Source organism: Oryza glaberrima, chromosome 8 (genome assembly GCF_000147395.1).
Source record: "Oryza glaberrima chromosome 8, OglaRS2, whole genome shotgun sequence".
NCBI lineage: Eukaryota > Viridiplantae > Streptophyta > Magnoliopsida > Poales > Poaceae > Oryza > Oryza glaberrima.
In genome coordinates, this window is record NC_068333.1 from 1,581,968 (window position 1) to 1,701,975 (window position 120,008).

Here is a 120,008-nt window from a genome sequence, read left to right on the forward strand (position 1 = left end):
GAGGCGCCCCATTTCGACTTGGAGCTCCTCCCAGGCGAGGATAACAGCGGGCGGACCACGACCTGCCGCTGGATCGCTGACTGGGCCACTAGGCGTTACCTCCCGGCTCCCAGCTGCGAGTATGACATCCGTCGAGGCCGCGGTAGGCGAGGCGCTGGAAGCCCCTCCTGACTTGCTCTGCGTGGCCTTTGCCCGCGCTTCCCTATGGGACGACCACGGATCAGACAACGCTTGAATAGAATCATGGGAACTTAAAAACCCAACTACTTACTTCACGTCGATCGTCACAAGACGTTGTCGTCGCGGAGGCGGGGGGATGCGTCCAAAGCCTGAAAGACAACCAACGCGAAGTAAGGCAAAATCCCTCTGGCTGCACGATCTGGCGATAGGATAACTTACTGAGGGGGTCGGCGCTTTGCGACGAAGTCCGCTTACAGAGGAGAACTTCCTCCCCTTTGTCGGAGCATTGCCACCACTAGTAGTGGCCGCAGCAGCATCAGACGCCTCCTTGACAACCTTCTCTTTTAGAGACCCGCCACCTGATGGTCGCGAGCGGCCCGATGATGTCAGTTAGAGGAAGAGCCTACGCTTAATCAAGTCATAAGATGATCTCAAGAGGGAAGGCGGGATGTCCATCGAGTATACTTACGTTAATAGCGGCATCACGCTCTGTCGCCCCCTTTTCACAAAGGGGCACGGGGACGTCACTCGCCGTTGTCGGTCCACTGATCATCAACTGCCCGACTCGACGCTCCACGGCCCTACTGCTCAAACCTGTGAATCGAGGACCAAGTTTCGATAAATCAAGAGGAATGCGAACGTGAGTATGTCAAGATAAATGCGAGAAAGATACCCCGAGGAGAAACCCGGGTCGCGTCCTCAGGCCCGGAATAGTTAAAGGCTGGATGGGCCCGAGCCTGGAGCGGCTGGATCCGCTTACCAACGAAGTCCGCAACGACTTCATACCCCGACAAGCCCCGTACTCGGAGATCATCGATGAAGTCGATAAACGACTGAAGAGAGGGGTCAAAGGAGGCTTGGCGGTCCAAGACGAAATCTTGCCCGGTTGTTCTGTGGGAACGATGAAGACAGGGTTCGAATCTTTGACCTCAAGATAAAACCTTCTATTCCTCCATTTGCTGCGAGAAGAAGGGCACTGGAACGGGATATAACGCGACTTCAGGCCATCTCGAAGTCGGAACCCAACGCAGCCAGATACCCTGTTGGACTCCATCCAACGCAGTTCGTAGTAGAAGCGAAAAAGATCAAGAAAAGGCTCTACCCCAATGTAAGCCTCGCAAAGATGAGCAAAGATGCTAAGAAAGGCGATAGAATTGGGGTTCAAATGAAGAAGAGAAAGACCATAGAAGTTCAAAACCAGGAGGAGAAATTCGGAAGGCGGAGGGAGAAAACCGCAGAGAACATAGTCTTCGATCGCAACCATGCGACCTAAGACGGGCTGGGGATTAGTACCTCCTGCTTCCCTCTCCATGGCTCCATGACCAGGAAGGGCGCCGTCTTCCTGAAGCTCCTTCAGTGATGCGCTAGTGGAAGATGACTTGCCGAGGTCCATCGCTGATCGAAGATCGCCGGTGAAAGGACCTAAGTTGCTGAACTAGGGTTTTTGCGGGAGCGGAGAAGACGAGAGGCGCTTGGGGGCTGGAGAATTTTTCCACAACAGGCGGACTTCAAATGAATCCCCAAAACTCCCTTAAATACACGCACTTCCGACGGTGCGAATTCCAAGGAAAGGAGAGAGATGGCCGCCGGAAATTTCTGGGTCCGTTACGCGCGGCGGTTTTTCAGACTTCAGTTTAAACTCACTCGTGACCGTTGGGCTTCACACGGTGTTCTCGATCATGTCCTATCTCTACGGTTCCCACACCGAGAACGACATCAGCCTCGACATCAGAAGTCGCTATTGGTCGCACGGGTTCATTTAAGCAGAAGTCGGGGGCTACTGTCAGGGTTACGGGTTAGGTATACCCTTAGCCTTTGATATGCGCCACATATCGACATGGCATACCCGCGCATATACGGACATTATCTGCATATACTAAGGAAATCTTCCACAGTGTTTAAGTCCTACTCGGACAAGACAGGGTCGTCAATATATCGTGTAGGGTCCGATGTCTCCGAGTTCGACTTGGAGACCACCTGATTTGCGATATAAAAGGGACCCCCTGGGAGGACCTAAAGGATGGAATCTGATAGCCAACACAACCCCCACAGCCTACGAAGTCGGAGCCTGCAGGAGCCAAATCGCCGGGGATCTAGTCGAATCAACTTGATTACGATATCGCCGGCTTCATCGAGTTCCATTGTTCCCTTTGTAACCTGTGGTTTTCCATCATATAATCCTATATCAACTGGATTAGGGCTATTACCTATCAAGGGGCCTGAACTAGTATAATTTTTGTCTTTTATTGCTTGATGTCGTACTACGTAGATCCTTGTACCAACGTACCCCAATACCCTCTATATCCGGTCTACGGGTATCACCCGTCAAATTTATCCTTCGTCATCAAAGGGGCATCGGTTCATGCTAGATGTAATGGAATACTTCACTAAGTAGGCCGAAGCCGTGCCGCTCGAGAATATTACTTACATGGAGGTAATTGACTTTATTTTTGAAGCATATTGTTCATAGATTCGGTATTCCTTAAACTTTGATCAAGGAGCTTCTTTTATGTCTAAGAAGGTGAGAAGTTTTGCCAAAATTTTATGATATTAAGTTGTTGAGTTCTTCTCTCTACTATGCTCGGGCTGATGGATAAGCCGAGTCGAGTAATAAAACATTGTTGAAATTGCCGTTTTGCCAGTTGAGGTAAATCTTGGCTTTCTTCGGTATTTTAAGCAAGACGACTTGTCGGTTGAAGATTACAAGACCTTGATGGGAAGCAATTTTGAAGAAGTCATCGACAAGCGTTTGAAGACTTTGAAGGAGATGAAGACACTTTAAGACGGTGTTTTCAGAGAGCAATTAATGGGAAATACTTGAAGAAATACTTCCCGAGCATTTGGTAAGATGCTTAGGAAGTCCTATGGTCGGTAATTGGATTATCGCCCTAAGACAACATGTTCTATGCTTTTAGATTCACGATGTTCATCAAAAAGGCAGGGGGGCATGTGTTTACACCCAAATTTGGCACCTATGGACGAAATAGAGGAAAATTGCCAAAGTTTGGAGAGTGCCGGGTTTCCTTCACAGGGCCGGTCAGACCGTAGGTATATGGGCGGTCTGACCAGCTAGTAGGGCCGGTCTGACCGCAGGTATGTGGGCGGTCAGACCGGCAGGGTTCGAGTCCGAGTCTGTTTTCATCGGGTCTCGGGTTTCCTTGCTCGGGAAGGCATGTTTCGTGTTTCCTTTGGTTTCTATCCCGAGTTGGACGTAGAGAAGGGCCTGTAGAGGGCAAGACCAACCCCTATTTAAGGGACAAGGCCGGTTCATTGTTAAACCCCCGAATACAATCTACTTGAATCGTTCTTTTACTATGTTTTCTATTTTACCCTAGTTTTAGTCCATCTTTGTCGGTTTGCGCCGTAAACCGTCCGCCGCCGCTGCGAGAGTGCGACACCTTTTCGTAGGTTTGTCCTGAAAACCTTCCGTTTTGCCCACGAGACGGGTAGTTATCCTCATATCGATCTAAATCGGCCTAGAGGCTGATTTTGATCTCTAAATCGGCTCCGCTAGCCGGTTTAGCTTTTCTTTTTGCAAAACCCATCTTGATTTGGCCCTTTGGTTAGATCGAGGTGGTTGGCGACTCCATATTACCGCAAGGCGTTTAGGTGTTGCGATTGTGCTTGTCGACTTGTCACAAAAAGTTGCCAACACCTGGGTCCAAGTTTAACTGATTAATTAGTCTCTGTAGATCTACGTGAGTACGTGCATACCCCCTTCATCCAAAAAAAAGACAAACCTTGGGTTTCCGTGTCCAAGTTTGACCGTCCGTCTTATTTGAAAAAAATATGAAAAAATTAAAAAGATAAGTCACACATAAAGTATTAATCATGTTTTATCATCTAACAATAATAAAAATACTAATTATAAAAAATGTTTATATAAGACGAACGGTCAAAAGTTATACATGAAAACTAGGGTTTGTTTTTTTTTTTTTTTTACGAAGGGAGTATCATGCATGGCAGAACAGATTACGTTATATGGGCTACGTACGTGTGGCGCATGCACTTACCATTACTCCATTCTGCTCGTGTCCCGATCGATCGAGCTGGCAAGTGGCAACCACACGCAAGCAATACGTACGTACGGTACGGACGTGTCGACGTGATCAGAGTGTCACGGCACCACATGCTTATTACTCTTTAAAACGTCTTTAAAACGTTTTGATTTTGGTCGAAGTTTCAATTTTAAAGTTTAACTAAGTTTATAGATAAATATAGTTATGTTAATAAAACTAAATTAGTTTCATCAATCAGTAATTGAATATATATCAAATCAGTAATTAAATATATTTTCATAATAAATTTATCTTGGGTTGAAAATGTTATTACTTTTTTCTATAAATTTGGTCAAATAAACTTAAAACAGTTTGACTTTGACCTAAGTCAAAACATCTTATAACCTGAAACGGAGGGAGTACTTCTACTCCACTAATATACTCCTTCCGTCCTAAAATATAAGCATTAAGATCTCGGCATGATCTTCAAGATGCTTCTTTGACCAACAATATCTACAAAAGTAAAAGTAAAATGTTTTAAATAAAGAGAGTTCATATATTATGATAGTTCGTTTAATGATAAATATGATAACATCAAATTTACATGATTAATCTTTTTAATTTTTTTTTATTAATAGTTAAAATTTTAAAAGTTTGATTTATACTATACTAAAAATGCTTATATTTTGAGACGGGGATGGGGGAGTGGGACGGGGATGGGGGAGTACGCACTTGAGCTGTACGTGCTTCGAGCGGCTATGAAGACGTAATATTATTTGCTCCGATCTTAAATAACAAATATTAAATAAGATATCATTAAACTCTTGAAACATTAACTACTACTTTTCATATAATGAAAGGTTAATATAGTGATACTACTTACGTTTTAAGGTAAAATATACGTATGTAATTATTTTTGTCAACTATGAATTTGAGAAGTTACTGCCGATCAACGTTTTAAATTTTGAACAAATTTTGTCCTAAACTTAAATATTTATAAACAAAGGGAGTATATTTAATTAAAAGATAAGTCCATTTGATCCTAATTACTACACTTGTCTAAAATACACCTTTCAACTTTAAAACCGATACCCCTTCTCGTCAAATTTCAAAACCATTTATTTTATTCCCACAATTAAATCCTGATGTTTCTTTTGAGAGGCACTCAAGTCGGGTTCCACTGAGCGATTTATTTTTTCTTAAAAAGAATGTGTGCCTCACATGGACAGAAACCGGCTAGCGCCTAGCCTCTCTTTCTCTCCGACCTGTATGTACCATTGAAAAAGTTCACTTTGACTCTCTTTAATTTGATCAAATCTGATTCATATCCATTAACCGCAAAACTGGATATGACGACTTCTCCAACTATTGAAACCGTCAAAAACGATGGGAGGCCACTTCGCTGTTGGCGCTGGTGCAGAAAGGGCTGGGACGGGAGAGAGAGAGAGGAGAACCACTTCGCCGCTCCCCGTCATCATCCTGACACCCTGTTGCGCTTACGCCGAGAAGAGGAAAGAGGGAGAGAGGGGGAGAGAGAGGAGGGAGAGAGGTTACTAGAGAGAAGGGATGACAGGTACAAGAAAACACCATATTTATATGGACTTAGTGCTTCTTTAATCATTTGTATTTAGAATTTTTTGTTAGTTAGTGTTTATTATTATGTTTATATATGGTAAAATGGTAAATTTGAAATTATAAAGGTGAAATAAACATGTTAAGGAGTCAGCTCGTGAGCCAAGCCTAGTTAGGCTTTTAGCTCATTAAGGTTAATGAGGTGAGGTTGTTACTGTTATAGATAAGATATACCTAATATTTTTGTGTTAGACTCAGCAGGACCTACTGTATATTAAGTCTTGTACAGAATCAAGCCTCACACATGGAAGATGTTTCGGATAAGGAAAGAGAAGTAGAGTCCTACTTAGGCATGACAAGGACTACTCGGATCGTACTTGGCTCCCTAGTTATGATTGGACAAGGGGACACCCGATGGTATAAATACAAAACGCCACAAGTGAAGAGGAGAGATGTGAAGACATGCCAATACAGATTTAGACAATTCAAGAAAAGCCTAGACAAACCTAATATGGAGTCATAGAGGTCAACAAGAGGGATCTAGGCGACCTCCAATCTCACCAAGTTCATATTCGAGGAAGCGTACTATGCTAGCTGTCGACCACATGTGAGAGCTCTATGCCGCTAAGCTGACCAAGACTAGATTAGATTATCCCAAATTTAGTACTCGTGTGATACTGATATATATAAAGGCAACACTGACTTCAACCAATAGGAATAGGGCTATTAGGGGGCCCGAACCTATATAAAAACTTGTCCATATCGGACACGACTTAAACTTTATAAAAATAAACACACCAGCCCATTACGAACTCTAACATAGATTTCTAAAACTCATAAAAGAAAGCTGACTCTTATCCTAATTAATAGATACGATTGTCTAAAACAAACTTTGTCCTTGTTTGGCAATATCTTTAAATCCTTGATTCGAGCTCGATTTATAGTCGGAAACTGCCTGTATCTACTATCTTTTCCATATCGGCTAACCGAGTCTAATTTTGTATCGATCGATACGGCTCTCAGCTGATGCGCTGCATTGGCCTTGGAAACCAAATTAACTCCTTCAAATCCGCTGTTAACAGGAGGCTGCGCGAGGAGATGGGTAGTGCGCAGAGAGGAGCGGCGGCGGTCGGTAGGGATATGTGCCGGCGACCACGCCCCACCTGCCAGGATCATCCACCGCGCTGGCGTCGCGCCGTCCATGCCGCCACCACTCCTCCACTCCATCGAGCAGCAGTGGAGGCACGAGAGGAATACAAGGGAGGACGGCCTCACCTGGCATGTCCAGCACGGCTTCGACGCGGCGGCGGTGGTGGCTAGGTCACCTCCTCCACACTGTCCAGGTCGAAGAACCTAGACTCAGCGTTGTCCACAGGGCCGGCGTTGTTGTCGTCATCCTCCGCCGCCTTATCCCTTGCCCGTGCCGCTGTTGACACGAAAAACACACACTGGTCTGGGAGATCTGCTTAGCTCCAGTGCATGTCCAAAGGACGATGAGATACGGGTCTGCCAGTCAGTTTGACCCTGCAACTGACAAAATATACAAATAGCATATCAATGAGCCGATCGGCTGACAAGCCGATGGAGTAATTCTAGCCCATGCCTATGTCAGCCGATAGCGATAGGGTTTTGAGCTATCGACTATATATCCAATGTAGAATCTGACACTTGATGTAAATAACAATATAAAGGCAATCGGTTGATGATAATATAATATAGAAATAATATAGTCCAGTAGAAACCATTCGGCTAATAATGATATGGTAAATAAGCATCGATCCGAAGGTTAAAGCATACATCGGCTGGAGGTCCGATGGCATTAAATCCACAAGATTAGATAATTAGTAAAATCTTTGTTGCCATCGGCTAAATCCAATATGTATGCAATCCTTGTAAGCTGATGCAACGTCTAGATAACTCATTGGCTGAAACCCCGATGAAATACTTATTGGCAGTCAAAAAGCAGGCTAGGGATTATGGTTTTAAACACGACTTAGTAGATCAAACTTAACTTATGCAGCACTAAGTATGAATAGAAACATAATATCTAGACAATCAAGCCTTTGACTAATTTTTGGGTGGTAGATGCCTTAGCTAATCTAATCTAGTAAAACAATTTAGCCGGTACCGACAGGAACCCTAAAGCGAGAAACAACCGATAGAGCTAAATTGAGATACTAAGACTAGATTAACTAAGACATATGATAAATAGGCAGACAAATATATCATCCAAACCGGAGCAATCCAAGAGGTTGAACGTACTGATGCAGCCTTAAACGACGCCGACGTAGACGAGATAATTGCCTGGGCCGGCGAAACATTGGACTTGCCCCTTCGCCGGAGATCGAAAACCGATGCAGCCCCACGTCAGGTGCCAAGTTCTGCCAGATGGTAAATAAAGTAGAAAAGTATAAATGTGTGGCGATGCGCCGAATTGTATTGATTGTGAGATATTTTACAATGACCCCGGGTGTACATATTTATACCCATGGGGAGATACTAGTCATTGTAGGACAAGAAAGAAACTTTCTTAAAGATAAAAGGAAAATATAAAGTCCTTATAGGACACTAAACACACTTTCCTAAAGATAAAAGGAAACTAACAAATTATTCCTAATTAATAGATAACTTGCCATGCCGCATCATTCTTGAACTCGGTCACTTTTAGATAAATAGATCAATTTCCTTAACCGAATATAGCAGGAATCCGACTATTGGCGATGCGATAATTCTCCTAGGGGCTTACCAAATTTCACCGTTAATAGCCGCAACCGCCGCATGCTGGAGCTATGCGTGGAGCGCCACCACGGTGGACTGGTCGGCAAGCGCCTTCGCCTGCCACGCCACCGCCTTCGCCCTTAGCTGCGCGACACACTCCTCCAACTCGGTGCCGTGCCGCGTGACATTCAAGGCCTCCGCCTCCTTCTCCCTCATTCGGCGTGCCTCCGCTCCTCTCCTGTGCGCCACCCATCTCCTTGCCGGCCTCTCCACCCGCCTCTTTCGAGAACCCTTCCACACCTTTGACTCCTACGACGAGGATGCGCGGTATGGAGTAGGAGGTGGAGGGGACGAGGAGCTCGCTCGCCGCTGCCCCTCTGCTCCGCCCATCGCCCACCCCGCTCGTCGCTTGCTCTGGCCTTCTCCTTGCAAGGAAAAGAGAGGATAGAGAGAAGCAGAGAGTAGCGAGGAGGACATGTGAGGCCACATGGGCCTCACCATTGTTTTTATTGTTTTGTGTGTGTAACTAACATGTGGGCCCATGATTTTTTTATTTTTCTGGATCAAATTGTCACGTAAGTGTCACGTCAATGCTATGTAGGATGAAAACCTTGTTAAAAGATCTATGTAGGTTTCTTATTAGCCAAGCCCGGGTCAATACTACTGAGGAATCTCATTTGTATGGCTTTGTAAGTTAAGGATGTGTTGTATCTGGTTTTCCGGATTGTTTGCATGATTTTGTAATTGTGTTGTATCCGGTTTTCCGGATGGAGGACGAAAATGCGATAAATGGAGGGACCTAGTGTGAACTTATTCGGCCTCCAAAACTAGAAAGCCGTAACGTGCCAAACGGGCCCAGGAAAGGAAGGAGGGTATGCCTTTAGAGAATCTGGCCTGTCCGAGAGAGACGGAATAGCCCATCTGACATCTTTGCCAAACCCTAACCGCCTCTGGCTCGGCGGCGGCGGCGGCGGCTCGTCCCCGAAGAGCAGCCGGAGTTGGAGAGGATCGGTGTTCCCGCTACGGTATGTACGCTCTCTCACGCCAATCAATCCTCTATATTCGGATGCAATTCCCAATGCAATTGTGAACGTTCAGAATTTTTAGTTTACCCTCAGTCTTATATCATCTCATCTGGCAGCGGCGGCAAAGATCGATGGCGGACACGGATGAGCGGTGGCGCGCTGCGGTGATTGGCGGTGGTGGAGATGCTGCTACTGCGACGGAGCCTAGTCTGCCCGCCGCGATAACGCGGCGTCTGCGGGAGCTCGCATGGGAGGACAAGGACAAGGAGAAGGCTCGCACGGTCGTTGATCTAGTCGACTCCGAAACCCCTATCGAATGCGATCACGAAGAGGGTCATCTTTGCCCTAGTCCCTGCTCCGACATTCCTTCTAGTAAGTATTTACCTCAGGAAATATCCCTCTCCGTTTGTTCATTGTTTTGCCGGATACATGATTTTTTTTTTTCAAAATTCCCTAGTGGTTGCAGCTAGCGGTGGTGGTGGTGGCAATGAAGAGATGGGCAAGGTGAATTGTAATGAGAAGCACACATATGGTGAGGAGAAGGAGAAGGAGAAGGAGAAGGTGGTGGAGACTAAGTCGGAGCTGAAGCCTAAACCGAGGAGGAAGAATTGGGAGGAGGAGGAGCTCACATGGGAGGAGAAGGTGTTGAAGGTTCTTCACATGGTTCGTATATGGGAGGTGACTGAATTCGACCCCAAGATGGAGTGGTTTGAGCCTACCCGCCTTTGCCTCTTCAACACCGCCTTCTTCGACCTCGACAAAGAGTGTGAGTACATGCATTCACCATGCATCAATTCCTTTACCTCAATTCCTTGTATATGATCTAATTCAACTTAACATTCGTATGCGGCCTCTCTATCCGTTCATCACATTTGTTGATGGATTTATTTTAGTGTGTAAAAACCATATATATTCTTTTGTCTGATTGAAGTCTCATGTCTCTGATTTTACAGCTAAGGCTGGGCTTGGGCCACCGATTCACTCGCTCACTTCCTCTGATTATCGCCATTTGGAGACCTCCATGAATATCATTTCAATCAAGGTTGTCGAATCTGACGTGGGTTACCCTATCAGCATCTTCGGCACCGTGTTAGCGAGAGATCAGTATGACTATAGGTGTGTGTATTTGTTCAGGCGTAGCAGGGATGATCCCCAGATCATCACCTCACCGGTTTGTATTCGATTCGTCCTCCCTCTTACTACACTGCCATTCACTACTCAATAGCATATTTCCTTATTTTTATGAGATTAGACTGTTTCTGTCAATATGTTCTGGTTTTAAGTTTTACCGGGATGGAATAATGGAAACCATCTACGTGGTCAAAACAACCGTATAAAAGTTCAGGGAGGTGATGTTATAGAACCATGTAAAATTTAGGATCAAACTCAATCCGTTTTGTGAGATATGAAATTGAGAAACCAGGAAAAAGTAAGTCCTTTTCTTGCTGTTTGCCTGTTTCATATCTCACAAACTAGATTGGGTTTTTTTCTTGAACTTTTACATAGTTGCATAATATCACCTCACCCACACATGAGATAATTTTCAGTATTATTGGAAATATCAAATGTTTATCAAGTGGTTTGCACGTCTGCACATATTTTCTCTTGCTTTAACCTGTTATAAACACTGTAAGAACAAATCGGCTTGGCTACATACCACCAAAAGATTCATCAATTCATCTCAGAAAATGCATTTCACTCTGTTATATTCTTTTTTTCTTGCACATTAAATCGTGTAAATGAACAGTTGGTCCTCAATGTACTAGTGAGCAAGTTTGATTCACACATACACTTAATGTTTTATCTCATTTTATGAAAATAGAAATGAGGCATATAATGTGATTAACAGGGCATGATGGAAGTTGACAGTGCTAAATTATCAAGTCTTGGATCTTCTAATGACATTAACTGAATTCTCATAAGTTGCTTATGATTAAATTGCATGATCTAGAGAAGTATATCTTTGTCATTTAATCGGTCCATACTGCCCATAAAATGCATGAGTAAGCTTTCATTTTTGTTTGATCTTTTAGTTAGACTATGTCTTATTTTAGTCTAACAAGCACACATACATGAGAGACCGACCAATTTATAGAAATTGGGTTGGTGTCAGACTCACCACCACCGAAGGTTTTGGTGAGCAACTGTTTTGGTTGTAAACACTTAAATATCAAATTGTTGGTATCTTCTCAAGTTTCTGTTGAACCTGGTCTTGACATCATCTGAATTATGCTTGATTACTGAGCTTGGTTCCTTTTATGTAATTTTGTTATGTTATTTCCCTAAATCCCTTTGCAGGAGGACATGCTAACTTTGACAGGCCCAAAGCGAGGTCTTGGTGCAAAAGATTATATGTTTTTCGAGTTCAATTTAAAGATGAAGGGCGATGATGGAGTTGACAAAGATTTTAGCAAAGGTTTGCTGCCATACAATGTCGTCTGTCGAACAGGGAGACTCGAGACTTTACATCTCAGGAGCTGGCTAAGTGTAGTGGAATTTGCATTCGTGACTGTTCAATATGCCGTTGAAGCTACCCTTGCGGTGAAAATGTTAGGGGGGGCATCTGTTTTCACTGGTAGAGTGACTGCTTGGACTACTGGAAATGATGAAGATGAAATAGTTCTCTATGACAGTGAAGTTGCAGACACTCGGACAGAGATTACAGCTGATGGATCTGTTCAGCTAAATCGTGGTTTAGTAGTTGTCCCATTGGATAAGGAGCTGGTGCTCAATATTTGTGTGTTTGAGGGTGAAGATGAAGCTCAAAGCTTTGAGTTCATTCTAGGGCACTATGATGAAGAATTTACCTGCAAGCAAGGCTGTTATGAGTTTCAAGTTAATATTATTTGGACGGCAGTAAAGACTCGGCGACGGCCCAATATGTGGAAGCGCATTGGTTGCATTGTACTGTTACTTTGAAGGCTGTAAAAAGGGTGCACTTATCAGAGTCATATATGATCGGTGCACTCAAAACATATCTATCTATCCATAAAATTTCCTAAGAATATTCTCTTAGATATGTATTGCTAGTCTCAGTCTGTAAATGATGATCACGCTTATCTTAATTAGACACATGCATGCGTGGTATTCCCTCCGTTTCAGGTTATAAGACGTTTTAACTTTGGTCGAAGTCAAACTGCTTTAAATTTGATCAAACTTGTAGAAAAAAAATAGTAACATTTTCAACTCAAGATAAATTTATTATAAAAATGTATACAATTATTGATTTGATGAAACTAATTTAGTATTATAAATATTATTATATTTATTTATAAACCTAGTTAAACTTAAAACAATTTGACTTTGACCAAAGTCAAAACGTCTTATGACCTAAAACGGAGAGATTAATATCTGAGATGCAGTGACAGTTGCCTAAACCCCTCCTGCCCTGAACCTAATCCAGCGGCCATACAATTGCTACGTCGTCTCTCGAGTCAAGAAGTTCACCATAGGAACTGGATGGCATTGCGCACGCTCTCTATCTAAGCCTGTTTTTTTTTTTTTAACTACTTCACTGCAGAGTATATATTTTTGTTATAAAAAGAAATCTTATATTAGATTGCTTAAACTAATTGTTTTCAGCATGGCAGACAGGTCAAAGCCTGCTGCCCTCTGAAGTTTTCGTTTGCCATCCCAACACAAAAAGCGAACTCATGCAATTTGAATCAGATTTGATAAGGAAGTTAAAGTGAACTTTTTTATTTTTAAATTTTACAAATAAACTCTCTCAAAAACTTATTTCCACCAACTTTTGGTCACGCCAGACAGACTATCTTAACCCAACGTGGCAATATTGTTTCACCACGCCATCTTAACTGGTGTGCCAAAACAAAATGCTGTTTTACCACGTTAGACGGGGTTTGGCGTAGCGAAAAAGATTTATTTTTTGGAAACAAATTTTACGAGAGTTTATTTTTAAAATTAAAAAATCAAAAAATCAAAAAATGATAACAAATTGTCTCACGAGTGATCCGATCCAACCAAGTAGTTTAGTCCGTTATGTTCTTCCGCCACATCACATCATATGTCAAAAGAATTGTCAAAACTAGCTTTATGCAAAAGAACCTCAGGCCCTTCCTTGAAATACCCTCTATCATATGTATTGTTGTTGTGGTGGCTTGCTGAGTACGGTTGGTACTCACCCTTGCAATGTAAAAAAACACTTAATCAGAGGTCGGAGATGAAGCTTCAGAGGATCCCTACGCTTACTACCAGGAGGGTGATGAAGACGATGGCGCTCAGTAGGTCTTAGTTACGGTCGTTGCCTGTTGCAATGGCGTGCCGCTGCCTTAACTCCGCTGCCTTATCTTCTTCTGCTTTTGGGATGTATTCCAGACCGCTCGGTCTGATGATTTAAGGCTATGCCTATGGGCTTATGATGTAATAATTCGCACTAAATTCTCGTGTATGTGCACATGGTATTTCAGCTATGAACTTGTGTGTACCAGACTACTTGATCCAGGGAAATGGTACTGTTTACACGATTGATTCCTGTTATAAAAACGGGGGTCCACAGCTGAACAGCCTGTTGCCTTGGTGGCGTCTGCTGAATCAGCTGTTGCTGTGCCGGATCGACAGCTAGTGGATTTGGTAAAAACATAGCCGCCACCTGGTCCTGAGTTAGCCGATTGACATTTTGACCAGCATGTTATGGCTGCTCTCTCACTAACAACCGAGGATTAATTAGTTGACCTGGTGCCGATGATGGTGCAGCAGGTGCAGGAACCGATACTGGTGCTATCGGCTGAGCTAATGGCGCGTTGGGAGCAATTGGCTGAGCAGTTGACTGATTATTAGTAATCAGGGGCCGATAGTTTGGGAAAACACCCCCTGGTAAGTAAACCGGTCCTGTAGCCTGATACTCAGCTATTGAGCCGTCAACCATCGACTTCACCATGTTTGACAAGGTATTGACTAATACTCCAGATTGATTAATCAAAGCATGTTGCACAGCATAGTCAATCCGATCTTGGAATTTATTAAACTGTAGCTGTGCCGTGTTGCCATCTAGGTTAGGATTCTCACTTTGAACTCCCTGAGAACCATCACCTTTATCACCTGAGCCATCTGCAACACCTTTATCACCTGAGCCATCTGCAACACCTTTATCACCTGATTGAGCTGTACCATATGAGTCCTGTTGCACTTCTCCATCCTTGGAAGAACTTTGTCCTAGGAACGTCAGCAACCAATTTCATCTTGTATCTCTGAAAAATTGTTCTTTGGCGGGTCTCCATGAATGAGTTCAAGAATTGGTTCTGTGTTTGCTGCATCATCACGTCAAACTCCTTCTTTTGTTCAGGTGTCAATTTGTCCACAGTGACAGGCACGATGTTGCCTTCATGAACTTCAGAGCCACCAAGCTTCAGGATCCTAGATTTGGGAGGACCCTCTTTGCCGGCCGAAGACGGCGATGCCGGTGGTTTCTCAGCCATGAGAGAATGCTATTGCGGTTCTGACTTCTAATCTGTCCCACTGGGCGTGCCAAAAGCGTGTTGACGTGAAAGCACGAGGCCTGGGAGATCTGCTTAACTCTAGTGCAGGTCCAAAACTTGCCTTTGGGTGTATGAGCGTGCCAGTTGATTTGATCCTGCAATCAACAAGAAACAAAGACAAAGAAACCGCGGTTAAATCCATAAACGATAGCCGATCAGCTAGGTGCCGATGACATATTATTTATATTTGAGCCGATGTCATATATGCATCGATCGGCAGTCATGAATAAGTAAGAAAGGACTAAATCTACTCGATTGGCTGTAGATATTAACAATATATAATCCTTATGTCGATATATACTTAAATCAAGTGATTGGGATAGATCGGTCGCCATGCCGAGATAGTATAAATCACTTAGATCGAAATATATATTAACAACAAGACTATATATGTTCATAGCATAGCCGATCAGATAGATCTAGCATGTATCGGCTAATACTCCGATACCACTCTATATTAAGATATTAAGACAAGTAAAATACATCAAACAGAAGCCTAACATATTTCATTGTAATGAGATCTTAACATAAAGGGCAGATCTAGCATATCAATTAAGCACATAAAATATAAAGCTAAATCAGGTAAGATCGGCTGAAACCCTGATGCTACCCTAATCGGCAACCAGAAGGCAGGCTAGATATTAAGATTCTAAGCACGACTTATAAGGTCAAACTCAATTGATGCAGCTATAAGTATGAAAAGAAAGACAATATCTAGACAATCAAGCCGCTGGATGTTTCATAGAGTGGTGGATATCCTATATAATCTAAGCCAACGTCGCTATTTAACCTAATCGGCTGCCTTCTAGTAACAGATGTTAGCCGATTGAAGGTTAAATAACAATATTGTCAAACATTATATAGGATATATGATTACTCGATGAATTACATAAACAAGATTAAAGTATCATAAAGATGGAAGCACTAATCCCGAGAACGCAAGCCGTCATAACAAGTTTTACCTCTAGTTGAAGATCGAAACCGATGCAGCTCAACCCGAAAGCAAGAACTCATCGAAACAAAACAAAAGTGAAAGGGTGGCGATGCGCCGAGATTGTATTGAACATGTGTTAATTGATTACATGGGGCTCGGGGTCTATTTATACCCAAAATTACAAAATATGTCCATATCGGACACGACCCTTATCTCTAACAAACTCTAAGATACCATAAGTCTTTGCGACAGACTTTTGTCCAAACATATCTCTAAGGAAATTACATGAAATATCCTAATTAATAGATACAATTGCCTTCTCAGGACTCTATCCATGCATGGCAATCCTCATGAAGCACATTAACTCAACCCGACAACGTATGCTGTAACATATTGTCAGATCTGGCCCAATCGGCTAACCTCGTCCGACTCGAATTCTACCGACTAAGGTCGCAGCCGATTCGGACTTAGCCGATTATTGCTCTGTTTTCGAAACGATCTTGGACTTGGATTCCGCTTTGATCTGATCTTCCTCCTCGATACTCAGATTACCAAATTTGGTCGTTAACACACGCACCAGCTAGCAGCCCCCACGCTAGACACCGTCTGCACCAGCGTGCCCCTCATGACTTGTTGGTGGAGAGGAGAGTGAGGGAGAGGTGGGGGAAGAAGAAAAGGAATGAATATGACATGTGGGGCCCTCCATATATGTTTTGCTATGTCTCACTAACATCTGGCCCCACCTGATGACTTAACAAGTCAACCACTGTCAATCTATCATGTCGGCAGAAACTACTTCCCAAACCATTGAATGAGTCGATTTGCACTGGTCTTAAAATATGGAAATACGTTATACCTAGTTTTATAATTGTAGGAAGGAGACGGTTCGATCAAGAGTAAGACACGATGGCAGTAATCCTATCTTACTATAAAGTTATCCCCCATTAACTACTTAAGCTTGACATGTAAAGATGCCACATCATTATCCACTAACAAGATGCCACATCATCATCCACTAACAACATCACATTTAAACATCATGCAAACATGCTATATCTTTATAGTTTTTATAATTTAAGAGCTTTTCAAATACAAACATGTTAAATTATCATCCAACATAATTCACATAATGTTTCAATGTATATCTTTATTATGTTTTATGATATCCTATATACTGCAAACATGCTATATCTTTATAGTTTTTATAATTTAAGAGCTTTTCAAATACAAACATGTTAAATTATCATCCAACATAATTCACATAATGTTTCAATGTATATCTTTATTATGTTTTATGATATCCTATATACTTATATAGTTCATCCTCAATTAGTTAGTGCTTAAATGATTAATCTATGGTCCAAATTATCTTTCTCCTTTTTTCCTCTAATTAAGTCATATCACATCAATTGTTTTTAGCAATAAAAAGTTACTCCCTCCGTTATAATTGTCACTATTTGACCAGCATTGTTGTAACTTTGACCACTAATATATTTTAAATCATTAGATTATGATGAAAGAAAGTTTAGTGTTTATGATTAGTATGTATGTAATGTACTCCGATAAGATAAAATTCATTTAAGTATTTAGAATACTTTTTTAAAAAATGAATAGTCAATATATAGTGCTTAATGACAGGTATAAAGGAATAGTGGAAGTATATTTATTTTTAGAGGTGTATTCACCGTAATAAACATGTGAACTTGTGAAGTAGCTTAAAAGAACACGCTTTTAGAGTTGCCTTAGATAGAGAGCATGCACAGACGATGGATAGTTGGTGAGCTCTCCACAATCATTTCACAATTGCATTCGTTGTTTCTTTCGGTATGCAAATCAAATTTGGCCTTGCAATTGTAGCCCCCTACTATTCTATATCCGCCTGCTAGAATAACTATTCTGTAATCCCCTTTCCATAACTATTCTGTAATCCCCTTTCCCAAGTGCGCCCCTCCCCTCAGCAGGGGCCTCTCCCTCCCTCCCTGGACCGTGCCCCTCCCTCTCCCTTGCTCTCTCTCACATGCTCCCCTGTCCCTAGTCTGAAGAATCCTAGGTGCATAGACGGGATTCCTAATATGACAATGCATTTTGAAGGTCCTAAGACTATAAGTGGGTCCCACATGGCAGGTGACGCTGGATTTAATGGGTAAAGCTAAAACCTGTAGTTTTGTGGAATGGAGGTACAGGGTGTGTTCGGCAATGCTAGTAGTTGGCTGCCAACAGCTACAGTCCTACTACAATAAGGATATAGGGGAAGCAGCAGTGCTGCAGCTGCACAGCCACAGTTCAACATTGCCGAACAGCCCCACTAAATCTATAGTTGTGTGAGACAATTTCTTCAATCTATATTTTTATGATAGGTTTTGCAAAGTACTCGTAGTTTTATAAAATTTACTCTTAATTTATACTTCATATAGCTACACGTTTAGCACACACTACTACATAACACACACAAAAAAAGATTGCAGTATAGATGTCGGATTGCTAAAACCGGCACTTATAGAATTTTTCCCACCTTTGCGGGGTGGAAAAATATAGAACCAACGCCTTTTAGCAACTATAGGTGCCATTTTTTCTACTAGAACCGACACCAATACTATAGGTGTCGATTTTCTACGAAAACCGACACCAAAATCGACACCTATAATATATTATAGGAGATGGTTAATTTAAAAACCGACAGCCCATAAAAGCCGAGCCAAGCTGGCTCGACCTTATCTGACCCTCTCCCCCATGCACCCCATCAACAAACGTCCACCTCCTCCCTCTCCTCCTCCCCGTCCACCTCTCCTGTTCTCCCCTTGCCTACCACCTCCTTCTCCTCCTCCTCTCCATCCGCCTTCCCTTCACTCCACTCCGGGAGGGTTGGTGTGTGGTTTTCTCCTTGTGTTGGTGGGAAGCATGATGTTGCGGAATCCAGTGGGCGGCGACGACGGGCGATGACGGTGGGAATCATGGTTGGCTACAATAACAGCATCAACGATGTCTCTCCTGCTCTCTTCCACCCCACCATCGCTGCCCCACATCCTCCCTCTCCACCGCTGCGGCGTCGTGGCGTGCACCCCCTTGATGATGGCGACTCCTGCAGATCCTGACTAGGAGGATCGATGGTGGTCTGGGTGTGATGGGGGGCGGCTCGATGAGCCAATGCATTAAGCTAGCTTTTTTTTCATTCGTGAACATCAAATGTGTCATTTCCTAAACTGACCACCTTTGATTCCTCCTCATAAATGCCATCTACGAGGTGCCAATTAGAAAATCCGGCACCCATATGGGGCTCCCAACCGGCACCATTTCTATAGGAGCTAGTGAATTAAATTTGCAACATATAATCATTAATTCATCCATAAATTAGAAACAATTACCATGAAATGGCTTCATGGAAGAAGAAAGACAGTTTTCATCTTTATAACTAGTGATATATAATCGGGATGATGTGAATTATTTAACTTTAACTACGCTTACAGAGGGGGTAATTATATATGTACTACGTACGAACGATTCATGCATACACACTGGTGGAAAAACCATCTTTCGTCGGTCCGGCAAAATCCACAATAGTCCCGGATCCAAAAAGAACCGGGGCTAAAGATTGTTTTTAGTCCCGGTTATAAAAATTTTGATCTTTAGTCCCGGTTCATCCCTTTTCAGATGTATGTCAGGGGGCCGAGGATCTTTAGTCCCAGTTGGTGTCAATAACCGGGACTAAAGATCACCACTTTAGTCACGGTTGGTACTACCAACCGGGACTAAAATTAAACACGTAGTATATAATCCCTATCCCTTATCCTCTCCTCCACACTTATCCCCTCTCCTCAGATCTAACTCTCTTCCTCATCCCCTCTCCTCCAACTCCTCCCCTTCCTCCTCTCCTCCCCTTCTCCCCTTCCTCCTACCCCCTCCTCCCCTTCCCATCCGGCCGGCCGGCGGGCAGCGGCTGGCGGTGCCACGCGTGGCGGCGAGCGGCGGCGGTCGTGGCGGGCGGCGGCGGGGCGGCGCCCGGCGGAGGCCGACAGGGCCACAGCCGGCGGCGGGCGGCGGGGCCACGGCGTCGCGCGCGGCGGCGGGCGGCGGCGGCCGGGGCGGGCGGCGAGGCGGCGCCCGGCAGCGGGCGGCGGGGCCACGGCGTCGCGCGCGGCGGTGGGCGGCGGTGGCCGGGGCGGGTGGAGGGGCCGCGGCCGGCGGGTCCGCGCCCGGCGGCCGGCGGCCGGCGGGGCCGCGCTCGGCGGTCGTGGCGAGCGGCGGCAGCAGCGGCCATGTTTTTTTTTAAAAAAATTTGTGATGATTCACTGAGATGTATTTGACTGAGAAGTTATAAATTTGTGATTCATTGTTTGGATCTGTGATGTATTTGAGTAATTTCTTAGGATATTGTGATGTATTTGATTTGTGTGTATAAGTAACTTTATGATTTGTGATGTGGATTTGGTGATGTGAATTTGGGATGTTATTTTGATTTGGGGATTTGCCTACTTGATTCGGGAGAAAATAAAAGGGAAAAAGAAAAAGAAAAGGGGAACATCTGGTACTGCCGCTATTGTCTCTTTAGTTCCGGTTGGTAACATCAACCGGGACTAAAGATCCTCTCTCTTTACTAACCGGGACTAAAGATGTATATTTAGTCCCGATTATTTCAACCGGGACTAAAGATGTACATCTTTAGTCCCGGATCCTTACTCCCGGTTGGAAAACCGGGATTAAAGGGGGTTCCCAACCGAGAGTAAAGATAATTTCTCCACCAGTGACATGCACATGCATGCAGTGGACGTAATACATGGATGGTCCTTAATTAACTTACATGCATGCAACTGGAATAATAATTAATACAGCCTCTCAAACATGTGTATTTTGGTAAATAGAAAAATAATTAGATTTGCTTAACTACGTTGGACTGAAAAGTCAATAACTTGCAATTAAATAGAAAAATTTCGTTGTATTCTCCTAACTAAGAATTTAGCTAATTCATAGTGGAGCATAGCATAGTAAACCGAGAAAACTATGCAAAAGATATGCTCTCTTGCAATAGAAATCCTTTACGGAAAAATCTTCCGTAGCTTCCATGCTCTTGAATTCACTCGCATTCTCTCGAAGATTGGAATGAAACAATCCGCTATTGGAATAGAAGCTCTTCAGGAAGAGTAGCGGGTGCCATCAAACCCTGCTTGTGATATAGACTTCCTTTTTTGGTCCATCAAGATTCAAGATCTCCGTCTCCGCGCGCTCAGGAAATGTTTCTCATACAGAAGTTCCTTGCCTTCACTATTGGGAACACAGCTTGCTTTCTTTATCTTTCTCAATAAGAATGACTACCACCTCTTGCTGGATTTTCACCTTCTAGAGTTCTTCCAGGAACAAGATATGTAACTAATGAAGCAAGTCCTGCTATATCAATCTAGAGCTACTGGTTTCACAACTGCTATTGCTGGTCAACTAGTGATGGTGCAATAACATCCTCAATTGCGTAGCCTATATCAAAAGTTAAGCTGGATCGACTTCTGGTGTGTGTGTGGCTTTACAGGTCTTGGTTTATACCTTTGCTTCTCTTCTCTAGGGATCTATACTTGGATATGCGAGGTGGACCGGCAATGCACAACAGAAGCAACATCGCAACATGCATGCATCGTCAGATCAATATATATAGCTCATCACACAGACATAACCTATATCTCCATCACAGATTAAAATCGATCGATTCACAGTACAAAAATGGACGACGGCCGATCGATCGGACAGAATGTTTAGCCTGCAGATATATCGCACAGATCAAAATCTGGTTGGTTCCAACACACACACATTAGCCGGCCCGGAGGCAGAAGAAGCTTACGCGCACACGAAAATCTGCTCTCTGGTTTAGTCGTCTGTCCCAACACAAGACAAATATATATAGAGTATATATAGCTGGCAGCATGTCCATTTTCAAGGTACGGTGTTTGATCGACCGCTACACATCCCTGCTCTTGGAATTAATTGTCCTTGCGCTTACCACGGTTGCGGGAGGAGCCTGCCTCATGGTCGTTCTTCTTCTTCGGAGGTGACCGAACCGCTTCCCTCTTGCCGCTCATGAGAATGCCGAGCATCTCAGCTATCTGCTCAAGAGTGTATGCCTTCAGTTTTTCCGTCAGTTTCCCGGAGAACAATGCAGTGGAGAGGTCACCCCAGTTAGTGAAATGCTTAGTGAACTCGTAAGGCACCATCACATCACTTGATGCTGTAGCTGTACAGTTCTCAACAATCCATTTCTGCAGCTGGGGGAACCTCAAGGGTTCTGAGATACCAACAACGGGGACAGCAAGCGCAGGTGACTCACCGGAGGTCAAAGGCTTCTTGTTTGATTGCCTGACCAAGTCATCAGCCTTCAGGAACGAGACGTGGCAGTGATCCCAGGCCCGAGGACCTAACACAACTGAGCTTCCACCGATGCTGCCGTAGCTGGTGGTGTTCATTAGAACATAGATCCCTTCATCTGGCTTCTCTGAATAAGGGAGTTGGGAGCGTGGTGGGAGTTTCTCCTCGTGGTCTTTGAGCCTGTACCACTTGCCTGCACAACAAGATCAGCACGAATATCATTACATTATATATGAACATTGTTATATAAGTTAAATTTAAATATGCATGTTAATTTGTGGATCGAGTTATATATCCCATATTTATTGATCTAATTTGTTATGTTTTCTTTTATGATCTTTTGGGCAACATGTACAATTAAAACAAGGAATTGAATGTCCCAACAAATCCACATTTCACACAATTACTTAGGGAAGGAACGCGCAATTAAGTCGAGCACATTTTATTGTTGTTTTGAAGTTGAGCTTAATTACACATACACAATCTCACTACAATCCCTAATATTTAATCAGGGAGGGGTGTATAGATCTAAAGAAGATCATCAGGAAAGAAAAGGACAAGCACCTCTTGAGTAGAATGCCTCGAAGTAGAGGTCTTTCCACCTGAACAGCAGATAAACAGGTTCGTCGAAGTTTGATTCTCTTCTCGGTACGAGCCGAACCAAGAAGGTGCCTCCACCCTTTGGTGGCGTGCAAAGCTTGCCCGCGATCTTCTCAAACTTGGTGTTCTCTTTCTCGGCTTGTTGGTTGAGGATAGTCTCCAGCTTTGCAGGAATCTCTTCCATCAGCTTGCGGTAGGTACTTGTGAGCTTGTTCAAGTTAAGCTCAAACTCTGGGGATGGAGGAGGCTGAAAGAGATCGCGAGCGAGAAGCAGAAAAAACCAACGATCAGATCGATTACAGAGATCGAAGAACACACATGCATGGCCGGCCGCGAGAAGTCAGTGGAGAAGGAGATCGTATTATATTCGCACGTACCTCCTGATCCTCCACCACCTTCTCCTTCCCCTTCCCCTTCTTCTTATCTGGACCAGCCATGGCAGAAGAGGTCGGTTCGAAGCTTGCCTGATCGATCAAGGGTTTTGGATGGGTTTAGTGTATAAGAATAAAAATAATCAAGCCGCAGCAGTGGACGATCGAGTGGGTGGGTGGGTGAGCGTAGCAGTCTCACCTCTTTTTTTTTTTTTTTCCTTCTTTTCTAGAGCATTTTTTTTCTCCTTCAAGGGCAGATGCGGATGTGTGTGGGGATGGAGAAGCCGGCCGGAGAGGAGGAAGAGGAGCACGCGACACGGCCGGGCAATGGCAATGGCAATGGCGGCCTCGGCGTTGGGCGTTGCTGCGTGGGATCTATTATTATTTTATTATTTTCCGGGGTTCTGTCCTATTAGCCAGTGAGGAGAGAGAGAAGGTGAGAGAGAGAGGAGGGGAGGTAAAAGGCTATAGCCACACACACCACCCATGTCCCTTCCCGCATACGCCACGCCACGCCACGCCTCGCACCCCCATCCACCAAACCCTCGCCGCCGCCGGCCGGCCGGCCGGCCGGAATCCAGGCCGCGCCGGCGCTCCACTACCCACCACACGCACCTGCAGCCTGCACGTACGCAGCCGCACGCGCTCGGGTATACGAGCTCGGTCTCCCGCCGGCTAGCCGAGGCGAGGCTCCTCCAGCTTCTCACGCGCGCGGGCCGGCCTCCCTGGCTCCTTGCTCCTCGTCGCTCGATGGCCGAGGGTGGCCCGACGGCGCCGCTCTTGGGGCGCAGCAGTGCCCGGGTGCCAGTGCCAAGTCGGCCGGGGCGCGCGAGCATCGCGATAGGGTTGTCGCGTCCGTACAAATGATCTTCACCAGCAGAATTGCAGAATTAAGGTAAAGGATGCTGCTACAAGAGGCTAATCATTTCGACATGGCTTACTGCAATCAGCTGCGCCATTACCTATAGCAGAATGCCAGAATGAACAAAATTCTCCGAAATTTAAACTGTTAGATGATCCATGGATGCACTGTTGCATATATATCTATATGAGTAACCTATTTCTGTGAAGTTGTATAGTTTTGTTGATCATTTTCAGGTGCCCAAGATTCTTCTAGTTATCATGTTTGGCCACTTTTAACAGTTTGCAATGCTTGAGAAGGTGTTGTAATGCTGTTCTACTCTCACTGTCTCAAATACAAGCCTATAGTGAATATACCTTGTCCTTTATATGAATGTACCCTGTCCTATTGTGATTTTGTGATGATTAAACATGCTGTATCTATATTTGTAATGCTATAAATTGTATCTTGCATCTCTAAATTTCCTGTTCTATTGAACCTATGTTGTGCGCTCATCATGTGCTTCAGCTTGCGTATTGGTTGATGAAGATGGAGATCACAGTTTCATCTCATACAGTAACCACCATAGGGTCATAATTGATGTATGGCTTTCTGTTTCTGTTGTGTTTAAATTTTGAAGCTTATCTTTGTTCGCTGTAGGCCTCAATCCATGCGGGATGATAATCAGAATTTGCTTTTGCAGATTTGATAATTCATTTGCTTTGAAGATGGTTAATTTGAATCTGTCAAGTTCTTAAGCACTAATGCGTCATTTATAATGCTGCTGAAGATCAGAGGTAATTAACCATAAAAGGGTCTATCCCTTTCTTTTGTTTTGGAAAGGAAGTATGACCTTTTCACTAGCAATAGATTTTGTGATTTATAAGCGTACTATATGTTCATATGTTTTGCGTGCATATAATCATACATTTTCCTTCTTTCCCTGCCTTTTAGTACTTGAGAAAATTTACAGCTACCCAGAACGGTCATGTACTAATGCATCAGATTCAAACCCTCATGTCTGATTCTTCTGCAGAGACCGCACTGTTAGAAAAGCAGATCTGGGATTGGGAAGGAGGATGTTAGAGGCATCTGGAGTTTGATTGTTGATAAACTAGGCTTGAGTGAAAAAAGTTGTGGCAGATTCAATAGCATTTCCATGGTATTTGCTAAAGGTTGCAGAGGATGAATTGTTAGTAGCAGATCACAAGTATGTGCCTCTTCTTGTCCCTTCCATTTGACCTTTTAACTGTCAATTTGATTAACTTGGGTCTTTTCCCACAATTTCTATAGGCATTTACATACAATTTGACTTACTTTTTAACTTTGTGCACCTCTTAGACTTGTTATTTGGTTTAGAGGTTGGCATGTTGTACATATGTACAATTCAGTCAATATCAATTTTAGTTCCATATTGATAATGAAGATCAATGATGTATTGATGTTCCTGTGGATGCTTGCTAGTTATTTCTTTGGTTGACTGGAACCTAAGATTCTTTTGAAGAGAACCATCTCATTTGCTGTTCATATAGTTTTTACAAAATATTTTGACCAAATGTAGCTTTGCTTTCCATTAATTAAAAAAAATTGGAAGCGCTTAAGGCAGCAATGTCACACTGCATTCTTGGTTTTTATGTGGTACCCACACACACAATGTACTATGAATCAACTATAGTAGGCTCCTGTTGGAACATGTTGTCTTGGCTGCTGATTTGCTAAGAAAGGCTTCTTAGTTCTTATACTACTGTTGTGCAACTTTGAAACATCATGGATATTGAAGCATGTCAACTAGGGAAGAAAAAGGAAACTGGAAGAGGTCAGTGTTAGGATTAAGTTTTCCTAGCTCATTGAGTTGTTAAATTATTTTGAAGGTAGGACTGAAAGAATAAAACCATATCAGCAAGCAATAAATGAGAGATGTGCTCTCCTGAAGCGCTAAAGAACATTATGATCTGTTAGGCAGATCCCCTGCAAGAAATTTGTCTTGTTAGTTGCGAGATTTCAGAAGTACGTTATCTTCTGGGATGCAGGTTGATATACAAGCTGTTATTGATGTTAAGACTTAATTTGCAGTCAAATTATGTACCTAATGAATTATTCCAATATATTTCCTTTCTGTGAAGATGGTTAAAGGGGTTTGAAGCATGACTTGGATGCCAAGGACACCTCAAATATTCAATTTTCGAATTTTGGATGCCATATCGGTTAGTTTTCCATCTCAAAAGAGTATCAACAGATTTTTGAAGAAGGTAATACCTATTCCAAAGTTTGCTAATGCATAAATCTGTTATAAAACAAAAGCAATATGCTGATGGTTATCGCATATCCTTGTGAGTTGTGATACAGGAGAAATGAGCTATCACTTTTTCTATGAGTTGGCCAGTTCTCCTTGGATACATTATATTTTCCCCTCTTCCTACCAATCAACAAGGAAGACATTTTGTACAACGTACAATGCTTTAAAGAACTGAAGGGTATACATTAGCTTACCATGCATTTTGAACTGTTGTATGCACAAAACAGTCAGAGCACGGGACATACATACTAACTAGGTCCAGTAGATGTATTTTGTTGTCATTTAAAGTTTTAAACTGCTGTAGCAATTCATCAGGTGATCAGGTTCTTCATAATATGCAACCTGATTCTTACATAATGTTATTACTTACCTAATAGGAGGTCAATGGACGGCTGTTTGTATGAAGTATAAGCGTATGACTGTATGGAATTGCAGTTTTCCAAAGATCAAGAGTCTGGTATAGTGATATGTAACCTCCAAAAACTTCTTAAATTCCATGTCGATCCATTCTATACCTTTTGCACTTTGAGCTATCTGAGATGTTCTCTCCTGAAGTGCTAAAGAACGTTCTGATCTGTTAGGGAAGATCCCCTGCAAGGAACTTGTCTAATCTGTCACAAGATTTCAGAAATACATTGTCTTCTGGATGCAGGTTGATATATAAGCTGTTATTGATGTTAAGACTTAATTTGCTGTCAAATCATATAACAAACTATTCCAATTTATTTCCTTTCTGTGAATCTGGTCAAAGGGTTTCGAAGCATGACTTGCATACGAAGGATACCTCAAATATTCAATTTTTAAATTTTTGGGATCCTTTTGGTTTGCCATCTTGAGAGTATCGACCTGGTAAGCTGCTTATTTATATGCATATGCTCATTGTGTTTGTGTGATGATATGGAAATTGATGTGCTGATTAAAGCCTTCTTGTGCATTCTTTGGGCATTCATTTCTTATTTGCTTGTGATGAATCTGTAGGAGACATTCAACTGGACAATTTGAAGAGCATATCCATCAAATAAAGGTGCTTCCTGGTAATTGATAAATTTAACAGTAGCACCATTGTTAGTTGTGCACTTATCAAAAAGCTCAAACTTATTTGCAAGTTGGTCTTAGGACGCTTATTACTTTTGACAAAGGGGTATCACATTTGCTATAAGGGCTCTCCCAATGCATAGTGTCTAGATTATTTTGTATTAGAACAGAGAACTAAAACTTCAACTTAAGAGGAATTTTACTTCTTGATTTCACTATTGGTGCCACATTAGTAGCAGAGAGAACTAAAAGTCCATTGTTTGAATAGTAATGTAAGTTATTTAGGTGCATAATTTTAAGAGGAGCTTGACTTGTTTTCTTTTGGTGCCACATTGTACTGTTGCATGGGGGTCGATTAAGATACTGATGCAACTCGAGGTGTTCATCACAACAGGAAGATGCAATATAAAAGCCTGCTTAGATATACCAGCTAATATTGAACTTGCGCACCTTTGGTTGGGATTTGTATTTGATGCCAAATAAGGGGATCAGGTGCTGAGATTTCTGGTTCTCATTGACCAGCCACAGAAACAGAAAAGGTAAAAAGAACTCCCCCTTTTGGTCATGTACATTTGAATTTCTTGCAGTGAGTTCAACCCTAGTGCCTAGTTGGAAGAAGCTGATCCTTCTTATTTTGGTTTACAGCACATTTCCTTTTCTTCTGTAAGAAATTATGTACTTAGTGTTTTGTGCTTTTGAAATGCTTCTTGAAGTTATATGCTAGCTGTTTGCCTATTGGCCGAGTGCCTGACTATATCAAACTTCCTTAGGTCGAGGGAACACAAGGGATTATGTCAGTTTATATCAGTGCACTTCATAATGTATTAATGTATCATTGGCTGGCCAACACTATTTTGTCCAGTAATTAGCACTACTACTGCAATAGCACACCAATCACTTGCCAGGAATCAGCAGAAGTACTTCGTTCTGTTAATAGTCACAGTATGTATAACGCTAAACCCATGTTTTCCTAAAATAATCATTTTTTCTTCCGTGATGTCAATGTTTTTCCTTTTGTTGTCTAGGGTGGTGCGGTGACTGATTTGCAAGAGACTATTGATGCAATCATAAAGGCATCTGATTTTCCTTCGCCCATTCTTGTTGCTGGAGTTGGTGAAGTGGACAGAAATGGAGATAATGGGACTGGAAAGTTTCTTGCAAGTATATGATTGATCTACTTATTTCTTATCAGAGCTAAAATTGAACTGTTTGGCTAGGTCTTGCCCACTGCCTTAGATGTTACAACAAATACCGATAACCTTATATTTCCCAGATTGGATAGATTGAGGAGGGAATGACTACCTACATACGAGTCATGAACCATATAAGATTTTCTTATTTGCACAGTAGTTTTTCATCAGTATATCATGTTCCATGACCCATCGAAGCATGAATAAAGCATTTGCAAGTCTGTCTCTCCTCATATGAACAAATCAGGAATATAGTTTATTTTTTTTTGAGGGAATGAGTAGGAGCTCTGCCATTTCATTGACATAAGAAAGCAGGAATATAGTTTATGCATTTATATGTATATGTTGAAGACGTATTATTATATCCTTGCTGACATTGTTGGATTTTTGTCAAAATAGATACATATATCTCATGTTAGAGAAGGAAAAAAATGGACAACAGTTAGACAGCTGTTCCTTGAAACCTCCTCTTAGGACAGGGAAAAAAAATGTTATCCTGTTTGTTGTTAATGAAAAAAAAACTTTATGCTTAAGATTTCAAGTAATTGAGCGGGTTTCACATTTTTTAAAAAGATTCTGACTGGGGCAGCAACTGAATATGCATATGGTAATGTCAAGAGGCATGCGATTATAGAACATAATAGAAGTCATTTGAAATGTGGTAGTCCCTGGATCTCGATTGGATGGATGTTTCTTAATTCTGAATAGTGTAATGAGTAGGCTTGCTTCTACTCTTCTTTCTTTTTTTAGCCGGGCCGGCCAAAGTAGGCTGGCTAATTACATTAAGATTGGGAGATAGTTTTACATAGTTGGTAGATAATGAAGGCTTTACATTGACAGAAGACTGTCGAACAGTGGAGTTAACACAACCGCCCGGTGATTTTATTTCTTTTTTGCCCTGGAGTTAACACAACTAATATCCACCAAACACAGCAATATTTGGCTTGTACTCTTTTGGAAAGGTTTGATTTTCAATATTTGGTTGTAGCTACCCAGCAGCACATGTTTAGGTGCTCTACAATATTTCTATCTAATTCAACCAGTACACCTGGACTTGCAGATATGTTAGTTCGGTCATTGCAATTGGAGCAATGTTTTCAATGACACACTGTCTAGGGAGCAGTCCGTACCTTTACATATCTGTTGCATTTGCACAGATGTTGAAGGAAATAAGTATGTGAGCTCTCTGGTTTTTTATCAAGTTATAGGTTTCTATTAATTTAAAATATGATGTTAATGTACTCTTTGTTTGAGCATTGTAGTAGCTGTGTTTCTCCTCGGAGCTGCCCTTGGCCTTGAAGAAATGAGCTGTAAAATGCTTGCTATCATGCCTGTCGAGCTGTAAAATGCTTGCTATCATGCCTGTCATCAGCATTGGGGTTATTGTGGCATCTGTTGGTGAAAATACAATCAGCTTGATCTGTGTGGTTTACCAGATGGGTGGAATCGTCACAGAAGCCCTTAGACTGATCTTCATGAGATTTTTCTGAAGAAAAAGGGAGAGGCTTAACTTGATTTCCATGATGTACTATGTGAGCCCTTGCATATATCTTGACCACTTGATCTCATAATTAATTAACTTGAAAATTGTTCTTAAACTGCATATGCACTTTCACCCTAAATCCCTCAGTCTTCCTTGTCATTTCCAGAACTAGTGCACTGACAGCTCGTGTTACTGGAATTGTGAGGGATTGGACTGTGGTGTTGCTGTCAGCTGCTATCTTTGCAGATACACAGCTTACCTTTATAAATATAATTGGTTATTTGATAGGTATATTATACTGTTTTTTCTCTTATTGGTTTAACTTTATTTTCTCTTACACCCTTGTTCAAGTTTGAGCCCATTAATTTCTCTTACACCATCTTTTCTGCAATCTGGAGCAATAGCAGGTGTTGTTGCATATAATTATCATAAGCTCAAAGTGAAACCCCAATGGAACGAGCAGCAGGAGGTCCTCAAGATGTTGAGACATCATCAATCTCGACTAAAGAAGCTTCATAGCACTGAATGCTGGGCTGTTTTGAACAGATTTCTGAAGAAGGTAATACCTATTCCAAAGCTTGCTAATGCATAAATCTGTAATAAGCACAATTGCACAAAACATGCTGATGGTTATTGCACATGCTTGTGAGACTGAGTTGTGATACAGGAGAAATGAGCTCTCACTTCTCCTATGAGTTGGCCAGCTCTCCTTGGATACATTCCTTTTTTTCTCTCTTCCTACCAATCAACACGGAAGAAATTTGTACAATGATTCTTAAAGAACTTAAGGGTATACATTAGCGTACCATTTTGTGCTATTGTAGTAGGCACGAAACAGTCAGAGCACAACATACATACAAACTAGGTCCAGTAGATGTATTTTGTTGTCATTTGAAAATTTAAAACTGCTGTAGGCTTGTAGCAATTCATCAGGTTCTTCAAAATATGCAACCTGATCCTTATATGATGTTATTATTTACCTAATAGGATGCCCTGCCAATGAAGGGCTGTTTGTATGAAATATAAGCGTTTGGATGCAGGTTGATATATACTCCACTTTGTTTCCACTTTATTGGTATGCATCCTCTCCGTCTCAAAAAGATTCAAATCCTGGCTATGTCTTGATTAGTTGATTTATTTTGGGAGGGAAGATGTATGTCATTTTGGAGAAAGCTGTTATTGATGTTAAGACTTAATTTGCTGTCAAGTCATATAGTAGTAATAAACAATTCCACTTTATTTCCTCAGACCTACCTGCAAGTTTATAATAAACTATTCCACTTTATTTCCTAGACTTTATATTTTCGTGGCTCAGCGTCTCCAGAATCTGAGTGTGTTTTTTCTGCGTGCTTGCTGTTGTCAGTTGGGTGGTGGGTTTTGTTGATGATGGCTTGAGTTGCTAGCTCCTGTTATTTGGCCCTGGTTTGCTTCACACATGTAGTGGAGGTTAGTAGCTCGTTTTAGTTTGTAGGGTCTTCAGGTGCTGGCAGTGTGAACTGTAGCTGTTCTTGGCTCTTGTTTTGGAGGTTTAAGAACCGTAGAACTTCTCATTTCTGGTAATGGAAATGGGGGCTTCATGGCTTCATATAAACTAGCCACATAAGCCACGCGTTGCGAGGCTCTTAAGACCCGTTTAAAAGATGTGTATATATAGGTCAGGCCAACAGTGCCCTGCCGTTGAGATCTCCTTGATGGGAAAAATTTCGAAAGTTTGCTCAAGAAAAAACAAACGTTATATATTTATGACAATAGAGTATTATTGTATGATAAAGGAATACTAACTTGTTTCTCCGTCTATTTTAAAATATATAAGGCATTTTTATTTTGAGAAAAATCAAAACATAAAATCTTGTCTAATGAATGGATTAAAAGTACAGGATTGGATATGTGATTAATGTTATGACTTTTTATTTGATTTTTATATCATTATATAATAAAGTAGTATTGTTAGATTTTTATTTGACTATTTTTATATGGCGTCGATTTTGTAGGTATTGATAATAAACGAAAGAAAATAGTAGTAGTTAAAGTATAATATTGAAAAGATTGTTTGAAAAGGTAATTATATTTATATATATCTCAATACATTTTAAAATAAAGGGAGTAATTTTTACATATGCATACCTGGTATGATTGGATATGTGATTAATGTTATGACTTTTTATTTGATTTTTATATCATTATATAATAAAGTAGTATTGTTAGATTTGTATTTGACTATTTTTATATGGCGTCGATTTTGTAGGTATTGATAATAAACGAAAGAAAACAGTAGTAGTTAAAGTATAATATTGAAAAGATTGTTTGAAAAGGTAATTATATTTATATATATCTCAATACATTTTAAAATAAAGGGAGTAATTTGTACATATGCATATCTGGTAAAAAAATTAGTACAAATGCATATTAGTAATACAGATGTTCCAAAATAAGTTCATTGTTCACTCATCCTACACATACCAATACAAACATCAAAAGACTAAAATACCCTACTTTATCTCATCCTAATATAACTATTTATCACTTTATCTACTTCCAATGCAATTATTCTTTACTATTATAAACTTTGATATAATTATTACTAAAAATTAATTTATTTTGAGATAAATGGGATGAGCTAAAAATAATCTTAATATACGACAGAGGAAGTACTTAATAAAAATGCTTAAAAGAAGACTTGCTACACTGTTACATATGCATATTAACATACATCATGTAAGGGTGTGTTTAGTTCACTCGAAAATTGGAAGTTTGGTTGAAATTGGAATGATGTGACGGAAAAGTTGGAAGTTTATGTGTGTAGAAAAGTTCTGATGTGATGAAAAAGTTGAAAGTTTGAAGAAAAAGTTTGGAACTAAACTCGGCCTAAGTAGCCTATTTGTCTGCTTAACCAACCGATCACTGATCACATATGGCAAGTACGGGAGTGACAGGAAGATGGGCGAAGCTTCCTGAAGCCTGTGCTTCTTTGCTTGACTGTGACACACTCCAGATCCAACGGTTCAAATGAATCTTTCTTCCATCGGATGGTCTGTATTTAATTGATGATGTGGCGCACTGAGATGGTGAAAAACTTTAGTTTTTTCACGCTACTTTAGATATAGAGGATCAGAGGATTCCTGTTCCTGAAAGTGAAAATGAGCTACTAGATGCTATTCTAGTGCTCCATGCAATGAGTAGTATGTTATGGCCGAGTTTAGTTCTAAACTTTTTCTTCAAACTTTCAACTTTTTTATCACATCAAAATTTTTCTACACACACAAACTTTCAACTTTTCCATCACATCGTTTCAATTTTAATCAAACTTCTAATTTTGACGTGAACTAAACACGCCCTATATCTCAGACGGTCAGACCTGCCTGAGCATGGCTTGCCATCGGCTGAAGACGCCATGTAATGATGGCCGTCGGATCGTGCGTGGACGTCCCAATTCACGTAGCTTTCATGTATAGTGGCGCCCGCGCCAATGTGGTGCAAAAATTTGAACTTCCCGCAAGAAGCCCAAGAAGGTCAGGTCCTGCGTGCTGAGCCCAAATTAATGGGCTTGAACGACGGAAGAGTAATGTGACTCACATGCGGCCCATATATATTGGGCCAGAACAGTGTTGTAGTTCATGTTCAGCCCATACATATTGGGCCAGTACTTTTTGAGCTGCCAGCTTGTCAGTTTCACACTTTAACCCTTTCTTGAACTGCATTGAGTTTGCTTTGTAATCCCAATAAAAATACGGAAAGAACAGGTACAAAATGGAGCACAATAATCTAAAAATTGTGATTGAAGCTCAACTACCATCTTAACAAGGGTTGTTGAATATTTGAATTCCAGACCATATTGACACCATGGCAACCAGCCTCTCTGAAGGCATAGAAATAGAAAGAAAAATGTAGGCATTAACATAAATACATTTACAATATCTCCAGAAGCAATTTAGAATGCAGAATTTGCAGATTGGTAACTAAGATACAAAGTAGCTAGTACAAACTGTTTTGACTATGTCACCATTGTAGCCACACCTTTTCAATGAAGGACAACATAAATCAAAAGTTAAAGATGAACATGTTACATTTACATCACTACATGATAAGAACTGTATTTGTGAGATGGCACTTGGACACAGTTTGACGCTCTGTCCTGCCCATTTTTATTGATTATGGCAGATGTTCCTAGCAAAAAGACAAATATTCCATCAGAAAAACAGTCTCAACTCTCAAGCATGTTTTGGTTGCTACAGAAGACAATATCAACAAAATGCAGAAATTTAGGCTATACCTGTATAGTTGGGCCAGTATACATGCCAGGGCGCATATTAATATTCACCGGTACGTTTAAGGCCTCAAGCCAAGCATAATTATCTGGCCCATGGACTACTTTTGCTTGTCCAGCTGCTGCAGTTGGAGTGATCCGTGAGAAAATCAGATATGACATAGAATAGTGAAAATGATCACTTTTGTGTTTTGACAACATATCAACAAATTAAGTTTTCTTCTCATATAAAATGAACATAATGTATAAGGTAATTGCTGTTCTTGACAGAAAAGATCTGAACAGCATTGTGACTAATAATATATGTTTTGAACAACTACCAGCCAATACCAGAGATGGCTGGTATTCTGCTTCCACCAAAAGATTTAGTTAAACACGAACCTGACAGAAATATGTAATATGACGACAGTGAGGGATTTCACTTACAGAAGCTAGAAAATGGATAATCATGAAAATAGGTGCAAACACGGCCAGATGATTCAGAGTATGGTGGGGCAATGACATCAAGAACAGCACAAGATTTTACTGAAGTGAAGCAGTGCATGTTCCCACCACTTTGGGGATACAAAACAGCCAGTGGCAGAGCCAGGATTACATTATAGTGGGGGCTGAACTAAAAGTGGCTGAGAAAAGTTGAGACATGTCTTATGTAAATTGACTATATGTCTAATACAAAGTGTAAATATATAGAATTAACAAGAAATAAGCATTATCCATTCCAAAACAATATTGAAATATCCAATAGATAATGACATGATGTGCGACACTATATGCAAAATTTAGTGTTTATGACATGATGTTGGGTTCTCAAAAGAGGTTGAATGTCCAGGGTGTTTATCTGTCCACGAGGTACTATATGTAGGTTTAGCTAGGCTATTTCCTCTTTAAGCTCAGGAGCCATCCCTTCCATTCTCAGATGATTGCAATGGCTCTTACGACTCAAAGCGTCGACCACAACGTTTGCTTTGCCTGGGTGATAGTGAACCTCTAGATCATAATCCTTGATTAATTCTAACCATCGCCTTTGCTTCAAGTTGAGATCTGACTGGGTGAAAATATACTTCAGACTCTTGTGGTCAGTGTAGATATCGCAATGGTTTCCAATCAAATAGTGTCTCCAAATCTTTAGCGCATGAACCACGGCTGCTAGTTCTAGGTCATGTGTAGGGTAATTTTCCTCGTGTGGTCGCAGTTGTCGCGATGCATAGGCCACAACCTTTCCTTCCTGCATCAGTACTCCTCCTAGTCCTTGCCTTGATGCATCACAATATATAACAAAGTCTTTCCTATTGTCGGGGAGAACTAGAATAGGCGCAGAGGTCAGCTTTTCTTTGAGCTGCTCAAAGCTTTCCTGGCACTGCTCTGACCACACAAACTTATTTTCCTTCTTGAGTAGTTGAGTCATTGGTCGAGCTATCTTAGAGAATTCCTCGATGAACCTTCGGTAGTATCCGGCCAAACCTAGAAAACTTCGAATCTCGGTCACAGATTTGGGTGCCTTCCATTTCGTAACGGCCTCCACTTTGGCAGGATCCACTGCTACTCCACCGGTTGAGATTACGTGGCCTAGAAAAGCGACTTCTTTTAACCAGAACTCACATTTACTAAACTTTGCATATAACTTATGCTTCCGAAGTTTCTCAAGTACCAATCGCAAGTGCTCCGCATGCTCTTCCTCGTCTTTGGAGTAGATTAAAATATCATCGATGAACACTACCACAAATTTGTCCAAGTAATCCATGAACACTTTGTTCATAAGATTCATAAAGTATGCTGGGGTGTTGGTTAAACCAAACGACATTACTGTGAACTCATACAATCCATAGCGCGTTGAGAACGCGGTCTTGGGTATATCCCCGGTCCTAATTTTCAATTGGTGGTATCCTAATCGAAGGTCAATCTTAGAGAACACCTTAGCTCCTTTAAGTTGATCGAAAAGATCATCAATCTGTGGTAGTGGATACCTGTTCTTGATAGTTACTTCGTTTAGTGAGCGGTAGTCCACACACATTCTCATGCTACCATCCTTCTTCTTAACGAATAACACTGGGGCTCCCCAAGGTGACGAACTGGGACGTACAAATCCCTTCTCTTGCAACTCTCTGATTTGCTTTTTAAGTTCCTCCAACTCATTGACCGACATCCGATATGGTCTCTTGGATATGGGGGCAGTTCCGGGTATCAGGTCAATAATGAACTCTATGTCACGATCTGGTGGCATTCCAGGTAAATCTTCTGGGAACGCATCGGGGAATCGCTACACTATGGGCATTCCTTTCAGGGGTAGCATGGTAAATATGCCTCCGGCACGTTCGGTTCGTCTAGGATCTTGATCCATGGTTGCTCTCATATCCGATCCCCAGGGTGTGGTCAGGGTAACTTCTCTACGTCTACAGTCGATTACTCCTCTGTTCTTTGTTAACCAATCCATACCCAATATGACATCAAGGATCTGAGGTATCAAAACCATAAGGTTGGAGGAAAACACCACATCCCTAAGGCGAATAGGTATGTTGATGCAAGCATGACTTACGGTTATCTCGTCCCCAAGTGAGTGTACTATCATAGGCTTTCTATGTCCTACCAGGGTTAAGTTGTGCTGTTGACTAGCCTCCAGGGATATGAATGAATGCGATGCACCATAATCGAAGAGAACTTTAACTGGGGTAGAATTGATAGAGAACATACCCATTAGTACGCCCTGATCTTCCTGGGCCTCTTCAGCTCGGACATGGTTCACTTGTCCGCGTCCAAATCCGGTAGCGGTCCTGTTAGTCTGCGGAGTCTTGAATAGACCTCGTCCGGCAGCAGGGGTAGCAGTTCCACGAACAGTCATTGCATTAGCGCCAGTACGGACAGGAGTCTTGCGTGGATGTGGGCAGTTGTTGGCGTAGTGCCCATACTCCCCGCAGTTGAAGCAGTCCACATTCTTCTTGGTTCCAGGGGCAGCCAGGGTTGGTGTAGGGGTGCGGTTCTGAATCGCAACTGGCCTATTGAAATTGCTAGGCGCAGCGGGACGGTTGGTGGTCACAATAGTGGGCTTCCATCCAGACGCAGTGGCTTCCTTGAGTCGCTGGGGCACTCCTTGAGGTGGGCGATTCATAGCCAGCCTCCTCTTGCGGTTGTGTTCTACAGTCCTTTGATCATTTTCCAACCTAACGACTTTGTTGATCAGGCTTTGGAAACTCTCATGATCCTGTCCAATCATAGGCCCACGCAACTCATCATTCAGCCCTTCGATGAACTTGTCGATCTTCTCCTCTTCATCTACAAGGTCTCCGATTGCGTAGCGGGCCAACTGAGTGAACCGGTCCAGATATTCCTGCACCGTTGTGTTTCCTTGTCGCAGCCTTCTGAACTCGTTCTTCTTCATGCACATCACCGCAGGAGGCACGAAGTTCTCACGAAAAGTTGCAGTGAATTCTTCCCAAGTGGGTTCTCCAGCATCTTCTTCCCGAGCTTCCTTGTAAGTATCCCACCAATCACCAGCTGGTCCCTCCAGTTGGTTTACTGCGAAGATCACTTTGTCAGCTTCGCGCACCCGGACAAGGGTCAGTTTCTTCTCTATGATGCGTAGCCAATCTTCTGCCTCCATAGGCTCGTCTGCCGTAGCGAAAGTGGGTGGCTTAGTCCTCATAAATTCTCCAAAGCTTGACCCTCCACGGTTGCCTTGATTATTTGCGATGGCTTGCAGAAGTTGGGTTTGAGTAGCCATGACTCCTGCCAGGGTGTTTAGGTCGGTTGCTTGAGTTTCTTCATTGCTGGTTGACGCCCGACGTCGGCTTGCCATCTGTGTAGGCCGATGAGGTAAGTATCCTAATTCCCTAACTAGCCCTTATGGTTTTATCCCGTTAAGGGAGTTGTTTTGATGTGAACTTTGTTTTGCGGGCATGGTGGAATAAACTCATTCATAACACAACAGTAGTAATATCATAAATAACATCACAGAGTTCCACAGATAGTACATAAATCATGATGCAATCGACTGCACATATACGCAGTCCAAATAAAGTTCATCCAAAAGATACATCGAACTAATCATCAAGCTACTCGTCAATCTAGGTAGGAGGGGTGTGTCTCGCATGCTACCCAAAAACCATCTGAAGCGAGATCGAAGCTGCAGTAATCCTCCAGTCTAGTCATCCAACCATCCGCAGGATCCTGGTGCAGGAAGAGGGTGATCGCTGGCTCGTGCAAACCTGAGTCCCCACGGCTCGGAAGTAGTGGCCTCTGAATCTGGCTTGGGCTTCTTGCCCGGAGGTCGTGTGCTCTTGCGGGCAGTGCTGAGGGTACGAGGGCCTCCGACAAAGGTGATGCAGTGGACAGGGGTCTCATCCTCTGAAGGATCAGTGATGTCCGGCTCTATCCCTGGCTCAGTGTCGGTCCCCTCTGTCTCGGAGTCGACCTGAATCGGAGTCTCCATACTGGAACCCAGCTGCGGTGAAGAAGTGGAGATTAGTGGGGTGTGCCCAATCTCTGGGGCAGGTGGCTGTGTCATTGTCTGGTCCACCAGGTAAGGTGCTGACTCGGTAGCTACCTCTCCCAAAAGGGCGTGGAACGCTGGTGGGTATGGCGTAGTAAGGAAGAAGTAGCGGTCACGCCCTACTGCTGTGGAAGTAGAAGCTCCTGCGGTGCTGACTGTAGCTGCTCGAAGCTGCTCCTCAAGCTGGCTGACGTGCTCCTGACTCTCTCTCAGCTGCTCCTCGAGTGTATCCATCATCCTGCGGCGATCATTGTACTGATCAGATAGCTGCTAGAACTGGTCGCTGTGGACCTGAAGCTGTGCCTTCAGCGAGTCTATCTCACTGCCCCAAGCCTGATGCTCCTCCTCTAGGTGAAGCTGCTGTACTGTGAGGTCAGTCACCTCGGTCTCCAACTCTCCCAAACGCCTCTGCTGGTCATCGATCTCCAACAGGGCCTCCTCATAGAGGTTGTCCACAGCCTCAGCCCATTGGGACAGTCGAGTCACCATCGGGTTGTAGCAGCAAGGTATGTCCTGAACTGTGCAGACAGAGTTGCTCTCCTCCCAAAACGAATGGTGAGCAAACTCGGTACTCGCCAACTCTGCCCGGTGAATAGAACTAAGTTGGAGGAAGGCCTCCCGGGCTGCGTCCTGCATCGCGGTCTCCGGTAAGTCGCGACGGTGGCGTGTCCGAAAGCTGTAGTCTGACTCTGAAGGAACTCGTGGATGAACCTCAATCCGGGCCTCCCAAAAGGGTCCACATCGTCTCACTCGGTAGATCGGAAATCTGGGGTACCGTAGGCGCCTCATCAGCCGATGTAGCTCTATGACGTATCCCTCTGAGCGGGGTACGCCCATCTCCCAGGTAGTGGGTAAATCCTGATCTGCCATCTAATTTTAAGAAAAACCCAAAGTCAGCTAAAGGTAAAACTCATTTTGTGAAGAAATTAGCTAAGAGTAAGATGAAAATCGTATAGAGTTTTGTAAACATAGTGTTTTTTTATTTTCAGAAGTACTGCTAAATGGGAATTTCTCCCTTGGCCAACTAGAAAGGGGTGGGGCGCCATTTGGTCTTTTCCTACAGTCGTATGGCTCTGATACCAGCTCTGTGGACCCCCGTTTTTATAACAGGAATCAATCGTGTAAACAGTACCATTTCCCTGGATCAAGTAGTCTGGTACACACGAGTTCATAGTTGAAATACCAAGTGCACATACACGAGAATCTAGTGCGAATTATTACATCATAAGCTCGCAGGCATAGCCTTAAATCATCAGACCGAGCGGTCCGGAATACATCCCAAAAGCAGAAGAAGATAAGGCAGCGGAGTTAAGGCAGCGGCACGCCATTGCCACAGGCAACGACCGTAACTAAGACCTACTGAGCGCCATCGTCTTCATCACCCTCCTCGTAGTAAGCGTAGGGATCCTCCGAAGCTTCATCTCCGACCTCTGATTAAGTGTTTTTTTATATTGCAAGGGTGAGTACCAACCGTACTCAGCAAGCCACCACAACAACAATGCATATGATAGAGGGTATTTCAAGGAAGGGCCTCAGGTTCTTTTGCATAAAGCTAGTTTTGCAATTCTTTTCACAAGCCTAAGACCTAGCATAGACTGATCAAATTTTAGTACGAGTGTTCACATTAAACAACGACGGTTCTGTCCACCATCCATTGTGATCCCAAGGATAGCTTCCCGCCATTGAGTCGTCATGGTTTTCTGAGGACGTCCACCTTCCCGCCTCTCAGGAAGTGGCTCCAACAGCATAAAATCATCATGCAATAACCCATCCCACACAAGTTAAGAATTTAGAGTCTAGCCAAGTGTAATACACGTCCCGGTGCTCAATAACCGCGAGCACGGCTATTCGAATAGATTTGGTTTACTCACACTGCAGTGGATGTACACTTTACCCGCACTCTGCGACTGCCCAACACATGAGCCTCGTCCCAACACATGAGACGCGTCACGGCAAAGCCTTTCGATAACCTCGCATTGGCAGTACTCGCTCCATGAACTTACATCCTCATGCACTCTAGGCGTCCATGTTTCTAGCAGTGAGAGGAGTTCTGGCGCTCCCGGGAAAGAAGTCTCACACACACATTAAGTTCTCTCTCACACTCTCATGGCAGTCCTACCAATGGCGACACCGATGTAGGAGCACGCCTCGCGGCCCTACCTCAACGGCTGTCCCACCGTAGCGCACCTGCCTCGCTCAGGGGTGAACCATCTATGCAGGGATACTGCCTCCGCTCGGCTATCTAATCCGCTAGGTCTATACCCATACGAGAAGTGCGGTTGTACGGGGGCCGTTTCATGCTTAACTTCATGGCTCGGTCCTTAACTGACCGGGGACAGTACTAGCCTTTTCCAGATACCACCCAAATCCTCCGTCGGCCCCAATCGAAAATAGTTGTTTAGTTTTATTTCTCTTTTCACAAATCATGTCATCAATATCATGGCAATGTGGCATTCATATCTCCACATGCCGCATCTCAATTACCTTCCCAAAGGTAATTGCCCAAGCATATAGCATTTGATAAATATGAGTATGCATGATTCTAGAATAGCATTTCTAAGCATTTGTCATAGTTGACTAGGGATTCATACGTAAACATGGTTACGAAGGAATAAGGGGTAAACAATAATCAAGGCATGGCATAATCACAAGTAGGATGTTCATCATTGCATGCAATTTTATTTGTAAGCAAAACAATTTCGCAATTGGGTTCAACATGTTCAAGGAATAGTGATGACTTGCCTTGCTCGTAGTCCTGCGGGTCTTGACTCTCGTTCGGATCCGCAACTCCCTCGGACTCTAAAATTACGTGCGAAGAAATGATTTGAATTCAAATAAAATCCAAATAACTCACATAAAAGTCGAACGCGAATCGATCTTTCTAAATTGACTACAAAGTTTGCGAAACCACTTTATTCGAATTGTTGGGTCATTTCACCTAAGTAATTTTGGGATTCGGGAAGTACATTCCTAGGAATTCAACATAATTATTTATTTCTTAAATAAATCTAAATTCCTACCGTGAATCGACCTCTCACAGAGATTACCGAAAATAATCTATAATCATATTAATATTTTACAATTTTAGGCTATAATTAACCTATAATTAAATTTTAATCATTCTAAATTTCCTAAACTTCTTAATCTCCCTCAAATTCCTATTTTATTTCCCCCCTTCCTTTTTCTTTTCCTTTCTCTCCTTTTTCTCTCTTTTTCCTTCTCTCTCTCTTTTCTTTCTTTTCTTTTCCTTTCTTTTTCCTTCTCTCTCTTTTCTTTCTTTTCTTTTCCTTTCTCCCCCCCGGCTTCTTTCTTCCTCCCTCTCTCTCTCGGCTCATGGCCTACCCGGGCGGCGACGGCGACCGGACGCGGGGGGGGGGGGGGGGGCGGTGGCTTACCGACGGCGGCGGCGGCGGCGTCGCACGGCGCGGCACTCGGCGCGGTGCGGCGGCTTCGAGGCGACGGCGCGGCGGAACGAAGGCGGCGGCACGACGGCACGAAGGCAGCGGCGCGGTGGAGAGGAAAGAGGGGAAGAAGAGGGGAATGGGGGGGAATGGTGTGGGGGTGGAAAGGGGGTGGCCAAGGGGTTTTATAGGGCTCGGGGAAGGGCAGCCGGCTCTAATGGCTATGGGACGGCGCGGAGCGCAGGGCGTGAGGCGACGGTGACGGCGGCGCGGCGCGGCACGGGGCTCGGCGCGACGGAACGGGCGGAACGGCGACAGGCGTCACGACGGCGACGCGGCGCGGCGCGGCATCGCGATGGGACGGCGGCGCGGCGCGGCAGCGGCGATGGGACGGCAACAGGCGCGCGGCGCGGCGACGGGACGGGCGCGCGGCGTCAGGCGGCGATAGCGACGGCGCGTGGCGGCTCGGGGCGCGAGGCGCGCGCTGCAGGGGAGGGGGCAGGGCTAGGGAACCTCGTCGAGCACCTACAGCGCAATGAACAGTGCTAGTTCTTATTTAACCCTAATTTAGCCTATTCTCTATATAAATTTTATTCTTTAATTCCTAATTTTTACACAAATGAAGTTTACACAATATTTGTGTTATTTCAACCAATGGATTCACTCTAGATTAATTTTAGCTATATATAATTTATTTGAATTGTAATTAGGGCTAATTCTTATTTCGCCGCATTTAAATTTAATTATTACCAATATGGTCGTGATAATATTTTTATTTATTTCTATCCTCCCTTAACCTTTATTTTAAATTGTATTCCGATTATTTATTTAGCCAAATAAATTTCAGGGTTTATTCCTAATTAGTTATTCTTTATTCGCGATCAACAAATTCCGAGATCAAAATCCAATAAAATAGGCGAATAAAATCGGCATGATGCAATTTATTTAAAAATTTTTTGAAGGCCCGAAATTTTAGGGTTTCGATTTTGTTGGTCAAATTTTCAGGGTGTTACATCAGCCGATTCAACAGCAAGGTTTGCTAAATGCATCGGCTGGGTTGAGGACACCTGATAATCAGCCGAGGCAGCATGTCACAACTCAGATTGTCCCTGAGCATTTGGTTCATCATGTGCAACCAGATGATACCCCAAGTCATTCCTGAGCATTTGGTGCGCAACATACAGCCAAACATTCAGAATTATCAAGGGGGCAATTTGAATTATCAGTATCAGCCTCCATCGCCACAAGTTCAGTATCAGCAAGGAGGATTAGCTCAGCCACAATTTGCTCCTCAGTTCAATCAATTCGAGCATATTCCACAACAAGCACAAGGGGTGCCTCAACAGAGACCATGGGCCGATATGATTGCAGATGTGATGAGAGAGCAGTTTGGGCTCAAGCCGAAAGACGCTGGAAACTTGTATCGGCATCCATACCCTGAGTGGTTCGAGAGGGTTCAGCTGCCTAACCGATACAAAGTCCCAGATTTTTCAAAATTCTCGGGGCAGGACAGTGTTTCGACTTATGAACACGTTAGCCGATTCTTAGCTCAATGTGGCGAGGCATCGGCTACTGACGCCCTGAGGGTCAGATTGTTTCCTTTGTCTTTATCTGGATCGGCTTTTACATGGTTTTCTTCTTTGCCATACAATTCGATCAACAGTTGGGCCGATTTGGAGAAGCAATTCCATAGTTACTTTTATAGTGGGGGTTCATGAGATGAAATTGTCCGATTTGACAGCAATCAAACAAAGGCATGATGAACCCGTATAAGATTATATTCAGAGGTTCAGAGAGATGAGGAATAAGTGCTACAGTTTGAGCTTGACTGATGCCCAGTTAGCCGATTTGGCTTTTCAGTGTATGATAACTCCGATCAGGGAAAAATTCTCGTCCCAGAACTTTGATAGTTTGTCACATCTTGCACAGAAGGTAACCTTGCATGAGCAGAGGTTTGCAGAAGCCAAGAAGAATTTTAAAAAGGTCAATCATGTTTGTCCCTACATATATGGATCCGATGATGATGATGATGATTCTGAGGTAGCAGCAGTCGAATGGGTTAGGAGCAAGAAAGTTATACCATGCCAATGGGTGAAGAGTTCTGGAAAAGAAGAGAGATATGACTTTGACATCACCAAGGCTGATAAGATCTTTGATTTGTTGCTACGGGAAAAACAAATTCAACTTCCTGCTGGTCATACAATCCCGTCGGTCGAGGAGCTGGGCAAGAGGAGATATTGCAAGTGGCATAATTCTAGGTCTCATTTTACTAATGATTGTAAAGTCTTTAGACAGCAGATCCAGGCGGCTATTGAAGGGGGTAAAATAAAATTTGACGACTCCAAGAGACCGATGAAGGTTGATGGCAACCCTTTTCCTGTTAATATGGTACATATAACTGGCCGAACAGCTAATGGAGGAAAAGCTCGAGGTTTCCAAGTAAATTCGACTAAAATTATTAACAAGTATCAGAAGAAGTATGATAAGCAACAACAGGATGGGTGTTATGATGAAGATAATGGTGGTTTCGATCCTCATTAGGGTTGTGAGTTTTTCAGATTTTGTTGGAATGAAAGAATGAGGCTACCATCTATCGAAGATTGTCCTGGATGTAGTAATGTTGCAGAAAGTTCAAGCCGATCTTATAACAGAAGCAATCGGCTAAGGTAGGCAAGAGTTCCTGTTCATCAAAGATTGGGCCCAGTGAATCAAGATCGTGACCAAGGGGGTGATGAAGACAGAAAAAATCAATGGTGCCCTTCTGGTATTTTTACAAAGAATCAGAAAAGGAGGGTTCAATGGTTGAGGAACAGAGAATGCTTCCAAGAAGTCAAGCAAGAGATTAACCATCGGCTGAAGAAAACAAAGCCGAGGCAGGAGTGGCGTGTTAAGAACCAAGCTACTACGGCCGATGAGGTCAAAGTTGATGAAGCAAGAAGATTGGCTAAAGGGAAAAGTGTTGTGACTGCATCGGTTAACATGATTTTCATGTTACCAGCTGAGTTTGGAGCTAATCAAGCCGATATTGATGAGATTGAAGAAGCATCGGCTAGGTTAGTTTTGTCACCAGAACAGGCAGTTTTTGAGAAGCCAGAAGGGACAAAGAATCGGCATCTTAAACCATTGTATATAAATGGCTATATTAATGGGAAGCCGATGTCCAAGATGATGGTCGATGGTGGGGCTGCTGTGAATTTGATGCCATATGCCACGTTCAGGAAGCTAGGCAGGAATACTGATGACCTAATCAAAACAAACATGGTGCTCAAAGACTTTGGTGGCAATCCATCGGAAACCAAAGGGGTTCTAAACGTGGAACTGACAGTCGGCAGTAAAACCATCCCTACAACGTTCTTTGTCATCGATGGGAGGGGTTCCTACAGCTTGTTGCTTGGAAGGGATTGGATTCACGCCAATTGTTGTATTCCTTCAACCATGCATCAATGCTTGATTCAATGGCAAGGCGATAAGATAGAAATTGTACCAGCTGACAGGTCAGTCAATGTGGCTAATGCTGATTTAGCTCTTTGGGAGATGGATGATGTCGATTGCTTATCTGGAAAAGTTTGGAATGGAGATTTTCTGAAAGTGTCCAATTGTGATATACAGCCAATTGAAGATGGAGAACCCAAACTATTATTTTGAGGGTGTCGTGGAGGGTTCAAACGTCTACACCAAGGACACAGTAGATGATCTCGATGACAAGCAAGGACAGGGTTTCATGTCGGCTGATGATTTGGAAGAAATTGATATAGGTCCAGGTGATCGACCAAGGCCGACATTTATCAGTAAGAACTTATCTCCAGAATTTAGAACCAAGTTGATAGAACTTTTAAAGGAATTCAGAGATTGCTTTGCTTGGGAGTATTATGAGATGCCAGGACTCAGCCGATCGATTGTTGAACATCGGCTACCTATCAAACCAAGGGTTAGACCACACCAACAGCCTCCGAGAAGATGCAAAGCCGATATGCTCGAACCTGTCAAGGCTGAGATTAAACGTTTATATGATGCTGGTTTTATTCGTCCTTGTCGATATGCCGAGTGGGTTTCCAGCATAGTTCCTGTTATCAAGAAAAATGGCAAAGTCAGGGTGTGCATTGATTTCAGAGATTTAAATAAAGCTACCCCGAAGGATGAGTATCCGATGCCAGTAGCCGATCAATTGGTTGATGTTGCTTCAGGACATAAGATTTTGAGTTTTATGGATGGTAATGCAGGGTATAATCAAATCTTTATGGCAGAAGAAGATATTCATAAGACAGCTTTCAGGTGTCCTGGTGCAATCGGCTTATTTGAATGGGTTGTGATGACTTTCGGCCTGAAAAGTGCTGGAGCTACGTATCAAAGGGTCATGAATTACATATACCATGATCTGATCGGCTGGTTGGTCGAGGTCTACATTGATGATGTGGTTGTTAAGTCCAAGGAAATAGAGGACCACATAGCCGATTTGCGGAAGGTTTTTGAGAGGACTAGGAAGTATGGCCTGAAGATGAATCCAACAAAGTGTGCTTTCGGCATATCGGCTGGCCAATTTTTGGGATTTCTTGTTCACGAGAGAGGGATTGAAATAACTCAAAGGAGTATTGATGCGATCAAGAAGATTCAGCCTCCAGAGAACAAGACAGAATTACAGAAGATGATCGGCAAGATAAATTTTGTTAGAAAGTTTATTTCTAATTTGTCTGGAAGGTTAGAACCTTTTACACCATTGTTGAGATTAAAGGCCGATCAAAAGTTTACATGGGGGGCAGAACAGCAGAAGGCTTTGGATAGTATTAAAGAATATCTTAACTCTCCTCTAGTTTTGATTCCTCCACAAAAGGGGATACCTTTTAGATTATATCTATCGGCCGGTGAGAAGTCAATCGGCTCAGTTCTGATTCAGGAGCTTGAAGGAAAAAAGAGAGTTGTGTTTTATTTAAGTCGTCGGCTCTTGGATGCAGAAACAAGATATTCTCCTGTGGAGAGGTTGTGTTTGTGCTTGTATTTTTTATGTACGAGGTTAAGGCATTATCTATTGTGCAACGAATGCACTGTGATATGCAAAGCCGATGTGGTCAAATACATGTTATCGGCTCCAATTTTGAAAGGAAGGGTTGGAAAGTGGATATTTTCTTTAACAGAATTCGATCTTCGGTATGAGTCACCGAAGGCAATCAAGGGGCAGGCTATAGCCAATTTTATTGTTGATCATCGTGATAACTCAATCGGCTCAGTTGAGGTTGTGCCCTGGACTTTGTTTTTTGATGGATCAGTGTGCACTCATGGTTGTGGCATCGGTTTGGTTATAATTTCTCCTCGGGGGGCAAGTTTTGAGTTTGCTTACACTATTAAACCTTATGCAACTAACAATTAGGCTGAATATGAAGCAGTACTCAAAGGGTTGCGGTTACTCAAGGAAGTTGAAGCCAATGCTATTGAAATTATGGGGGATTCTTTGCTGGTAATTAGTCAGTTGGCAGGAGAGTATGAGTGCAAAAATGATACATTGATGGTTTACAATGAGATGTGCCGAGAGTTGATGAAGGAATTTTGGCTGGTGACTTTGAAACATATATCTCGAGAACAAAATATCGAAGCTAATGATTTGGCCCAAGGGGCATCGGGATATAAGCCAATGGTCAAGGATGTTAAGGTAGAGATTGCCACATTAACAGCCGATGATTGGAGATATGATGTGCATCAGTATTTACAGAATCCATCTCAATCGGCTTCTCAGAAATTACGCTATAAGGCTTTGAAGTATACCCTACTGGATGATGATCTTTATTATCGAACGATTGATAGGGTGCTGCTTAAATGTCTAAGTGCCGATCAAGCTAAGGTTGCAATCGGCGAAGTGCATGAGGGGATTTGTGGCACTCATCAATCGGCTCATAAGATGAAGTGTTTGCTTCGACGTGCAGGATATTTTTGGCCGACAATGTTGGAGGATTGTTTCAAATATTACAAGGGATGTCAGGACTGCCAAAAGTTTGGAGCCATTCAAAGAGCGCCTGCATCGGCTATGAATCCTATCATCAAGCCATGGCCATTCAGAGGTTGGGGAATTGATATGATCGGCATGATTAATCCACCATCGAGTAAGGGACACAAGTTTATATTGGTGGCAACCGATTATTTTACCAAGTGGGTAGAGGCGATTCCCTTGAAGAAAGTTGATTCTGGGGATGCTATACAATTTGTCCAAGAGCATATAATCTATCGATTTGGTATTCCTCAAACCATTACAACCGATCAAGGATCAATCTTTGTGTCCGATGAGTTTGTTCAGTTTGCCGATAACATGGGTATTAAATTGTTGAATTCTTCCCCATATTATACACAAGCTAATGGACAGGCCGAGGCATCTAACAAGAGTTTGATTAAGTTGATTAAGAAAAAGATTTCTGATTATCCTCGGCAGTGGCATACTCGATTAGCCGAAGCATTGTGGTCTTATCGGATGGCTTGTCATGGTTCGATTCAAGTTCCTCCTTATAAACTTGTTTATAGACATGAGGCTGTTTTACCATGGGAAGTTAGAATCGGCTCAAGAACAACATAATTACAAAATGATTTGACAGCCGATGAGTATTATAATCTCATGGCCGATGAAAGGGAGGACTTGGTTCAATCAAGATTGAAATCCCTTGCAAAGGTTACCAAGGATAAGGAACGTGTTGCTCGACATTATAACAAGAAAGTGGTCCCTAAGACTTTTTCGGAAGGTGAACTTGTATGGAAATTGATTTTGCCGATAGGAACTCGAGATAACAAATTCGGCAAGTGCTCACCGAATTGGGAAGGGCCGTTTCAAATCTATAAGGTTGTATCCAAAGAAGCTTACATGTTACAAGGACTCGATGGAGAAGTCTATGGAAGAGCATTAAATGGCAAATACTTGAAGAAATATTACCCCAAGTGTTTGGGTTAATGCATGATCGGCTGGTGTTGCCGATGCATGATAGCCGATGTGTTTACATCGCCTTGAGATGGCCGATATTATTATATCGCCCTTAGTTGTTTTCATATTGTAATCGGTTGTGTTTTGCCGATATACAATGGCCGATATTATTATATCGCCCTTAGTTGTTTTCACATTGTAATCGGTTGTGTTTTGCCGATATACAATGGTCGATATTGTTATATCGCCCTTAGTTCAACTTCTAATTTTATCAATGCCTTCGTCATTGCAAAATTAGGGGGGCACATATATACAACAGTTGCAAATTTTTGAGTAAATTTTTGGAGCTATTAGCCGATTACAAAAGAATTTCCTAAGGCTTATTATAAGATGTCACTGAGACAAATAGCGTTGGATAGCCGATATAGCTCTCTGCCTAATTTGTTCTACTTCTTCAATGGCTTGGGCATCTTGAGCATCGGTTCCGGAGATGACTTTATAGACTTGGTCAAATCAGCGACATTCTTGATAGCTGATTTCAGCCTTGCCTTTTGTTCTTCGACGACTTGAGGGAGATCGGCTAGCTTCTTTTGTTCCAGGGCCAGCTCGGCGTTGCATTCTTCAAGTTGGGCTATGAGCTCAATCTTTCGGGCTTCAAGCCGATCAATGTTAGACTTGATTGGACCTTCAGATAATTGATCAAGCTTGGCCTTCTCTTCATGTACGAGCTGCCGATTGGCCTGGATTGTACTTTCAATATCCCTACGTTCCCGGCGTTCAGCTAGTCTTAGCTTGGCATTCTCCAGCTTGAATTGGTGTTGTTCGAGATAGACAGCTGGAGTAAGGATATCGGCTAGCTCATCCAGAATCAGAGCTTGAATTTTGTGTAACCGAGCCCTGATTGATCCGCAATCGACCACCAAGCTGTCCAGTGATGACTCCTCTAGCCGATGAGAAATGTCTTCAAGTGTTCTTTTCACATCATCGGACAGAGAGGCCAAGGCCTCGCTGGTGGTATCAGTTTCTGTCTCTTCATCAAGATAGTCTTTAATATCAAACGAGAACAGATCGGCTAAGACCTGCAAAAGAGAAAATTGAAGACAATTATAGATCAGAATGCACAATACAGCCGATTAAAGACTTTTGAAGGTAACACTTACTGGAATAGCAGGAGCAGCAGGTTGTTCTTCTTCCTCGACATGGTGACTCCCTACAGCCGATGGAGTTTGGTTACTTGATGATTGCTGTACAGGGGGAGAAAGAGGAGGAGGCTGAAAAGAGGCGAGTGTTAGATAAGATTGATTATAATCGATTAATGAAAGAATTGAGAACATCTTACTGGTGGAACTGGTTTGAGAGTTGTTGCTGCGATTTCTTCCTCACAGCAGTTTTCTTCTTCTGCAATTATAAAGCTTATGAACAATTGGCTATGAATAAAATAGTTATAAAAGCGGTCAAGGAGAGTTGTTTACCCTGGAGAAATGAACTGGAGTACAAGGAGTCGGAGGAGTTTTTTTGGGTGAAGCCGATGGTGTTCTTTCAGTATCACTTACTTCGGCTTCGGCTTGATCGACATCTTCCCCAATCTCCTCTGCATACTCGGCTGATGATGCGGCAGACGGGCTGGCAAAGGTCGACATCGCCGCGGTCGGAAAGTTGGCCGGAGAGGAAATCGCCTGGAGTTCGCCTTGCGCACCGAGGAAATCGTCGGAGAGGAAGAGGACAAAATTGGCTTAAGCGGTGAAAACGGAAGTAACGGGGTGAAGATTCTCGGGGACAACGGTTAGTATTTAAAGCACTGTGTAACGGTCGGAAAACGGCAAGTGCGGATTTATCTCGGAGTCGACGTGTAGCAAATCCGAAACATTATCCAATATTCTGGACTTGGGAGGCATGTGTTAACGACCAAATTTGGTAATCTGAGTATCGAGGAGGAAGATCAGATCGAAGCGGAATCCAAATCCAAGATCGTTTCGGAAACAGAGCAATAATCGGCTAAGTCTGAATCGGCTGCGACCTTAGTTGGTAGAGTTCGAGTCGGACGAGGTTAGCCGATTAGGCCGGATCCGACAATATGTTACAGCATACGTTGTCGGGTTGAGTTAATGTGCTTCATGAGGATTGCCATGCATGGATAGAGTCCTGAGAAGGCAATTGTATCTATTAATTAGGATATTTCATGTAATTTCCTTAGAGATATGTTTAGGCAAAAGTCTGCCGCAAAGACTTATAGTATCTTAGAGTTTGTTAGAGATAAGGGTCGTGTCCGATATGGACATATTTTGTAATCTCGGGTATAAATAGACCCCGAGCCCTATGTAATCAATTAACACACGTTCAATACAATCTCGGCGCATCGCCACCCTTTCACTTTTGTTTTGTTTCGACGAGTTCTTGTTTTCGAGTTGAGCTGCATCGATTTCGATCTTCAACTAGAGATAAAACTTGTTATGGCGGCTTGCGCTCTCGGGATTAGTGCTTCCATCTTTATGAAACTCTAATCTTGTTTATGTAATTCGTCGAGTTATTATATATCCTATATAATATCTGACAATATTGTTATTTAACCTTCAATCGGCTAACATCTGTTACTAGAAGGCAGCCGATTAGGTTAAATAGCGACGTTGGCTTAGATTATATAGGATATCCACCACTCTATGAAACATCCAGCGGCTTGATTGTCTAGATATTGTCCTTCTTTTCATACTTATAGCTGCATCAATTGAGTTTGACCTTATAAGTCGTGCTTAGAATCTTAATATCTAGCCTGCCTTCTGGTTGCCGATTAGGGTAGCATCGGGGTTTCGTCCGATCTTACCTGATTTAGCTTTATATTTTATGTGCTTAATTGATATGCTAGATCTGCCCTTTATGTTAAGATTTCATTACAATAAAATATGTTAGGCTTCTGTTTGATGTATTTTACTTGTCTTAATATCTTAATATAGAGTGGTATCGGAGTATTAGCCGATACATGCTAGATCTATCTGATCGGCTATGCTATGAACATATATAGTCTTGTTGTTAATATATATTTCGATATAAGTGATTTATACTGTCTCAGCATGTGTAACACCCAGAAAATTTGACCGACAAAATCAAAACTCTAAAAATACAGATTTTCAAAAACTTTTTAAATTAATTGCATCATGCCGATCTTATTCGCCTATTTTATCTGGATTTGATCTCAAAGATTATTAATCATGAGTAAAGAATAGTTAATTAGGAATAAACCTTAAAAACAAATTGGTAAAATAAATATAAATTAAAATAAAGATTAGGTGTGGATAGAAATAAATAAAATATTATCGCGACCATATTTGGATCAATTAAATTTAAATACGATGGAATAAGAATTAACCCTAATTAAAACTCAAATAAATTATATAAAAATAAAATATGAGTAATATTAATCTAGGGTGAATTCATTAGTTAAGATAACACAAATATTGAGTAAAATGCATATATGTAAAATTAGGAATTGTGGAATCAAATTTATATGGAAAATACACTAAAATCGGGATAAATAGGAAAAGTCACTGTTCATTGCCTCATAGGTGTTCGATTTCGGTCCCTAGCCCTAGACCCTTCTCTGCCACGCGCCCGGCCATGCCCCGAGCCCCGCGCCGCCGCTGCCGCGCCGTCGCCGTCACCGTCCCGTCGCGTCGTCGCCTGCCGCCGCGCCGACGTCGCCATCGCCGCCGGTCGCCGTCGCCATCGCTGCCGCGCCGCCCTAGCCGGCCTTGCGCCCCGCGCCGTGCGCTGCCCCGTCGCCCCGCGACGCGCCCCGTGCCGCGCTGCCTCGCGCCCCGAGCCGCCCGCCCGTCCCATTGCCGCTCGCCCGTCGTCTTGCCCCGTCGCCGTCGCGCCACGCTACCGTCGCGTCGCCGCCCGTCGCGTCCCGCCCCGAGCCGCATGCCGCCGCTGTCGCCGCCGCCGTCGATGTCCCGTCGCCGCGCGTCCCGTCGCCACCTCGCGCCCCGCGCCGCCGCGCCGCCGTTGCGTCGCCCCTTCCCTTCTCTTTCTTTCCCCTCCTCTCCCCTATAAAACTCCACCCCCTCCCGATTTTCCCCACTCCATCTCCCCCTTCCTCTCCCTCTTCCCCTTCTCCACGCGCCGCCGTGCCGCCACCTTCGAAGCCGCCGTGCCGTCGCCCCGGAGCAGCCGCGCCGTGCGTCGCCGCCTTGCGCCGCCGTCGCCGTCGCGCCGCCCTCGCGCCGCCGCACCGCCGCCTTCGTGCCGCCGCGCCGTGCGCCGTCGTCATGCCGCCGTCGCCGCTACCGCCGTCGGTAAGCCGCCGCCTCCTCCCCTTGCTCGGTCGCCGTCGCCGCCCTGGGTAGCAGGGAGCCGAGAGAGAGAGAGAAAGGGAGAAGCCGAGGAAGAGAGAAAGAAGCCGGGAGGGAGGAGAGAAAGAAAAGAAAAGGAAAAGAGGGAAGAGAGAAAAAGAGAAAAAGAAAAAAAAGAAAGGGAAGAAAAGAAAAAGAAAGGGAGAAAAAGGAAAAGGAAATAAATAGGAAATTAGAGGGAGATTAGGGAAGTTTAGAAAATTTAAAATAATTAGAATTTAATTATAGATTAATTATAGTCGTAGAATTGCAAAATTTAATATAAATTATGGATTATCCTTGGTAATTTCTATAAGAAATCAATTCGCGGTAGTAATTTAGATGTAATTAATAACTAAACGAATAGATGAATTCTTATAGATTATTATAGATTATTTTTGGGTAATCCCTATAAGTAATCGATTCACGGTAGAAATTCGGATTTAATTACTAAGGATTTTAGCCGTGTATTATATTTAATCATTTAGTCATAGACTAAATTAAATCATATAATATTTCTAGGATTTCGTCCGATATTTAGCTCGCGATAGAAATCTCTAACCTATTATATGGATATAATGCTCGGGTAGATTAAATTAAAAACTTAAGACAACAAAACATTTATACCCGCAAAATAGTTTGAATCGAAATTGGGTTTGCCTTAGTTCGCGAATAATAAAGTTAAAATAAAGGAACCGACTTTCGCATTCGACTTTCATTTGGATTTATTTGGATTTTGTTTGAATTCTAATCGAATTCAAATTGTTCTTTCGCACATAATTATAGAGACCGAGGGAGCCGCGGATCCGGGTGAAGGCCAAGACCCACAAGACCTTGAGCAAGGCAAGTCATCACTATTCCTTGAACATGTTGATCCCAATTGCGAAATTATTTTGTTTATAAATAAAATTGCATGCAATGATGAACATCCTACTTGTGATTATGCCATGCCTTGATTATTGTTTATCCCTTATTCCTTCGTAACCATGTTTACGTATGAGTCCCTAGTCAATTATGATAATTGCTTAGAAATGCTATTCTAGGATCATGCATACTCATATTTATCAAATGCTAAATGCTTGGGCAATTACCTTTGGGAAGGTAATTGAGATGCGGCATGTGGAGACATGAGCGCCACATTGCCATGAAATTGATGACATGATTTGTGAAAGGAAAATAAAGTGAAAACAACTGTTTTCGACTGGGGCGGATGGAGGATTTGGGTGGTATCTGGAAAAGGCTAGTACCATCCCCAGTCAATTAAGGACCGAGCCATGAAGCTAAGCATGAAACGACCCCTCGTACAACCGCACTTCTCGTATGGGTACAGACCTAGCGGACTAGATAGCCGAGCGGAGGCAGTATCCCTACATAGATGGTTCACCCCTGAGTGAGGCAGGTGCGCTACGGTAGGACAGCCGTTGAGGTAGGGCCGAGAGGCGAGCCCTACATCGTTGTCGCCATTGGTAGGACTGCCATGAGTGTGTGTGAGAGAGAGAACTTAACTTGAACCATAATTTAATATGTGTGTGAGACTTCTCTTTCCCGGGAACGCTAGAACTCCTCTCACTGCTAGAAACATGAACGCCTAGAGTGCATGAGGGTTTAAGTTCATGGAGCGGGTACTGCCAACGCAAGGTTATCGAAAAGCTTTGCCGTGACGCGTCTCATGCGTTGGGATGAGGCTCATGTGTTGGGCAGTCGCGGAGTGCGGGTAAAGTGTGCATCCACTGCAGTGTGAGTAAACCAAATCTATTCGAATAGCCGTGCTCGCCGTTATTGAGCACCGGGACATGTATTACACTTGGCTAGTCTCTAAATTCTTAACTTGTGTGGGATGGGTTGTTGCATGACGAATTTTTATGCTGTTGGAGCCACTTCCTGAGAAGGGGGAAGGTGGGCGTCCTCAGAAAACCATAACGACTCAATGGCGGGAAGCTATCCTTGGGATCACAATGGATGGTGGACAGAACCGTCGTTGTTTAAATACAAAAACTGGTACTAAAATTTGATCAGTCAATGCTAGGTCTTAGGTTTGTGAAAAGAATTACAAAACTGGCTTAGCGCAAAAAAGCCATAGCCATCCTTTGAAATACCCCTTTCATATGCATTGTTGCTGTGGTGGCTTGCTGAGTACGGTTGGTACTCACCCTTGCAAATATAAAATTAATCAGAAGCGGGAGATGAAGCTTCGGAGGATCCCTATGCCTACTACCAGGAGGGAGATGAAGACGATGGCGCTCAGTAGGTCTTAGCACGGTCGTTGCCTGTGGCAATGGCATGCCGCTGCCTGAATTCCGCTGCCTTATCTATTTCTGCTTTTGGATGTATTCCGGACCACTCGGTCCGATGATTTAAGACAATGCCTGCGGGCTTATGATGTAATAATTAGCACTAGACTCTCGTGTATGTGCTTTTGGTATTTCAGCTATGAACTCGTGTGTACCAGACTACTTGATCCAGGGAAATGGTACTGTTTACACGAATGATTCCTGTTATAAAAACAGGGGTCCACAGCATGGCAACCGATCTATCCCAATCACTTGATTTAAGTATATATCGACATAAGGATTATATATTGTTAATATCTACAGCCAATAGAGTAGATTTAGTCCTTTCTTACTTATTCATGACTGCCGATCGATGCATATATGACATCGGCTCAAATATAAATGATATGTCATCGGCACCTAGCCGATCGGCTATCGTTTATGGATTTAACCGCGGTTTCTTTGTCTTTGTTTCTTGTTGATTGCAGGATCAAATCAACTGGCACGCTCATACACCCAAAGGCAAGTTTTGGACCTGCACTGGAGTTAAGCAGATCTCCCAAACCTCGTGTTTTCATGTCAACAGCGTGCGCGCCAGCAGCGAGCATTTCTCTCCTATAACTATTAGTTAATACTTAACACTAATGACGGGTAGTTAGGGAAGATTCTCAAGATTTTTCTTTCTTTTTTCGGGAGATTTTTTTACTAACAGATTGAAAATTTTTAAGTCAGATTTGAAAACTTTCGATTTAAGATTTAAATTTTAAAGTCAAATTTTGAAAACTTTCAGCTCGAGATTTGAAAACTTTCAAGTCCAGATTTGAAAACTTTCAACTTGAGATTTGAAAACTTTCAACTCGAGATTTGAAAACTTTCCACCCCGCAAAGGGGGGAAAAATTCTATAAGTGCCGGTTTTAGCAATCCGACATCTATAGTGCAATCTTTTTTGTGTGTGGTATGTAGTAGTGTGTGCTAAACGTGTAGCTATATGAAATATAAATTAAGAGTAAATTTTATAAAACTATGAGTACTTTGCAAAACCTATCATAAAAATATAGATTTAAGAAATTATCTCACACAACTATAGATTTAGTGGGGCTGTTCGGCAGTGTTGAACTGTGGCTGTGCAGCCACAGCACTGCTGCTTCCCCTATATCCTTATTGTAGTAGGACTGTAGCTGTTGGCAGCCAACTACTAGCACTGCCGAACACACCTTGTACCTCCACTCCACAAAACTACAGGTTTTAGATTTACCCATTAAATCCATCGTCACCTGCCATGTGGGACCCACTTATAGTCTTAGGACCTTCAAAATGCATTGTCATATTAGGAATCCCGTCTATATACCTAGGATTCTTCAGGCTAGGGAGAGGGGAGCACGTGAGAGAGAGCAAGGGAGAGGGAGGGGCACGGTCCAGGGAGGGAGGGAGAGGCCCCTGCTGAGGGGAGGGGCGCACTTGGCAAAAGGAATTATAGAATAGTTATGAAAAGGGGATTATTACATAATAGTTATTCTAACAGGCGGATATAGAATAGTAGGGGGCTACAATTGCAAGGCCAAATTTGATTTGCATACCGAAAGAAACAACGAATGCAATTGTGAAATGATTGTGGAGAGCTCACCAACTATCCATCGTCTGTGCATGCTCTCTATCTAAGGCAACTCTAAAAGCGTGTTCTTTTAAGCTACTTCACAAGTTCACATGTTTATTACGGTGAATACACCTCTAAAAATAAATATACTTCCACTATTCCTTTATACCTGTCATTAAGCACTATTTATTGACTATTCATTTTTTAAAAAAGTATTCTAAATACTTAAATAAATTTTATCTTATCGGAGTACATTACATACATACTAATTATCATAAACACTAAACTTTCTTTCATCATAATCTAATGATTTAAAATATATTAGTGGTCAAAGTTACAACAATGCTGGTCAAATAGTGACAATTATAATGGAGGGAGTAACTTTTTATTAAAAAATATTCTATTATATTGCCTTAAACTAATTGTTTTAAGGCCTAATCGTTTGGCTTTTTCCCTAATAAGCCAAAACAGCTTATTAGGAAATAAAAATAAATTTGTAGGTAAAACTTTTATATACGTGTTCTTTGACTTAAAAGCTAATTCTGAAAAAGAAACCATAGTGAAAATATCTCAAAATCAATCTTAAAATTAGGTTTGAAAATTTAAAATTAGCTTTTCCTTTGGCTAATTAGATCCTCCGATGGGAGCCTTATTAAGCAGAGTGTCGTTTTAGTAATTGCCCCTTTAGTTTGCCATCCCAATACAGAAAACGAACAGGGCCCAATAATGTCAAGGAAAGAAAAACAATTTTCATGGGCTAGAAGGCTCACCATAATCTAGAATTCCAGGTGTCCGCTGAAAGGAATTAGTCTATACTAGGTGAAACCCCGCGTATTGCTGCGGGAATTTAGTATGATAACATAAAAAAAATAACGTATAAGATAGCTAGATAACATCAGATTAAGTAAATTAATGTGGTTTATGATAATTTAAATTTAAATAGTATGTAGAATGGTGATTCAAACGTAAAAAGTAAGCTAGTATGACTTTATGGAAGAAGAAAAGTAGGGAGATAGTTTGAACCGTAGATTAATCATCTAAAGGCTAAAAACAATTGATGTGATATGACTTAATTAGAGGAAAAAAGGAGAAAGATAATTTGGACCATAGATTAATTGATGAACCCTGAGTTCCACTCGAGACACTCAAGACTGTTGTTGGCCCGATCTTTCGGTGAGTTGATGATAACTACGATTTGGGAGAAACGTTGACGACCTGACTACAACCGTACGAGACGTTGTGTTGCACCTTAGCGATCGATACACCTCTCCGTGGGTTGTTGATCTTGCCGGTGCAGATCAACCTTATTCCTGCAAGCAATCGAGAACAAGCAAGAACAAGATATAAAGCAACTGAATTGCTAGATAGACAAGACGCACAAAGATGAATTGATACACGATAAAGTGGGGTTCCGAACAAGCAGACGGACGGTCTAGCCGACACGCGCGCTGCAAGCGAAGTAGCAATGGCTAAACTTACAATTAATCAAAACCCAAGAAACCCTGAAGGGGTACCTAACTATTTATAGAGGTGGGAGGACGACCAAGAGGGCCCAAGGGTCGTGCTCCACCAGATTGGGGCGCACCCCACATGGGCCCCACATGGGCCAGGGTCCCAAACAAAGTTACAAGCCCATTGGTCCAATACAGGTGACGCAGCACCTTGCTTCTGTGATTGTGGCCAAACGAGATAGAATTCCGAGATGAGGTTGGATCCGTTGGAAGGAGGACTTCGAGAGCTTTCCATCAAGTACTCACGGGCCCAAAACGGAGCACGTATGTAGATTTGGCGGCCGTTTGAAGTCAGCAATGTAACACGTGGCCGAATCAGATTGCAGCACATGGAGGACTTGATCTTGATGTCTTCTTGTTGATTCATGATGTGAGCAATGGTCGTATCCATAGTAGCCATGGTCACATCATCAATCATTTAAGCACTAACTAATTGAGGATGAACTATATAAGTATATAGGATATCATAAAACATAATAAAGATATACATTGAAACATTATGTGAATTATGTTGGATGATAATTTAACATGTTTGTATTTGAAAAGCTCTTAAATTATAAAAACTATAAAGATATAGCATGTTTGCATGATGTTTAAATGTGATGTTGTTAGTGGATGATGATGTGGCATCTTGTTAGTGGATAATGATGTGGCATCTTTACATGTCAAGCTTAAGTAGTTAATGGAGGATAACTTTATAGTAAGATAGGATTACTGCCATCGTGTCTTACTCTTGATCGAACCGTCTCCTTCCTACAATTATAAAACTAGGTATAACGTATTTCCATATTTTAAGACCAGTGCAAATCGACTCATTCAATGGTTTGGGAAGTAGTTTCTGCCGACATGATAGATTGACAGTGGTTGACTTGTTAAGTCATCAGGTGGGGCCAGATGTTAGTGAGACATAGCAAAACATATATGGAGGGCCCCACATGTCATATTCATTCCTTTTCTTCTTCCCCCACCTCTCCCTCACTCTCCTCTCCACCAACTAGTCATGAGGGGCACGATGGTGCAGACGGTGTCTAGCGTGGGGGCTGCTAGCTGGCGCTTGCGCGCCAGCAGCGAGCATTTCTCTCCTATAACTATTAGTTAATACTTAACACTAATGATGGGTAATTAGGGAAGATTCTCAAGATTTTTCTTTCTTTTTTCGGAAGATTTTTTTACTAACAGATTGAAAATTTTTAAGTCGGATTTGAAAACTTTCGATTTATGATTTAAATTTTAAAGTCAAATTTTGAAAACTTTCAGCTCGAGATTTGAAAACTTTCAAGTCCATATTTGAAAATTTTGAAAACTTTCAACTTGAGATTTGAAAATTTTCAACTCGAGATTTGAAAACTTTCAACTCGAGATTCGCAAACTTTCAAGTCTAGATTTGAAATATTTGAAAACTTTCAACTTGAGATTTGAAAACTTTCAACTCGAGATTTGAAAATTTTCAAATTCAAATTTGAAAATTTTAAAGTTAAGATTTAAAAATGACTAGTAAACTACTCATTAGTAAAAATAGGAAACTAATCTAAACTAATTACGATTTTTTCTCTTATCCATACGGCAGGAACAGCGAACAACGAAAAAAAAGGAAAAAGAAGAAGAAAAAGGCGCGCGCGTGCGTGGGCCTTGTGGGCCGGAAGTACGCGCCGGCAATGCACGCGCGCCAATTAGCATTCGCGGTCTAGTGTCGAGTTCAAGCAACAATGTCTGAGGAAGCCGCTCATCGCCCATGTGCCAGGATGTTCGCATGCGGCGCCACTGCCCAGTAGGTCAGAGCAATGGCCACCACATAGCCTCAATCGCGAGCGTCATGCCGCACCGTGCTCTACGCGCGACGCCTAGTGGAGCACCACATCCGAGACGATCGCCATAGCGGAGGAGCTCCCTTCGCGGAAGAGCCAACACATCGCCTCCACGAGTACCGGGCCAGCACATCCTCCACGCCCATCACCCGAGAAGAACGCTGTGTCTGAGACCTTTCCCGAGAGGAGGGAGAAGTCCTCTGAGGCAGAGAAGAACGCCGAAGTGACAAACTGCTCCATGATGGAGAAGGCATACATGTAGGAGGCAATGATGGTGCCCAGTGAGTGACGCGGTGAGGGATGTCGGACATCTATTCGTCTCCTTGTCGAGCTCGTCATCATCTCACCAAGGACCTTCGCGAAGAGCGTGCTCCCATCATACTGGAAGGGGAGAGAGGAGGGATAGAGAAGAGGAGATGACATATGGGCCCCACTATAATAAAATTTGTACTAGTTTTCTAGCTGAGAGACATGTTTACTACTTCCTCCGTTTCACAATGTAAGTCATTCTAGCATTTCTCATATTTATATTAATGTTAATGAATCTAGGTAGATATATATGTCTAAATTCATTAACATCAATATGAATATGGGAAATGCTAGAATGACTTACATTATGAAACAGAGGGAGTAGGTGAGTCAGCCACGGTCAATCCACCACGTCAACAGAAAACCGCTTCCGAAACTAGTAAAGCAATCGATTTGCACCCGGTTTTGAAGATGAGGGAGGCGTTATACCTGGTTTTGCGGTTTTGAGGAGTCATATAGACTTATTCGCCGCCGAAAAGAGGAGAGTTAGCCCAGCCCATCAACAACCCTTACCGCCTGTTATCACGACACCGCCTGTTCTTCCTCCTAGCCCTCGCAGCGAGCAAACCCTAGGTCCCCCCCCCCCCCCCCCCCCCCCCCTCTCTCTCTCTCTCTCTCTCTCTCTCTCTCTCTCTCTCTCTCTCTGCGGGCGGCGGCGGCGACATCTCCCTGGTACGCGCGCACATCGATCCCCTCTTCTTCCCAATTCGATGCAATCGCGCTCTTTTTTTTTTATGGCCATCATGCATGAACAACAGCGCGCCGCATCGTCTTCTTCCCAGATGGCGGACGGGGCCAACGAAGACGGCGGGGGTTCGGCTGCGGGGGAGCGGCCCATGGTTGCAATCAAGCGCAAGCGGGAGAAAGTGCCTGGGCTTGCCGAAGATGGAGATTCTTCCCCTTCTAGCGCTAATCGATCCGTCGACATGGAGGTGGAGGAGAAATTAGATTACTCTTGTGGTGAGTAGTAGTGTACATTATTATTCCATTATCATTCAGATAATTCAGATATTTAGTATATGTGTATAAGTGTATTGATTATGTGAGCAGCCCGATATGTATAGTTTACCCTGTTTGATTCCTGATTCCTTGCTTGGTTGCTGCTGGATGTAACGTATAAGATAATAAAAATTAAAAATATCTTAATATGGCATTTTTATTTTACAGCTGGTGCCGAAGAAGATGTTAGTAGTGGATGCAGCATTGAGATGGAGGATGTGGGTGAGCAGCGGCAAGTGGAGCCCACATGGGAGGATAAGGTGCTGAGGGTTCTTCACATTGTTCGTCGCAATCAGTTTGCTGAATATGACCCCAAGGAAGGTGGGATCGTATACACCCGCTTCTGCATCCACAACATAGCCTTATTCGATCTTGACAAAGAGTGTGAGTATACATTATTTTGTTAATTTCCAATCATAATTCCATCTTTTTCATTATCTTAAATCCATTCATGTTCATCCCTACACCTAGTATATATATGTTGTAGTAGTTGTATACATATACATCCTTGATCGTTATGTGTCCATATCATGCATCGAAACATTCACATTCTTGGAATATTGATTTTGATACAGCAACGATTGGGCCTGGGCCACCAATTAACTCGCTCGATCCCTCTGAATATTGGTGGCTGGATGACTCACTGAATATCATAGCAATCAAGGTTGCCGAGTCCGACGTGGGTTACCCTGTCAGAATATATGGCACCGTTCTTGCGAGGGATCAGCAAGACTACAGATGCGTCTATTTGTTCAGGCGAAGCAGGGACAATCCCCAACTCATCACCTCACCGGTATGTACTCATGTATCCCTCTTAAACATTGCTTCTACTAATCAAATACATTGTAAACATAACAAACCTGTACAATGGGAGATGCAACCTGATTAGCAGGTTAATTGATTGATGGGATGAGACAGTAGTTGGTGGGAGAAATGCCCAGAGGTCTTCCGACTAGCTCCACAAGGTGGTGGGCTAGACGACCTGGGTTCAAATCCTCACCCCTTCTAATTATTTGATATTAGGTTCTTCCCTATTCGCGTCTTTTGAGACAGTAGTTGGTGGTGTGAAATTTTTTTGAAAGTCTTGGATCTTCTAGTAGTGGCATCTAAGTGATCCTAAATCTTTTGGTGATAAGCACATAAAAGCTCATATCTTCGTGTCGTATCGAATCTACCCAAATTTCTCTTTGGCATGATATTGATGTCATTAGAAATTATATTTGAGGTATATTAATTGAGTTTATTTGTTCCTTATGTTGTTTTTTATCAACTTGCTTTTCCTTGAATATCCATGTGCAGGAGGATAGTCTAACCTTGACAGGCCCATATCGAGCACTTGCTTCAAAAGATATTATAATTTTCGAGTTCAATTTGAAGATTTTGGGCGATGGGGATGTTGACAGAGATTTCAGCAAAGGTGTGATAGAACACAGTTGTATCCGTCACACAAAGAAACTCATGACTTTAGATCTAACAAGTTGGTTGAGCAAAATAGATTTGGTTTATACGCCTGTTGATTATGCTGTAGAAGCTTCACTTGCAGTCAATATTTTGGATGGGCCATCTGATTTCACCGGTAAAGTGATTGCTTGGACTAGTGGAAATAAGGACAATGAGATCGTTCTACATGATACCCAAGTGACAGGCTCTCCAACAAAACTTGGAGATGATGGATCTATTGAGTTATCTCGTCATATAGTAGTAGTCCCATTGGATGAAGAGCTAGTGCTCAATGTTATTTTGTTTCATGGTGATGACCATGAAGACGAATGCTTTGAATTTGTTCTTACCAACTATGATGAAGAATCTAGTTTCAAAGAAGGCCGTTTTGAGCTGCAGGTGAAGGTCATCTGGACAGGCGTAGTGAGAACGGGAGAACACAAGATGTGGGAGAGCACAGGGAGAAATAGAATGTTAGTGTGATTAAATTTAAAATCATTGGAAAGATGTTAATAGTAACCTCTCTGGAGGAGGAAATGTCTTTTGTTATCAGCATTGTAATTAAGATTCTGTTTTATGTGTACTATCTATCTAATATGAATTTGGATCTTGGTCGTAGCTTGTGTGGTTCTTTGTGACAAGATTCAGTTAATGTAGTAACCGCAATTGCACTTTCTCAACTTGCAAAAGTTTAGTCTGATTTTGTGTTTCATGACTAAGGGGTCTGTTTGCCTTATGATAATCCGATTGAGGTAGCTTTGTTTCAGGCTTTCAGCCCAAAATTAGCAGCTGTGTGCTCGACTTTTCCCATTTGTTATGGCAATACCATTGCTTCAGTTTTGCAGTTTTTCAGAGATGATCAATAGAAGTATACGCGTGTCTCCAGATGTCTCACTATCAACGGATAACTATACGTAAAAAGAACAATTTTTTTATCATTTTTAATAAAAACGCCTTTTCTGTAAAAAAATCTATATTATCTCCGATTTTTTCCTCTCAGCCGTAAAACCACATAAAAGGCCTTTCATCTCCTCTGGCCGTAGTTGAGGGAGGTCATATGAACTTTTCTGTGAGTCGCAGCAGGTTGCTCGGCCTGGGTAAAAGGCCTTTCTAACGGGCCTCAAGGCCCACTAAAAAGCCTTTCTAAGGGTCTGTTCAGTTTGTTGCCAAAATCAACCTTATCATTTGTTGGTAAAGTCAAATTTTGGCAATGCCAAAATTTATTGCGAAAATTTTGGCAAGTTAGAAATGTAAAGATAATGTTTAGTTTGTTACCTTACCAAATATTAGCATAATTTTGTGAGGAGAAGTTTCTAGAATCTTGCCAAATTCTATGGGCATTACCAATATTTGGTAACAAACCAAATGAAGCCAAATTTTGGCAACTTGCTAAATAATGGAATGGTTCAAAATGACAAAAATCTGAACAGCCCCTAAATTTTCTTCCTCTGAAACAGTGGCGGCGACGGCGGCAAATATGGCGGAGGCGGAGGCGGGCGAGCGGCGGCGTGCTACGGTGATCGGCGGCGGAGATGCGGATGCTGCGACGGAGCAGAGTCTTCGGGAGCTCGCATCGGAGGAGGAGGAGGAGGAGGAGGAGAAGGCTCGCGCGGTTGTTGACCTAGCCGCCTCCCAAACCCCCACCGAATGCCCTAGTCCCTTGTTAGAGACCCTTAGAGACCCACTTCTCTAAGCAAAATTGCAACAAATATTCAGTACAACTCTTTGTTTGGTGGAGAAAATGGGAAGAAGAAAAGGGATACAAGTTCTAGAAGGGGTTCTAGAAGTAAGAGGGTGGAGGTAGGAGGAATGGTGGAGAAGAAATCGACAAGGAGCCCACCGGCCTCCAGGTCGCCACCGCCGCCGCCGTCCGGTTCTTCTGATCGATCGATCCCCTCTCCCTGATTGATGCTTGTTCTTTTGTATTGTCATTTTTCCAATCGGATGGGCCACAGTGGGCTAGTAGCTTCAGCTCAAGGTCCAGTAACATGAGTTACTAACATCCCTGCTCCGAGATTCCTTCGAGTAAGCTTTAGCCCCTCTTCGTTTGTTCATCACAATGTTGTTTTGCTGTATACACACAAAAGAAAGAAGAAAATCAAAATCCCCTTACGGTTGCAGGTAGCAGTGGTGGCGGCGGTGGCAATGGAGAGATGGGGAAGGTGAATTGTAATGAGAAGCACACATATGGTGAGGAGAAGGAGAGGAGAAGGTGGTGGAGACTGGCTGCGTTTGTTCTCCTGGGTTGGGAACTTAATCCTCCGGTACGGAAAATAGAACGGTTCATTAGCACGTGATTAATTAAGTATTTACTAAAAAAAATTTTAAAAATAGATCAATATGATTTTTTTAAGCAACTTTCGTATAGAAACTTTTTGTAAAAAACGCACTGTTTAGTAGTTTGAAAAGCGTGCGCGCGGAAAACGAGGAAGAGGGGTTAGGAACCCTGAGCATAGAACACAGCCTAAGGGTGTGTTCGTAAGTTTGGGGTTGGGAACCATCTCCCCGCACGGAAAATGGAGCAGTCCATTAGCATGTGATTAATTAAATATTAGCTATTTTTTTAAAAATAAATTAATTTGATTTTTTAAACAACTTTCATGTAGAAACTTTTTTGGCAAAAACACACCGTTTAGTAGTTTGAACCCATGACACCGAACACACCCTAAGTCGGAGCTGAAGCCTAAACCGAGGAGGAGGAAGAATTGGGAGGAGGAGAAGCTCACATGGGAGGAGAAGGTGTTGAAGGTTCTTCACATAGTTCGTACTCCCTCCATTTTTTAATAGATGACGCCGTTGACTTTTTCTCACATGTTTGACCATTCGTCTTATTCAAAAAATTTACGTAATTATAATTTATTTTGTTATGAGTTCTTTTATCACTCATAGTACTTTAAGTGTGATTTATATATTATACATTTGCATAAAATTTTTGAATAAGACGAATGGTCAAACATGTGAGAAAAAATCAATGGCATCATCTATTAAAAAATGAAGATAGTATATGGGAAGTCACTGAATTCGACCCCAAGATGGAGTGGCTTGAGCCTACCCGCCTTTGCCTCTTCAACACTGCCTTCTTCGACCTCCACAAAGAGTGTGAGTACATCCATCTGCTTCGCCATCATAATTAACTTAATTAATTTAATTTCTTGTTCATCCATACAACCATAGATGCATGTATATCCGAGCAATATAAATACGTTTGTTGATGAATTTATTTACAGCCTTATCTTTTTCTTATGCTTAGCAGACAAAATTTGAATTTTCAACCTTAAATTTGGAGTTGATTTTGGGGTTTTTTCATCGAAGTTTATTTTTCAGCCTTTGCTTTTATATCGTTAAGAACACATATATAAAAGTTTTATTCACAAATTATTTTTCATTTGCAAATATACCGTTTGGCTTATTCCCCGAATAAGCGAATCGATGAGGCGTTAGTGTGTAAAAACATTTTTTTTGTTTGGTTTTAACTAGTGTCTTGCCCTGATCTTACAGCCGAGGCTGGGCTTGGGCCACCGATCGACTCGCTCACTTACTCTGTTTATCCCGATTTGGAGACCTCCGTCAATATCATCTCAATCAAGGTTATCAAATCTGATGTGGGTTACCCTATCAGCGTCTTCGGTACAGTGCTAGCAAGGGATCAGTATGACTATAGATGTGTCTATTTGTTCAGGCGTGGTAGGGACGATCCCCAGATCATCAACTCGCCGGTTAGTATTTCATACTATCTCACAAATGGGGATTGAGTTTTTCTTCTTGAACTTTTTACATGGTTGCATAATATCACCTCACCATGCATGGGATTATTTTGAGAATTGTTTGAAATGTTTATGAAGTGGTTTGCACGCCTCCACCATATATTCTGCTGCTTTAACTTGTTATATACTGTAAGAACAAACTGTCTTGGCTATATACCACAAAAAGATTCATCAATCCATCTCTCACTTTATGAAAATAACAATGAGACACATAATCTGATTAGCGTGATGATATAGAAGTTGACAGTGCTAAATGTATCAAGTCTTGGATCTTCTAATGACATTAACTGAATTCTCATAAGTTGCTGATGATTAAATTGCATGATCTAGAGTAGTATATCTTTGTCATTTAATCGGTCCATACTGCCCATAAAATGCATGAGTTGGCTTTCATTTTTGTGTGATCTTTTAGTTAGACTATGTCTTATATTAGTCTAACAAGCACACATACATGAGAGACCGACCAATTTATAGAAATTGGGTTTGTGCCAGACTCACCACCACCACCACCAAAGGTTCAAGTGAGCAACTGTTTTGGTTGTAAAGAGTTTCAGCACGTTCCAGGTTTCAAGATGAAAAGCTTCAATTAAGTTTCACAGTAACTTGGGATTCTTGTGAAGAGCAGATTTCTGGGAGCTTTATCATGCTTTAATGCAATGGCGCGTAGGTGATGCTACAACTAGAATGATTGGAACACTCGTCACCTGAGATCTGATAAGTGTAGTTGGACAATTCATTCGAAATGTTATATGGACCAAGCATCTTAAATCTCAAATCGTTCCAAGTGCAAAATGTATAGAATGGATTGACATTGAATTTAAGTAGTTTTTGGAGGTTACATATCAAACTATTGATCTTTGAAAATTTTGCACATACTTGACATAGGCAGTCCTCCATTGGCAGGACCTCCTAGGTAAGGAAAACATTGTATAAGAATCAGGTTGCATATTTGTGAAGAACCTGATAAATTGCTACAGCAAGTTCAAATGACAACAAAATACATCTACAGAACCTAATTGATATGTATGGCGTGCTCTGACTTTTTCGAGCGAACAAAACGGTACGCTAACGTATACACTTCACTTCTTTAAGCATTGTTGTACAAAATGTCTTCCCTGCTGATAAGTAGGAAGAGAACAAAAAATGTATCCAAGGAGAGCTGACCAACTCAAAGGAAAAGCGAGAGCTCATTTCTCCTGTATCACAACTCACAAGCATATGCAACGACCATCAGTATATTTTGTGGATACAACAAATGTATGCATTAGCAAGCTTCGGAATTATATTACCTTCTTCAAAAATCTGTTCAAAACCTCACAGCTTTCAGTGCTATGAAGCTTCTTTAGTCGAGATCGATGTCTCAACATCTTGCGGGCTTCCTGGGTTGGCTTTGCTGTCAGCACTCTGCTGCTCATTCCCTTGGGGTTTCGGTTTGAGCTTATGATTGTTATATGCAACCACACCTGCTATTGCTGCAGAACACATAAAAATGGATGGTCAATATCTAATCCACTTTTAAATGCAGTTGCTTACAGAGGTTAATAGGGAAAAGAAAGTGAAATGGAACTACAAGGGCTCCAAAGATATATAGTATGAAGTTAATCCAGTTAGAGAAAAGTCAGTACAATACCTATGGCATAGCCAATTATATTTATAAAGGTAAGCTGTGTATCAGCAAAGATAGCAGCTGACAGCAACACCACGGACCAATCCCTCACAACTCCCGTAACACGAGCTGTCAGTGCACTAGTTCTGGAAATGACAAGGAAAACTGACATATTGAGGATGAAAGTGCACAGGCAGTTTAAGAACAATGTGAATGGTGGGAAGTTCCATGAGGCACTTTCATCCATCTTGGGCTTCTCTAAGAACAACCAGGGAATAAAGAGACACAAAGCACTGCAGGAAAATGGTATGACAAAGTCAAAATAATGAAAAGTTTTCAAGTTAATTAATTATGAGATCGAGTGGTCAAGATACCTGCAAGGGCTAACATAGTACATCATGGAAATCAAATTAAGCCTAACACCTTTTTTCTTCAGAAAAATCTCAATGAAGATCAGTCTAAGGGCTTCTGCGACAACTCCACCCATCTGGTAAACCACACCAACCCAGCTGATTGTAATTTCACCAACAGAGGCCACAATAACCCCAACACTGATGACAGACATGATAGCAAGCATTTTACAACTCATTTCTTCAAGGCCAAAGGCAGCTCCAAGGAGAAACACAGCTACTGGCACTACAATTTTCCAACAAAGAGTACATTAACATCATATTCTAAATTAATAAAAAAAAACCTTATGACTCGATAAAAAAAGCAGCTCACATACTTATCGCCTTCAGCATCTGTGCAAATGCAACAGATATATAGAGGTAAGCACTGTTCCCTAGCCAGAGTGTCATTGCAAACATTGCTCCGATTGGAATGACTGAACTAATATATCTGCAAGCCCAGATGTACTGGTAAGAAAGAAATACAATTCTGGATTTCTGGTACTCATTATGAACAACACAAGCAAGCAATATGCCGGGAGTTCAGTGTTATATGCTAGTTAAGAAACAAATAGCAAAAGACTCTCCTGAGGAACAATGGTATTGAATTCAGATAGAAATATTGCAGAGCATCTAAACAAGTGCAGATGGGTAGCTACAGCCAAATATTGAAAATTGAACCTTTCCAAAAGAGTACAAGAAAGCTTACTCATTACACTATTCAGAATTAACAAACCTCCCTCCATCCAATCAAAATCAAGGACTGCCAAATTTCAAATGACTTCTATTATGTTCCATCATTTTATGCCTCTTAACTTTACCATATGCATATTCAGCTGCTCCACCAGGCCCCAGTCAATAAATTGAAAATTTAAGAATAAAGTATTTTTCGTCATTAACAACAAATGGCACAACACTCTTTTACTGCCCTAAGAGGAGGTTTCAAGAAACAGTTGTTTTAACTGTTATCCTTTTTTTTCATTCTCTAACATGGCATATCTGTATCTATTTTTGACAAAAATCCAACAATGTCATTAAGGAAATAATAATAATTCTTCAGCATAAATCCATAAACTCTATTCCTGATTTGTTCTTATAAAGGAGGGATAGACTTGCGAATGTCTTATTCATGCTGTGATGGATCATGGAACATGATATACTGATGAAAACCTACTGTGCAAATAAGAGAATTATACATGACTCACATATCGGTAGTCATTCCCTCCTCAATCTTTACAATCTGGGAAATATCATCAAAATAAAGGGAAATAATAAGTTTATGGATGTACTGAGTGCCAAAAAGGCTGTTGGAACCATGAAGAATTTCAATTATTACAAAGATTAGGGATTTCTTCTTTTTTTTGCAGGGATTATTGGCAGAGAGCATTTTTTTTAATGCACATGAATAAGTACCTTGAAGATCTTTGTAATTGCGAAGCACACTACAGATGAGAAAACCATGTGCAGCAGAGTTAATGCCACAGGATAGGGGAAGTTGATCTCTTTTGAGGATAAAACCCACTGCATCAGGCAAAAACATGATACTAGTTAACAAGGTTACATTTATCAAGGAAAAAGAATTTGCGGACATCTCCGGGAACAACGATGGAGTGTGTTGAAAGGCTGTTCATCAAAGTTGCTACTGAACATAAAATTATGTTTGACGTTGTAGTAAAATTGAAACATCATGCAACTGCATGTGTAACATAAAAAATCCAATATAGTTGATACAATTTTGACAGCCCAGCAAAATTGGTACTACTTTGTCAACTGACAGTAACTTTGTGGCAATAACAATTCCACGCATATTGAGTCAAGTAGCAATTGAACCCATAAATTACACTAGGAAGCCAAGTTGGAATCATGTGTTAAGGCCCCTAATACATGATGAGCATCTAATCATTTTGCTAAAAAGAAGTCATAAGCAGCCAAGGAGTTATCAATGTTATAAATATGTTTGTGCATATGGAAAAGCTGGTACTACTTTTGCCATGTGATTTTCGGAATGATGTTAGTCTATTATTGAGTTAGACTGAAGTAATAATGAAAACCATAGAGCAAATGAACTTTCTGGTATATAAGTTACTTTCCAGTAGAAGATAGTATCTAATTGGTCGACAAATGTCAAACATTAGTGCACCGGACCAAACTAAAACCATGAACTTCTTGTGCTCTGCACACTTTAGCAGCAAAAAGAATCTAATTCCTTATTATGGAAGTAAGTTAAGTACCTTTCAGCTGTCATACAAAGAAAGTCAACCCTTCCCATAGAAATAGATCTAGATTTTTTAGCAGTAAAACTAAGCAAGAAAACGAGCACTCCTATGAGAATCCTCAGATCTAAGGTACTCAGCTTTTGGAACTTGGCGATGGCATTAACAACATTTTGCGTCAATGTCTCACACAGAAGGCATTAATCATCTTTGAAAAAAAAAGTAATGTTCTTATGGAATATGAGGTACTCAGTTTTTGGAACTTGGCGATGGCATTAACAACATTTTGCGTCAATGTCTCACACAGAAGGCATTAATCATCTTTGAAAAAAAAAAAGTAATGTTCTTATGGAATATGAACGACAAAACCCCATTCTCAGCTATGGGAGAGCTCAAGCTTGACACCATCTTCGAATCTCGAAAGCGCTCACTCTAGACCGCACACGGAGATGCAATCCACCAATTTTCACCAAGTTTACACGCATCCCGCGGTGTCAGAACATCCATGACGCCAATACTGAGACAACAATTAACACTAATCTAAACCCTCCTGACCATCCATGAAAAGCTAGAGGGGAACAGAAATCCGGAATCCTACCCATTTCGCACACAGTACAGCACCAGAAACAAAAACGAGCCGCCACAGAAAACCCCCCGCCCGCCGCGCCGTACAGCCGGGCACGCCGGCGGCGGATCACGCGCACGCGCAGGCAGAATCCGCCGGAGAAGCGCGGGGGTAGAGAAGAGGGGAGGGGATGGTGTCGGCTGAGAGAGGGGTTGCTTTGGTGGCTTGCCTTGTTGAAGAAGATCTGGCCGCCGGAGATGGCGATGTAGAAGAGGAGGTGGAGGTACGTCACGGCGCCGTCCCTCCATGCCCCCTTCCCCCCAGCCGCCGCCTCCGCCGCGGTCCTCTCCATGGCCGCCGCGTCGCTGCTCCGCCGCTGCTCGCCGTGGCTCGCGGCCGCGTCGGCGGTAGAAATAGGAGGGAGGGAAGGAGGGAGTGCGTGCGTCGTGATTCGCGTGCTCCCATCGCCAAGGAAAAGGTCGGCGAGGGCAAGCCGCGGCTACTCCTGGGCCCACAAGTCAGTGACACTGGAACAGGTCAAAACCTGTGTGGTTTTTTTTGGGAGTGGTCAAAATCTTTTTCGTCAGCGTTAGGCAGGTGTGTACAGTTTTTTTTTTTTTAAGAACTGGTGTATACAGTATGAAATGAAAATATATTACCCTGGTTTTTTATGGGACGGAGAAAGTATACTAATAGTACTCACTCCGACCTAAAATATAAACATTTTTAGAATAATACCAAGTCAAACATTTTTAACTTTGATTGTTAATACAAAGAAAAGATCAATCATGTAAAATTGATGTTACAATATTTATCATTAAACAAGCTATCACAATATGCAACTATTTGCATTTAAAGTATTTTACTTTTATATATATTGTTGGTTAAAATAACATCTTAAAAATTATGTTGAAGTCCAAAAATACTTATATTTTGAAACGGATGGAGTAGTAATCATTTAAAAAACCCACATGCATACATTTTGCAAGTAATTATTATATACTTTTTAAACGTTAACTCCTTGTATGTCGCACAGTTGGCCGTGTACATCCAGCTTGGATGCAGGGTCAGATTTCAATCCATTTTTTAAAAGAAAAAATACTCGTCACAAAGTTGACAGCAACATCAATTTGATGTACTACAACCATAGCTTATTTGCCCTAACTGCATCATCTAACAATCATCAACAAGAGTACTACATCAATCCACTGTTTCCACATCTCTAACAATTTCTATGGGAAAATAAAACGGAGGCCCCTTGAGGATGCTCATCTTGATGGAGCCTTCTACTCCACTGGCGACATGAACACATGATAATCCCATCGTGCTCAGCCAGCTAGTGAGCTCATTTTTTAGATAATGAGCTAGTGAGCTCATGTCTCTTGAAATCGTAGCGATCGTAGATGTTGTTGTGCTATATGATGCCTTTGCTGAAAGTATTGTCACCGAGCTGATCATCAGTTCATCACCACACCTGATCGTCGGGTCGATCACCAAGATCAGTTTAAGAGTGTAAGTGGCTGATCCACGAACTCATTTATAAGTTAAAATGAGCGGGTAAGTGGCTTATTTTGATCTTTAATAAGTGGGTTTGTAGATTACCTACTCACATATAAGTGGGTGTGCGAGTAAGTAGTTCGAATGATGTTTCCAAATTCACACATGTTTCATGTTTGGAACACTATGAGCTAGCTAACCTTCAGTTCAAGTTTGGAAAGACACCCTTGAAAGAATTTGGAGAATGACGACATAGAGAAACTGAGAGATATTCAGAGTATGCTAAATTTTCTAGCTTGCTCAAGATAACATCTGAATTTGATCAAATATATTTGCATCATGCACATGAATAACAACAACGAAGAGGAAATATTACTGACCGATTTTTTTTTTCAAATCGAGCTGAGGTGGACTTGTATAACGGTGCAGGCACAAAGGTCTTGGCACAAAACAAAAGAGACCAAATGCAACGAATTTCGATTTTTGTTGAATTCAAAATTTTGGATTCGAACTTTTAGACTATTTAAGTGGAGAAAGTTATTACAGACTTGTGGTAGTAAAGTTGAGCCAAAAGAAAAAAAAACTTAAGTGCTCCATGAACCAGTTTCTCAACTGAAAATTTTCATGTGGAACAGGACCATCGAGATACAAAACTATCTGAAAGTGTTGAATTTCTCTCTCTAGCGAACAAATCAAACTACTCTGCTGCTCTATCATGCTATGCGTATCATTGGAAACTAATCTAAAGAGATGTTTATCTCAAAGCTGGACTCTGAGCTGATGGTCTCCTTGTTGGTGGTCCCAGCAGGATGATCGGCACACTCCAGCATCAGCCTCAGGTGCACCGGCTTCATGATTGTCAGGTCCCTCGAATCCTTGCAGCTCTCCATCAGTAGCTCAACGCCTGCGTGATCCTCGCGACGCTGGCACTGGATGATCCTCTTCACCAGTGCTTGCTGTTCTCCGTGGTCATCTTTCGCGCTATCGATCTTCAGGTACAACGCAGCAGAGGCCACCAGCTGCAAAGGCAACATGGCATTGTGTGAACAATGTGTCTGAACTTCTAGGTGATGAAAACATGAGTAATTGAGAGTTATCATGACATAACAACAGTAAAGGCATTTCCCTCCAACAAGGTAGAAGATTGTTTTTTAGAGGAGACAGACGAACCTCGCATGTCCCAGGACTGACATTAACAACACAGTTGAAATGCGCTCTTCTCTGTTCTTGATAACTTCCATCTGAAAGGTTCTCATTACCTTCATGCACTGTAGGTTCCTCAGGAACTTCAGAAAAAGCTAGGTTGTCTATCTCATCATACCATTGCTGTGCTATACCAACCTGAGTTCATGTGCATCGGATCAAGGATTAGCTTCTTTCAACTGTGGTCAAACTCTATGCAAGAGATCACAGAGTTCATGAACAAAATAAGGAGTTCCTTTTACCTTTTCTGTGCTTGTGGATGGTTCATCAAAACCAGATACCTCAGCACCAGATCCCCTTACTTGGCGCCAAATACAACTCTCGACCAAAGGCGCGGCAAGTTGAGTATCAGCTGGTATATCTACAGAAACCTTTATATTGCATCTTCCTGTGAAATGAACACATCGAGTTACACCAATATCTTGAATGAATCCCACATAGCAGTACAGTGTGGCATCAGTAGACAAAACAATAAGTAAAGCTCCTCTTAAAATTATGCACCTGAGTAACTTACATTATTTCTCATGATTATTCAAATTTGTGCAGTTTGTTTTAGAATTGGAAAGTTTGTATTATGCAATTGCAGCACATGACTGCTGTCAATTCAAAAGCAATTGAGGTTGAAGGCACCGCAAGTTACAAAAAAAATGCTGAAAGCAAGCAAATGTGATACCACTCTATCTGAGGTAACAAGGGTCTAAAGGTCATGTGACCATAAACTTGCAAGTAGATTTAGAGCTGTCATAAGTGCAGTCAATGATGGTCATGTGGCACACATGGAACAACCGGATAATAGTAACAGGCAGATACTGTTTATCACTTACCTGGGAGCACATTTACTTTACGGGTATGCTCTTGAAATTTTCCAATGGAATGTCCCCTGCCGATTCATTACAAAACAAAGAGAAATGAATATCAAAACAGTGCACACTCAAGCTTCTACCATCAGCATATCAATTTCCATGTCATCACAAACACGTTGAGCATATAAATATAGGATAAGCAGCTTACCTGGTTGATACTCTCTCGAGATGGCAAACAAACCAATACGGCAACCCAAGGACCCCAAAATTCGAAAATTGAATATTTGAGGTGCCATTGGTATCCAAGTCATGCTTCAAAACCCTTTGACCATCTTCACAGAAAGGAAATAAATTGGAACCATTTATTATATAATTTGACAGAAAATTAAGTCTTAACATCAATAATAGCTTATAGATCAACCTGCATCACAGAAGATAATGTACTTCTGAAATCTTGCAACAGACGAGACAAGTTCCTTGAACGGGATCTTCCCCAACAGATCAGAATGCTCTTTAGCACTTGACGACCAATTCATGTTCATATCCTTCAGGAGAGCACATCTTTCATGTATTATTTGCTGATATGACTCCATTTCTTCAGCTATACCTTCACAAGACTTTAACTCTTCAATGAGCTAGGGAAATTTAAATCTGACATACCAAAAAAAGGAATTCACTGACCTCTTCCAATTTCCTGTTTTTGACCAGTTGATACACTCAAGATCCATGATGTTTCAAAGCTGCAAACAACAGTAATATAAGAACTAAGAAACATTTCTTAGCAAATCATCAAGATAATATGTCCAAAACAGGAACCACCTATAACTGACGCACAGTATATTGTGTGTGCATGCCATATAAAAAGTTAAAAACCAAGAAAGTAGTGCAGCTTTACTGAATTAAGCACTTCAATAGTTTATTTAAGCACAGCCATAGATGGTAAAATATTTCTTGTAAAAACTATAGGTTCACCATGAACAAGAAAAGTCTCTTAAGAAGAATGTTGTTCCGCATTCCCGAAAGAAGCATCTTCTTGTCACACTTGATCAAAAGAATAGCCAGCAAGCATCCACAGAACCATTATTGAGCTCCATTATCGATATGGAACTAAAACTGGGATCTGACTGGACTGTACATGCACAACATGTCAACCCCCAAACGAATGACAATCTAACATAGAAAAGGTGCAGAAAATTGAAAATAAGTTAAATTAGATGCAAATGGCTATAGCCATTGTGAGAGAGACAAATTAATCCAATTGATATTTAAAGAAGGTCAACGTGTAGGGGGCGAGAAGTTGTGCATACTTGCGGTCTGCTACTAAGAAGTCATCTTCTGTAATATTTAGCAAATGCCATGGAAATGCTATTGAATCTGCAATGAAATTTTCACTTGGAGCATCTTCCCGTCTCAAGCCTAGCTTATCAACAATCCAACTCCAGATGCCACTGCTACTTTTACTGGAGACTGGATAAACGGTCTCTAACATCCTCCTTCCCAAATCTGCTTTTCTAACTGCGTGGTTCTGAACAAGAATCAGGCAGTATGGTTTGAATGCGATGCATTAGTACATGTGTAGTTGTAAATTATCCAAGGTAAAGGACAAGGAAAGAAGTAGAAGGTGTAATATGCAAACAAGACCTACGGATAATTGAATACACAGTACTCAAGAAAACTATCGCTACTGAAAAGAGCATACTTCTCATGTAGAGAAAAAAAAGGAATTGATTCTACTGTGAATAATTACCTCTGAATCTACAATATACAGACAATCTTCAGCAGTATTATAAAATGATGCAGCAGGGCGCAAGAACTTGGCAGATTCAAATTCACCATCCTCAAAGCCAGGGGAGCATCCAATCTGAAAAGGGCAAATACAATTATCATCCTGCATGGCTGCAGTCCTACACTCTGTGCAGATAAGATTTAAACCCAACTGAAACAGAAAGTCATACATACATAATCTAAAATAGTCCCATTGCTGTTGCTAATGATGACCCTATGGTGGTTACTGTCTGAGATGAAAATGCGATCTCCATCTTCATCAACCGATATGCAAGCTACAGCACATTAAGTTGACTATTTGAGTATTTACAACTTCTGGATTAAATGGGAAAAAACATGTCATCAATTTCATAGAATTAGGCTGCAATATTGATGTTTAAGTAGAAAATTATATGACAGAAAAAGGTGACAAGTAAGTACCAGGATGGTATAGTAACAAATTTCTTACAGAACCAACATACGGTTCTTTAGGAACCTCTTCTTTTTGCCAAGAAACTCTTGATTCTAAAGCAGTGTCAGAAGGTTCAGCTTTCAAGACAGCATTGTCCATGCCTGCTTTCAATAAAGATTTGCAGGCTTAACAAATGATGAGCATCAAACTAAGCACAAAAACACAGCAGAAAAGTTCAAGAGAACAGAAAATTTAGACAAGACATAATTTATAACATTATAAATATAGCCAGTTATGTTTTGTTTTTACCCTTGATCAAAACCTCAAGCTCTTCATCCAAATTTGAGAAGAGGGCATGATCCTTAGAACCTTCAAATAGCAAGCAGCAAGCACCATTTGTAATCTGAACACTCATGAAAGGACATTCTTGTTTCAACAAAGTATTTAATACAAGAAAATGCAACACAAGGTCTTCAATTTTAACAGAGACATGATTAGAGAGCTCTTGAAACTGAGTCTAACACTGCCAAAATTGAATATACCAAATGTGCATAACATATTTGTAGAATATATATAGGTGAAATCTCCAGGTTAAAATGCAATAAAAATACACCAAAGGCATCAACGAAAAGTGGAATACAGTTATTTATGCATCACAAATTCACCATTCACGAACGCTTATTGATCATGAAAACATTTTCAAACTTCTATAGTACTACTAAGATTTTGAGGTTATGTGCCTTACATGTGTAAAGTCTTTATCTGACATCAAGATAGGAAAAGTAAAGTACTCCTTCATTACTGTATGAATTGTTTGGCTTTGTAGGGAACTAATATCACTCCCATACTCCATAGCGAAAACAGTCAGACGTGGATACCTAAGAAGGGGACGAGTTAAAACAAGTTCCAGATTTTGTCAGGCTAGAAAACCAGCATGCCTTACATAAATACCTCTGTTGAAGATACTTCAATCTTTGAAAAGCAGATGAAAGTTTTCCATGGCTGTCTGATGTTCCACAAGATTCATATAAAAGGATAAGGTATACTCCTTGATTGAGGGTCTTCCAGGTGTCATTCATGCAGTTCAACCAACAATGGTTTTGCCCTGCATCAATAAATTGTAGGTTATACCAAGGAATTAATCCTCAGGAATAAGGAGCAGCACATTTACTCGCATCTACAAGCAAAGGCTAGCACTATTCCTGTACCAGACGCAAGTTCATTTCAGCTTTGGAAGAACTTGGACGAAACATAATAAATAACGATGAAAATCATTACACTCTTGTACGTTAGAACAGAACAGCCTCTTCACAAACAATGCAAACGGTTCAGGTGGGAAAACATGGTAACTAGAAGGAAATTTATGATTTTTTTTGGCACATGAATATTAACAACATTGCAAATCTTAACAGAAACAAGCTAGCCGTTTGCAACAATGCAACATCCTCTATAACGATTTTGGTTTGTTTTTTTTTTTTTTTGGTTTATTCTCCACTAAACAATTGCATGGTATACCTTCAAGTGTCCCAAAGGTGGATTTGATGAAATGTAGGATTTCAGACTGTGAAGCAGATGTGTCAGGCTCACTTGATACTGTTGCCATGGAGCTCTTCCTGGACAGAGGCAAACCAACAAGATATGAAATACATCAGCACCAGAAAACGAAATGTAGAAATGAAATGAGGAATTAAAATGCGCAGCCCTTCGTCAAGCAGCCACTAGCTAGCTACTCTACCTCACCTCGTCGAGTGGTGCGCCTCCCAAGCCGTGGCCGTGGCCGCGGCCGCCGCGCTATGACGCCGAGGCAGACTGCGCCACAGGCGGGGACCCAGCCAAGCGGACGAGCTGAAGCTGCGGCGGCAGCCGCCGCAATCCCCCACCGGCTGCTTCAGCGGGAGCAGCGTCCCCGGAGCAGAATAGGACGACGACGAGGGGACGACGCCGCAACGGAGCAGCGCGGCGGCGGGATCGCCGCCGCGGCGGCGCCCGAGGCGGCGCAGCGCCGCGGCCGAAGCCTGCACCATCAGAGCACCCGCCCGCCTCGCCTCGCCTCCGTCCCCGCTCGGCGCAGCAGCGTAGAATGGATCGCACGAAGCCGCAGGGCGAGGCGACGCGGCGGCGGCGAGCGGCGAGCGGCGGCGGCGGCGGCGGCGGGAGGAGAGGTAGGGCGGCGAGTCGGGGGGACAGAGTGCGGGTTGAGTTAGCTGGGCTGGTTTGTTTTGGTTTTAGATGGGCCACTTCAAGTTCGAGGCCCATGAATAATTTGGGCCCAAAGCTAACTGTGAGGAGAACATAACTGGGCCGAACATGTGGGCCTGAAGACTTGGAAGTTCTCAGATAGATGATGGGCCGGACAAGGACAAAGGAGGCAAAGTACATAAATATTCTTTGTGCCATTTCTGGAAAGGAAACTCCAATTCTTTAATAATTTTAGCGGTGGAATTAAAAAAAGATATGGCCCATACCATATATTACATACTCCCTCCGTCCTATAAAAAACCAATCTAGTACTAGATGTGACACATACTCATCACATTCTAATACTATTAATCTGGATATACCTTTGTTTAGATTCATTGTATTAGAATATGTCACATCAGATTCGTTTTTTTCGGAATGGAGGGAGTACACTTTATTCATTCACGAATCTTGAAAAGGGATTATTATTGCAAAGAATGTCTAGTATTGTAGCTGGAAAAGGTAGAACATTTTCCAAACACAATTTGGCGCACATATGCGCGCCACATGTAAGTTTCAATATTCCCAGTGAGAATCAACTGCCCATAGTCTTAAAAAAAACCGCCCACAACATGATCATCTCCTTGCCTGCTTTACCAATATTCTTAGCTGACCTGAAAGGTTATTATCTTGTCTTTTGAAGGGTATAAGAAAATTGTCTTGCAAAATTGACTCAGTTATAAAATCCATGTTTAATATCGAACTGAAAAGTTTTCAGATATTCACTTCGGAAAAAATATACCTGAAAAGTTTTCGCAAAGGGAATAAAATACGGTATCAAAGTTTAGTTCCCCTACCCTTATGGACTACTCCTTTCGTTTCAAGTTATAAGACGTTTTGACTTTGGTCAAAGTCAAACTGCTTTAAGTTTAACAAACTTTGTAGAAAAAATAATAAAATTTGCAACCCAAGACAAATTGATTATGAAAATATATTAATTATTAATTTGATGAAACTAATTTAGTATTATAAATATTACAATATTTGTCTATAAACTTAGTCAAGCTTAAAACAGTTTGACTTTGACCAAAATCAAAATGTCTTTTAAAACGGTCAAAAACGTCTTTTAAAACGGAGGGAGTATTCATTATCACGGGCAAACAGTACGATTTTTCCTAGTATTTCTTAGAATTCTTTTTTAAAATGAAAACTTTAACTTTCATTTATAATAATATGTTGTTATTCGTTTTAAGCGGCAGTTTCAGCCATAATCCATAACAACTTTAGAACACATAGAGTTTGAGGAAACTCCAACCATAGTATATAATTTTTTGTCGATTTCAAACAATACCATAAAATTTCAATTTCAAGGGTATCAATTAATATCACATATTGAACCAAAATTATAGCGCCGTACTACTTTTATTGTCCCATTAGAAAGTCGTATGGAACTTATCACAAACATACATCGTAAGCTCCACGTTAGTTATAGAATTTCGAGCTCCTTCGAAACGCAGAAATTCCACAGAAATCAGTCCAATTCCCACGAAATTCCCGCAAAATTCCTCCATTCCAAAGGCAGCCTTGATACGTTCATTTCGAAAGGGGAAAGTTCCATGTTATAAAACAAGACTACAGCTCACATGCTTTAGGGCTATACATCCATTTAATTTCCCTGTAGTTGCAATGCCAAAAGATCAAGAGAACACATCAGATTGACTCAGCAATCCAAAAACAAGCAATGATCCAAACATATCTTCACTGTCACGATGCATCTGTCTGCATTTCTTTTTTCAAGAATACCTGAGCCGCTTTCTCATGAGGCTCCAGAGAAGGCCACAAGAATCTGCAACTTTAACACTTGCAGCAAAAACAACCATAAAGTTTCAGAATGCCCAGCTCCTGGTTTTAGATTTAACAGCTTTGGCTGATGATTAACGAGAGGTTTCAGATATTACACCCTGCAAAAATCCAATCCACAAACTGTTATTACAGATGTAATTACTCAACAAGTACAGAAACAGCTATAGCAGAGCTGTGTTTCTGACGACCTAAAGCAGTAGGACACGATGGTCGATGGAATAAAGGCTCAGCTCAGCGAAAGACTCAAGAAGCTTCGCTGCAAAAAAACTCTCCTCTCATTTCAGAGGAATAAATCCTCGTTGATCGATTGCTTGCCTTCTATGCCATCTTGTTCGTTGCTTGTGGCTTTAATTCATCCATCGATCGGTTGATCTCTGAACTTTCTGAGAAGCAGAGAGGTAGCTTGACATCAGCAGCTGCAGCTGCAGCTTCTCGCATGGTACAAGAAGGAGAAGCTGAGGTTCTTGGCCACCGTCGTCGTCGCTGCTGCATCACATGGGCGGCGTGATCGGAGCGTTATTCCGCGGTGGTGGTCACCGTCGTGAGATGCACAGAGCGCCGATGAATCGGCCGGTTTACGGCGGCGGCGGCGGCGAGAACCACCGGAGGACGATGCTGACCAAGAAGTACTCGTACATACCTGACAACTACCAGTCTCTCGATCAGGTGGATGAACACGACGAGATCACTGATAAATTGACCAAATATTGTGATTGCTTTAGCTCCTTTTTTTTTTTGCATGTTTCTGCTTCTGAATTGCTGATCGAATCAATGCCTGAACAACAAATTTTTTTCCTCTTCAGGTGACAGCGGCTCTGCGAGATCAAGGGCTCGAGTCGTCGAACCTAATACTTGGAATAGACTTCACCAAGAGCAACGAATGGACAGGTAGATATTTTTTTAGGAGAAATAAATAAATATATTTTCGATATTTTTGTAGGAGAAATAAATATATTTTTTCGATAATAATGTCCTAACTGTATCTTCACCAAGAACTCCTTGCTCGATCTGATCTGATTATTTCAAACTGCTCATGTTCTTGCCTGCATTGCTCTGAAAGTTCTGAATTATCTGTGTGTATTCAGGGAAGCGTTCGTTCAGTGGGCAGAGCCTGCACAGGATAGGCAGCACACCAAATCCATATGAGCAAGCCATCAGCATCATCGGCAAGACATTGGCGCCTTTCGACGATGATAATCTCATCCCCTGCTTTGGCTTCGGCGACGGTAAGAAGCTAAAATTTGTGCTAGATGTTCAAGAATTGTAAACAAAATTTGTGCAGAACTTAGACATTTGAGGAAAAAATATATGATCATATGATAGATGTTCATTGTCTTCTTTGTTGTCTGAAGAATTGTACTGTTTTTTTTTTCTCATTGCAGCAACCACACACGACTACAATGTGTTCAGCTTCCATCCTGACAACTCACCCTGCCATGGATTCGAGGAGGTCCTCTCATGCTACAAGAAGATTGTGCCACACCTCAGGCTCTCTGGTGATGATCCAATCTATTCACATCTCTGAAAAACCTCCTGCATTGTGCATTGACCTGCAGAAAACTGAACTGTCACTGACAATTCAACTGGTGAAATTGTGTGCAATTGCAGGGCCTACGTCTTTCGCACCGATCGTCGAGGCGGCTGTCGACATTGTTGACAGGAGTGGAGGACAGTATCATGTTCTTGTCATCGTTGCTGATGGACAGGTTCTCCCCTTGAAATGAAGAACACTTCTGCAAAGTCATACTGACTCACTCTCTAGTAGAATTCACTCAGTCTTGTAATAAAAAAAATTGTGGCAAAATTCAGGTGACTAGGAGTGTTGATACAAGCGATAATGATCTGAGCCCCCAGGAGAGGAGGACAGTGGACTCCATTGTCATGGCAAGGTATACACAAACCGCAAAGTTTCAGATTAATTTCAGACTTGCAAAGACATCGATTAAATTTACTTAAGGAAAAATATTTTTCTTTTTCAATTTTTGATTGATCTACTCAGCTCCTACCCTCTATCCATTGTTCTTGTTGGAGTTGGAGATGGCCCCTGGGAAGACATGCAGAAGTTCGACGACAAGATCCCGGCCCGCCAGTTCGACAACTTTCAGGTAATGCAGTGCAGATTAAACTGAATCTTGGAGATGAACTGATCACAATGCAATGCAGATCAAACCTGCAATAATGCAATGGTTACTTAATTGTTTTGTGTAGTTTGTGAACTTCACGTCGATCATGTCGAGGAGCTCGACGCAGCAGCAGAAGGAGTCGGCGTTCGCGCTGGCGGCTCTCATGGAGGTGCCGATCCAGTACAAGGCCACCATGGAGCTCGGCATCCTAGGGTAAGTGAAGAACTGATGCAGAAACAGAAGAAGCTTAGTCTTAACGTGTGTGCCGAGATGTTTTATAATGGTCTCTACTGGTAGTAGAATTAATCTGGACCGTTCATTTTTTGTTCTAATATAATGGATCATATCTATCAGTAGAGCGTGTTCTAACTCTCATGTGGCCATGTGGGTGGTTTGGATGGATTAACTATTAGTACAAAGCTAACAAATAGTTCAAAAGAAATTATTTAAGCAACACTAATACATAAAGCTTTTGGAGAAATCGTACTTTTAGAAGCATGGCACGAATTCAGATTCAGATTCAAATTTTATCTTGGTTTCCGTTAAAACGCTTTTCAAATTACTATAGGGTGCGTTTCGTATAAAAAATTTCTATATAAAAGTTGCTTTAAAATACTATCAAATATATCCATTTATCAAGTTTGTAATACTTTCCCATTTTACGCGCTAACTTAATCTTCATCAGTTTTAAACACCACTTAATTCATACCTCCAATAGCTGGTCAACATTGCTATTTCTACTCTTCTTCACCTGATGATTTCTTTTGTGATGCTGCTCCGAAGCCAGTCGACGGGGAAGGCCAAGAGGATCATGCCTGCTCCGCCGCCGCTGCCGTCGGCGGCGGGGAGGCAGCCGTCGCTGAGGAGGGAAGGCAGCGCCGCCACCGCCGCCGCCGCCGCCCCACCGTCACCAAGAGAGGATCAAGTAGAGCAATTCTCATAGTTTCATCAAGAGTTTTTTTTTCTCGTAATTTAGGTTTGATCAAGATTGACTCACACATCAACTGCTGCTTGTTCTTGCAGGTGTGCCCAATCTGCCTGACCAATGCCAAGGACTTGGCATTTGGGTGTGGCCACATGGTAAACTGAAAATTCAGACTAATTCAGAGTTTCTTTTTTAACCTCTTAACAGATGATGAAATCTATTGAAATATGTAGAAACATTTGTTTGATCGGATTATTTCTGACATGCAAATTTTGTAGAGAAAAAAACATTTGTTTGATTGGATTCTCTCTCTTTGTGAAAACAACAGTGCTGCAGGGAATGTGGGGAGAGCCTGACCAAATGCCCAATTTGTCGACAGACGATTCGGTCCAAGCTGAGGCTGTACTCAGGATGATCAAATGCTTGTGGACTGATGGAATCGAGCTTAAATCTGTTCTTAATGTACAGAATGCATGAACATATCGTTTGTGAGAAATACTCAAATCAAATGCATGCATTGGATTTGTGCTGAGAGACAGGGGACCAAACAAATGATTAGATATGTTTTTGGTTTTATTCATGTTGATTTGTAACAAAAGAATCAAGAGTGTGGTGTGGGGTAAAGCTAGCTCCATGTGCATAAGGTTTCTTCTGTCTTAGCTCCTTGTATAGTTACTGCGAAATAGAATGAATGACACACAACGGGGAAATAAATAAATAAATAACTTGCAGAGAGGAAAACCGTAGTTTTTATTTCATTTTTCTTATGTTACTTGGGGAGGATTGCCTCTGTGATGAAGACAATAGTTTTTTTTTTGTGTATATTTGTTTATATCAAATTGTGAATTTTGAGTTATGTACTACTTCTACTACTATGGATTGTCTGGAGTTTGACCAATTATATTTTTCTGCTTGTTATCTACTGGGATTTCTTGTAACCGTCCTGATGATAAATAGTATAGCAATGCTGCAATGCACTGAGCCATTATTCTCGCAAATAAATGGGACATAAATTGGATTGATTTGAAGACCAACCGTTTCTGCAGCACGCCCTTTCTGCTGCTTCTTCCTCCTCCCTTATATAAACCTTCAGCGTTTCCTTGTGCAAAGAATTCCAAACAAAGAACCAAAATCATTACGCTTCTTCTTCTTCTTCTTCTGACGCATCAAAATACACAAAAAGAAGCTCATCGCATTCCCAGGTTCAGAAAGAAGGAAAAGAGATGGCTTCAGCTACTGCCTCATTGCTCACATGCTTCTTTGCTCTCACACTCTTCATGCTGCACAGCAACGGTACACAACTACACCTCTCATTTACAGCCTACTTTTCTTCATCAAACATTGTTTTCTACTGTTTTTGAAATCAGATAAGATTTTTTCTACTCAAAATAATCAGCTCCATGTTTTCCAATCCTCATTCTCTCATCAAAATGCTCCACAATCTGTATTCCATGCAGCAGCAACAGCACCCAGCCTATACCATAGCCAGGTAAACAAACAAACAAACAAACAATTCTCAGTTCTCATCAAGAAATTCCAGTTCTCCTTAATTCTGCAGCAATGCAAACAAACCCAGAATGGCAGCATCATATGATCTTGCCATACTCATCAACTGTTCTTGCCTGAAACTGAGCAAAACCTGCAGTCATCCAAGACATGGTGTGTCGCAAATCCAGCGGCCAGCGAGGATGCTTTGAGGGCTAACCTGGAGTTCGCCTGCTCGGAGAGCGATTGCGCCGCCATCCAGGGCACCGGCGGATGCTCCTTTCCCGACGACGATGGCAGCCTGCCGACGCGCGCGTCGGTCGCCATGAACGCTTACTACCAGGCCAGGGGGAGGAACTCATGGAATTGCTTCTTCAACGGCACCGGCCTCATCACCATCACTGATCCCAGTAAGTATTGGCCTCTTCACAGCTTCACTTGCTGTTTCTTTTACCTGAATCCTGCAAATTTACATGGCTTTCTTGCCAACCTTTGCAGGTTCTGGCAGTTGCAAGTATGCTTGAGTTGAGAGTTTGCTCCAAGTTAGCCAGCCAATCTCTGGAGCTTGACAAATAAAGTTCTCAAGGGATGTTTTGTTTATCCAAGTGCCCCTAGAAAATATGGTGTTCTATTTTTCAGTGTCAGAGTTGCTAGAATTGGAGTCATGTTTAGCCTTAATGTTTGGGTAATCTTTAGAGAGGAATGCTTTATATCGAGATAATATTGTTCCATTTCTTCAGTGCAGTTCTTCAAAGTTCTAAGAGTTTGAATCCTAGGCATGTCCTAATTGCATTTGCATAGCACTATATGGTCCTGTGCTGCTGTGAACGAACAGGGGCCCAACTATAAGAAACAAACATTAGGTTATGCTCAAATTATTTCTGATAAAATGAACCAGCTTGAAACTATTCAAGTTACTGTAAATTACAGTACTAGGTTTAATTCCTAATCCAACAAGTACTCCTGGAATATCGTTGTGCATCAGCTAACTTGATACTAAAACTGAGTCTACATGTAGCACTGGCAGCTGGCATTCACATCTCCACCTTCATCTGTTCATGACTCCAAAATGGATTCCGTTACCTGATATGACAGGAAAGCAAACATAAGTCACTGTAAGGACTAGCTCAATATCTGGGATATTAGTGACACTACGATTATAGGTAACAACAGTGTGTTAGAATTTTTCGATCAACAGAAAGACAAGCCCCCAGAGTTTCATGAAAGCATCTTGCGAGGGATTAATGTAACAGGTCAACATCCACCAGAATTATGTTTTGTTCAGGCCATCATCGTACATAAACTACATAAAGCAATAATTGATCATGGACATGATGCCAACAGCCATCTAGTAAATGGTGCATGTAGAATATTATACTGCAGAAAACACCATAAGAACAAAATTGTTATCAGTATCCTGACTTCCTGATAATACAGTGTACCAAGTTTGGGAAGTTAAGCATCCATATACAGCTGGTCACAAAATAATCCCATATCATAAGCTCAAGCATAATTTTTTGCAAGCACAAAAGAAGCTAAAGATTTATTGAGATAGTGAAGGGAGAAATCCAAACTTACATTCATAACTATTACTCTGGCTTCTTCAAGTTTATACAATGATCTGTAGCTTCATTAAACAGAGCCTCAACTTGCTTCAGCTCCAGCTCTACAAAAGCAACAAGACATGTAACACACTGGACTTGTAAATAATCAGTTGTAACATGGTGAGGAATTATATAATGAAGGCAAAATATTCCAAGAATGTAATAGCAAAGCATACCTGCAGCTTCCAGTTGTTTCTGAAGCTCTGAGCCTACAACTTCATTCTCTGCCTGCGCATTTCAAATTCATAAGCATTTTAGCTGCAGGACACAAGTATCATGAATACTGATACTATGACAGGACATGCTGCCGAGCAACTGCTAAACCTTCATTCAGAAAGCAAACAACTAAGGAGAAAAACCTTAGTGTGAAACTCCATCCATAAGGCGTAGGAAGAAAAAAGAGAAGGAAACATGCACAAAGATATCATTTTGCCTAATGCCACCCTTTCACAATGGACTGCTCAGAGGGCAAAACTGAGACATATACCTGTAGCTCTTTAATTCTTTTCAGCTGATCCTCTTCAGATGATAGTGGCAACGCAGAAACAAGAGCATCAAACTGCATTAAAAAACAAAAAAAAATGAGAACGGTATTGGAAACAGTAGCTAGTAGCACATTTCAAGTGTGCTCTCAGATGATGAAGTGATGTTGTGCTGCAAAGTTTGGCCTCTGGAAACAGAGGTTCGTGTGCTGCACACCATCATCCCACCTAGTATATTTTGCGAGTAACAGTACAAAGATTGGTGTGATCCACATCACTGTCATCCCTTCTTTGCGAGGAATAATGTAATGAATGAAGCGCTTATTTTGCAGATCCATTTAGAACCATCAAAGAACCAGGCACCCTGACCGTGGTTGCAATCACACAAAAATGCTGAGGCTGGTCACACCAAAAATTACAGTCCAAGCCCTAAAGCGTCAGACGCCAAGAACCAGCAGGCACTCAGGCATTTCATCGAGCAGGCAGAGAAGATAAGCGACGGAAGACGCGTACCTTCTTGGCGGCGAGGACGAGCGCGTGGCTCATGGCCTTGGGATGCTCGGCGAGGTCGAGCGCGGGCGGCTGGGCCTGCGCCGGCGGAGCCTGTGCTTGCGCAGCCGGAGCTCCCGGCGCCGCCGCCGCCGCTCCGGGCTGCGGCTGGGCGGGGTCGTCGGGGTTAGGGTTTGCTGCGGCGGCGGCGGGGTTGAGCGGGTCCGGGTAGTTGTTGGAGAGGCGGACCGGCGGCGCGTCCCGCTGCAGCGTCCCGAAGGTGTTCACCGCCACCATCGCCATCTCGTTCAGCTGCTCCTGCAGCTGCGAGATGATGTCCATCTCCGGCGATCTCCTCCCCCTCCTCGCCGCCGGCGATCTCCTCCTCCTCCTCTTTTCCCTCTCCTCCTCTCTCTCCCCCTATCCACCAAGGCCCAATTACATCTAGGCCCATCAAAGAAAACGGGTAGGGCCCAGCACAGCGGGAGGGCGCAAGCCACTCTCTGACTGGCACGTGGGCCCATGGCTAGCGTGATTACGAAGGAACCAAGGGACCCCACGCGGAAAATTGCATCACATCACCACCACGCGTCCAGATCTGACCCACACACAAATGGATCGGACGGCTCAGGATTAAACCAAACTATTACTAACAAAACTCTCCCGATTAATTAACAGTAATTGAATCGGATTCGGGCTCTAATTAATCTAAGGAACGGGTGGGACCCACCGGAACGACACGCGTCCAGATCAAATCCACACACACGCGGATCGGACGGTCCAGGATTAACCCAAATTATTAACAATTATAATTCACCCGATTAATTAGCGCTAATTGTTATCGGATTCGGAGTCTAATCTGGCAGCGCACGTGTGGGCGCGCCAGCCTATATAAGGGCTCGCCGCGGGGAGCAGATGGACAGATCGCTCGATGGACGCAGCCATGGCCGCCGCCTCCGCCTCCGCCTCCGGCGAGAAGAAGCGTCAGGCTCAGACGCAGCCGAGCTCTTCGTCCGGCGCCGGCGCCGTCGTCGTCGCCGGCGGCGGGGCGGCGCAGGAGCCGTCGGCGTTGACGCCGTGGCAGGTCCTCGCGGGGGTGCACCGGACGCTGCACATGGAGTTGCTGAAGGAGGCGGGCGAGATGGCGGCGGCGTGCGGCGGCGACGTCCACGCCATCGTGTTCTTCCCCGGCGGGTCGCGCGCCGAGTACCACACGTTCCGCGGCGCGCCCATCGCGGCGGCGCGGGCGCGGGCGGTGGCGAGGCGGAGGCGCGAGGCGCAGGCGGCGGCGGCGGCGCTGCGGGGGGTGGTCGCGAGGGACGTGTCGGGGATGGCGGCGGAGGAGGTGGAGGCGCACCGGCGGAAGCTGCTGGCGCTCAGGGCCGCCGTGGTCCGCAAGCTGCAGGAGAAGGCCGCCTCCGCGGCGGCGAACGTCGCCGCCGGCGACGACGACGACGCCGGCCGCAGCAACAAGATTAGGAAGATAGAGTGATTTATTAGTGGCGGCGGACATAACAATGTAATTAAGTTACTAGTATCTTCAATTGGCATCATGGATGATTTTGGTGTAATCTATTCGCCAACTTTGTAATTACCCCGATTCAATTCATTCAATTCATTGTGATCAATTCGTCAAATTTGTAATTACTTCATCCTGAATTTTCTCTGAACCCATAATTATAATCGCAAGATTAAAAAAAAAGAGCGCCCGATTAGTTCTCCGTATTACGGCAAGATCCTGTGAATTTCATGAATTCCAATTTCATTCTGTTAAAATTCTGCGAAATGGAGGGCCATACCATCCAGTACTGGAGGCCCAGCCCATCACACAAACGGATCCAACTCCAACCCAATTACAAACCCAAACCCGCTTTGCTTTATTAATTAATTAATAATAATAATAAAATATTTCCCCCCTTTTTCCAGTGCTTTCGCTGCGCTATTCCGTTATTCGAAGCGTGCTCTGCTCGCTGCTGCTCCTCCACCTCTCCTGATTAGGGTTTTCGCCGGCTGCGGCGGCGGCGGCGGCGGCGGCGGACGGCGGCGAAGTCAGGTGGCCTATCCGGCATCCGCTCCGTCGAGGTGAGCCCCCTCCCTCGCGCTTTCCCCTTCCCCCTCCCGTACGGATCCCGCGCCTAGGGTTTCCTCCCTGCCCCCACCCTGTACGTGTACCCTTGGAGATTGGGCGTGATTTGGGCGGCTGCTTTGCGCGCTCGCGAGCTTGGTGGTTGCTTTGGCTGGGATTTGGTTGCGTTAGGACTCTCGGGTGTGGGTCTGCGACAGATTAGCACCGGTTGATTTTGTTGGATTAGGGGATTTGGAGGGGTTTGGGATTGTATCCCCAAAGCTGAGATCTTTTATGGTTGGGTCTAAGGATGGATTGCAATCTGTTGGGTCTGTATTCTCCATTCTTCGAGTTGACTATGTGGAGTTGCTTTCTGGTTAGACTGGGTACAGCTGGTACGGGTTAGATCTTCATGTTGCTAGAACAGTTTCTCGTGTCTGGATTGGAAATTTCCGTCTTGATGTGGATGTTCTCTATACGGGAGCCGCGTTGGGTTTAGGGTTCTTTTCACATTTTTTTTCTTCATGAGATTAATGGATAAATACCTGGGTTGTGCCCATTATTAATACTAATCAAGCACGATTTATTATGCGGCGTACTGGCGAATGATGACAAACTTCGTTCTTTTTTACAGATGAAAAGCAAATGCGGTATGGTCCTGTGATTTAAGCTGGAAGATCCGATGCTGTGTTGTGAGGCTTGGACACCTTTCACATTCTGAGTCTCTCAGGTTGGTTTCTATACTACAGTGCCATCCTGTTCCTGTTGTTTCTTGATGTGTAGAGTATGTCAACCTTGCTTGCTTGTCATGTTTCCTCAAGTTCTCGATGTTCCATTCATTGACGTAATACAGTCTGTAGACCATCCTTCTGAAAGAAGGCTCCTAGCAAACCATGTAGATCCCAAGTGAAGAACCCCTAATTAACTTGCTGTTGTGGACTTGTGGTTCTCTTTTGTGTCATCTTTCTGTTTCCTTCATTTGTGGTGATTGTTGGCTGTTTCAGAACATAAAGCCCTATCCCTTGCTTGTATGCGCTTTTCCATTCTTAGAATTGCATGCAAATACACTGTTAATGCACCCAAATTTACTGACCAATGTTGTGCCTATTGTTCAATCTTGAAAGTTGAAACCAAGAACTGTTATGTTCTTTTTTGTTTAGATAACCATCAGATGGAATATGATATGCTAGCTATATCATTGTCCATGTAAAACGACTCTATATGGTTGGCTTCTTGGATTCTTTAGACAATGTAGGGTTAGTGTTTTGATGTGCTTAGCGCTAGAATTGGGAGATGATTGTGGTAGGTGAGGGGACATAGGAATTCATGCGAGCTGATAGAATTATCTTTCTCACATGCAGGATTATGTAAATGCCACTTTTTGGAGTGTCTGCCCTTTTGGTTTAGTCTCCATTCCTCAAGACTATAGCTAGCAATTATATAAAGAAAAAAAATTGAACTGTTAATTGCCACCAAGTTGGCAAAATCGCTGGAACACAACATTCGAGGGAGAAACTTCAGTGGAATACGAGTAGTATCAGTGCCCCAAGGTCTCTGCAATCAGAGACAGTAACAACTGAACCTTAAGTATCGACCAAGTCTGGCAAAACACTGGAACACAGTAAATGAAGGAGAATTTTGGTGCAATCTGTTGATGCCCCAGATAACAGCAATTACTGCTTGACATTGTTTTCTTGGTAGGTTGTGTTTGTAGATTTAGCCGTCTTGTAAGTGTAGAAAGCAAACATTGTTGTCATATATTTACCTGTAAGTTGTATAGGTTTATTTGAGTGGTTATAATGTATATGTTGAATGAAGTATTCCATGGTTTTTGATTGTGAACTATGCCAGATGAATAAAAAACACTGGTTTGTACCTGGGTGTGGAATTTATAAGTTCTTCACAAGACTGATGATTCCTACAGTCCTGCTGTAAAAAAGTTATTGCTTCTTATCTCTGCATAAGGTTCATTTTCCATTGTGTGATTGTGTGCAATCTTGATGTTGGGCATTTTCTCCACCTTTTGACTGTGCCAAATCCAATCTCCACAGTTTTGGCCAATTATTCAAATCGCATGCTTAGTTTTGCTAAATCTGCTATAATAATTATTCCATTCCACTGTTATGAAGCCGTGTGACTAATCGTCAGCTAGTTGATTAATCGGATAGGGAGCACCAGAGGACGCATTGGAGCAAGGGCAGCTACAGGGTGCCACTTGGCAGGACTGGTTTATCGAGCCCATTGAGTGAAAGGGGGATGAGAGGATTGCCGGGTCCATTGGGCACAGCAAGTAGTAGCAGACTAGCAGTAGAAGTAACTGGTATATGTAGTGACAGTCTGAAGTCAACTAAATGACAGTCACGACTACCCTTGGAAGAATGGGAATCGACTTTACTGACTAAAAAACCGTCTATTCTAATATTCCACAGGACAAAACTGTAGGCTATACTTATTGCCTTTCTTGGGCATTCAAATGGACAGTGAAATACATACTGATGGAAATTGCAGTCTATACTTTATACTGTTGCAGTATGGTGTTAATATCCCAACCCGCTTACGCACATGTACAAGGAAGCAGATGGGTAATGCTGAAGTTCCAACAATCTCTGGCAAAAATACGTGTTCAGTTTGGTACATGTTGATAGGTTGCTGAATTGTTGAGTGTCCTGTTGTTTGATCTTGAAATAAGCAAGATAGATGTGCTGACTGTAGTCTGATGTGGGGAAGGTAATCAAAGCGCTCTAGAGGATAACTACTCACATTCCTGTTGGGACACGAGGAAGTTCCCAAAAATCCTCAAAAATAATTCATGGACATAGTGCACACTAGGGTGTGAGTGCTTGTGAATTCCCTGCAACATGTGTTGGTATACGTACAAAGAACAAATGAAACAAAAATACAGAGAAAACTATGTCCTGAGCTTTTTTGTGAGGGTATCAATTATTTGCCACCCCTAAGATTGATTCTTATGAGGATGTGCCACTCAAATGTCCACACAATGTACCGTATGACTAAAATTTGGAAAGTGTAGGTGGCATAACTTATACAATAAGAAAATTTTCTTAGATTTTTGGGACATATCTTATGTTGTATCTATATAATGAGGGTGGTTAGCCACTTTAGTTACCTTGAATCCTTGATTGTGGAAAGTCTGTTCCAGTATACCCCTCCTGGCTTTGGCGTTCTTTTACTAGATATGTCTTACTTGATCCTGGATCCTACTTATTATTCAGCTCAGTCAGTTGTTAAGTGTCTCAACTTTGTTGATGTTTCTGAATGCTGTCCTTTGAGAAAGCTATATCTTTTGCGCATACTGCAGCAGTTACTTTTGTTGTTGAAGTATTCTATTCTTCCATTGATTATAATATATACAAATGATCTTTGATTATTTCAGATAGACCACAAGAGTACTTTCGGATAAGGGAAAGGAGGTTGTGCACCAGGAACTACTTCTTTATCGGACTAATAAAGAAGGGTTAAAATGACTGGTGAAACAAGGAAAGAACGGTCCAAGTGGGATACAAAAGGACCTCCTGATATAGTGGAGATCAGTGAAGATGAGTCTCTTCCTATGAATATGGATGATCATAAAAAGGGCAATGATTTGCCCCCTTCTCAGGATTTTGGTCATGGTAATGACAAGCAAATTGGTGAATCTGTGAACCTCAAATCTACTGTCTCTATGCACCATGGTAGCACTGGACATGAGCATGATCGAGCTGATGGACTCAACAAAGATATCAAGGAAAGGTCATCCAAGGCATCCTCTGAAAGATTGCCTCTTAGAATGGGTGATGAGGATCATAATAAAAATGACTGGCACAACAGAGGCTTTGAAAAGGCAGCTGGTAACCAAGGTATGGGCAGATATGCAGATGACAGAAGACGGGGTGATGGGTGGGGTACAACTCTTAGCCGTGGTTATTCTTCTAGGATATCATCATCTGGTCCAGATGCGTGGAAGAGAAGTCGCAGTCCACTATCTCCAAGAGGTGGTTGGAACAGGTCACGCAGGTGTGTTTGAACAAGTAATTAGTTTAATTAACTGTGCAACTGGTAACTTTTTTCTTGTATATTGTGTAGCAGCTGTTGGAGATGATTTTAAAATGAAATTTACCAAGAATGAAATATCCAAGATAGATTTTATGGTTTGTTTGTTCTATAAATGTCAAAGATGATGCTCACATAAGAAGTTTTTACAATTTCTATGGAATACATTTATTTGAAATTCTAATGAAAAATTCAATTTACTAGTTTCTTTTCCCTGTCTCTTTAATATATTTGTTTTCTTTTACACTTTACAGGAACAGAAGCCGTTCTAGAAGTAGAAGCAGAAGCAGGAGCATAGGGCGAGGTAGAGGTAGAAGCAGAAGCAGAAGCAGAAGTCCTTATTTCAGTGACCGTGGATCTGAATGGAGGGTTGAGAGAGGCAGATCATCTGGAGGACCTGCTCTTCCCTGTAGGGATTTTGTAGCTGGTAGATGCAGAAGAGGCTCAAATTGCAGGTTCCCTCATGAAGATGGTGTGCGCAGGCAGCTTGATGAGCATTATCCTGTAGATTCAAGGGAAAGGTATGGGCATCAGAATAGGGACTTCATGGATCCACGAGAACAAGATGACTATTTAAGGAGTAGGCCACTTCGAGGTGGCCATTATGATGAAGGAACTTGGGAAAGATCTGAACCTCGAAGGGAGTATCGGTCTACGATGCCATGCCATGATTTTGTCAAAGGAAGATGCAGTAGGGGTGCAAATTGCCGATATGTTCATGATGATTCCACCTCTCATGGTGGATGGAGAGATGAGGTTAGGGATAATGCTATTGGTAGAAGTGGCCCTGATTCATCATATGGGAACAGGACTGAGCACCGTAGAACAAATAAAAACCCCTGCAAATTTTTTGCTAACGGTGGATGCCGTCGTGGCCAAAATTGCCCATATCTCCACGAGGAAGCTTCCCAGAGCCAAATGGGACTGGGTGCACCTGATGAGCCTGGTTACACTGGTGGGCCTACAACAAGAGGAGATTACTTGAGCTGGAGTGAACAAAATAATTCTGTGCAGGCAAGTTCTCATGTTTTGTCAAGAGATGACAGAGAAAACCCTGTTCCTCAGGGTACTGGCAGAAATGATTCTCGATATGAGAACAAAAACCGGCATTCCAAAGATGCTGGAAGTAGTCAATACCAGATATTCCCTCAGGATGATTTTGGTTCAGTAGGGCAAAACAAACCTGAAATAGCTGCTTCACAACTGCCACAGTTCATTCCTTCTGTCCAAACAGGCACAGAGAGCATAAACATTGACAAGGTATCTGACATGGGTGGTCAGAGTGGACCTGGAACCGTTGGCAATTTGAGTATGCAAATTGGGATGCATTCTGCTAATCTTTTAGGAGGGCATAACTTGGGCCAAAAAGCAGAGAGCCAAGATGCAATTTCTCAAATTTCTGCTGCACCATCTCTTCCGGGCGCCACCCAATTGCAGAATACTACGTCCTCAGTGCCTTTGAATAGCCAAGTGCAGCAAAGTGACTTTTCATTACATCCAAATAGGCAGGACCAGTTTGCAGTTCCTCTTGCAACTACAAATAACTCTGCTCCTAGCATGCAGAGCCAGCCAGTTGCTCCTTATATGGGGCACAGCCAACACGGCTACATTATGGGGGCACAATCATTACCAGATCTCTCTGTGCATAATGGACAAATTTTCAATGTTGGTCAAGTTCCACAGAATCTTCCAACAATCGTGCATGCTGGGCAGAATCAGGCAACAAGTGACACAGCCAACCTGGGGCGAGATAGTGGTGATCAAAGCTTGCATAACACACATAATTTCCAGCCTGTTGCTCCAAATGAGCAAACTCAGAGTCAAACCTTGCAAGGATTATCAGTGGTGGCCAGTTCCAGCTCAGTTGATATGGCTGGAGCTCCTCTTTCTCACAATGCAGTGTCAAGTCAGGAAGAAGTCCGTCGTGTTACTGCATCTTTGGCCCAGTACTTTGTCCCTTCTCTGACTGCTGATACCTCTGGGTTGCAGTCGTCTCAGCCTGATCCAAATTCGAGTTTGATGAACAATTCGTCTGCTGCACCTCAAGCAGTTCAACCTAATCACTGGCCTTGGTTACAACAAGCAGGAATGGTCCAACCTTCACATATCGTTCCATCTGAACAACCAGCTCCCCAGACATTTCAGGCACCAATGGCTGCTGGTAGCAGTAATGGCAACCCTCTGATTTTACCCCATTCGGTTGCACCGACTGGTCCTGCTGCTGCCTTGGCGACCAATGAAACTACACCTGCAGAAAATAAGAAAGAAGAACCAAAGGACACTGATGCTGAGGCTAATGAATATGGTGAGAACAAGAAGAGCAAGGATTCCAAGGCGTTGAAGATGTTTAAGCTTGCACTGGCTGACTTTGTGAAGGATGCACTTAAGCCCACCTGGAAAGAGGGTCAAATGAGCAGAGAGGTCCATAAAACAATTGTGAAGAAGGTTGTCGACAAAGTTACGACCACAGTTGAAAATACTCCTCAAACAAAAGAGAAGATTGATATTTACATGTCCTACTCCAGAGAAAAGCTAAACAAACTCGTACAGGTAACAATGAGCTTCCACTCTCAGCGCTGTCCACCTGGCATCTCTTGTTTCCCCATTTGAGAAACTAAACTCACACATATAGGCTAATTGGGCTGTGTTTGTGTGCAGGCATATGTTGGCAAGTATGCCAAGAAAGATTGAAGACATGGTGCCAGTTCTTCCTGCATTGTATTAGAAAGATTGAAGCAGCCTTAGCTGTCCCCAAGTTTAGGATTCTTCTTTTGTCTTCAAAGCTAGTTTAGGATCCTGTAATTTAGGGGATTTGATTAAAATCACAAACATATTTTTCCCCTCCCAATTTCAATGTTCACTATGGTGGTTTGACAGGTAGTATTTCGCTGGTAGGGCAACTGAACCAAATGTTACCTCAATGTAACTTTTGTAGAATATTCATCTGAGTCATGAAGCTTTCTGTATGAGATTGTACAATCTTTGGATCATCTGTATGAACATAAGCTGAGATACACCCGATGGTTGTGTTTGTGCTAATCTGTGCTGTCCCTTTCAGTGTGCAGCACAAACAAGAGGTGTGAGCTAGCTGCTACTACCAGTCTATTTTGTCACATGTCATGGACTCAGGGTTAGGAACATATTTTTGGCCTGAATTTTATTCGCTGGATCCATTTGCGAGGCTACGATGGCTGCACGTATGTCTGCTTGACAAAGTCGGCAAGACAACATGAGCTGCATGTATGCCTTCCTTGAGCTTCCTGGTGCCTGCCCTCTGATGCACTGATTCTTCTGAACTTCTGAAGTTGTTGTAGACTTGTAGTAGTAGCAGTGTACCCCCTTTCTTCCAATTAAACTGGAGAAATCTAGCTAGCTAGCTACCGTGATTCATCGTCCATCCAATGCCAGATGCCAGGAATTTTTCACCAATTCGGTTGTTGGTCTGGTCCTGACCAAATCTCATGTCTGAATAATTTTTTTTTGACTAACTCTGAATAATTTATTTGATCGCCACAGTCAGGAGGACAGCTTAGTACAAACAAAAAGAAATTTTGCTTTGAACACCTTGACCAGTTTTAACAGCGGCGTAGCAAGAAGGGTGTTTTGTGTTGTGGTTGGTTGGTGAGGAGAGATCTCTGAAGATGTGATTAGTCAAAGAGGCCAAAGAACATTAGTAAAAACAAGAAGGCTGCCGCTTTGCTACGTCGTCTCTCGCCTGTGACTCTGAAGAACATCTCGCTTGTTCTTCAATTGATGACTTGGCTACTACAGTAGTACTGAATGGTCAGAATATGGGACACATCAGTGTCAATGTGGAGCTTTCTGCTGTTTTGATGTGGTTTGTGAAGCTGCTGCTTGGAAATGTGAACCTGCCTAGATAAATGGCTGGACTGTGGGTAGTACTACTTCTAATTACCTATTCTAATTACCTATTTTAAGTGTAACCATAAATTTTCGTACCTAATTTTGATCGTTCGTCTTATTTAAAATATTTTATAATTAGTACTTTTAGTGTTATGAAATGATAAAGCATGAATAGTGCTTCATGTATGACTTATATTTTTAAATATTTTTAAACTTTTTTAAATAAGACGGACGATCAAAATTTACGAAAAATCATGGTTGTACTTAAAACAGGACGTATGGAATACAATTCAATTCTTGGTGAATATTTAATAGATTTATCTTAGAGGCAATTTGGATCTCCTAGTATACTGTATCAGTACTATATTGATCTCCTTTTGGTCCCTTAGATTGAGAATTCAATTTGGAATGCTTGTCTTTGTGTACTGTGCTTTGACCACTGTCTAGATTCCAGACTGGTACCCAATTTAAACTCAAACTAAATCAACAAAAGCTTATTTGTTTGGAATTTGGCTTATGAGCTATTACAGCAATATTTTAAAATTAACTTTTCTTCTTTTCATTTTTTTTCACTCAACTGTGTCTTTGGACCACTAAAAATATATGTATAAAAGTTTTTCTACTCAATCTTGATAAGCCAAACAACACAATCTTTGTCGTGCCAAAATTACCTCATGATACCCGAAATTATGCAAAAATCCAATTACAAACCACACTGGAAAAAAAGCAGGGTACCAAGAACAATTTTTTATCCTACGGAAAAAAAAACCTCGTGTCGATGTTATATTGTTATTAAAACCAAGAAACATTATTTGTCTATCTAATATTTAATTCTGGAGAGAAAGATAAGGATGTGGATGGTATAAATATCTTTTCTACAATTTTTATTTTTTTTGAGCTTAGAGCAGGTACAATAGTAGACTACAAGCGAGCTATAAATATATTTTGAGAATATAAAAGATGTGAGAGCAGGCACAATAGCAGGCTATAAGCCAGCTATAACCACATATCGAGAAGAAAAGAGAAGAGAGAGAAGAAAGCGGGCTACAGATTTATAGCCAGTTGCAACACGGATTCCAATATGTTATGTGTGTATGAGAGGTGGGACCAGGTATTAATGATGTAGTATATTTTTATAGTTAACTATTGTATGAATGGGCTATAGATTGGCTATAGATGTTTTGGAGCCAGTAGTTGGCTATACTATTAAACTTGCTCTGAGAGAAGAGTAGCGGGCGACAGATTTGTAGCCAGCTACAATACAGACTCCAAGATGCATGCGTCTATGACATGTGGGACCAGATACTAATTGTGTGATATATGCATGTAGATAACTATTGTATGAATTAGCTATAAAATTGACTATAGTTTATTTAGAGCCGGTTGTTGACTATACTATTAAACTTGGTCTTACAACTAGCCGTATCACAACAAACCCATTGTCCATCTCTTTCCATCCACTAGTTTAAAATACTAAAAAAAAAACAACGTGACCAATATCCCGCCTACGTGGATCAACCCACCCTGACCCCCAATCCGGCCCATCCATCCCCCAATCAACGGCCACGATGCACCCACCGTCCCCACGGATGAACGGCCGAGAAACCTCCACGTGTCCACATCCAAACCCGACGCCCGCCACACGTGCCGAATGACCCGCCCCCACCCCCACCCCGATCCGGTGGGCCCGGTGCGACCCCCCCTGCACCCGGTCCACGAAACGCCCTCGCGGACCCGGCGCCTCGCCGTGAGTGGGCCGGCCCATGCACCGGGTCCATGGACCCCTCGGTGGACCCACTTACCCCCCGCGTGTGGAGAAATGAGAATTCCTACCGCGACCGGTTTATATACCCGCCTCGTGTACCCGCTTCTCCCCCACCCAACCTCGCCTCTTCTCCCCTATCCATTAATTACTCGCTTCGTGGTCGGAATCCATGGCCGCCGCCGCAGCCGCTGTCGGGAACCCTAACGCGGCTGCCGCCGCTGCGTCGGTCTCGGCGTCGAGGGTCGGTGCGGGGGCGCTGCGCGCGGGGGGTTTGAGGGTGGCGGCGGGGGGAAGTGTGGCGAGGAGGGGAGGGGCTGTGGTGGCGGCGGCAATGCGGCCGGCGAAGGCGGTGGCGTCGCCGGCGAAGGAGGCGGCCGGGGAGGTGAACGGGGCGGCGCCGGGGGGGTTCGCGAGGCCCGACGCGTTCGGGAGGTTCGGGAAGTTCGGGGGCAAGTACGTGCCCGAGACGCTGATGCACGCGCTCACCGAGCTCGAGGCCGCGTTCCACGCCCTCGCCGGCGACGAGGATTTCCAGGTAACCGCCCGCCGTGCTGGATCCCCCCTCCGATTTAGTGGATTTGGTGCTCGCTTATTCGATTCGCGAAGTATATTTCGTTTGGGTTTTATTTTCTTCAACCCCCTTGGAAAACTCCACCATTTCATTTCGTCGCCGAATTGGTTGAAACAGGTCCGTATATTTTGTTTTTTTTTTGCGGATTAATGGCGATTGCTTCGATTGTATCCTTATAGTTTGTTTCTTTTTTGTGTGTGGATTAACGCTAGTAATGCGTGATACTTTGTGTGTTCGAGATCTCTGGTTTGTGGTAGAGGGGAGAAGTCACATCAATTTGCAGAACCAATCGTCGTTTGAGACAGATTGATTTTTTGACGAAGATTCGGTTTTCGTCTGTGTCCCTTTCCGACAACTGCAGCCACATGACTTTTGAGCCCCTATTCTTCAGACAGCGGTTTCACTGTATTTGATCTGTAGTTGCATCACCTTACAGAGACCAAATGCATTTCGATAGTTTGTTTCATTTATCACTGCAATGCCTGCAACTTCATATGATTCCTGAATCATGCGAAATGTTTAGAAGTGGTAGTAGTCATTTTGATTGCTAGGGAGATTATGAAATGACAAGAGAGTTGTGTTTGACACCACCTTCCTGCTCTTTGCAGAAAGAACTTGATGGTATCCTCAAGGATTACGTCGGCCGTGAGACCCCGCTGTACTTTGCGGAGCGATTGACTGAGCACTACAAGCGCGCTGATGGCACAGGCCCCAAGATTTACCTCAAGAGGGAGGATCTTAACCACACTGGCGCCCACAAGATCAACAATGCTGTCGCGCAAGTCTTGCTTGCCAAGCGGCTTGGAAAGGAACGTATCATCGCTGAGACTGGCGCTGGCCAGCACGGTGTTGCCACTGCCACGGTGTGCGCGAGGTTTGGGCTGCAGTGCATCATCTACATGGGTGCTCAGGATATGGAGAGGCAGGCACTTAATGTTTTCAGGATGAAGCTTCTTGGAGCAGAGGTACGATGGAAACTTGTGCATCTTTGTGCTTGCAATCATGTACTCTTGTTTCGATATGAATGTACAATTGTTTCTCAACTTGATTTGGTGATCCCTTTTGCTGAAACAGGTGAGGGCAGTACATTCTGGGACAGCAACTTTGAAGGATGCCACCTCGGAGGCCATCCGCGACTGGGTCACCAACGTCGAGAACACTCACTACATTTTGGGATCAGTTGCTGGTCCGCACCCATACCCGATGATGGTGAGAGAGTTCCATAAGGTGATTGGCAAGGAGACCCGTAGACAGGCCATGGAGAAGTGGGGTGGCAAGCCTGATGTCTTGGTTGCTTGTGTTGGTGGTGGATCAAATGCCATGGGTCTCTTCCATGAGTTCGTTGATGATCAAGATATAAGAATGATTGGAGTGGAGGCTGCTGGCTATGGTGTAGACACTGACAAGCATGCTGCCACTTTGACAAAGGGAGAAGTGGGAGTTCTCCATGGATCATTGAGTTATGTGTTGCAGGATGATGATGGACAAGTTATTGAACCCCACTCCATTAGTGCTGGGTGAGTATTCTATTGTTGGCATTGACAGTAATTCATTTTTACAGCAGTTGGGCTAATCATCTATGCTGTTTTGAATGATAGGCTGGACTACCCTGGTGTTGGGCCTGAGCATAGCTTTTTGAAGGATATTGGACGTGCTGAATATGACAGTGTGACAGATCAGGAGGCACTGGATGGTATGTGTTTCAGTGTCACTATCTACCAGTTCTCTTCTCTGATATTTTCCTTCCACTTGATAAATGCCAATAGTATATCTGTTTGATGGTGGGGAACTGGGGACTGCTGATGAGTAAGAGTAGGCTAATAGAACCAACAAATGTTAAAAACTGTTATTCTAAATAGCATATATTGTGAATGTTCTGAACTTTCTTGATACAAGTTTAAGCAGGGCTAAGGCACCAATATTGTTGTTTGGCCCCTTTACCATCTTAGTGATATCAGAGCGACTATGGTTTGGTTGTCTGTAACTCTGTATCTGATTCACGTGTTAGACAAAAACTGATTTACACTGGAAATTGAGCTTTGCGGTCGAGTTAGTCGGGTATCCGAAAGTGACCCTGAATTATAGATAAGACCAGGCAAGTTCTTAACATGCTGACTCAGTCGTTTGCAAACCGTCAGTCTGCCACACACATATGTTAAACATTTAGTTGATGTTCTGATCTTGATTGTTGCGACTTGTTTTAACATAATCCCAAGTACTAAAATGCGTAAAGTTATGTTGGAAGTCTTTCACATCTTCACTGACATAATTATAAACATTTACTAGTTCATGTCCCAATCTTTGATTAATTTTGCAATATCTAACTCTTTAAGTGCTATGCTCAAAATCTAACTAATTCCTTTTCGAATGCTATCTTCACATGCAGCTTTCAAGCGCGTCTCTCGGCTGGAGGGCATCATCCCTGCTCTGGAGACATCCCATGCGCTCGCCTACCTGGAGAAGCTCTGCCCAACGCTGCCCGACGGCGTGAGGGTGGTGGTGAACTGCAGTGGAAGAGGAGACAAGGATGTCCACACAGCCAGCAAGTACCTTGATGTCTGAAAAAACTCTTAGAGGGGCTAAAAAATGATAGCTTTTCCATGAGCAGTTTTGAAAGGGCGCAATACAACAGCAGCAATTGATTAGAGCTTTGTTATTTGGATAAAAAAAGTACCAATAATGCTTGGAAGTTCGTATTAGCTACAAGAGTATCTTTGTTTGTTTGTCGTTGTATCTGAATGATGTTATTGGCGGAGTTGGTAAATATAACTAAATAAACACCAAGCTTTCTCCATTCTATCAGCATATATCTGCAGCTTTGCTCCATGGTATGCTGTGTTCTCTCTGAATCTTCAGTTGTCTTGTTACTTTGTGAAGAACATGATGAAAGGAACAAAGAGGAGCTGAATTGTGACATTTGTTCAGTGGTTGAGTCATTACGCTACCTTTGCTAGTAATTAATTAAAAGTTTTATCTTTCGCTAGTAAAAAATGTACTAAGGCGGCCTGGTTTAGTTCCTAACTTTTTCTTTAAACTTCCAACTTTTCCATCATATCCAAACTTTTCTACACCCACAAACTTTCAACTTTTTCGTCACATCGTTCCAATTTTAATCAAACTTCTAAATTTGGCGTGAAACCCTAACACTATCTAAAAAAAAAAAAGTACCAAATACTGCTGCTGCTGCATTGCTTGGACAACATCTTTCCTTGTACAGGAGTGAGAGATGTCGACAGGGGACAGCAGCCTGCTCTGACTAAACCAACAAATTTGTTGGGTGTTAGGGCCATCATTTAAGTTGAGATGGCTTAACTGTCTTTAAAGCTAAGCTGCCGCCGCCATGGTTGTTGATTCTCCTGATCTGTTTTGTTTGGAACACATGACTTTTGTACACATGATTTCCTAGGTTTTGACAGTATCCGATGATCTGAATAAAATAAAAGAGACGTATCCTTTTCTTGCAAAACTAACCAATAGGTAATGTATGGGTTTTTGAGATGCACATGGTTTCCTATGCTTTGACAGCATCATCTGAACCAAAAAGGAGAAAATGTCCTTTTCTTGCAAGACTAACCATGGGTGATGTGTCATGTGTAGGTTTTTGAGATGTAGCTTTGGGAGAATATATACTAGGAAAACATCATTTCATATCTGACTTTGTGCAAGAAGCAACATCAAAATATCGCATCATACATATCACGCACAAAAACAACATTGAACATCTGCAGATATACACCAAAACAAAATGCATCAACTCAGTCAGACTTTAGATATGGATGCAAAAAGTTGTCCAAATAATCAAACTGTCCATGAGAATCACAAAGAGAGGATACAAGACAGACTTCTGCAAATCTCCAAATGCATGCAAAGTTTAAGCCCAATCTAATAGACAAGGAGCAAATTAAGCACAAACATGATACAGACTCTTTTTGCAAACTGAATTTAAAGGTACTACTATGCAGTACACATATGCATGCATTAGTCCAGCTGATGATGAAATTAACAAATCTTGCATCAGAAGAGGAGTTCTAGAGAGAGAGTGGCAACCCGGAGAGAGAAAGAGGAGTCAATACCCGAACCAACCAACCAACCTTGCAAAGTGTTGCTTGCTTCCGAACTAACTAACTCTGATGAACTGTTGATGAGCCATGTAATGCAGGTGACAGATCATTAATAACTTGACTGAAACTAACCTAACTGAAATCAAATAAGAGGGGGCGTATGCATGGATTGGATGCAATGTGTTTGTCTGAACTCTGAAGCAAATTTAATTTTGGATGATGAGTAGGAATTTGTTGAGAGCAACACAACTCAGAGCCTATGACATATCACTGTATAAATATATGTAGTGTATATATATCAGCCATGATCACAGGACCTAAGTTGTGTTGCTGCTGTGTTGGATAATTAAGGTTTTTACTCATGATTAATTTTTCTGGGGGTTTTTTGGTGGTGGTGATAGTGATTAAAAAAAATGATAAATGAACTAGCTAACTGAAGCAGCAACAACACTTTTGCAAGGACAGTAGTCTGCGGTGCGTTCTTGACTCCCCACATTGCTAAACCTCCGAATTCGCTCTTGATCCCTCCCTTGATCCCCTGCACAAAATTCGATCAAATTTAAACCATCATAAATGCGAATTATGAAATTAAGTCAGAGAAAACCATTTCAAGGAATTGATCACTTAGTAATTTTGCTGGAATTTTGTAGGAATAGTTAAAGCAGAGTTCAATCTTGCTGAAATAAGAAAAGGGGTATTTGCAGATGAAAAAACACTGAATAGGGCTCAAAATTTGACTGAATTTGAACAATTTTTACTAAATTGAGAGAATTTTAGAAATTTCGTTCTGTAATAATCAGGGGATCTCTCGCTCACCATTGCACATGATGGACAGATAGATGGGCACGGCGGGCGCGGTCACCGTGGGCATGGCGGCGCGACGCCGTTGTCGCCGGTGATGGCGGCCTTGATGCGTTCGACGGTGCAGGCGATGAGGCTGTTGACGGTGGCGACGGAGCCGAGCGACAGCTTGGCGGTCGGCACGGAGTCGACCAGTATCTGGAACGCCACCGTCAGCAGCGACCCGCCGCCGCCGTCCGGCCCGTCGGGGAGGATGGCGAACCCCGACGGCAGCAGCGCCACGTAGTCCGGGTCGCCGCCGTTGAGCACCACGTTCATCGCCACCACGTCCACCGGCGCGTATATCACGTACGACCCCGTCGCGTCCGTGCAGCACTCCTGCAGTATCAGCATGTTGCTCTGGTTCGAGTTCGCATTCTGCACCAAATTATTTTATTCTTCTCTTCATCAGCAATGGCGATCGATCGATTCATCATCCATTTTATAGGAAGAAGAAGAGCTATCTTACGTTGACGCGGAGGAGGGAGACGGCGTTGCCGTGGTCGCGGCCATTGGCGATGTGAGCCATTTCTTGGACGACGCCGCCATTGGAGAGGATGTCCCACTCGCTGCGGGTGGAGTCGTCGCGGAGGAAGTCGAAGACGCGGGAAGGCGGGACGGGGAGCCAGAAGGAGGTGGCGGCGTTGAGGATGATGCCGGGAGGGCGGCCGGGGTCGTCGACGCTCTTGCGCGTCATGACGCGGACGTCCTCGGCGCCGCTGCCGGAGAGCGTCGTCCACTGGTGCGTCGTCGAAGCCGTCACGCCGCCGCAGAAGCTCGCCACCATCCGCTCCGCCAGCTTCAGCATGCTCCGCCTCCCCTCCGACGTCGTGATCACGCCGGCGTCGCCCGAGGACGCCACGTTGCTCGCCATGGCGCTCGCCAGGCGCTCGCACTGCCGCTCCAGCGTCGCCACCCACCGGCGAGCGCCGAACGCCATGCCGGAGTTCACCACCGGCTTGTACAGGTTGTGCACCATCTGGTCGTCGGCCTCCACGTGCTCCACCCACGTCACCTTGGAGTAGCCGTTCGGCATCTCCTGGATGAGGCAGCCGGAGGGGCGGCGCCGGTGGCCGCGCGCCGCCGCCGGCTGGCATCCGCCCCCGGCGCCGGCGCGGAGCCCGTCGAGGGAGACGTCGACGACGGCCCACGTGCCGTCGGGGTGCTGCTTGCAGTAGCGCAGGAACTGGGTCTCCCTCGTCGGCACCAGCGGCGACGGCATCTGGAACTCGGCGGACATGAGCTGCAGCGCGCCGTTGTGGTTGCCGGCGACGCCCGTCGAGAGCACCTCCAGCGTCGCCGCGCGCGACACGATGCTCGAGAAGAGCGCCGTCCACTGCCCGACGTCCATGAGCATCTCCACGAGGCTGACGTGGTTCATGATCACCACCGCCGTCTCCCTCGACGCCTCCGACCGGAGCTCCGGCGACTTGGGCCCTAGCCCGCGCGGGAACGTGCGCGCGTACTCCTCCTCGCCGAGCGCCTCGCCGCCGAGCGCCGGCGCCCAGAGCGGCTCGCCGAGCTGCGCCATCCTGATGAGCTCCTCCATGGCGGCCACGGCGAGCTCGATGACGAGCGGCTTGTCGAAGTCGGCGCCGAACACGTCGGCGCCAGCGCCGGGAATGCCCATGTGATCGAGCGGCGACCTGTTCGACGGCGGCAGCGGCGGGTACGCGGCCGAGACGGCCGCGGCGGGCTTGCCGACGTACTTGGCGGCGATGGCGGAGATCCTGTCAATCTCGTCGCGGAGGCGCGCGTTCTCGAGGCGGAGGTGGTGCTCGTCGAAGGACATCTCGCCGATGGCTGCCGGGCCGCCGCAGTTGGGGCAGGACGCGTTGGCAAGCGCCTCCTTGTACCTCATGTTCTCTGCCCGCAGCTTCTCGTTCTCCGCGCGCAGCGCATTGTTCTCGTGCCTCTCATGCTGCGTCTGCAACATATAAACCCGTGCAACCACACATACCATTAACATTTATAAACACAACATTATGAACCGATGCACGTTCATATGACGTGTAAGATATACGATGGATGCACGGATTAGTATATTACCTTCATCTGGGTGCGCTTGTTCTGGAACCAGAACTTGACCTGGAGGGGCTCGAGGCCGAGCTCGCGGCTGAGCTCCTTGCGCTGCTTGTCATCAGGGTGGGGGCACTCCTTGAAGAAGGCCTCGAGCTCCTGGATCTGGTGCTGGGTGTGGCGGTGGTAGCGCTTCTTGCGGGGGCGCTGGTTGGGGTCCTGATCATCACCGGAGCCGCCTCCGCCACCGCCACCGCCGCTCTCCAGGTTGTCGCTGCCACCGGACTTGCTCATCTCCAGCTCGTCGCGAGGGGCACGGCCGTCGCTCTCGCTCGTCGTCGTCGCCTGTGGGGGAAGCTGATGCTGATGCTGCTGGTGCTGATCAAGCAGATGGTGTCCATTGTGGTGCTGCTGCAGCAGTGATGGCAGCTGATGGTGGTGTCCATCCAACAAGCTCTGCATTTGTAGTTTAACATTCATGAGCTGTGCAACAGTCAAGGATAATATTGCAGAAAGAGTAGCAAAGAATTGTTCATATATAGCTAGAGTTCTAGAAAATATGCACTGTGTGCAGTTTCATGATATGATCGAGCATATATATCTGTAATTCAGCTTAAGTAAGACTAGGTGTGAATATAATTTGGATTACATTATATATGTATTATCTTGGAGATGCAGACAAGTGATTTTGATCTATATCTAGTTGTGGAGTTATGTGACATTGGTTACTTCTTGCTGTTCTAATTAATTAACTTGTACTAAAAATTCTGATAGGTAAAGTTTATTTTCTAAAGATTAATTAAAAAGAAACTAACTAGGGATACACACATCTCTCCTGCGCTTGCACACATCAAAATAAACAAGCTGATGCAAGGGAGAGTCATAATTCTGGATATATTATCTAGGGAAAATTGCTTAATAATTTCACTGTTTACCTTCTGAAGTAAAATAAAACCGGGGAAGTTTGAAATTGAGCATTTGAAATGAGATAGGACCAAGAGAAATTAACAACAGTGGTACTAGTGCTGAGTCTGACTAGGAAACAGTGTGCAAAAATCCGGTTCATCCAGGGGTAGCAAAGCAATAAATGTTTTGCAAAATAGGATTGAGAGAAAAGGAGCACCTAAATTAGGGAGGAACACAGCTTGAGAAATAAAAGATGGCACAAGTTAATGCTATGCACAAGAGAGTAGGGTGCATATGTACTACTGAAGCTGTTTAATTTTGCACATCATCACTACTCCTTTACAAGTGCAGCAAGTGCAGAGAGACACACAAAGCCAATATTAATATGCATGCTCCATGTATACATTTTTCTCATCAGGTATGTAGCTCAAGTAGCTCATGTATATGAATGGATCCCCCTTTTGGTATTTATTAATCCCTACTTAAATGCATTCGCTTTCTGAAAACTAAACACTCTCTCTGGCCTAACTCCATATATGTAAATGGTATGTACAATTGAATACATTCATCATAGGAAGTGAGTTAATTAGTGATAGATGACAGTGTGACAGCCTGCCTGACAGGCACACACCAAATAACAAGAGGTACTTAGCACTTACTGGTGGAGAACACAAAGTGCAGGAAATCAGCACAGCAAAGGCAGTAATTAATTTCTAGGATTTACCACATATATGCAAAGGATTAATTCAGAAGGATCATCACAAATTAACAAGAAAGCAAAGCATTATAAGAGCTAAGTACCAAACAAATCAAATCAAACGGATTTGAACACAAATAATCCTTCACCAACACATCTGACACTACTACTATACCTGGCCGAGGGAGAGCGCCGAGGAAGAAGAAGCGTAGGCGACGCCGCCGCCGCCGCCGCCGCCGTTGGGCCGGCCGATCATCGCCGGCGACATGTTCCGGCCAGGGATCATCATCCTCTCCCTCTCCCTCAGAGCATACACAAATATATGCACACACCAGTACTAGAGAGAGAGAAAGATATAGCTATCTAGCTAGACCAACAACCCTAAATAGCTAGAGATCCACCATGGACGAAGCAACACTCGCAGAGCTCAGATCTACCAACAAATCAACAATCGATATACAAACACACACCCCATTCGAAACATATATATAGCTAGCGCTGCAGTTGTACGGTCTATCTATATCTGGCGGCACAGCCGATCACGCAGTAGCCAAGAACGCAGAAACACACACACAAACGCAGAATCTCTCTCTGCTGCTGCTCTTGCTACTGTGAAAGAGAGAGATCAGAGTGGAGTGATGTGAGGAGGGAGGAAGCGTGCGGCGGCGGCGGCGGGAGGAGGAAGAAGAAGGGGAGGAGGTGAGGAGGGTGGAGGGTGCGGGGTATTGAAGAGGGGGGGGGGGGGGGGGGGGGAGTAATTGCGGGGGAGAGTAGCGGAGAGGGTGCAATGGGCATTCATTGCGGGCGTAGCGTGGAGTTATTGCATGACACGCACTGCCCCTTCTCTTGCATCTCTCTCTCTCTCTCTACTCTCTCTCTCTTCTCCTGTAGAGTAGTATAGTACCACTCGCAGCTAGCAGTGGTAGAGAGAGATTGGTATACGATGTAGACTACGTGTCTAGTAGGTGTGTATGTACATACGCGTAGATGTATACGGCAGTTCGTACGTCATGCATGGCCTGGCGCGCGCTTGGGAAAATTGGTTCATTGGTGTCGTAACACGTATATCTACCGATATAGTAGTATACTGGTTATAGTCGTTAGATCCTAGTGTAATAATATATATGGATAAGCGGTTTTATCGTACGTTTTGCTGAAAGTCATCGGTGACGTCTGACACCGGCCATCTTACACTACACGGACACTAGCTTAGTATTTATCATACACCATGCAAAGTTTTTTATCTCTTTTTTGTTTCTTCTTTAGTTTGTTTGGATTCACTGCAGAAGAAGATTAAGTATGGACACGTAAAACAAGAAGGTCATTAAGTTTTAATAATTTTAAACTTAAAATGGATTTGTTTTATATTTTAAAGCAACTTCTATATATAAAGTTTTTTGTTTTTTAAGTTAAAAAATGTACAGTTTAGCAGTTAAAAAAATGAAGTAAAAATTTAGATTTTACTACAAGGAGTTGATTAAATTTTAGATTTTCGTGGCATGTTTTTCAAACTACTAAACGGTGTATTTCGTGCGAAAATTTTTTATATGAAAGTCGTTCTAAAATATCAAATTAATTCATTTTCTAAGTTTGTAGTAATTAAAAGTCAATTAATCACACGTTATTATCACCTCATTTTGCGTGAAATACTTAATCTTCATCTTCATTTTCAGGAGATTCAAACACCACCTTTGTATCTTAATAAAAAAAGTTTGGAGCATTTTTATGGAATTGGATAACTTTTTAAGTTACGTGCATGCGGTTTAGATCAGAATGAAGAGTCGCCAATTAGGACACTTCCAATACAAGTTTCGTTCTACTATTAAATTAGGTGCTACTCCATATCAGTAATTTGGATGATGTGTAAAAAATAATAATGAAGTGAGAGATGAAATGGGTTTGTATCTTAGATGAAACCTTGTATACGCTGTTTCCTTATATGTATTGCCTATAAAACCACAAACATGAAACAATGTGTTATCATATTAGCTATTTTAGTCATCAATTAAAATTACCTTGTTGCATTGGGGATGGCTTTAGTATAGTACAGTTGTGAAAAAAAAAGAAGTGGGTTACTAAAATAAAATAAGAGGCTTGTACGAACGACAGAGACTAGCCAATAATAACTTAAAAATTTTTAGTCGAAACTGAAATGTATATAATAAATATAATTTAGTTGTATACAACTCACATGCATTTATATCTCGAGTGGTAGGGGCAACTGCGTACAAAAGATTATTATATTAAAGTAAGACTAAAAGAAACCATAGTTCTCATTTGACGGTACAAGCGTACGTTGACACATAGTTGATCTAATCGACTAGGTCAGACCTGATCCTTATGAACGTATAACTTAGAGAAAATCCCCAATGTATTCATGAAAGTTCACCTAATCTTTTCTATACCCCTGAATTTTATTCAATCCCTTACATACCCCTAAATTTTAGTTTGGATCTCTTCCATGCCCTTTCCGCTAGTTGACCGTTAGTTGACCGTTAAATTCTTTTGAAAAAGTCTATTTTGCCCTTTCCTATGAAGAAACATAATAAATTAATGAAGTATATTGTTGGAATGTAAAAATTTATTGGATGAGACCATTATATTTATGAGTTTGTGATGCACCATATTATTTGTGACAAATTTACTTTTACATATGATATAAAAATTTAATACTTATTTATTAGTTATTAAAAGTTCTTTTATGTAGCATATGTGTTTTCATAGTAATACAACATATTTGTTTATTACTATCAGAACACATATGCTAAAAAAATAAATAAGTATTAATTTTTTATGCCATATCTAAAAGTATATTTATCGCAAATAATATGGTGCATAACTATCTCATAAACATAATAGTCTCATATAACACATTACTATGCTCCAATAATATACTCTATTAATTTATATGCTTCTTTATACCAAAGGGCAAAATGGACTTTTTCATAAGAATTTAACGGTCAACTAACGGTCAACTAGCGGAAAGGGCATGAAAGGGATCCAAACTAAAATTCAGGGGTATCCAAGGGATTGAGCAAAATTCAGGGGTACAAAAGGGATTAGGTGAACTTTCAGGGGTACACAAGGGATTTTCTCTATAACTTAAGATTTATGGAGTCACAATAAGGTGGTGTTTGGATCAGGGACTTAACTTTAGTCTCTGTATTTAGACACTAATTTAAAGTATTAAATATAGACTACTTACAAAACTAATTACATAAATGAAAGCTAATTTGCAAGATAATTTTTTTAAGCCTAATTAATCTATAATTAGAGAATGTTTACTGTAGCATCACATAGACTAATCATGGATTAATTAGGCTCAATAGATTCGTCTTGTGAATTAGTCCAAGATTATGGATGAGTTTTATTAATAGTCTACGTTTAATATTTATAATTAGTATCCAAACATCTGATGTGATAGAGACTTAAAAGTTTTAGTCCATCTAAACAGGGTCTAAGTACCTCACTGTTGATGAGTGTATCACCTACCACTGAAAAAAATATAGCTGTAACACAAGTACATATACTGAGTTGGATACTTAAACCCGAATGTGTGAGTTCCACCAAATAAACCATAAATTACTTTGGAGACATAATAATTACCACATCGATGGAAGAAGAAGAAAAACCATATACACGGTTGGTGGTGTGAAAATCCATACTACAACAAAATATGTAAATATATTGGTCACATGTATAACAAACGACACCACTTTACAGAAATGATTTTCGCAAGCGGCTAAAACCTATTTTCACAAGCAGCTGGGTGGGCCGCCTCCCCATACATGTCTGTAAAAATTGTGGTATTTTCCTAGTCAGGCAGGGCACCTATGCACGAAAAGCGATTTTCGTGGCGGTCAGTTAAGCCGTCCACATGCGAAAAGAAAAGAACTCACAAAAAATCCCAAAATTGAAACCCTAGATAGCCTCGATTCACAAGTGCAGTCGCCGTCGTTACTGCAGCCCATTGTTGCCTCCGTCATCGTTGTCACAGAGCTCCTGAGCATCGTCCGCCATCGTCGCCAGAGGTCCTGCAGCTCCCGAAGCCGGCAGCACCAGCTCCGCCGCCACTGATGTCCCAAGAACTAGATCCGTTGTCGCTGAGGTTTCGAGCACTAGATCCACCACCACCGAGGTCCCAGATCCACGCCCGCCATCGTCGCTGCCGCCTTCACAAACCTCCATCGTTGAGCACCCAGCGCCGCACCCGTTGTCGCCGCCTCCAGAAGATCGTCATCGCTGCCTCCGTCTCTTGTCGCTGCCACTAAGAGAAATGAGGAGATCGGAGTGGAGAAAAATGAGGATAAGGGAGAGGAGTGGAAGAGAAGCGGAGAGGTACGTAGGAGAGAAATTAAAGGAGAGGGAAGCCGATGCTATATTTTTGCCCAGGTATCAAAAAAGTCCGTGTGCGAAGTAACTATATTTTGCAGGCGGGCCTCTTAAGGAGCCCACCTACGAAAATCATTTTTTGCAAGCGGGTCTTTTCTCGACACCCTAAAATCATTTTGCATATGGATGTTCTTTTGGTCTGCTTGTAAAAATAAAAGGGGTATCTGCAAAGATCATTTATGTAGTAGTGGGTAACATCTAGTTGCATATATAAGATAGAGATATACTTTTTCAATGAACATAAAAATAGAATTAGGGATTTACAGTACTAATTTCCAATAATCCCAATATAACCCCTCGCAATTGCATGGCATGAACAGGTGAGGTGGTGGGGTATGTCAAATTTAGAATTTGCAAGTTAAATTATAAGAATTTAAAATTCTATATTTTCTCTAAAATAGGAACAAAACTATTCATGCAAATGTTTATCAATATGATCACTTCTCCAAATTAAATATATAAATCCGTGGAACAGAAATACTCAACTCTAAAAAATATTCAAAAGATACACAACTCTAAAAAATATTCGTAAATCTAGAACTATGTCAAACACACGACCATATGTATATACACGTACTGCACGTACGTGTCAACGTACGTAGCATACTGTAAAGACTAAACAGATTATAGATGGAGGGTGAACGTGTACGTTCACTAGTAGCAAGCTCTTTGAGAACTAATTAAGGCCCTGTTTACGGGTCAGATATACGGATACACATTTAAAAGTATTAAACGTATTCTAATAACAAAAAAATATTACAGATTCCGCCTGTAAACTACGAGATAAATTTATAAAGCCTAATTAATCCGCCATTAGCAAAATATTTAATATAGCACCACATTGTCAAATCATGGCGCAATTAGACTTAAAAGATTCGTCTCATAATTTACACGCAATTTGTGTAATTATTTTTTTTATATTTAATACTCTATATATGCATGTGTCCAAACATTTGATGTGATAGGGTGAAAAAAATTTGTTTAGGAACTAAACCGGGCCTAAAGGTAAATGGACACATGTATATATAATATATACAGGAGAAGACAGGGTGAAAAAAAAAGAGAGAGAAGAAACACACAGCCGGTAAGTGGTGTGTTTGGTTTTTATCAGCAACAGCAGGCAGAGCAACAGGAGCGGCCGGTACTGCACAGAGCCGTTTTTGTGTGCTGTTCATGACTTGTGGTGAAAGAATTAATAGGTGGTTTAGGTCCAGAATTTATTGCTTTCGATCTCTCTACTACACCGATTGATGGAGTACGTATACGTACGTATATACTCCTGTTTATATGTATACTGTATAAAACATGCAAACTTTTACAGTTCTACGTTTATACAACACGCATCGGTATATATGAAAAATATATAGCTAGAATAATCATTATTGGTCTATATAAACCAACTCGGATGCAGCAACGGCCGATTTATGTATTATTAAAAAATTACAAACCAAATCAACATGAACTAATTAATTTTAACTATTTTATAGTTTTGAAATTAACAATAAATTCAAATGATCTTTTTATTATACTGTTTAAAAATGATTGATAAAGCACTTTGGAAACTAGTGTTGACCAAATAGTATAATGAACAGCAAAATGGCATGCATATATCTAAGTGCGTTATATACATAATTTAATTGTAGGAGTACGTAACTCTAATTTTGACCAGACGTATGGCGCGCATGCATATATCTTTGTAGATGGAGAATCTCAATTCACTACAAGAAAACGGAATGTGCTTGACGGAATCTAGTTTATTTTTTTCCAATAAATTGTTCAGAAGTTTTAGATTTACCATGTAGATAGTAGGGTTGCAATAATCTCATATTTAATATAATTAATCTTGTAATAGTCACTTATATTTAAATATCTAATCAATCTTATTTCAGAAAAAGTATTTTGGTCGCTTGATCTGCATCGAAGGATGACACAACTATATTTATTGATATCTATGGATATACAACTCCACCACCACACCACAGTGGTCGTGACTAAAACATATATTTATTAATTACCATGGTTTTTTTAAAAGGAATATTCAACAATGGTTTTTTCCACGTATTACTATATATAGGGTACTGCTATTATAGAGTTTTATTGCATCAATATCGGCTCCAACTTAATATGCATGCAATATCCAGAGTTCAGGTTTGATACACACTAACTTCAATTGAAATCATTTATAATTTGATGGGTGCACCGTGCACTACATATTATGCTTTTGTTTGAAATGAAGGTAGGAAAGGCGACATTTCAAGTCACATGGCCTATGTGTTATGAAGGTCAGCTTAAATCTTAAATGCTGTGGTCCACACCGGCCGCAAGCTGGGTAACAACTGATTATGATGGATGGATTAAAGGATATATTCTACTCCGGTAGTTACATGTATTATCAAAACTTTAATGTCATAAGAACCTTATTATTTTCTTGTTCACTTTTGAGGTTGGTGATTTATTGAATGAAGTAAAAAAAGGACAAGCAATTTTCTTACGTTTATAGTATTACTTTTCACATCTACGTGGTTTATTTGTTAAATTTTTTATTTTACATGTAGATTTATTTGGAGTTGGTTCCGTAGCTACATGCACTAAAAATTTATATATGAACCTAGCTGTGAATTGATCTGTTCACAGAGTAAAATGCGTCATCAATAGCACAAAAAAGTGAATACAATTCAATAGATATGCCGTTGTCAAAATTTAAGTGAACTTGATTTGGAGTTGATTTTATGTTCTTTTTATCGTAGTTTCTTTTTTTATATTGGCTTTTAATAATTAAACAACTAAGGGCATAGATATAAAAGTTTACCTATAAATTATTCTTTTACTAATAAGCCGTTTTTAGGCCAAATACTGGTGGAGAAACCATCTTTGGTCGGTCGACCAAATTCCACAATAGTCCCGGTTGCAATAAAAACCGGGAGTAAAGATCATCTTTAGTCCCGGTTGGTGTTACCAACCGGGACTAAAGAACATTTTTAGTCCCGGTTTAAAGAAGTTGGTGGGTAGGGTCAGGCTCCAATTATCTTTAGTCCCGGTTGTTTTACTCCCGGTTGTTTATACCAACCGGGACCAAAAGACTGCCGAGCGCGCGCCCCAATTATCTCCTTGTGGTGACCCCTCCCCTTTTTTTTCTCTCCTCTTTAAGTCTCTCGGTATCCGCCTCCAGCGCCTCCTCGATATCCCCTTCCTCCCCTGGCCCTTCCCCTTCCTCCTTCCCCTCTCTGCTCCCCCTTCCTATCCCCGCCTCCTCCTCCTCCTTCCCCTCTCTACTGCGGCCGGGCGGCGGCGACGGAGCGAGGCGGCTGCGCGGCAGCGGTTGGTGGGGCCGCGACTATGCGGCGGCGGCTGGTGGGGCCACGGCTGTGCGGCGGCGGTGGAGCGAGGCGGCCGCGCGGCGGCGGCGGCGGAGCGAGGCGGCCGCGCGGCAGGCGGCCGTGCGGCGGCAGCGGAGCGAGGCGGCCGTGGGCGGCGGTAGGTGGGGCCGCGGCCGCGCGGCGGCCGCGCAGCGGCCGTGCGGTAGGCGGCCGTGCGATGGCGGCCGATGGGGCCGTGGCCGGCATCCGGCGACAGCGGCAGTCAACATTGTTTTTTTATTTGTGATTCACTGTGATGTACTTTTGTATGGACAATATTGTGATTCATTGTACATTTGTATGGATCTGTGATGTATAAGATTTGTGATGTTACTTTGGTTTGGGGTTTGATTTGGGGATTTGGGGTTTGATTTGGGATATGTATCCCACTTGATTCGAGAGAAAATAAAAAAGAAAAAAAAGAAAAGGACCATCTCACCGCCGCTACCTCTCTTTGGTCTCGGTTGGTGTTTCCAACCGGGACTAAAGATCCCCTCTCTTTAGTAAGATCGATCTTTAGTCCCGGGTATTTGAACCGGGACTAAAGATAACGATCTTTAGTCCCGGATTGGTAGTCCTGGTTTGAAAACAGGGACTACAGGGGGGTTACGAACCGGGACTAAAAAGCACTTCTCCACCAGTGAAACAATGGGACACTTTAGTCACTTATTATCTTGATTCTTGAATTGCTAGCTTAAATAGTCACTTATCCTGAATTGCTTAAATATGGAAAACAGAGAGACTTGGCCAAAAAAAAAAACAGTGCGGTATGCTTAATTTGGACTATATACATTTGCACCCAGCTCTCTATATGTACAAAATGATGTGAAGGACCTAAAATCTGAAGTAAATATTTATTGCATGCTGATCTTCTCTACACAAAATTTGGTTGGGTCCATTATACTGGCAGGTGGTCATGCACGGGATGGGCCGGAGACGTTGCAATACAATAGAATGCATGCTAGAGACTAAGGCTCCTGCAGCATCCAATTAATTCCGGCTGGCCACGTACATCAATTGATCAATATCAGATTTATTAATGAATTGTCAACCACCTTGCGTGCATGCGTCATAATTCCGGCCCTAGCTTGTATTGTGAATTACTATCAATATCCCTATGTGTCCATTATTCCCTTCATACTTATAAAGGAAGTTGTTTAGGACAGTGACATGGCCTCCAAAACACAACTTTGACTTCTTATTTCTATAAAAATATTTATTGAAAAGTGATATATGTATACTTTTATGAAAGTATTTTTCAAGACAAATCTATACATATAATTTTTACATTTTCAAACTCAACAACTTAAGAGTTATTCATGATTTATATTCCCAATGTTTGACTTAAACATTGTCCTAAACGACTTTCTTTATGAGTATGGAGGGGGTATTTTCTTTGTGTGGAGATAGTGGCATTGTTAATCTAGTACTCTCTCCGTCCCAAAATAAAATAATCTAATATTGAATAAGACTAAATCTAGACAGAAAGACTAATTAGATTTATAGTACTAAGATGTGCATTTTTAGTAATTACTATATTAGTATATTATTATGGGACGAAGATAGTAATAAGTGATGAGCGGATATTGAACAGTGGTACTGGTGGTAAGTTTGCCAACACCCTCACTACAAACTCCATATGTTTTTTTTAAAGAAAAACATTGACATTGTGAGATCAGAGAGTTAGTAACATGTGTCAACGATTTCCACCATCAACTCTCTATTTCTATGAAAAGAAAAAAGAACAGTACGAGAGCCAAAGGGTTCACATATCTCTCGGATTTGCTATTTTAACTTCCAACAAAAACTTTGGGAGAATATTTGTTAAATTTCTGATCGTTAGATGGGCTTGAAGATGCGTGCTAGCAGGGATGGGGTAAATAGTCAACGTGGATGCAGCACATGGAACCCTTGCGCACGCCAATCCACTAACCTATGACCCCTTTTGTGAATTGTGATGTACACACCACTGCTTACATCTTACTTACATTACATATTAGTTGTAGTATATTGTAATTGTACTACCGTTATATTCGACAATTTTTAGAGGCATTTTCTGTTGAATGTTAAGGAGGGTGGGGTGAATCTTTAACAAATACTCCTTTAGAAAGGAGTAGGGTGGTGGTGAATCTGTTATAACACCCTCACCACTAACTCTCTATTTTTTGAAAAGAAAAAACTAAATTGTGAGGCCCATATGTCAATCACCCCCTCACTACATACCTACTTTTGTGAGAAGAAAAAAAAATGATAATATAGGGCTAAAGGGTCCACATCTCAATAATAAATATATTTACAAATTAAAAAATGACATGTACAATGATATTTTTTTCAATTAAAATCCTATGGCAACGCACTGATAATATGCTACTAGTTACAAGTCACTTATCTTGGACACGTGTTATTCTGAGATTATTAGATTACGTAGTGTTTGTAAGCCTTATTGGACCCTCTATGTCAAGGTTTCGTCTAATAAGGAAAAAACAGAAACAGAGTATGTTCACTTTGTTTACATTTTTAAGCCTACCAATATTTGACATTATCAATTTTCGATATGTTTTGGTGTTACCAAAGTTGTTACCAATAGAGCTTTTAAGAGTGAAAGCTTTCGACTTCTACAAAATTTGGTATGATAGTAGTGACAAGAATATGTTTATTTTGTTGTCTTATCAATTAGTAATAC

General features: G+C 42.5%; 11 protein-coding genes and 1 long non-coding RNA gene across 26 annotated transcripts; 7 read left to right on the top strand and 5 right to left on the bottom strand.

Moving 5' to 3' along the window:
* Positions 1 to 9,389: 9,389 nt before the first annotated feature.
* On the top strand, positions 9,390 to 12,637 carry LOC127781280 (uncharacterized). The gene is made up of 5 exons (XM_052308217.1): positions 9,390 to 9,493; positions 9,610 to 9,865; positions 9,951 to 10,259; positions 10,447 to 10,664; positions 11,792 to 12,637. Exons 2-5 carry the CDS (start codon positions 9,625 to 9,627, stop codon positions 12,410 to 12,412), a joined length of 1,389 nt encoding a protein of 462 aa, XP_052164177.1. The 5' UTR covers positions 9,390 to 9,493; positions 9,610 to 9,624; the 3' UTR covers positions 12,413 to 12,637.
* Positions 12,638 to 21,882: 9,245 nt separating this feature from the next.
* On the bottom strand, positions 21,883 to 23,301 carry LOC127782003 (uncharacterized). The gene is made up of 3 exons (XM_052309077.1): positions 23,242 to 23,301; positions 22,829 to 23,111; positions 21,883 to 22,457 (listed from the first exon to the last, which is right to left on the bottom strand). The coding sequence occupies exons 1-3, from the start codon at positions 23,299 to 23,301 to the stop codon at positions 21,883 to 21,885; spliced, it is 918 nt and encodes a 305-aa protein (XP_052165037.1).
* Positions 23,302 to 23,745: 444 nt separating this feature from the next.
* On the top strand, positions 23,746 to 31,545 carry LOC127781554 (uncharacterized). 9 transcript variants are annotated; one of them, XR_008019025.1, is made up of 16 exons: positions 23,746 to 24,130; positions 24,605 to 24,678; positions 24,780 to 24,873; positions 25,113 to 25,286; positions 25,948 to 26,106; positions 26,200 to 26,829; positions 26,954 to 27,024; positions 27,124 to 27,221; positions 27,351 to 27,396; positions 27,768 to 27,946; positions 28,178 to 28,349; positions 28,433 to 28,568; positions 29,658 to 29,770; positions 29,860 to 30,129; positions 30,247 to 30,368; positions 30,488 to 31,545. It is a non-coding gene; the product is annotated as an uncharacterized LOC127781554 (long non-coding RNA). The 9 variants fall into 9 exon arrangements; XR_008019024.1 differs by having other exon boundaries at positions 26,959 to 27,024; XR_008019022.1 differs by having other exon boundaries at positions 26,200 to 27,024.
* A 29,972-nt stretch (positions 31,546 to 61,517) lies between these two features.
* Positions 61,518 to 63,995, top strand: LOC127781355 (uncharacterized). 2 transcript variants are annotated; one of them, XM_052308303.1, is made up of 5 exons: positions 61,518 to 61,607; positions 61,694 to 61,895; positions 62,103 to 62,318; positions 62,510 to 62,727; positions 63,234 to 63,995. In XM_052308303.1, the coding sequence occupies exons 2-5, from the start codon at positions 61,718 to 61,720 to the stop codon at positions 63,855 to 63,857; spliced, it is 1,236 nt and encodes a 411-aa protein (XP_052164263.1). In that variant the 5' UTR covers positions 61,518 to 61,607; positions 61,694 to 61,717; the 3' UTR covers positions 63,858 to 63,995. The 2 variants fall into 2 exon arrangements, with proteins under 2 accessions (XP_052164263.1, XP_052164264.1); XM_052308304.1 differs by having other exon boundaries at positions 61,528 to 61,607; positions 61,718 to 61,895.
* Positions 63,996 to 67,921: 3,926 nt separating this feature from the next.
* On the bottom strand, positions 67,922 to 72,345 carry LOC127781160 (probable sugar phosphate/phosphate translocator At3g14410). Its single transcript, XM_052308073.1, has 8 exons — positions 72,141 to 72,345; positions 70,547 to 70,654; positions 70,339 to 70,373; positions 69,472 to 69,584; positions 69,119 to 69,380; positions 68,769 to 69,037; positions 68,428 to 68,610; positions 67,922 to 68,334 (listed from the first exon to the last, which is right to left on the bottom strand). Exons 1-7 carry the CDS (start codon positions 72,261 to 72,263, stop codon positions 68,468 to 68,470), a joined length of 1,053 nt encoding a protein of 350 aa, XP_052164033.1. The 5' UTR covers positions 72,264 to 72,345; the 3' UTR covers positions 67,922 to 68,334; positions 68,428 to 68,467.
* A 1,271-nt stretch (positions 72,346 to 73,616) lies between these two features.
* Positions 73,617 to 79,725, bottom strand: LOC127783275 (uncharacterized). Of its 2 annotated transcripts, none has more exons than XM_052310513.1 (16): positions 79,331 to 79,725; positions 79,106 to 79,203; positions 78,542 to 78,695; positions 78,336 to 78,468; positions 77,900 to 77,993; positions 77,620 to 77,751; positions 77,374 to 77,474; positions 77,162 to 77,275; positions 76,722 to 76,939; positions 76,096 to 76,154; positions 75,836 to 76,015; positions 75,623 to 75,746; positions 75,436 to 75,491; positions 74,854 to 74,999; positions 74,579 to 74,749; positions 73,617 to 74,427 (listed from the first exon to the last, which is right to left on the bottom strand). In XM_052310513.1, the coding sequence occupies exons 1-16, from the start codon at positions 79,612 to 79,614 to the stop codon at positions 74,146 to 74,148; spliced, it is 2,346 nt and encodes a 781-aa protein (XP_052166473.1). In that variant the 5' UTR covers positions 79,615 to 79,725; the 3' UTR covers positions 73,617 to 74,145. The 2 variants fall into 2 exon arrangements, with proteins under 2 accessions (XP_052166473.1, XP_052166472.1); XM_052310512.1 differs by having other exon boundaries at positions 73,619 to 74,427; positions 75,836 to 76,021.
* Positions 79,726 to 81,689: 1,964 nt separating this feature from the next.
* LOC127782509 (E3 ubiquitin-protein ligase RGLG4-like) lies at positions 81,690 to 85,551 on the top strand. 2 transcript variants are annotated; one of them, XR_008019188.1, is made up of 11 exons: positions 81,690 to 82,297; positions 82,435 to 82,519; positions 82,717 to 82,857; positions 83,014 to 83,127; positions 83,240 to 83,337; positions 83,441 to 83,520; positions 83,631 to 83,736; positions 83,840 to 83,967; positions 84,542 to 84,679; positions 84,778 to 84,834; positions 85,008 to 85,092. XR_008019188.1 is itself a non-coding variant. In XM_052309745.1 (11 exons), exons 1-11 carry the CDS (start codon positions 82,127 to 82,129, stop codon positions 85,092 to 85,094), a joined length of 1,209 nt encoding a protein of 402 aa, XP_052165705.1. In that variant the 5' UTR covers positions 81,692 to 82,126; the 3' UTR covers positions 85,095 to 85,551. The 2 variants fall into 2 exon arrangements, 1 of the variants encoding a protein (XP_052165705.1); XM_052309745.1 differs by having other exon boundaries at positions 81,692 to 82,297; positions 84,538 to 84,679; positions 85,008 to 85,551.
* Positions 85,552 to 85,604: 53 nt separating this feature from the next.
* Positions 85,605 to 86,923, top strand: LOC127782512 (major pollen allergen Ole e 10-like). 3 transcript variants are annotated; one of them, XM_052309750.1, is made up of 4 exons: positions 85,605 to 85,972; positions 86,137 to 86,168; positions 86,325 to 86,574; positions 86,663 to 86,923. In XM_052309750.1, the coding sequence occupies exons 1-4, from the start codon at positions 85,903 to 85,905 to the stop codon at positions 86,686 to 86,688; spliced, it is 378 nt and encodes a 125-aa protein (XP_052165710.1). In that variant the 5' UTR covers positions 85,605 to 85,902; the 3' UTR covers positions 86,689 to 86,923. The 3 variants fall into 3 exon arrangements, with proteins under 3 accessions (XP_052165710.1, XP_052165707.1, XP_052165708.1); XM_052309747.1 differs by having other exon boundaries at positions 86,325 to 86,923; XM_052309748.1 differs by having other exon boundaries at positions 86,140 to 86,168; positions 86,325 to 86,923.
* Positions 86,924 to 87,010: 87 nt separating this feature from the next.
* LOC127782511 (mediator of RNA polymerase II transcription subunit 21) lies at positions 87,011 to 89,164 on the bottom strand. The gene is made up of 5 exons (XM_052309746.1): positions 88,764 to 89,164; positions 88,256 to 88,327; positions 87,945 to 87,996; positions 87,743 to 87,830; positions 87,011 to 87,247 (listed from the first exon to the last, which is right to left on the bottom strand). The coding sequence occupies exons 1-4, from the start codon at positions 89,079 to 89,081 to the stop codon at positions 87,754 to 87,756; spliced, it is 519 nt and encodes a 172-aa protein (XP_052165706.1). The 5' UTR covers positions 89,082 to 89,164; the 3' UTR covers positions 87,011 to 87,247; positions 87,743 to 87,753.
* Positions 89,165 to 90,672: 1,508 nt separating this feature from the next.
* On the top strand, positions 90,673 to 97,893 carry LOC127782147 (zinc finger CCCH domain-containing protein 55). Of its 2 annotated transcripts, XM_052309222.1 has the most exons (6): positions 90,673 to 90,821; positions 91,439 to 91,534; positions 92,973 to 93,386; positions 94,199 to 94,818; positions 95,109 to 97,404; positions 97,513 to 97,893. In XM_052309222.1, exons 4-6 carry the CDS (start codon positions 94,286 to 94,288, stop codon positions 97,543 to 97,545), a joined length of 2,862 nt encoding a protein of 953 aa, XP_052165182.1. In that variant the 5' UTR covers positions 90,673 to 90,821; positions 91,439 to 91,534; positions 92,973 to 93,386; positions 94,199 to 94,285; the 3' UTR covers positions 97,546 to 97,893. The 2 variants fall into 2 exon arrangements, with proteins under 2 accessions (XP_052165182.1, XP_052165181.1); XM_052309221.1 differs by lacking the exon at positions 92,973 to 93,386.
* Positions 97,894 to 100,604: 2,711 nt separating this feature from the next.
* Positions 100,605 to 103,859, top strand: LOC127782150 (tryptophan synthase beta chain 1). Its single transcript, XM_052309224.1, has 5 exons — positions 100,605 to 101,018; positions 101,663 to 102,019; positions 102,129 to 102,571; positions 102,653 to 102,747; positions 103,441 to 103,859. Exons 1-5 carry the CDS (start codon positions 100,653 to 100,655, stop codon positions 103,614 to 103,616), a joined length of 1,437 nt encoding a protein of 478 aa, XP_052165184.1. The 5' UTR covers positions 100,605 to 100,652; the 3' UTR covers positions 103,617 to 103,859.
* A 945-nt stretch (positions 103,860 to 104,804) lies between these two features.
* On the bottom strand, positions 104,805 to 110,290 carry LOC127782148 (homeobox-leucine zipper protein ROC7). Its single transcript, XM_052309223.1, has 5 exons — positions 109,753 to 110,290; positions 108,005 to 108,430; positions 106,425 to 107,882; positions 105,932 to 106,333; positions 104,805 to 105,653 (listed from the first exon to the last, which is right to left on the bottom strand). The coding sequence occupies exons 1-4, from the start codon at positions 109,864 to 109,866 to the stop codon at positions 105,974 to 105,976; spliced, it is 2,358 nt and encodes a 785-aa protein (XP_052165183.1). The 5' UTR covers positions 109,867 to 110,290; the 3' UTR covers positions 104,805 to 105,653; positions 105,932 to 105,973.
* Between the last annotated feature and the right edge of the window lie 9,718 nt (positions 110,291 to 120,008).

Bases quoted from the DNA above. Each gene is read 5' to 3' on its own strand.
- LOC127781280 (XM_052308217.1), top strand. From the start codon at position 9,625: ATGGCGGACACGGATGAGCGGTGGCGCGCTGCGGTGATTGGCGGTGGT. The intron at 10,260-10,446 runs GTGAGTACATGC...CTGATTTTACAG, and splicing joins CTTCGACCTCGACAAAGAGT to CTAAGGCTGGGCTTGGGCCA. The intron at 10,665-11,791 runs GTTTGTATTCGA...ATCCCTTTGCAG, and splicing joins CCCAGATCATCACCTCACCG to GAGGACATGCTAACTTTGAC.
- LOC127782003 (XM_052309077.1), bottom strand. From the start codon at position 23,301: ATGGCTGGTCCAGATAAGAAGAAGGGGAAGGGGAAGGAGAAGGTGGTG. The intron at 23,112-23,241 runs GTACGTGCGAAT...GATCTCTTTCAG, and splicing joins AGGTGGTGGAGGATCAGGAG to CCTCCTCCATCCCCAGAGTT. The intron at 22,458-22,828 runs GTGCTTGTCCTT...CTTGTTGTGCAG, and splicing joins CGAGGCATTCTACTCAAGAG to GCAAGTGGTACAGGCTCAAA.
- LOC127781355 (XM_052308303.1), top strand. From the start codon at position 61,718: ATGGCGGACGGGGCCAACGAAGACGGCGGGGGTTCGGCTGCGGGGGAG. The intron at 61,896-62,102 runs GTGAGTAGTAGT...TTTATTTTACAG, and splicing joins GAAATTAGATTACTCTTGTG to CTGGTGCCGAAGAAGATGTT. The intron at 62,319-62,509 runs GTGAGTATACAT...ATTTTGATACAG, and splicing joins ATTCGATCTTGACAAAGAGT to CAACGATTGGGCCTGGGCCA.
- LOC127781160 (XM_052308073.1), bottom strand. From the start codon at position 72,263: ATGGAGAGGACCGCGGCGGAGGCGGCGGCTGGGGGGAAGGGGGCATGG. The intron at 69,381-69,471 runs GTATGTGAGCTG...GGAAAATTGTAG, and splicing joins ACAGATGCTGAAGGCGATAA to TGCCAGTAGCTGTGTTTCTC. The intron at 68,611-68,768 runs GTATTGTACTGA...TGTGTTCTGCAG, and splicing joins TATAATTGGCTATGCCATAG to CAATAGCAGGTGTGGTTGCA.
- LOC127783275 (XM_052310512.1), bottom strand. From the start codon at position 79,614: ATGGTGCAGGCTTCGGCCGCGGCGCTGCGCCGCCTCGGGCGCCGCCGC. The intron at 79,204-79,330 runs GTGAGGTAGAGT...GCCTCTGTCCAG, and splicing joins GAGGCGCACCACTCGACGAG to GAAGAGCTCCATGGCAACAG. The intron at 77,276-77,373 runs GTATGTATGACT...TGCCCTTTTCAG, and splicing joins ATGGGACTATTTTAGATTAT to ATTGGATGCTCCCCTGGCTT.
- LOC127782509 (XM_052309745.1), top strand. From the start codon at position 82,127: ATGGGCGGCGTGATCGGAGCGTTATTCCGCGGTGGTGGTCACCGTCGT. The intron at 82,298-82,434 runs GTGGATGAACAC...TTTCCTCTTCAG, and splicing joins ACTACCAGTCTCTCGATCAG to GTGACAGCGGCTCTGCGAGA. The intron at 83,737-83,839 runs GTAATGCAGTGC...TGTTTTGTGTAG, and splicing joins GCCAGTTCGACAACTTTCAG to TTTGTGAACTTCACGTCGAT.
- LOC127782512 (XM_052309747.1), top strand. From the start codon at position 85,903: ATGGCTTCAGCTACTGCCTCATTGCTCACATGCTTCTTTGCTCTCACA. The intron at 85,973-86,136 runs GTACACAACTAC...TATTCCATGCAG, and splicing joins CTTCATGCTGCACAGCAACG to CAGCAACAGCACCCAGCCTA. The intron at 86,169-86,324 runs GTAAACAAACAA...CAAAACCTGCAG, and splicing joins CCAGCCTATACCATAGCCAG to TCATCCAAGACATGGTGTGT.
- LOC127782511 (XM_052309746.1), bottom strand. From the start codon at position 89,081: ATGGACATCATCTCGCAGCTGCAGGAGCAGCTGAACGAGATGGCGATG. The intron at 88,328-88,763 runs GTACGCGTCTTC...TTTTTAATGCAG, and splicing joins TCGTCCTCGCCGCCAAGAAG to TTTGATGCTCTTGTTTCTGC. The intron at 87,997-88,255 runs GTATATGTCTCA...TGAAATGCGCAG, and splicing joins AAAGAATTAAAGAGCTACAG to GCAGAGAATGAAGTTGTAGG.
- LOC127782147 (XM_052309222.1), top strand. From the start codon at position 94,286: ATGACTGGTGAAACAAGGAAAGAACGGTCCAAGTGGGATACAAAAGGA. The intron at 94,819-95,108 runs GTGTGTTTGAAC...TACACTTTACAG, and splicing joins GGTTGGAACAGGTCACGCAG to GAACAGAAGCCGTTCTAGAA. The intron at 97,405-97,512 runs GTAACAATGAGC...GTTTGTGTGCAG, and splicing joins AGCTAAACAAACTCGTACAG to GCATATGTTGGCAAGTATGC.
- LOC127782150 (XM_052309224.1), top strand. From the start codon at position 100,653: ATGGCCGCCGCCGCAGCCGCTGTCGGGAACCCTAACGCGGCTGCCGCC. The intron at 102,020-102,128 runs GTACGATGGAAA...TTGCTGAAACAG, and splicing joins TGAAGCTTCTTGGAGCAGAG to GTGAGGGCAGTACATTCTGG. The intron at 102,748-103,440 runs GTATGTGTTTCA...CTTCACATGCAG, and splicing joins AGATCAGGAGGCACTGGATG to CTTTCAAGCGCGTCTCTCGG.
- LOC127782148 (XM_052309223.1), bottom strand. From the start codon at position 109,866: ATGATGATCCCTGGCCGGAACATGTCGCCGGCGATGATCGGCCGGCCC. The intron at 108,431-109,752 runs GTATAGTAGTAG...CTACAAATGCAG, and splicing joins CGGCGCTCTCCCTCGGCCAG to AGCTTGTTGGATGGACACCA. The intron at 106,334-106,424 runs GTAAGATAGCTC...AATTTGGTGCAG, and splicing joins TCTCCCTCCTCCGCGTCAAC to AATGCGAACTCGAACCAGAG.